The sequence below is a fragment of the Passer montanus genome, unplaced genomic scaffold, assembly GCF_014805655.1.
Source record: "Passer montanus isolate IOZ18808 unplaced genomic scaffold, ASM1480565v1 scaffold17, whole genome shotgun sequence".
NCBI classification, from domain to species: domain Eukaryota; kingdom Metazoa; phylum Chordata; class Aves; order Passeriformes; family Passeridae; genus Passer; species Passer montanus.
Window position 1 is genome coordinate 9,252,683 of NW_024364270.1, and position 144,179 is coordinate 9,396,861.

The 144,179-nt window shown below is 35.4% G+C and overlaps 4 protein-coding genes across 6 annotated transcripts; 2 read left to right on the forward strand and 2 right to left on the reverse strand.

Annotated features, from left to right (window-relative positions):
* Nucleotides 1-7,997: 7,997 nt before the first annotated feature.
* CUNH12orf50 (chromosome unknown C12orf50 homolog) lies at nt 7,998-21,580 on the reverse strand. The gene is made up of 11 exons (XM_039703801.1): nt 21,404-21,580; nt 19,428-19,551; nt 17,189-17,353; nt 15,855-15,932; nt 15,645-15,758; nt 14,156-14,275; nt 11,314-11,421; nt 10,890-11,087; nt 9,378-9,467; nt 8,734-8,813; nt 7,998-8,125 (listed from the first exon to the last, which is right to left on the reverse strand). The coding sequence occupies exons 1-11, from the start codon at nt 21,578-21,580 to the stop codon at nt 8,063-8,065; spliced, it is 1,317 nt and encodes a 438-aa protein (XP_039559735.1). The 3' UTR covers nt 7,998-8,062.
* Nucleotides 21,581-21,602: 22 nt separating this feature from the next.
* On the forward strand, nt 21,603-28,725 carry CUNH12orf29 (chromosome unknown C12orf29 homolog). The gene is made up of 8 exons (XM_039703802.1): nt 21,603-21,639; nt 21,745-21,974; nt 23,516-23,633; nt 24,260-24,355; nt 24,920-25,036; nt 25,401-25,595; nt 26,636-26,805; nt 27,761-28,725. The coding sequence occupies exons 1-8, from the start codon at nt 21,603-21,605 to the stop codon at nt 27,947-27,949; spliced, it is 1,152 nt and encodes a 383-aa protein (XP_039559736.1). The 3' UTR covers nt 27,950-28,725.
* On the reverse strand, nt 28,722-76,347 carry CEP290 (centrosomal protein 290). Of its 2 annotated transcripts, XM_039704019.1 has the most exons (55): nt 76,121-76,347; nt 73,990-74,046; nt 73,334-73,459; nt 73,118-73,195; nt 72,630-72,699; nt 72,382-72,428; nt 71,955-72,098; nt 71,712-71,765; nt 70,900-71,052; nt 70,386-70,568; nt 69,945-70,034; nt 69,747-69,869; nt 67,819-67,942; nt 67,118-67,290; nt 66,554-66,716; nt 65,809-65,909; nt 65,635-65,722; nt 65,044-65,156; nt 64,186-64,270; nt 62,888-63,030; nt 62,554-62,718; nt 61,493-61,642; nt 60,363-60,478; nt 59,748-59,850; nt 58,249-58,479; nt 56,977-57,150; nt 55,719-55,830; nt 54,732-54,937; nt 52,500-52,651; nt 51,401-51,512; nt 50,176-50,631; nt 48,937-49,101; nt 48,609-48,716; nt 48,396-48,530; nt 47,526-47,789; nt 46,168-46,275; nt 45,417-45,607; nt 44,560-44,773; nt 44,234-44,371; nt 43,903-44,124; nt 43,242-43,358; nt 41,722-41,867; nt 40,745-40,900; nt 40,018-40,141; nt 38,802-39,455; nt 37,647-37,775; nt 37,285-37,371; nt 35,456-35,620; nt 35,004-35,126; nt 34,577-34,737; nt 32,764-32,905; nt 30,989-31,062; nt 30,742-30,845; nt 29,806-29,909; nt 28,722-29,506 (listed from the first exon to the last, which is right to left on the reverse strand). In XM_039704019.1, exons 3-55 carry the CDS (start codon nt 73,433-73,435, stop codon nt 29,321-29,323), a joined length of 8,028 nt encoding a protein of 2,675 aa, XP_039559953.1. In that variant the 5' UTR covers nt 73,436-73,459; nt 73,990-74,046; nt 76,121-76,347; the 3' UTR covers nt 28,722-29,320. The 2 variants fall into 2 exon arrangements, with proteins under 2 accessions (XP_039559953.1, XP_039559954.1); XM_039704020.1 differs by lacking the exon at nt 38,802-39,455.
* A 102-nt stretch (nt 76,348-76,449) lies between these two features.
* On the forward strand, nt 76,450-106,252 carry TMTC3 (transmembrane O-mannosyltransferase targeting cadherins 3). Of its 2 annotated transcripts, XM_039704059.1 has the most exons (16): nt 76,450-76,544; nt 77,115-77,153; nt 83,991-84,111; nt 84,704-84,920; nt 85,971-86,189; nt 89,924-90,023; nt 90,725-90,840; nt 92,490-92,662; nt 93,504-93,756; nt 96,557-96,705; nt 98,567-98,687; nt 99,301-99,412; nt 100,117-100,220; nt 101,415-101,584; nt 102,359-102,585; nt 104,073-106,252. In XM_039704059.1, exons 4-16 carry the CDS (start codon nt 84,732-84,734, stop codon nt 104,882-104,884), a joined length of 2,745 nt encoding a protein of 914 aa, XP_039559993.1. In that variant the 5' UTR covers nt 76,450-76,544; nt 77,115-77,153; nt 83,991-84,111; nt 84,704-84,731; the 3' UTR covers nt 104,885-106,252. The 2 variants fall into 2 exon arrangements, with proteins under 2 accessions (XP_039559993.1, XP_039559994.1); XM_039704060.1 differs by lacking the exon at nt 77,115-77,153.
* Nucleotides 106,253-144,179: the final 37,927 nt, after the last annotated feature.

Sequence of the window (144,179 nt, forward strand, 5' to 3'; positions counted from 1 at the left end):
AAATACGTAGTTTATAGTATAAAAGACAACACCAGCCCCATGGGTAGGCAGTGTGCCTCAGACTAACCATCTGAACAGACCTTGTCAGGCCAGACAGAAAATGTTTTAGATAAGAAATAATAAACAACCTTGAGAGCGTGAGCCAAATATTTCTGATTTCTTCTTCAACAGCTGGGTTGGGGAAAAGAGACTTTTAATATATCTCAGGGTCATCTTGACCAGAGGAGATCCTGAGAATTATTATTAGATTAATCAGTGGTGACAGTTTTATTGTGTTTCCATCATTTTGCAAGAGTAACCAGAAGGATGTGTAATCAGGAAGAAGAGTCTTTTGTGACACTTTTTTTCAATCACCCTTATAGGGCATGACTGGCAAGTCACGATGAGCAGGCTCTCTCCTGGACAGTACTCCTCCAGGAAGTAACTGAAAGTTAAATTACAGATACAACTTGTGTTACTATTGAGTTATAAATGTATGCAAAGAATAATTTCTAGTTTGATATTTTAGTAGCTGACAAATTTTTTTTATAAGCAAGTACTGGCAAGAAGTATTCAGCAGGGAACCTGACAGAAGGCAGGTGCTTAATCTGCCAGAAAAAAAAAAAATCTAGTTAAATCCTTGTTATTTGTTTTACAAGCAGGAAAATGTTACACTGCAAAAGCCCAAGAGGGTAAACTGATCTCTTAACAGTTGCCTACTAAAGATAGAAAACATTAATCCACGAAATCTAGATAATTTATTCATTTAAATAGCTTTCCAAGCTGACCACTCTAATATAAACTTTCTTTTCATTTTGGTGGGGAAAAAAAATTAAAATCTCTATTTTACCATACATTTTGCTTTTTTTTCCCCCTATGTTATTTGCTCTTTGTATTTGCCTGTACCAGATAGCCTGTGTTGGTTGTTTAGTGTGCTTAGCTCCCCAGCATGGTGTGCTCAACTCACAGGATAGTTTGCCAAGGGGAACACCAATTAAAAGCACACATTAAAGAATAACAAAATTCCAAAACATTGAGCATTTTGACAACAGTCATGAGGTTAGTTTTCATGATGCCTTCAGTTCCCTTAAGAATGTTTAAGCAAAGGCCACAGACAATTTTATTGGACTGAGATTAGCAACATAAATTAAGGCAGTTATCTTGACAGTTCTCATCCTAAATCATTGTGCTCACCAGCTACCTATCTGATGATTTTTAGGGTAATACTAATATTACTTCATGCAATAATTTCTTCATACACCATAATCTGCAAAAAAAGCTTCTGAGACACAGTTCTTTGAGAGAACTAAGGACATGTCACCTTCTCCTTACTATTTTCTTCCTGATAACCTGCAGCTGGCATGAGTTATTGTGAGAGCAAGAGAGGGGGGTCACACTGATGATAAAAGAGGACAGGTCTCTGTGGGGAAGATTTTCCATGCCTGTGCTGGACAGCAGCTGGTGCAGTGTGCTTGCAGAGTCCCAGACCAAATTTCAAGCTGTGCACCTTGCAGGGAAGCCTGATTGCAGCACCACTGTCTGCCTGCCTTGCAGGGCTCAAAAAGAAAAGCTAGTGAGAGACATTGGGAAGAATAATCTGATCTACTAATGCACCTTACAGGACTCCAAATTATCTGCAAATGCAGAGGGGAATAAAGGACTTGGATACTTCTGTGAACCAGTCAATAACAGTCTCTGCTCAATACATGGCATTGATCAAAAGAACAAATGCTAGGATGCAAACAGAGTAATGTTAAAACCGGTATTGAAAATGAACACCATCATAAAAATCAATGAGAAGCTTCTTCTGAACCACTCTTCAGTGCTGACCACTTCATCAAAAAGGAATGTGGCAAACCGTTTACAAACAGACAACAAAAATGAAGAGATGCTTGGGTAAACATTGATTATGTAGTGAATTAAATGACTAGGACAGTTCAGCTTTGAGATGTACTGTTCAGGGTGCCATGAATAAAACATTCACTAAATTGAACTTACAGAGAGTTGGGAATTTTCTAGCAACCTGGTTCCGGTAGAAAATATGAATTTGTCAAAACAGAAGTGTTCTGTCAGAATGTACCATTTAAAAAAATATTTCAAAGGAATAACAGCCAAGATTACTTCTTGTCAAGGGCTTTTCTCCCTTTAGAAAACTGATTTGTTTCCTCCAAGTGTGCTATCTGGGACCCCAACTTACTGTGCAGATGTGTGTCACAGACCTCCTCAGACAGAGAGCAAATGATAATTTAGCTTTAAGACTTCAAGACAAAGCCACTGGGACAACCAAGAATTTCAAACTTAACATTTCCAGTACTCTGAAAGCTCTAAATGCAATAACACTGGGCTCATAGAAAGGCAGAAAATCCTAAATGTCGCCAAGCTGAATCACTCTGGATTTCACAAGTGTGAGTTGACCTCACAATATCCTTCATTTTTTATTTAGCATGCTACTCTTCATAAGGAAGCCAGGAGGCACACACAGACCATGATTCAAAGGGAACCAAAGTGTACAGGCACTGGGCTACAATCTGGAACAGTTACTCCTGAAAAGCATTTTGGTTGAAAAATGACAAAGTCTTGGGGTTAATTTTTGGCAAAAGGCCTCCACTGTGCCCTTCCACATCCAAAGTTCTGCCTGTATTCATTTCAGGTCATCCCCCATCCTTAGGAAAGTGTTGCCCCATAAGTTGGACATTACATCATATAGCAGACATTATTAACTAGGTGGAATACCCTGTCACAGGAGAAAAACAGGTTCAACAGGCAGGACTTTCACCTCATTAAGCTGTGCTGGCTGTGACCAATGACTGTGTTGTCCTCCAGGTGTATTTTCAATACTTCCCAGAATAATTTTTCCATGGTTTTACCAGGCACTGAAATGAGACTAACAGGCCTGTCCTTTCTGACATCCTTCTTCTTGCCCTTCTTGAAAATCAGGACAACATTTTCCAGTTTCTTGTCTTGGGACTTTTGCAGATTCCCAAGACTGCTCAAAAATCTCAGCTCAGGGCACTGAGACTCCCTTGGTCCATCATCCATGTTGAAGACAGAGGCAAAGAATGCATTAAACACCTCTGCCTTGTCTCTGTCCCTGTTTGTAAGATAACCATCCTCATCCTGTAACATCATGATGTTATTTTTACACTGCCTTTTGCCAATAATATATTTCCAAAAAACCCTCTTTTTATTGCTCCCCACAGTTCTGGCAGCTTCACCTCCAACTGAACTTTGGCTATGCAATTTTTTCCCCTACAATGGCAAGCAGCATCTCTGTATTCTTCCCACGTCACCTGACCTGGCTTCCCCTGGGTGTACACCTTCTTTAATTTCCAAATGAAATCTCTGTTCAGCCAAACTGGCCTTCTGCCTCATCTGCTTGACTTATGGCACTTGGGAATTGCTTTCTCCTGGGATCTTAGGAGGTGATGTTTAAAAAGTGAGCAGCACTGATGAATGCCAGTAGCAGCAAAAATATTTTCCCAGAGGATTTCTCCCACTAATCCTCTGAGCAGACTCAAGGCAATTCTCCTCATATACAAGAGCAGGGTTGAAGTTTTCCTGGCATGTTTCCTCCCATCAAAAGAGATTTTAATCTCAACAACTTTGTGGTTGCTGAAAGGAAGGATGCCTGAAAGGAAGGATTTCCTTTCAGGAAAGGGAATGAAATCTTGTGATTGCAATGAGGATCAATTAGGCAAGCTTCGCTCCATATTCCTGCACTTCATGGCATCCCACTGGCTTTCCTTGTTTTTACATCATATCAGGTTGGATTTTTTTTTTTTTTAAATTTAATTTTTTCAGTCCCTTCTCCGTCTCTATGTTTCCCTTTCTTCAAAGATTTTAGGGATTTCAATGGGAATAATTTTGGAAAGTTTTGGTCTTTTTCACTGCACCCAATTTCATCTCAGTACAACTGGTTGTAGTCACTCAATTTCAAATTTTTTGGATTTTCAATTTCAGTTTTAATTAAATAATTTTTTTTCAGGAGAAGGAATGAAATCTTGCAACTTCAATGAGGATCAGTCAGGCAAGCTTCAGTCTGTATTACATTTTCAAATGGCCCTGTCAATTTAATATGCAATCTTGCTTAACATCCTTTTTTCTTAGGAAGTAAAAAAAGGAAACAGGGAGTAGGATTTTAAACATAATGGTTGTGCTCTCATCTGCCTCAAATCTTACATATCACAGTAGCATTATTTCCACTTGTAAAATACCCCAAATATGAAATGAAATTTAAAAACATCTAAAATATTTCCAGGAAAGATTAAAGGTGACTCTCAGTCTGGAATATCTCTTTTCAAAGACTTCTCAGTTTCCCTGAGAAGCTTCTGGTGAGAACTGTTCAGAACAGGAGATAACAGAAAACACCTTTTGGAAAGTGTGTAGAAAGAGAGATAAGTAGGGTTATATCACCACTCTATTTTATGAGAAAAAAAAATAATAAAAAAAAGCTATTTATTAATTTTGAATGTGTAGTAGTTCTCCCCCGAGCTGGCCGTAAGAAGGCTGTTGTGGCCTTTTCTCTGAATGCAAATTTTGAATGCGTAATAGTTCTCCCCCGAGCTGGCCGTAAGAAGGCTGTTGTGGCCTTTTCTCTGAATGCAAAGGCCCTGCAGAACACGGCGGGGAGGCTCTAGCTCCGGAGGGAGCGATCCAAGCCAAGGGAGGGCCGGTCCCGCCGGGCGCGGTGCGAACCATTCCTGGGGCTGCTCCGCCCCCCGGTGGCCGCGGGCACAGCTAAATAACTGACAGACTCGGCTGGTTTTTTAATAAATTTATATATTTACATAACGTATTGCTGTACAAGGGAGCTTCCGTCAGAAAATATCTTTATTTGGGAAAAAATTCAAAATCTTTCTTTTTGAACAATGTCTACAATTCCCAGGAACATTTTACTCCATTTTTATTTTACAACAGCCAGTGTTTTTCTTGTTCAGGTGCTAACTTGAGATGGTCTTTCCTACCTTAATTAATAAACATAATATTTAAAATATCAGAGCTGCTGAGATTCTGGGAGTCAATGGCATTAATTTAGCTATATAGGTTTATAAGTAATGCAGGATCTCAGACTGGAAGCTTTGCAAACTTATATGAAAAACAGGTGGTAGCACTGTTATTCTATTTACTAAGGAAAATTATTCACCTAGATTAGATGTCTGATGTGCCTTTAGAAGTACCATCAGGAAAGACATTAGCATATTTTAACATGTCTAGGGTCAAATCAACAAATCCCTTATTTCCCCTGGGCTTTTCAATTCAGCAGCAGATTATGGCTGCCATGCATACTTAATACCAGGGCAAGTTCAACTCTGCTTCAGTGGCCCTCTGCCTCTGGTCTTTGGCTCATTATCTCAGAGCTTATTTTTAACCACTATAAGTGTAAATCAGTGGGGGGATCTGTCATGCAGTGATTATGTGCAAGTACAGAAATGCAATCAATCTTTAGGGCCTCACTGCATGAAATGCTGAATATTCTCTGTTTCCTTTGGCTCTTCTCTGGGGCTTTAATGACAGAGAAAACCAGGCAAGATTAAAAAACATAACAGGGAGAGTGTCTGTGATCTGGAAAACAAACAGGTTTATTATTTTAGAGAATCTTAGCGTCTTTGAATCTGTGAAAGAGAAATCTTAATTAAGGATTTGATCACACAAACCACTTGATCCCTTAATGTTCTTCTCATTTCTGCCAAGAGCAGCTAACACCTCACAGGAACTGTAAATATCTTGTTGAGCCATATATTTAATGTGCAATTCTGAGATATTTTTTGGTATCTGTGAATTCCTGGCTTGAGCAAGTTACAACTAAAAGAACAGTATTTGTAATTTCTCTACAGGAAGCTCCAGTGAAAAGAGTACTGAAGCTGTGATTCCACAAAAACTGAGAATCAGCCCAGTATTACCCTCATGGCCACACCACATCCTTTTCTTTCTGCATTTCCTTGTGCTTCTCTTGAGAAGATTCTGACACTTAGCCCAACCATCTGCTGGGATATTCGCGTCTTAAGATGCTGGAAAATTATTTTCATTTGGCTTTGGTTTGTTGAGTTGCTTTTTCAGGGTGGGGAGGTGGGTTAAACTGTGTAAGGAGGAGCCGTGTTCTTTATGATCCCAGTCAGAAAGGTGCTCAGATTCTATAAAAGACCGCTTAAGATCATGATTTTTTGAGACCACACTAAAAAGAAAAGGAAGATAGTAGAATTAACCATATGATCCTTCAGATGCTGGGAGTCCCAAGCCAAATGGGGCCTCTGACCACAACCCAGCACACCCTGCAGATTTCACCCATGGGAAATTACCCTATTTTGGTCACTTACAGGATTTTCCCAAAGAAGCCAACTCTGTTCCTCATTTCTACTGTCAAACAGAAAGGACACCCACCTGCGAACTTGCTGCACTGCTAAATAAAGGTGAGGCCCAGCAGGGAGTGCAATCACCTGCACTGAACAAGAGCTGCTCATTTTCTCCTGTGGTAAGGGATCTGTGTGGCACAAGTCAGCAGGTAGCACATGCAGCACAGCACAGCCTGCACTTATACATCCACATAGTATTAACAGTATCAAACACTGGCACAAATTGAATATTGAAATCCTTTTTAACGGAATGCTAAAATCAGCATTACAACATTTGCCCATGCCTATTTTTGGCTTTATCAAATTTAATACTATTGGAAGAATAGCAAATGTAACATTTATATTTCTTTCATGTGAAAAAATGTAATTTAAAGTCTTTATTGTAATATTAAAAAATAACTTGATACAACAGCCCTCTGAATTGAGATTTTAAATTGCCTCAGGCAGACAACATGTGAAATGTTGCTTAAAGGCATCATGTGCTACAATTTGAAACATCAATATCTAATTAGAGGTGGAGGGGACATTTCCAACACATTTAGTGCTTGATTTTGAAAAGATGCTTCTTGTTTTGTACATTATTACTTAGGTAAACCAAATCCTCTAGGTTTTTCTATTCTTCTCTCAGTTAAGAACAGTGATGTATAACTGCATACTTTCTATAATCAGTACAGCATGTTCTAACCTAAATGATTAAAAATTAAATTTCAAAATAAAATAAAAATTACACCACTATTGTGTAATAATAAGATAATCAAGTGGGGCAGAGAAACATATGGCTATATTTCTCATAGAGCAATAGAATTATTTCAGCTAGAAGTACCCTTGAAGGTATCTGACCCAGCCTCATGTTCTAAGCAGTCACAGAAGAAAAGGCTCCAAGGTGGCAATATGCTTTCATTCTCACTGTTACAAGTGCCACCAAGATAATTACTGGATCCGAGTGTTACAGAAAGAAGTTTGAAGGGCTCTTCACAAAAACTGATTATGTTCTAAAGATGACCAAAGGTCAGGTAAATGCAAAAAACTGAAAAAACATCTGAGAAAAAGGTATGAAGTCATGTATATGTAACACTTCACTAAGAGGTTTGTTTCCTCAGAAAGCAATATTAAAGTATCCTTCTTATCAGTCTTTATACAATTCTTCATATTTTAGTTTGAAACACATTTAAATACATATCTCAGTTAATTCTGACTTTGCTTGTGAATTTCATTTAGTTCATAACACAGTTATGAACTGCTGCTCCATTAAAATTGCAAAATCTCCAGATCAAATTCAGAGTGAGTCCCAAAACATGTGGCAAAGCAGATAAACCATGTAGGAATCTGGTTTTTGTACCAGCAAACCACATTCTAGAATGCATTACACTATTGCTGTTTACATTAAAAGTCCTCTGAAACTGCTAAGTATAACTAATAGTATTTATTCATATTAGGAATTATGCCTTAAAAATCTGTCAAATAAAATAGGAGAAGACTCTCTTTAGGGATTTTTTCTCTCTGAACTATTAGTCTATTATGTAGAGCCGTAGTCTGTAAAAATAACTTCAAGTGCCAAAATTTTGTAGTAGATTAAACATAGTGGATATAGATCTTTATATGTCACCATGCAGAGCATACTTTTAAGAATTTTTAACCAGTTTTTAAACACTATAGTGTGCTTCCTTCCTTCACCTTCTTTTTGGAATTTGCAGTTTTGTCATCTTTCGTCAACGTCCAAGTTGATAATTTCCTTATTTCCCTTTAGGTGTTTCTTTTTCTCCTTTTTTATTCACTTCCATGTCTTCTTTACTCTGCTGTCAAAACAGATATACACAAAATTCTGTGCATAATTTCTTAGAGTAAAACTACATGCTACTTCAGAAACATTTTAAGAAGTAAAATTTCAAGACGAAACATGACATAGAGGTTCTAATCTCAGCTTTCAAGGCAGTTGTAAAATGTATGAATGGTCTTTAGGGTATATCTCGCAAACATTTTGTAGCCTGAGTCCTTTCAAGGCTTCAGACCTCAGCTGCTTATTGCTCAGCCATTGCTGAACTTCACGATCAATCCAGCACAGAAACAGATCAAAGTCATATGGTTTCTACTGTGTTTGGTGCTAGAATCCAAAACTTGCCTTTTATAGCACGTTACTTTAGAGTACACACTTTGCTTTCATATAAGTACGAAAAAGTTAAAAAACCCAAAAATCACAGGTTAATTATTCAGAGAAAGTTACATGACTGAAAACAAATAAAACTATTAACTGCTCTTTCAGCTACTTAAAATTGATCAGAATCTTGCAGGTTTTGAATGAGGAAGTTTTACAAGAACTTTTACACTTTCTAGATGGGCAGAGACATGCCAATTCTCCTAAAAAGGCTGAATTGCAACCATTTTTATCATTTACATGAGAGCTTACTTTAAATTTAGAGAATGGTTTTGCTTGTGGATTTCTTTTCCTCCAAGCTGGTGAATTAGAAGATCCTGAAGTATATTTGCCTGTAGGAAAAATATACACATTGTTTCCTAACTTCAGCCACAATTTCAGGAAAGAGTCCCTTAGTCTGATATACGAATTAAATATTGCATTGGCTGAAGTTTCAATGAATGTATCAGATGAGTGAGATACTGCCTCTGAAACACAAGCTCGTGTTAAAGGCAGACTCTCTCTAGAACTTTAAAGATCATTTGCAACATTGTAGCATTTCCATGATGCTCATGTCACCTTCCAAAGGAAGAGATTCTGCTACAAACATCCTTGGTTTTAACCAAGGGAATGCTCCTGGGCTGAAGACCCAAGACCCAGGACCCAAAGACATCAACAGTTTCTGTTTTATCCCTGCTTGTGAAAGCCATATATACAAGGCTATATTATGGCTTTTTGCTAGACATTTGATTGTGCCTCAGAATATGTTGCCTAATCACAAACCTTTTTTTTTAATTAATTTAAAATTAATATTATTAATATTCTTCTTTTAATTCCATCTTAATGTGATTAATTAAAATTACTAATTTTGTAATAATCCTACAATTTTCAGTTTATACACAATGTGTAAATGTTACCATAGTTTTCTGTTTGTGTCCAAAATCTCCTATTGGTGTCAGGCTGATTCTTTTGTTTGGAGCCTTTCTGACCATAGGACTCAGGTACTGCTGGAAAGAAAGGCAGAAAAAATGTGAATGATTGCTCTTACAAGAAAAATGCCAATTCCCATTTTTTAACCTGGAAATTTAATAAAATGCATTCTTCACATAGAGAATGTTCTCTCTATAATCTCTATACCACCTTGTCCACATTTAATGAAAGTAAATATTCAAAGAAAAAAGAAAAAAGACACAACTATTTGTCAAGGCAAAGCACCAATGTTGGAATTTGTTACAATTTACTTTATTCACCTTAAAGTAGGTTTTACTCTGTCTGAAGGAGGTCCCTGTTATTAGAAATTAAGACAGGGAGGCATCTCAAAATGGAGAATGAGCCCAGCTTAAGAGAGATGACTGAAACTGCCAAGATGAAATGACTTTTGATTTCTGATTATTTAAATTATTTACCACTAAATCTGTTGACAAAATGACAAATGATAAAACAAATAATGCAGAGAAACCATGAACAGAGAAACTGAAATTTCAAATAAAGCCCAAATGATGTACTAGATTGGGTGAGGCTATATATATTAGTAAGATGAAAATAAAGTGAAAGGTGTAATAAATCTGAAGCAGATTGCCAGAAAGAAAGATGCAAGACTCAGAATCCCACCTGTAGGCTTCTTGTCAAATTAATGACATAGCATGTACCATCAAGAAGACATTAGAGTAAGATGAAGGAAAGTACCATCCTTTATGAGCAGCAGAAAGAATATATTCAGTCCTCTGTCCAACATAATTAACGTGAAAAAAATAATACTAGTGTTAAACACAAAGATTTACACTGCATTTAAATTGATAACAGAAGTGTGAATATGACCCAAAACCTTGTTTATTCAAGACAAAATATAATCCTAAATAATGAAAACAAATACAAATTCATAATCATGAAAACTCCAGTGAAGTCCTAATTATGGAAATATATGCTGCAAAGCAAGCAGCATATTTCCTACTGGGAAAAATAAGGTTGAACAAGAAACATTTCTTGAGACATAACTGAAATTCTACTGCAAAACATACTTCTACTATAAGTAATGAGAATAGAATAAGAGCTTAAAGGTGGAGTTTTCAAGGTTTATTAAATATCTGAAAAGAAGAAATCACATAAGACACGCTGTAAAAAGTGGGGATCACTACATTTGTGCACATGACCACTTCATTGCATCCATGAATTCCTGCTGTAAAGATGGATCAATTATTGTTCATTAATATTCTGCCTGACAAACTGTAAAGCTTTATAAATCTTTACATTTCTGTCTTTAGATATGTCTGAAATCTATTTGTGAAAATTATGTTTGATCAAATTTACTCATGCCTGTATTTAAGCACAAATAACTTATTATTCAGCTGCAGAGACCCAAGAGCCGTTATTGTGCAGAGAGCAGTACAATATAGACAGGCATTTTAAGAATTCTGTGTACAGGAACTCACCTGTAGGTCCATTGAATTTTGGTTTTTGAGGGACAGTCCGGTAGACTACATAAGCTGATCGTCGAGGTTCTGGAGAATTTAAATGAGAGTATCTTCCAGTGTCTCTCCCATATGGACTGGAAGAAGCAGTTTCATCCTCCTTACTTTGACCCCTTTGTTGATAACCTGGTTTTCCTTTGGGGTCCAGAGTGTGAATTCCTAAAAGTGAAAATAAAACCATAAAGATTGTCCTGTTATTCAAAATTTCACATAGTGCATGCAACTGGAGACCAAACAAGGTTAAAAAAATGTTCTTTGTAGATAGACAAATCCAAGTGTGGGCCATCCATATTTGACACTAAGAACAGAAATTTACTAGATAGTGCTAAAACATCTCGCAGTTTAGTAAATAGAAATGAATAAGCTGATGATTTTTTCAATATACCTTTGCCAGTTGCTGCATTAGCTGAATTTCTTCGCTCCTCAGAAATCCTTTTATTTTCCTTTACTTCCTTAAATTGGTGGTTCTTTACCAGTTCAGTGTAGCTTGTTTCTGAGGGATCAAAACAACATGTATGCACTTTTTAGAAAGCACAAGAAATGTTCATAGCCAAAAATACTGTGATATTTTTATTTATAATCTCCTAATTCATAAATAGGTCCCTTTGGGTGGAAGTTAGTTTCACATGTTAATTATTCTAAAAGTGCCATTCCCCAGAAGGAAAGCAAAAATGTCTGTATTTCCTCTAGCAGAAGAAATCTTGAAGAGCAACTCAAAAATTAACTCTAAATGCAAAAATCACATCATCCTTTCTCTATACTGAATAGGTGTGGACCTCTGGAACTCCCATGGCTGAGCCCATGGAGACCCACACATGTTGTTCAAAGGATGCCTGGCTGAACCGTGAATGACTTCTGCCTGTAGCATCTGGATACACGCTGGACACGTGCAGTGCATGAACATAAGAAAATACTACAAGTGATGGAGATAAATTTGCAACAGCACTGGTTGCATAGGTAAGCCCACTTCAAACTACGAACTGAACTTGACAGGGAAAGTTACATCGTAAAGTAACCACAGTACTCTTCTCCTGGCCCTGCTACTCTTTGGGAAGATGGAGCTTTGTTATCCCTATTTTCCTGCTAATGTAAATAAGCACTTTTGGTTCCTCTCATTTCAGGCCAAAATGTGGCAGAAATGCTCTACTTCTTCTTCAGTTTATTCCCATAAATATGCTTCAGTTTATGGGATAGTTTAAAGACAAAAATCTGTCCCTTTTTTCCCCCTTTCATTCTAAAACTGCAAAGAAATAACTGGATAACAATCTACTCATAATAGCATTTTCTAAATTAACAAATATATCTGGAACTCTCCTGTGAAAAGGATGAAACTTATCATTAAGGTACCTTGGTGTAGGTATTTTAATTTGCTGTATGTGACTAGTTTTTGAAAAACACACTCTATCACAAGTGTTATGCTCTTTCCTTAACTATATTTTTACTGGTTTTTTAAGTCCTGTGTTCTGTGACACACTACCTACAACCAAATTTGTTTTACTTGTCCAAAGTGGAAAGTGCGCAGCATTCCCCATGATCTAACGTGAGCATCAGTCTTTACTAACTCAGGGACTCATAATTTAATCTATCAGAGGATGCAAACTGGCCAAAAGAAGCAGAATTAAACCATAACATACAACAACTGCTGTCATCTTGCAGTGAAAGAATTCACACGGTTAATGGAAATTTCACTTCAGATTGGTTTTACACAAAATATATAATGTTCACCGCACTTGCAGAGGAACAAAAGTAATCTAATCTAAAAATTTGCCAATATATAATAATGAAGTACCTTTCACATTGGAATACTTTGATGTAATTGGTTCTTTTTCCCAAGTTAGTGCCTCAAATCTGCTCCCATCAACAAATGTGTTCCTCTGTATCACAGAACCACCACCTCCTGCAGGAAAGGAATTTCATAGTTATCTATACTTGAGAGCACCCTGAGAAAGGTGAACAATGCAACAAGTCTGCTTTTTAAATGGCATGTTTTTAGCTGAAGTGAGTAGAAACCAAATAACTGATTTAATAAGGCCCGCAAAAATTAGAGAAAATAGTCTGTTAAGCAGAACTGTTAAATAGCCTGTTAAAAGCTTTAAATACTCATAATGATGAACAGAGATTCAATTACTGAATTGTGGCTCAGTGGTAACTGTTTATACAGACATTAAGAATATCTAAAAAGACAGATACTTTTGTACATGAAGGTGACAGGAAAAGATGTAGAATGTAAGATTCATTTCTACTGTGCAATAGTTCTGGAACTGGAAGACACACACCAGTTTGCCTCAAGCTAGAGCAAGCAGACCTAGCACGGTATTGCACTATTCTGCATTTATAAACTAAGGGGAGAAAAAGAATATTATAATTACTACTAATTTTATAATTCATAAATATTTATAAAAAAAGGACTGAATATCATTAAGTATTAAGCAAATTCAAGGAGAATGGGGCATTCTTCAACTTTAACGACAAGATTCAATACTGAACTCAATTGGTCAAAACAGTGTGTCTTCATTAAGGTCAACCAAGTTTATGCAGAGGGAATGGATCCTGTTACCAGTTGCAGGATTGTAGCTTTGCTATTTTTAGATTACTTAAAAATAAAAAGCTTATTCATCTTAACTAAGGATAGCCTCACAAAAGCGCAGAGGGAATGGATCCTGTTACAAGTTGCAGGATTGTAGCTTTGCTATTTTTCTGCGTAGGATTACTTAAAAATAAAAAGCTTATTCATCTTAACTAAGGATAGCCTCACAAAAGTAACAGTTTTTGAAAGCATTTCGACTTCAGATAGTCACAGAATCACAGTCACAGAATATTCTGAGTTGGAAGGGACTCAAGGATCATCAAGTCCAGCACTTAAATGAATGGCCTATACAGAGATCAAACCTATGTCCCTCGTGTTACTAGCACCAGACTTTAGCCAATTTGTATCTCTATTGCTGCTTTTTCATAAATCCACAGAACCCTTTCTTTCCCAAACTCAACTATAATCTGCATAAAGGATTTTTTTCAGTGCAATCCTAAAATAAGCATAATACATAATGGTAAATAATGTTTATGATTCATTGTTATAATTAATGGTTCAGCATGAGAAAGTGTGTCTGGAACATAAAGAATATATAATAACTCAAATGCAAAATGGGGAAGTTTAATGCATGCATGTTTTGTTATTTTATTTACCACATGACATTCAGTAATGAGAAGCTGATGCTACAGTATATTACCTCCATTGTCAAAGGATTTATGATCAGTTCTTGGAATACTCTCTATTGATACTCTCCTTTCTGAACCCTCCTTTTCTTTTCTTGTATTATTAAATCTGGTAGGAATTGTGTTACCATCACCTGGAAAGGCAACAAAAAGAATGTTTAGCTGTGTGTAAGCACAGGTAATGGCACTGACATTCTCTTCCTCCCACCCCTATGAGCCATTGATTAGTTTGGTACAATCTCTTTAACCTCTCATTTCATAACCTTCTTTCTCTTTTATTAATTAGTTGAATCCTGTCTAGTGTAACTGATTTCATCTTTCATACTCTATAAGAAAATATCATAATTCATAGACTAAAGAAGACTATGGCTCCAAAGTAAAGACCTAGGTATAAATTACCTGCTTATTCATGAGCTTCTCACTACCCATGAATTATATGTATTAATCCTATATAATGGAATTTATGGCATTTTCAGAATGCATGTCATGCCTGAAGCCTCAGAGAACTCAACTGAAAAACTGTTTTACAGAAACATATCAATCTTTTTCTATTAATGCATCTAATGATAGATGACACCAAATAAAGACACTTCTTAAAAAGTATGTTCACACACCTGTCACTGAGTCTCTCATCTATAGACTAAATATATCTATGTATTTGTTAGAAAGAATATGTCAAAACAATTTTAATATCAAACAGTTCAAATTTAGAAATTAGGAGAGATTAGTAAATGAAAAACCATAAGAACTGGAGAAAATGTTTATAAATTTGTATTCCTTTGACCTTAATTATGTTGGATAGTCCAGAATTCAAAACAAAATGTAAATCTTTTGTTCTTCTTTTTTACAAGACAGTTGACAGAGGCATTTAATCTGAATTTAGTTATAGAAAAGTTTGATTTAACACAACATTTTGACATCAAGACACCCAAGATAGCCAGCAGAGGTCATGGAGCACCTCTGGAAAAGTGGCTCATCTCAGCCTTTGGCACTGCCTGGTGATTCAATAAAAAGGAGATTCATTGGAGTTCCTGTCTCTTCATTTTCACCAGAGAGCCTATATGAGAAATTTAAACTACATTCCTCACCTTAGACTACATAAATCTTTATCACAAAATTATATGAAGTACCTATGTTGTGTGATGAGAAATTTAAACTACATTCCTAACCTTAGGATGGTTAAAATTAGACTACATAAATCTTTATCACAAAATTATATGAAGTACCTATGTTGTGTATGTCAGAAAAGATTGGGTTAACAGCCCATTTCTAGCTTTTCTGCCCACAATTGATGCAGGTCATCAGCACAAGTGTGACTACATATATGGCAAAAAAGAATGAAGTGTTTCTGTAATTTGCTGACAAATACAAATATATTTCTGCAATATTTTATTTTCACTAGACTTGAAAAGCAGGGAGGAAGTCAAAACTATGTAATAGTTTCTCCCTGTTACAGCAGTTTTAGAAGAGATAAATACAATCCAACCAAATCAAAATACTTGCCTTTCTGCAAGTTTTGTTCAGTAGTTTCCAAGGGTAATAACTCATCTTGCCATGGTGAAGACACAGTTTTTGTTGATTGGTGCTTGTAAGGGTTCTGAATTCCATAATACTCTCCTACACATGCCCCAAGAGGCAGGGGAAAAAAAAGCCCTAAAGTTTACTGTATTGGAAGCATTGCTTTTAAGAAAGAATGATTAATTTAATATTTACCAGATTTATAGCATATATCCCTTATTGCTCTTTCCTCTTCAATATCTATAACAGTCTTAGACATCCAGTTAGAAACATCTGCAGGAAATATTTGTAAAAGATTACAAGATAACTATATAAAGACCTTCAATAATTCTTAATAATGAAATATGATGAGGACTTTAATTTTTGCCATTGGTTATTTTAGGTTTTGACTGCAACCTGCGCTTCTGGACTGAAAAATTATTACTTAATATCAGATATTTTCATGTGCAATGGGATTGCAGTTAAAACACATGTTTTTAAAAAAATTGTTAATTCAACAGGATTCAAACATATCTCCAATATTTATTTTCAAAATAATATTTCATTTATACCCACAAGGAAATCTGATTCAACGTGTAACCAGAGAGTGCTTGTCACAAAACCTCTGCCCAAAGTTACTGCCCTGTAATGCCTGCTGGCAGAGCTGGTGAAGTGAGTGCTCCAGATCTCTCTCAGTAAAGGCTATGAAGATTAGCAAAGCCCTCCTTTTTATATTGTTTAAGTGGCATACTCAGGCTGAAACCAAGTTAGGAAGCACTAATAGGCTGGTCCACCAGCCATCCCAATGGGCAGTGGGAAAGTGAAAAGTGGGTTGGGGCAGCACAGTAAGTTGCTGGATGCATGCCTGAAAGTAGGTCATTCTATCACTTTTTGCTCTCCAGGAATGTGGCATTTGTTCCATCCCTATGAGACTCTTATCTCTAAGTGAGATATGGTCAATGGTTTAACTGTATTAACATATATGTAAATGTAAAAACATTCAGTTCAACTACTGGAGAGTTTTGCATCAATTCTCTTTGCTAGATTTAAGACTAACTTTCTCTAAAAAATGACTGCCTACAGAGTTTGGCAAATGAGCTGAAAAATTGCTTAAGTTAAAGTCACACAATTATCTTTTGTAAAAAACTTGTGACTTCATAAATCAGCTGAAAAATTACTTAAAGTCACACAATTATCTTTTGTAAAAATCTTGTGACTTCACCTTCACTGACAAATGCATACAGCCCTTGTTCAAAAATTTATTTCTCAGAAACAAAGTACCTCCTAAACTTGTAATTTCATCCCAAATTTTTGAAGAGTTTTTGATGGTCATTTGAATTGGATTGCAGGCTTTAGAAAATACTGCCTTGCTAACATCTGGTGACTACCAGTTCCAACATTTTAAAGATTAGATGAAAACTATCTCAAAAAACTTTTCAACAACTCTTTTCTAAAAATTTCATGGTTATTATAATAAGTCAGTTGTGAGGTACATTGCAAGAACTGACAAAACCCATACAACTTGTTTATAAAAGAATAAAACTGTTTACAGTTGTCTTCCTCATCATCATCCTCTTCATCATCCTCTTCATCACTGAGGTTTATAATCAGTGGAGGATGAATTGGTACCAAAACATTGTCTTGATTTCTGAGCGAGTCCTGACGATGGGCTTGATGCAGAATGCCTCCTTGGACATCCTGTTTCAGTGGGACATCTGCAGACAAGAACATTAATTTTTTTTTGTTAGAAGGAAACTAAAGTTTCACAACCAGACTGACAGCAGCAGGCATACTTCTGAAAACATTATCAAGATTAGACATTATCTTGCGGAGAGGCTGGCAAGAGAGCACCTTCCAACTCCAGAAAGTATGAAAAACACAGGTGCCAGCTCCTCTGAACAGACATGGGTACTGCTGAATACAGACTTTAGAAAAGAGGAATATTTTTCTCATTGCACTATTTTAAAAAGTTGCAAGCATGCTGTATCAACCCCTACAGCATCCATTTTGAAGAATTTAGCAATGCTAAGCATAGGATTGTTCATTTTAAATTTGAAGACTTTTTTTATATCAAACTAAATTTCAACTCTCATTACTAGGTATAAAATATAGATTTTGTGAAAGAATGAGAAGTACACAAAAATAATTTACACCTAATCAGAAAAAAACCCAGAATATATATAATTTTCCTAAGGAATTAATATATAAGATTCCTAAGGAATTTATCTCCATACATAATATTTTCAACAAAATGGCTGAAATATGGGATAACGTATTCCAAGAGCCAGGAAATGCAATGGACTAAAAATAAAAATTATGAAAGGTGGTAAGTCTATGGGGACAGTCTATTGTTCAAGCTGACTGGTTTTCAACCACAGTATTCTCTGCATTATATTAAAAATATTGAAGTTTGATATATTTTCCAGTCTAAAAGAAAGTGTAGGCATGTTTCTATTATTCCAGTTGTTTTTATTCTTGTGCATCACTTGCTTGCCTATGAGCAGCATTGTATATAATGTTAAACATATTCTCACATGACTGCAAATTAGATTTGCTGTACCTCATGTAAGAGATGTATAAGATACATCACTAATTTGATGGAGCATTTTTCAGTGTTCAGAACAGGCTATTTTTACCTCCATGTAGAATAAGTCAAATGAAACTTAAATTAGTTTAACAAGATTTTTTTTTAAGAAAAAAAAATTGCAGGCTTAGTATCTGCAATGCTATTGTGGCATACACAGGCTTTGAACTTGTACATATTTCAGTAAAATGTAAAAGGGTTTGGTCTGTTTTCCAGCTGTGATTGTTGGACATTGCTCTTGCACAGGACATCCTTGCCCACAGTGCCTTTTAGGTACAGTCTCAGACTTGCACCACAGCCAAAAGTGTGCTGTGTAAGTGGCAGCTGTGCTGAAGGCAGTATGGGCACTTGGAAAAACAGCACTCCAGGTCTTGCCTTGATCCTGCATGCTTAGTTAGGCTCCACATACCCAGATATGACAGGCTACATTTTCCTGGGGCAATTTCAGGAACATGGTGACTTGGTCTCCTCACTCCCACTTCTGACAGCTGTCTTTGTTTGCCCTGGACTCTTATCCTGTTCCAGGTTCCAGCTGTCTACCAGGATTTCTGGTAGTCAAGAGCTCCTCTTAGAAATGGATGAGGAAAAAACTTGACTTGTAATAGAGTTTTTCACACATAAGAGTGCTGCCTTACACACTATTACTGTACTTCAGTAATATGTAACCTATGTTCAAGCCCCAAATTTTTATTCAAAACAACAAACTGGAAATATATCTGGACAAACAGTTCTGTATTCTGAAGTTATCTCTACAAGAGGCATCTTGTCCATACATGTTGTGCTCTATCAACAGATATTGGTGTCCCTACCAACCTCCTCCTCCCACCACACACACTGCTTTTGATTTCTCTTAAATTATTACCTGCATACCAACCATTTGAACTACTAGACAGATTTAATCTACCAGAAATTCAAGTTAAGCAACATTTCTATTCCATGGATCTCAGCAACCTAAATGTGACTTCATCTTTTATATCACTAATAGGTATGAAGATTCATAATATGACAGCTAAAATAATTCATAATTCATAATCTTATTCAAATTCCTTTCTTTCCCTTAAACTTGCTGGGCTAGCAGATCATACCTGATTGATTCTCCAAGGTGCATTTCTTGACCTTACTATATATTACATAAGCACTGGAAGGACATTTTGTTTTTTTCATTACTCTAATAAACAAATTGTTTAGAAAATATTTTTACTCACTGTTACTAGGTGGCAAATAAAGTCCATTTATATTACGGGGTTTTCTGTGAAAGAAGTCACAGCTTATCCTCCTGCAGCCTACGGGCTCTGTCTCCCAGAAACAGGAAAACTTGCTGTAGTTCTGCTGCAGGAGAAAACAGTTTTCAGAGTTGTAAATATAACAATCAAAATAGAATAAAAGGATTAATACATGCTGTGTGAACATAAGATTGAAATTATGACAGTTCACACTGCTATAAACATATGGTCAAGACTTTATGGGACCACATTCTTATAGATGACAACATTTCAAATTGTCTTTTATTACTTTTATCAAAAGTTCTGGGTCTAGCTCTAAAGTTACTGAGCTAAGTCAATGGTGTTTGGAGATGTAAAATTCTTTCTAGATTAGAACAGGGGTAAAAAAGTCTACTTAGTTTACTGCAGACTTTTCATGGCTGGTGAGAAGGAAAAAAATCTCTTAAGTCATTTAACTGACATGTGGCTGAGTTTACTTTTCTGTACAATGGAAAAATCAGATCAATCTCCAGTGAAATGTGCTGTACAAGTGCAAATCTTGTGCTTGTACTGCCTTACTATTAAAGGACATGAATCTAAAGGAAAACGTGGTAAGAAACAAAACCCAGAAAGATTCCCAACAAAAACTAAAAAAATTTGGGACTTGATGTTGGCACTACTATTACACTGCTTGCACCATCTTTCAGCTTCAGCTGTTTTTAAAGATGGCAAACAAAAATCCAATGGGAATAATAGACTGTCTACATGGATTTGTTTAATTATTGCTTCTTTACTCATACTCATACTGCTGCTGTCCCTCTTAATGGGAATAATAGACTGTCTACATTTATTTTGTTTAATTATTGCTTCTTTACTCATACTCATACTGCTGCTTTCCCTCTATGGATCAATGTGGCACCAGCTAAAAAGTCTGCACAATATTGCAGAGATAGTACTTTCACAACACGAGTCACGTCTGTTAGTCATACATAAAATTGTTGTTCCACGTCTCTGTCTTATCAGAGTTCACAGTTTTTAGCACCATCTCTGATGATGCAATTCACTTATCTTTATAACCTGAGGTATCTTTCTCAAATATATGATATACTAGTAATGCCAAAGAGGTAACGGCTCATGAGATTTACCCTGAATATGTAAACTCAGGCTTATATCCTGGATGTGAATGGCATCCCACCTGAAAACAGTAAATGCCAGGCTGGGGATTATTTCAGAATGAGTTTCTGAGTAATTTTTAAATGAAAACAAGGCCCTGCTTGAAAATATTGGAATATTTGGAAGCAGGTTTCTCCCAGTTCCAGACATTAACAGCTATGTCTAAGAGCAGCATCTCCAAAAACTTTTGGATTGTAGTCAGTACAATTGGGCCCTCCCCAAGACACAAAGCCCATCTCCCAGGCATTAAGACCTAACTTCCTGACCCTTAAAAATGGAGGAATAACCAAGAGCCCTAAAACCATCCCTGGATTTTTACCAGGTGGAGCGTAAATACTTCTTTGAATTAAAGCTATTAGCAGGCAGGCATATCATCTTATCCTGAAAGCAGTTTTCTTCCAAATGCCAAACCTTCAGATGACATAAAACTCAGTGGATAGTGTAGCTAAAACAAAAAATATTGGAAGGAAGCATGTGGTACCTGCTCCATGTGGCTGAACTGTTGAACTGAACGGAGAGCAGTTGTTAGCCAGGATGGAATGTTACATTTTAACAGTTGCCAACTGCTCTTCCAGCTTGGCACACCAGCATGATGCTGCTACATGACCCGTCCAGGCTGAACACTTCCTTTCTCTCTACTGAATCCAAGTAAAATATAGAATATCACATTGTTTAAAGACTCGCCCATTCTGGTGCTTTTTTAATGTGAAATTGAACAAACCAATTTAGTGAAGCTTAAATAATATCCAACTTCTTGCTGATGCGACTGTGGTCTTAAAAACAAATCTCTGGTAACACAAAGATACCACAGCCTGCTGGGCAACAAGAGTCAGAGGGAGGAGTGAGCATGTGTGAGAGAAAGAACCCTCGGCCACCAAGGTCCGGGAAGAAGGGGGAGAAGGTGCTCCAGACGCCGGGGCAGAGACGTCTCCTGCAGCCCGCGGTGCAGGCCATGGTGAGGCAGCTGTGCCCCTGCAGCCCATGAAGATCCACGGTGCAGCGGAGATGGCCTGCAGCCGTGCAGGGCCCCACGCCAGGGCAGGTGGGTGCACCCAAAGGAGGCTGTGACCCCATGAGAGGCCAGCGCTGGAGTAAGCTCCTGGCAGAACCTATAGAGCCAGGAGTCCATAGGAGTCTACTCTCGCAGGAGCCGGCACTGGAGAAAGCGCAGCTGCCTCGGTCGGGCCGGGTCTGGCCGGGCGAGCGGAGCCGCGCCGTCGCTGGGCCCGATGTCGGGCGGAGGCGGCCCCGCCCCGCGCAGCAGCAGCGCCCCGGCGGCGCTGGGCCGCGGCTTGCAACGGCACGGACCGTGTCAGAGCCCAACCACGGCCGAGTAGCGAGAAGGTTGGCTGCAGATTTAAGAAAACTTCACGAGAGGTTTGTGAAGGGCTCTCCCGCTAAAATGCGGGGAGGAAGGCCCGTGTGAGTGCCGTGTCCGCTCAGCCCCACGCTTCTCCCGGCAAGCGCGTACAGGTGTTCACTCTGATGCTGTGCTTGCTTTTTCTAAGTGAAGGCTGCTCCAGCACGATCACACGGGGAGCCTGTGTGAAACCATTCTGCCATTGCCGCCTGTCAGCCTCGTAGGGAGAAAAATGAGGCTGTGAGATGTGGACAGATTGGGGCGGCACTCTCACCTGTCTAGCTGCAGATCTGCTTGTGTTCCCTGATTTTAGTGGCAGCTGTGTAGTGAGAGCGAATGCAGCTGTGGGTGACCTTCTCCCCTTGGTGATTGGCTTCTGGATGAAAGAGCTGAAATGATTGTCAAAACAACAGTAACATAATTGTTCAACTCAGAGTTAAGCCATCTCCATAATGGTAATATAAGGGTACCTCCCTACGCTGGTGATTCTTCGCACAGAAAAACCTTCCAGGGTAATAGATCTGGAACTGGCATGTGCTGTTTTTGTTTGGCTGGTTCTGGCTTGGGGTTTTTTGTACTTTTTTGTTGTTGCTTCAATTTTTGTTTTGGTTTTTAAAGTTTGGGCAAGGATAAAACGTGGTTATGACTGGTAGGGAAGAAAAGGCGTGGTAGTCGTGGTAAAACCAATGGGAATGTTTTGTCACTACCTTGAAAATTTCAATGTAACATTCATATATGCTGTTTGTTATGGTTACACATCCTATAATATGAAACAGTCATGTCATGTAACACAGGTTCTCATTTTATAAATTCCACATTCTGTTTCAAGACTTCTGCAAGACAAGGACTTGCTCTGTGTTTTGCTAGCAGAAAGAGTCCAGATTAAAAGACAAAGCTGACTGGGGAGAGAAGAGGGAGGCATGATGATTATAGAGAAAAAGAATTGACTCCAAACACAACTGATTGCATGTTTGCAGTGAAACTTAGAGAAGCTGTACAGAAGTCCTAGAAATTTGTACTGGTTGGCTGTTTGTTTAAGATACACAGATCCTGTATTTCTTTGTCTTTCCAGGTGCGAAAGTGTTTAACTGACCTTGCTGATACTAAGTGTTTAATACCAGGATGCTTTTGCTGCCTTGCAAAAGCACACCTGCTCTGTGTATTGCACTAACATGGTGCTATTGACTTTCATCTCCACACTGAGAGCTGGGGAGAGCTAGTCTTGAGGAAGTTCTATTGCCACCCTAATGCACGAAGATGGATCTCAAAATGCTGCTGTGTTGGACTGGAACCCTTCTAGTTTATTCACCCTGTTTAAAGTGGAAAGCAAAATCATCTCTAAATAATAACCAAGCATGGGAAAGAGGGAGAGACTTTACAAACAGATTGCCCTAGTTCTTCTGTCTTAGAGTACTTTGCAAACTATCAAGTTTTGAATAAACTATTAGAAATCAGCCCTATAATACTTAAAGAGCTGGATTTGTAGAGGTCAGCTGTAAAAGGAGCAAGAATCTGTGTGAGACCAAGGCAGTAACGTAGCCACTTGTCTTCTTTTCAGCCATTTAAAGTTTTGGCAACTGACACTATAACTGGAAAGGCATTAGAAGCAGATGTACACAATGCAGTTCCTACTGAAAAAGTGGATGGAACCTGCTGCTATGTAACAACATATAAAGGTAATAAGGAATATCCATTTGCAGATTTCTCATCTGACTAGTGCTCATTTTACTAAGTTTTCACTTTTTTTGTATGATTTATTTACAGCTGTTGTGAATTCAAGTGTCATAAAGCATCTTCACCACAAAGTAATAGTTACCATAGACTTAGAAGGTCTTTCTAAAGTTGTTCTAGCATTTACTCTCCAAAATACATGAAGTATGATTTAAGTGAATATGAACATCCAGGAACTATTCTTGTTTTTAAACTTCCTATTAGTTAGTCTTCCTTGCAAAATGGGTCATGTATAATAGAGTGTCTAATTTCCTTGGGGAAGATTTATAGAAGTACAGAGGTTGGGAGGAAATGAGAAGACTGTGGTTCAGTGACTCACTGGGGCTCATGCCTTCACCTGAAGTTGTATGTAAACTCTGTGTTATGCTAGGCAGGACTGTACACAGAATCTAAAATAGATTTGGAAATTCACATAGTGTACTTTGAAATTAAAGAGTGGATGGCTTTGCTTATAAAATTTCTCTAGTGACAAATGAGAATTCCTATCTTGCCTGTTCTGTAGTTGATTTCAGAACTCTGCAGGATATGGTCACCTCAGTAAAGTGCTGTTTTTGTCTTTGGAAACTCCTAGGACAACCCTACCTATGGGCCAGGTTAGATCGAAAACCCTCCAAACAAGGTGAAAAAAGGTTTAAACGATTCTTGTACTCATTGGAAGATTGCAAAGGTTAGTGAAAATTTCTTTCCTTCTTTTTGACAATGTAAGTTTTCCAGTTAAAAAAACAACTAGGCTAACAAATAATCGGTTATCCTGCTCCAGTTTTTTTAACATTAGCCTTTACATTGAAAAGCTTTAAACTTTTCAATGTAAAGGCTAATGTTAAAAATTTTTAATCTGAATTTTTTAACTTTTAAACTTCTTAAAAGCTAAATGCATCTTTAAATTATCCTAATGGTAAACCACTTGAGTGTCACAGATGTGGGTGTTTGTACAAAGTAACTGGGACTACTGTCTGTAAAACAACAGAGCTTTAAACTGGAGTAAGTAGCTACATTTTTAATCTGAATTTTTTAACTTTTAAACTTCTTAAAAGCTAAATGCATATTTAAATTATCCTAATGGTAAACCACTTGAGTGTCACAGATGTGGGTGTTTGTACAAAGTAACTGGGACTACTGTCTGTAAAACAACATTTAGATCAATCATATTTTGATAATTGCATTGCAAGACAACTAAAGCAAAGTTGGTTAAGCGTTTACTAAAAACGAAGTGTTGCATTTATGTGTCTAGAATTTGTTTGGAATATTGAAGAGGATTTCAAGCCTGTTCCGGATACCTGGATTCCAGCGAAGGACATAGAGTTCTCTAATGGCAATCCTTTGCCCGATGAAAATGGACATATGCCAGGTACCTATGATGCAGCACAGGTAAAACTGGGGAAAGGTGTGTGTGAATTTCTGAAGTGAATTAGAATTAATTCCAGAGTTAAAAATAGCAGTTAACATATTCAGAAAAAAATGGAATGTCATTCATTTGCTATCCAGAAAGGCTTTGTTCTTGTGACACATGGAAGTAATTGCAGTTTGCTGTACAAACTTACAGGCCTTCAGCTGAAGGCATAATTGTCACATTTGCATTCTTCTAAGATACAACAGTTTTTACTCTTTCTGTTTGCAGTTAACTGTAAGGTTTTTTTTAATGCCTGTAACAGCTTCTAGTAAGCATTTATTAACTTCTGATATTTACTTTGGTAAAATGTGTTTTCTCCTAGGTTGGGTGCCCGTGGAGAAGAACAGTAAGCAGTATTGCTGGCACTCATCTGTTGTAAATTATGAGGCTGGAGTAGCACTGGTATTGAAACACCACGCTGACCCAGGGCTTCTGGAAATCAGTCCCGTGCCATTATCAGAAATTTTAGAACAAACACTGGAGCTTATTGGAACTAATATCAATGCAAATCCATATGGTAAGTTTATATGGTCTGTTCTTAAATACTTATTTTCTTAAGTGGTATTTTTGAGTGAAATCAATGCATTTTCTTTGTGTAAGTTTTTTAAAAGCATTTTCCAGTAGCACACTGTCACCCAAAAATACTCACCTTAGAAAGCTGAGTTGTCATGGGACTAGTTATGTCTATTAAACCTCAGTTACTATAACTATAAAAATGGTTTGTCTTTCAAAAAATATTTTGACTGGAAAAACTATTGTAAATATTACTGTTAAAATACCAGTATAATTTTTAAAGTTTGTTTTGAATTGAAGTAGAAAACTTTATTCAGCCATTTTTTGGAGCCCCCAAAGTAAGTTTTTGGAGCCTCCACAAGTTGCAATTTTTAAATGATACGATAGGCATTTTTTTGAGGAAATGTAATTTAGGCTAAATTTCAGTTGTGGCTTCTTTCTTTAAAGGCCTTATAATGAGAAACCAACTACATATGAGCACAAGTGAGTTCTAATTTCTGTGCTTTGCTGTTAGGATAACTTGCAAGGATGCATAGGGAAAATAATCCTACCTGGTCCTAAGCATTTCCTCAGTATGTACAAGAATTGCAACAAAAAGTTGTAATAGTTGCCTTCTTAAATAAAGATTTATGTTAACAGGCAAAGGCAATGCAGTTTTTAACAGCCCAGTTTTAAGTAGTCATGAGAAGATATGCCACATTTTCAGGAACTAAGGTATTTGTGCCATTGATCGTGATCTGAAGCATGAAGGATTTAGCTGGTATGGTGACTGAGGAGGTGACCACAATGGAAAAACAGATGACAGTATAAATCTATGTAATGTTTATTTTATACAAAGGAGGAGGAGGTTTTAAAAAATATTAATTAAATGTGAGGAGGGACAGCTGCATTTGGTACTTAACAGAATAGTTAATTAAATTTTTAAAGGCAGGACAACATCGTAGTATCTAACAGAAGTTTACAGAGTGCTTTTAAGATGTCTGCAATAACAAAAGTGAGGAAACACAGTAGCTAGGAGTAAGGTATTTGTTTCTTTAAACATAGGATTGGGAAGCAAGAAGCACCCTGTACATCTCCTGGTCCCACATGGAGCATTTGAAATAAAGAATCCACCTGCTTTGAAGCAAAATGACATACTGTCTTGGTTTGAAAGCTGTACAGAGGGTAAAGTTGAAGGAATTGTGTGGCACTGCCATGATGGGTGCTTAATCAAGGTAAGTATGTGGATGGACATGTGGAAAGCACTGTAAGAATTCCTAAAATGTTATGTACTGATTTCATTTTTTGTCTTTTTTTCAAAATTCTTCAATAGTAATGTTCTCCAACTCTTGTCTACACTGAGACCCCTTGTGTGAGGACACGAGGCTTGACTTCATTTTGATCAGAAGACTGATTTATTATGTTATATATTATATTAAAATACTACATTAAAACTATGCTAAAAGAACAGAGAGAAAAGATGATCAGAAGGCTACAAAGACAAGAATAGAATAAGAATCAATAACAAAATCCTGTGACTGCTCACAGCCTTGGCACAAGTGGCTGTGATTGGTCACTAATTGAAAACAATCCACATGGACCAATGAAAGATACACCTGTGGCATTCCACAGCAGCAGACAGTTATTGTTTACATTTCTTTCCTGAGGCTCTCAGCTCCTCAGGACAGGAAAAATCCTAGGAAAGGATTTTTCATAGAATATCATAGCTACATCCAACCAATGAGATGACAGTACAATTAGTAAAGCCACTGAATCACTACAATGACTACATAACATATTGAACTTTTTCATTCCCAACATGCTTATAAAGTAATTGAGAACATATTTTCTTGCCTCTTTGTATAGAAATCATTAGTTTTAAAGCTTAATTCCTCTGTTTAAAAATTAAGTTATCATAATGTTGACTAATAGAACAAGTATTAATAAGAATGTGATTTCTGATTAATTAGCAGGTTTGTATTATTTCTGAAACTGTGAAGGACACCTTGGTTCTGGTTTGCCTTTTGTGCTTTGTTGTTGTTCGTGTTCTAGAGATAACTTATGAATGGTTTTAAGTGCCCTGATGCAGAGGATCCTAGAATCCACAGACACCCACGCACTTGCCAAGCTGGGAATTTTTGCATTACTCTGTCAAAATGGCTGAACTGACCTTCATTCCTTTTCTTGTAGCTCCATCGCCATCATCTTGGTTTACCTTGGCCACTTGCAGAGACGTACCTGAATTCTCAGCCTGTTGTGATTTCTTTTAATGGAACTAAATGTGACTATGACTTTGAACCAAAGAGTTTGTTTCACCATTTTTCATTGTTGGATGGACAAAGATTTGACCGACTCAAAGATATCAAGTTAGATGCTTGAAATTTTTTTTTTTTAAGTTAACAGTTGTATGTCCTGCATTCCTTTTACTTGTGTCTATCACAGCATTCTTCAAGAATACTCTTCTAGCTTAGGCAACAGCCCAGGTACTACTGTTATCATTTTAAGTTTATCCTAAAAGACTAAATAACAGAGATATGACAGCCAGAGCAGAGATCTAACTTCCAGCATGCTTATTTTATGAAAAATGCTTAACTTTTGAACACATTCCTGTAAACTGTTAGCATTAAGTGTAGGAAGTACATTTTCTACCACTGTCTGGTCCTAAAAGCTTTACTAATGAATGTAATCAACTGGAAGAGTTATATAAGTTGTGCTTCTACAAATGTAATTATTATGACACTGTTGTATGTAGGTTTGAGACTTGGCATCAAGCTTCTTGGCTGTAAAAAGACATATTTCACTTGGGACCAGAATTAGTCCTAAAATTTAACAATTTTTTAAAAATTTGTAACAGTTTCTTATGGGAGCTAACTTCCTGGTATCATTTAACTGTACATCTGCAGCATTATGCTATTATTTAAAAATCCAGTTAACCTATATCCTACAGGCACTTGCACTATTTTGGGACAAAAAGAGTAAATAATAGAAAATACTCTAATTTTATTTTAGAGAGCCTAGTAAGTGGAGAGAGACATGACTTAGCTTAGTCAGTAGAAATAATTCTATTTACAACTGTGTCTCAATTAGGAAATTTCATCACAGGCGTATTAAGTAAGATAAGGTATATAAATAATAAAGGTGAGACTGAATGATCATTTGAGTTGGCTTTATTTCATCTCTGCTATAAAAGTATACATCCAGCAATATAAAATAAACAAAAAGAAAAATCAATTATGTACAAAAATACCAGTGGTTTGGCTGAAATACTATAGCTTCATTTTCAGTTCTTTGTTCTTGGATTTTTTAACATTGAGGTAAAAATAACCAGGAATGTAAGAACAGACATCCAGCACACTCACCCTGAGTTCAGAGTTAAACATTATAGTTGCACAGGACAACAAGAGCAAATTACATATTCTTACTGATCTGGGACTTAGCATACTTAGTATGCTGACAGTTTAAAGTTTTATTAACTTTTAAAAGCAGCCCAAAGTTTCAATTTCACCTGACACCTTATTACCCAAATTAACTGTTTTGAATAAAAATATATTATTGCACAAGAGCTGGGAGAGATAAAACTTGCTTTTGTTTTGACTGTTGTATATAAATACTGACAATTAACTGTTGAATAATCCAATTCTGCCCTCTTAGGTGTGTGCAAATTAACATAACTTTAAGAGACTTGTATAATTCCAAGATAAACAGACAATTTTATTTTTTGTATCAATGATGAGGATACTGAATGCTACCCTAATCAGCAGAAATATTGCCTGGACTATCCTGAATGCCAAACTCTTCACAAAGCTGGTTCAATCTCTCTTCCAAGATAATATTTTTTTTTACTTCTTCCTTGTAGTTATATTTTAGATCCTCAAGTTCTTCAAAAAAGGAAGGATTGTAGGTCTCTAGTTCTCTTCTCAGCTCATTTGTCTCTTCCTATTGAAAAGAATGAAGGAGTACCATCTTTATCCAGAACTTTGTCAATACCACACATCTTTATTGCCTTTTTCTGGAGGTATTATCATAATAAGATCTTATCTCTTATCATAAGAGAATAATGATCTTGTCTAGAAGCAAAAAACTCTGCTGATAAACAGTACTTTCATAAAAACAAAATAAGCTTTGTAAACTGTTTAAAAATTGACTTTGTCATTAAATATTAATTCAGCTATTAAACAGCTCTTTCTAGCTAACCATAGCTTATTATCTTGCCTAGGATGATCCTTGCAGCTCACCTTTAATTTCTGTTTTTCAAGCTCTGAAGCCTCCAGCTGTGACTGGAGGTCATCCATTTCTTTCAGTAGTTTGTCAATTTTATCCTCTACAGTTTCATTATGTCCTGCAAAAATAAAGATTTTTAATGAAATTTTAAGTAGTGAAAACCCATGGTACAGATAATCTTGTTTCAATAATTCTGCATGTCCTAAAAGCTGAAACAGTTAAATAAAACCAATTGGAATCACCAAACATTGAAGTCACCTTGGCTTTTCCTTAGTTCTTGTACCAGTTAGGCAGTGGTGTGTAGTTCCTGTGATTGAATGCAGTAGCCCAGTAGCCAGTCTCTTAGCACACCTTTGAGAAATACAACTTGTACACCTCCTCTGAATTAAATGCAGGAAGTTTGGAAATACCATAAGGATCTTGTTGCATATATTTATAACTTCAATAGGGTTAGTTTTGTTGGGTTTTTTTTCTCCAGTCATATGGCAGTGTGCTACTCCATAGTGCTCTCCTTTGCCCATGGGACTGATGCCTGCTAGGTCTTAAATCTTTCACAGAGCTGGTAACTGGAAATAAACACTCATTCTCTAGCATCTTCCTTTTTGTAGGAAAGAGGATTGCAATGAATGAATGACATCTTACAGTCTTTTGAGGTTAATAAAGCAGGTGGGGGCAGGAACTACACACCTTCTTGTGAGGGGAAAATCATACAAAGTTGCCTGTTGCTCAAAATAATTGATTATGGAGATTTTTTACTGAAAATTCTCTTCAAAAAGCTTGTATATGTATTCAAAAATCCAAGACTTCAATCTGCTTCAGTTTAAACTACTTCAGCATTAATCTACTTCAAGTAATTCTGTAGATTTATTATCACTTTGCACACACATATTAAGTAGTTTTAGACTCTAAATACAAGAAGATCGTTATTTTAAGGTATTGAAAATTATTACCAGTTGCAGGAACTTCACTTGTAGAGGTGTGTCGTTCATTCGTATAAGCCTTCATCTGATGTAGTAGTTCTGCTTTTTCTTTCTCTAACTGATTATTAGTTGATCTGGAATATAAAAAAATAGATTTTTAAAAAAATTATTAAAATATCTTAAAACAAAATACTTAACTAAAAATTGCAGTGGCCATTTCCTGATCTTATTTCATGTATATTGGCTGAAGTGTTTACTTAGTTTAGAAGTACATTACCTTAAGAGCTGAAGCTCCTTCATGATGTTTTGCTCTGTCCCTGCACCTTCAGGAAGATGTTTAAGATGCTCAATCTTAAAAGAAAAATTAAGGAAATTTTATTCTTGAAAACAATATCCATGGCAATGCAGTTCAGATAGAGTTCTCTTGAATACAAGATTAAAAAAGAATGAAAATAATACTAGGGATGTAACCAAACATTAAGCTATCAAAAAAACCCAAATTGTTCCTGTACAGTTTCTACACACAAAGCTCATGCTTGGCAGCCTTTCCGAAATTTGTAAAGATCATTGCTACGTATTTCATGAAGGGTGAAGAAATAAGTATTCAGAAGTTAGACTTACAAAGAAAGTTGGATACATAGCTACACCAACATACTGTATACATATGCATAAGGAATTGATGTCTAAATAATTTAAATGCTTTAAAAATATTACTGATGTGCTTATTTGCACATGGTTGCTCCAGTTCATTTTGAAAGATTGTATGAAAACCCTGTGATTTGCAATGACAACCCCAATGAGGGTACACTGACTAGGGGTGACATGCAGTTAAGTTAGAAGAGGTCCCTGACCAGAGAGGGAGGGAGCCTCTGGAAGAGATGCCTGGTAGATGCAGGAGCACAACAGTGGTTTAAATATGTGATTATATACAAATAATAAATGCAGTGACAGTTCATGAACTCACATGAGGCTACTGGCAATGATAGGTTTTTGTTCTGTTACTACCTAACATGGTAAGGATTTGGGTTATTTTTTTTTACACAATCAGGCTCTGTTTTTTGAAATGCAGTTAACTTTGATCTCATCCCTTCATCAGTACTTGAGACATGAAAGAAACTGGAAACTGTGTTGCTCCCAGAGTAATACTTCTATCTCTGTGTTAAATTTGCTGCTGGTATATACTTCATGTTACTAACACTGATCTTAGAAAAGGAAAACCAGGGAAAAACTAACAAAGTAATTGTTTTACAGGAATCAATTCCAAGTTCTATTTGTTGAATCCATCTACTTCCTTACGTAATATATATATATATATGACTTCCCAAATTGGAAGTTTTGTATTTGATACCTCACACTGAGAAGCACCAGTACTAGCTGCCTGGGGAGGAAAATCATCTGCATATAAATAAATAAGAAGATGAAAGCTAATGTAGGGGCAATTCTAGGACTGCAGCTCTGTACTCAAAAGCCAAAACATGATACATCTTTTCAAAGGTACCTGAGTTGAAAATTCATCAACTCTTCAACATGTACAATAGTACTTGTAAGACTACTGGAGACTGCACATAGGAGAGTGGACTGGAAACAGAAATGAGCATCCTGTTTGGGATAGCAAACAATGCTCTCCTGCCTCCCACCAAAAAAAACAAACTGGAGGGAATAGGGAAATCTCTGCAGCAACCTCACTGCAGAACAAGCTGGAAAGATTGTAAGACCTTTTGAAGCATCTATCTACAGGCTTTCATGTCATCACTGAAAGTACAGAAGAACACAGTAGAAAAATAATAGTTTTCCTCAGACAGGTTCTTAATGTGACCATTAAGAACACAGTAGAAAAATAATAGTTTTCCTCAGACTGCAAGTCAAGAATATATATTGATAATATGTGATAAACCTCATTAATTGGCTAAAAGATGTAAATATAGCAACTATGACTGAAAAAAACCTATGAAATAAAGGATTGGAGAAAAAACAAGTATTCTGCCACTATAGACATTACAAAGACAAATTAAGCATTCTATTTTCAGAGTTATCTAGCTGAATTTTACTCACTTGTTCTTTTAGATCTTGTAAATTTTTATCAGCATTTTGTTCACGTTCTGTTGCTTCCTGAAGCTGCTGTTTAAGATTTGCAATGCTTTGGGCTTTTTTAGCAATATCTGTTTCCATTTCCTTCAACTTAGTTTCCTGCATTCTGGCAGTATTTTCATTTAGAAAAAATAAGAGCAAAAGTTAATACTTACACAGAAACAGAGATTAAAATATCTTTAGGAGAATAAATGCTGTAAAATACACCCTAAAATATGGCCTTGAAATAATCACTGGCCTTATAAATACAGTTTGCTGAAAGAAGCATAATGAGAAACACATCTTTAATCCTAGAATAAATAAAGGCTTTTCTAGATACTACCTTTCTGTGGTTCTCTTTTTGTGTCTACGCTTTATTAAAGGGGGATAGGAACCTTTTTATGCTATTGCACATAAACCCCAAACACCTGCTGCTAAAAGTGTACATACTGGTACAGTAGGTACACTAGTTGGATCTTACTTCAGGATCTTACTTCATACTACCTTTGGAAGTATTTTTTTAATGATTTAGTAATTTATGGGAAAGGTACTGAGAAAAGAGCTAATAGAGAAGATGAAGAGTCCAAGGCTAAAACTATTCTGCAGTAAATTGTTTACCATGGAGGAAGAACAGTCTGAGGAAGATTCCATTTTGCTTTGAGCTTTACAAGGCTACAGAAAGGTTTGTGTAGAATTTGAAATGTTTTAAGGTACCTCTAGAGGTCATGTAGCCCAGTCTCCCATCTGAATCCATCTGGATTTTCAGATAGCAATACAGTTTCCAATACCTTGCTATCTGCCAGAGTCTTCTGAAGGGTCACTGGGATAACACCCCTTTGTCTGCCCTAAGAAACACTTACTGTTACCATGTATATGCATTGGTAGATGTGCTGGTAAGGTGGGTTGCATGTTAAAGTTCCCCAAGCAGCTTCTTTAGGTTAGTAAGGTCATTATGTTATTAACCTACTTTAAATTCATGTTAAAGTAAAAGCAAAGAGAAGGCTTTCTTCACATGAGTTGAAATAGGCAAGTACAATTAAACATGGCCATGTATTTTGGACCTATACATAACTATGTATGTCTCAACTAAATAGAACCAAGTAAAATGTTTTTCACAAGAGGTGAAGAACAAAAAGAATAAATGCATGAATACTGCTGAGCCAATATGCCATATCCTCTCTCTGCTGTAGCCATTAGCCACCTCTGTCCTGTCCTGCAGCTGGTTTTGCCCTCCTTTCTTAGACAAATTATGGCTGTCATCTGGCCTTGCATAGAGACATTTTACCTCATGGATAGTTCAGGAGAACAACCTTTTGGTTAAAAACAACCAAATGGCTTTTTGAGGCTGATAGTTCAGGAGAAGGTTAAAAACAACCAAATGGCTTTTTGAGGTCTCAGTGAAGAAATGGCTCAGCAATATGTCAGAGTAGCACTAGACCCTCCAAGGGATCCTGTGGGAGGGCAAGACTGGGAAGGGAGTAAAATGTTGCGCATCAACAGTGATCTCACCTAAGATGAAATTAGACAAGTCTCTGATGTCCTGCTGATTTTATACCCTAACAAGTTTACTGTCAGAGGTTCTGATTTTGTAGATGCCTTCCATTTCTGTTTCTTAAAGAGTACTTTGCAACACATCAACTTACTTCATCCTGAAGTCACCCAGGAGTCCAGGACTAAGTATTTCTTACCAAAAATTTGCTCTCTGCCATCCTTATGCAGGACACAGGTTGTTTATTTCTCTTAATAGCATAAGCATTGCATAATTTTTCTGTCCTCTTATTACATTCTCAATTCCTACCTTGTTACAATGGACTTCCAGTTTCTGCTGTCAGCTCCATCAAATTGGCTCTCAGCCAAATTTAGCTTCTTAATGGTTTCCTCCAGCTGAACATTTAATTTCCCATTTAATATCTCCAAGTTATTCTTCTCTATTCGTAGCTTCTCTCCACTGTCAGCTTCCTATTGTTCAACAAAAGCAAAGCTTTATGGCAGGAAGCATCTCAAATGACGGTGAGAGAAGGTCAGTGCTGATGTAGAGGAAAACTGCATCCCAGACTACCAGCACTGCAACTTACAGATTTGGTCTTGGGCTGGCCTCCACTCCACATATAGTGAAATAAAACTGTCATAGCAATATCAGTGTTATATTGACCATTAATAAAAACCATATACTCACCATAACCAGTGGCAAGTGGAAATAAAGGGGTGCATTAAAATGATTATACCTTTTTCAGTTCTTTACGCAGTCTCTCATTTTCAGTAATGAGTTTTTCCATTCCTTTGGTTTTAGATTCGTAACGCACATTCAGCTGGCCTTCCAGATCAAGTTTTGTTTTTTCCATTTCAGACTAAAGATCAAACAATTTGTTAAAACACATTTACATCACTTAGTAGAAGATTTCAGATTTCCATTTTTAAAGCACAGCATAGTTACAGCTACTTAGCATAGTGTACATTTTATCACATAGTTAAATATATCCTTAAGGTACAAAGTACCTTAAACTGTGCAGTATATTAGGCTAAAATGAAGTTTTGCCTTTCTGTTCTATATCTTTAATATCTGGCATTTTCAAAACAGTTTTGTGCCAATCAATATCAACAGGCTTGCTACTCCATTTTGTGACTAACTTGCATATAAACTGTTACCTAAATATAGTTACTGGAGATAAAACTGTACCTTTAGCCTCTCATTTTCCTGCTCAAGACCAAGTAATTTCTCATTAGAAACCACAGCTGGAGCTTTTTTCAGTTCTTCATTTTCTCTTTGGACTCTCTCTACAACCTTTTTCATCAAGCCAATTGTTTTTTCCAGTTCTGGGACTGTTTTTCCACTTCTACCAGCCTACAGAGGGGGAAGGAAAAAAGTAAAAGTGAGCAAATTGTTCATCTTAATGTTCTGAGATACTCCAAATCTTACTTTATTGCTTATTTTCCCATTGCAATTCATATTTACAGGAAAAAGATGCTTAATTTTGATATGACTTGAACCCTAGAATTTCCAGCATACTTACCTCTCCAAAACATCTAATGATTTATTAATTCCCCAAGTCAACAAATCAACTCCTTCATTTTCTACGTTACCCTAAAGGGCTGCAGTTAAGTCTCAAAATCTGCTGTACTTGTGAACTAAACTGAAACATTAGGAAAATAAATCAAAGAAAGAGCTACTTAATTTATTTAGCTTTTTTTGTAGAAAAATTCCCCAATCCAACAGACCATGCAATTACTGTTGGGGGCATTGGGGAAAAATGCTGGGCTGGAAGCTTGAGGGAAGAAAAGGGCCCTTTTTTAGCAACCCTTCTTCTGACTTAAAGTGTATATTAAAGTAGATCTCCCTTTCCAAAGGAATATATTCTTCTTGCAAAATGAAAAATAAATAAATGTGGGGGAAAATATTGTAATTTTTCTATTTTTCTTATTTCACTTCATTAATTAATGAGTTAAAAAATTTGTTAGGGAGTCTTCAAATCCATTTATTTTCTCATCCTCTTTGTAGCAATTTCCTCACCAATCATAATTTAAAGATGCTGCTGATTCTAGTTCTGGGGCCATAAGGTATCTCATTAGGAAAATGGGGAGGATTTTACTCCCTGGACTTCCACATAAATGTATATAGCGACCAAATTTCATTATTAAAAAATATTTATTTTTCTTTAAAATAATTGGAGGGATTAGGAGGTTTGTATTGGTACACAGCAGAGTTAAAGAAAAACTTGTCACATCTTGCTGCCTGTGAATTGAGAAAGCAAACTGTGAATCTTTCTCCTCAGAACCTTTGCATGAAACAGTTGTAAAAACTGAATCTTCTTGTCCAAGAATACTACTGCATAAGAGAGACGGTACACAAGCAATCTTAACTTAAAGTCTTTACTTAAAGCATAAGTAAAATAATCAAAAATATCTGATCTTTTCCAGGTATGCAGAAGCAGAACTCAATTCTCCTTGTATACTGAGCTACAAAGTCACTTAGGAACTTTTATTAGTTTGGTTTTATCTAGAAGGTCACACAAATAGTTTGATAAGTGAGCCGCAGGAGACACACTACTGAGTACTTTTTTCCCTTTAACTTTGGAAATACTGTTCTATTAAGGTAGTTGACAGTAGCTAGGGTAAAATTTAGCTATGTCACCTCCATAGAGTACAACAAATAAAAAACTTCACTAACAGTAACTTACCCTTTCTACATCTGAATCAAATAATTTACATAAATACATGAATAAAATTTTCATTATTACGGCTATAACTGGTATTTATTGTACATATAGGCTTCTGAAGGTAACTAATCCAGATGACAAAATAAGGCCATAATAGGCAAATATTTAATAGTCATTCTAATGGTCCTGTTAACTTAATGTCATTAATTCATTGTAGCATTTGGGCAATAAAATAGAACAATTCATGTTTGGTTTTGGTTGATTCCAAATGATTTCGCTTCAATAATACTTAGCTTTTTTTTTGCATTTTTTTTTCATTTACATATGATGAAAGTGCTGTTAGAATACTCACCCCTCTAATGCTGTTCAGCTTTCGTTCAACTTCTGCTTTCTCTTTTTTGAGAAGCTCACACATTTCTTTTAAATCCTCTACTTGGTCCTACAAGCAAAAACAAAAAGTAATAAGCAACTTAGATCTCAAATTGAGGTGAAAATCTGGTGAACAAAATTTGAGTGCTTTTACTTGGAAAAATTTAAGAGAAAATTTCCCATCTCAATGACATTTTCCATTATTTCTACCACCTACTCAACCTTCTCATCTTCTGTAAAAACATGAAAAGTTTACCTTACATACAGGAAAAAAAAAAACATTTATTTTTAAGCAATTCCCTCACCAGTGTGAGGGTAAAGGGGACTAAAGTAAGAAAACGTTACCTTTAGTCTTGGCAAATCTTTCTTGGCCTGCTCTATTTGGAATCTTAGCTCAATGTTTTCCGATGACAATCTTAAATTTTCCTTTTCTTGTTCTCTTCGATACTGATCACTTGATCCTGCTCCTGATGTCTTGAGAAAAGAGGGGGAAAAATTATTATTAAATGGTAATGTACTAATTCAATACAACTAACAGTTGTAGCTGATTAAGAGCAACAGAGAACTAGTATTTTTCACAGAAATTAAAAAAGAAAGCATTATTACCAGTTTTGATCTAATCTGCTTTGATTTTACCACCCTCTCCTACATTTCTTAAACTTGCTTAACCTTTAAGGGAAGTTTACAGATCAGTATAAATCATAAAAATTTCATCAAACCAAAATTACTTCTCAAACTATTCTGGAGAAGTAAACCTCAAAGACTAAAAGATAAAGAAGCTACTGAATGAAGTAAGCTGTGGCACTGTACCTGGGAACAGCATCTAATTTTAAGGGCACACTCTGATAGTTTTTAAGTAGCACATACATCATAAGAAATTTCAGTTATGTCAAATGGAGCAGAGAACAAGCCAGGAATAGTAGTATGTAACTCTCATTGAATCTGTTAGTTCTCTTAAGTCATTCTCCATGGAGGATAGTGATTTCAACTACACAAAGACAGCTCTGCATACTTAATAGTGCCAATTGAAATCATACTGATACAGTAAATTAGTATGCCTCACTAGTAAAGAGTAAAACCTTTTAATAATTTAATAATCAGTGGTTTTTATTTATGTAATTTGGGAATTAACTGTATGATTCATTACTTTATCACTAACTAGAACAATCAAGTATTTGCTTCATTAAAGCTTTTTTTTTAGAGTAAATAATAACATATCGTAAGTCTCTTAAAGAATGAAGGACATCAATTAGCTCCATGTATCTTTAGGGTTATTTGTAAACTCTCTGGATCAAAGTTTGAGAATTGACAGTAGCTTACTTGCGAGCTGACATGCATGCTATCATGAAAGTACAAAGTTTGCTTTATGGACCACTTGGTGAGTACTTCAATATCCCTTCAGACTATGCACAAGAAAGCACTGCTTTTTCAAGATCAAACTATTCTATTTCTACATCATTTGTACTGAAGAAATGCTAGAGGGCCACTACAGTATCAAACCTCAGGCATTTCACAAAACTCTGGGGTTGTTTCAATCCCTTCTGTACAGCTTTGATCATTTTCCTGTTTATTCTCTGTAGTGTGTTGATTCATTTCATTATTCATATTTATTTTCTCTGCTTCACAGTCATTAGCTTGATTAGGAGGTTGCCCTGAATCAGACTGATTGCAGCTCATTTTGTCAGCATCGGGCTCCTCTACACATTCTTCTTCATCGGCATTTGAGTGCTTGAAGATTTCTTGCTTCCTCTCTTCTTTTTCTTCACATTTCTCATTAACTTCTCCATTTTCAGGCTGGATTATATTTTCTTCTTTTTCACCACAGTTCTCTTTACCAGCTTCAGCTATAATTTTGGTTTTCAGTCCTTCCCTAGAAATCTCTGTGTCCTTGCATTTCTCACCATCTTCAGGGTGCTCTTCAGGAGACGCTTCTCTGCTTACATCTGCAGCAGTTTCCTGGACTTCATTAGGCATGATGCATGTTTGCATGTCTGTGTCCTCATCTACTTCACTGCCATCAGTAACTCTATTACTAGTCTGATGTTTGATTTCAGCCCTATTTGAAATAGATTTCTTGTGAAGGAAATTCAGATACTTTTGTTTACTGACAGTGACAGGAACAGACTTGGTCAGTTCAGTTTGGTCACATGTACTCTGAGTCAAGTTGAAGATAGAGTGAAGCATGAAAGAAAAGCAGAACACAGTAAAAGAAAACAGGAAATAAAGGAAACTAGAATGTACTGTTAAGTCTGTTCTTGAAAGATTAAGAAAACTTAATAATGCAAAATTTGCAATGTAAGCAGCCTTGTAAAAATCAAATGGGGACAAAACTACATAATGTAGCTGAAATGAAGCTCAGTATTTCCCCAAACTCTGTGCATCATTAATTTTAATCACTATATAATATAAAAGTAGTCTTTTAGTTGCAGACTTATGTTTAAAAATATATATTCCTTATTTCTCCACATACACTAGGATGCTGAATATTCCATCTTCTACCTGTAGGACACAGAAACTTCAAGTTTTGGGCATCTGGGTGTTTTTGGTGTTTGGTTTGTTGGGTTTTTTTAAAACCACTAAAAGCTGAGTATATCATATCCTGCTGTAGGATGCTGTCATTTAAATAAAACCAGATAAATTACATAGAATACCAAACAGAAAACAAATACTTTTCCTAAGCATTATTCTATGTACTATGGTTACATAATTAACTTACCGAGGGTTTCAAAAACGTCTCTCTTGAACATTGTCTCTGCAATGCATGAAGCTTTTCCTGGAGGTATTGATTTTTGAAGTGTAAATCTTCCACAACAGAGTCTCGTGGGATTGCTTGCAGTGTTCTACATCAAAAGATGAATCAAGCCAAAACAACAGACAAATGGCTATTAAGGTAGAAAAACATCCCTTAATGTAAAAGCACTGTTAAATTCTGGGTGTCTATATTGGATTTTCCCAGTGTTTCTAAGTTAGTTACTGTGAATCAACGTTGGCCATATTTCAACTAATCCCAATGAATGGAAGATACTTGCTTTGGCAAAAGGAATCTGCTCTTTTCAGATGTATACAGTTTCTATTACTCAGGTACATTATCCATGGTGATAGTGGATAACTGGTTAAGCACTTCCTAACTGCACTTAGCAGTTCCTGTAACTTTCACCAACTCTAAACTGTAGTTTAAATTCTTCTCAATAGAAGCCATATGTTTTTCATATTATTTAGCTTTTTAGAATAATGAACCACGCTGCATATTCTCTGAACAAGCACAACTGCTCCCAAATACTTTTAAGTTTGCTCATCATGGACTCTAAGAAGAAATTTTAAAATTCTTGTTTCTTTTTTTCCTTCTTGAATTACAGTTTGCTTATTAGAGACTATCTCATTCCACATATTTTTTTACTAATTTAGATTTCTCACTTTTTATATTCTTTTAAAAAGTCTCTTACCTCAAATGTGCAACTTCATTTTCTAACTCTAGATTCTGTTTTCTTAGTTCTTCCACTTCTTTTTCAGTTTCTGTGGCTCTTACTCCAACAACACGGTCAACAGTGACACCAGTAGTTTTCAGTTTCTTCTGCAGAGCAATTTTCTCTTTTTCACTCCTGCAACATCCAGTAAATTTACATTTTAAAGCTTATTTGCTGAACTGCTTTCTTGAGTAGAAAATACTTTCTGTCTTAAAGAATCACATTTGCATTTTATCTGCCAACTGAACCACACCCTCTTATCTATTTAATAAGGTTACTGTGTAGACACTAGACCTTACCAAAATCTCTACTCAAACCCCAAAAAAACCCAATGGATATGAAGTCAGTATCATGCACATCATAAACCACTTGTTGGTCTTGCCTTGTTCTATGTGAAATTCAGGCAAGGCTTGCTAAGAATAAGAGCCATTTTGAAGCAGTTTCAAATCACACTTTAATAACAGCTACAATCACCCCCACGTCTTTTATCAGTAAAATCTTGCCATTGCTTCACTGAAGTAAACATCTGCAGAGCATATGGATATGGTTGTTTACTGAAAAGGTTTCCAACTCACAATCCTAGAACTGTCATTACTGCAGTAACACTAGAAGTATCCATTCCTAGAAACCTGGCTAAATAACACCACTGTGAGAAACAGCCCGTCTTCATAAAGCTGTTATTTTCTTTATGAGAATCATAGAATACTAAACCAGTAAGCTTAATAAAGGACTTAATTTTATCTAAAGATACTTTCTTGTAATACAGGTAGTTGGCTTCCACAAGGGAAAGGATACTAGAAGAGTCAGCAGCCTGCTGCTTGAAAATTAACTAATCCTTTTAGTCTCAACAGCAATGTCAAATTCTCACCATCACTCTTATAATTACTGTATGTCAAACATATCTGTATTTCCCTTATGTCATCATTTTGTAGCTGAATCAATTAAAAGCAACTCACTTTGTATAAATTTCCTTCAATGTATTCAACTGTTTGGATAAAGCATCTGCGTCTTTTTCCTTTTCTCTTAGTTTGTTCCGCAATCCTTCCATTTTGATTTGCCATTTTTTACCTTCATCCCATCTAATTATTTCTTCCTTGGAGGTCTGTGAAGAACATAAATAGATTCTGTATTTCCCTTTGATTTCTTCTCTTACAGCAAAACAAGCAGACACATTAGAAAACTAAGAATGATATATTCTTCGTTTATCAGTTTAAAGCAGGGAGTCATAGCAGGCCCATAGGTAAGTAGCAGATTCAGCTGGATACACTGCTGTGATTGGTGGATAAAGATAATGCAGTTGATTGCTCCTACCAAATTCATCCTTAGATTTTAATACTTATATTACAAAAAAATAAGTGAAGCTTTTCATGAAATTAGAGGTGCTAGTGCAATGTGTCCTTTTACTTCAAATGACACATTAGATTTAAGACAAAGTAGTTTTTTGTATGGCAGTTTATAACAGATCTGTCTTCTACAACTAATCAGGGGCTTGCAGGCCCCTGTTGCACAGCTTCTTTTCCTACAAGAAATAGAATCTCTATTAAGAGTTAATAACTCAGTAACTATAAATTATACATTGGTTAAAATCTGTACCTATAGAATCACAAATGGCTACTGAAAAATCACAGTAAATATTCCTGTACGAAATTTTTGGTTTGGTTTGGGGTTTTCTTTTTTTTATTTTTAGTCAGAATTTTTCCTTCTCTGGTTATTCCCTGTACTTTATTTTCTGGTTTTGTTCTAAGCAGTTACTGCTATGAAGCGACAGAATGAAAGGCAAATCTTGGAAAACAGGAAAAATGCATGTCAAGTGTGAGGAAAAATACCTCTAGACACAAAGCAACAGGTATTTAAAACATTTCAAATTAATTGAAAGCATATGTGCAGTTGTAGAATAGTATTTCACATCATACATCAATAGTCTGACTCTCATTACACAAGTATGCTATAATATTCCAGCATACTTTATAATTAATATGAGCAGCCACTAATTAGTTACTGACATAGTAACAAGCAAGAAACCAGCAAAACACTTATAAATTAACATTAACATAAATTTGAGTGATTAATCACTCAGAACTTCTTGTATGAAGAGATCACAATTGTCAAGAATAATCTATAATTATAGAGACATCATCCCTTTTAAGATTCACTCTTTTGTTCCTCAATATTTTATGCTTTTGCTATTGCATTGATTTCACAAAAGCACATTTGGCAGGACTCGTAATCAATTTCACCACTACCTAAAAAATCTTAGTTTTCTAAGATTTTGTAGAATTAAACATCCATTAGAAAAGGCAGGAAAGCATTAAGATACTAAGTAACAAGAGCAGTAACAAAGAGCATGGGAAAGATGAGAAGTTGCAGCCAAGAAACTGCTTTTATTCTGGTCAAGTTTTAGAAGAAATAGGTAGAAGTGAACAACCTTGGCCTCAGCTGATGAGCTCTTTCAAAGCCATGACATAAAATCACATACCTTGTCTTCTCTTAGACTCTTCTTTTCTGTTTCTTCAGACTTTTTCTCAAGTTCACTTTCCAACTTCTTAATTTTTTTCTGAAGCACATCTATCAGATTTTGTTCATCAGCTTTGCTCTGAAAAATTACAAATTTTTACAGCTTCAAGTTTAGTGACTACTGAATTTTTTCTCCAGTCAAAAAATAAGGATTTTATTCCAAATTGGTAAAATTAGTTTAAAACCTAAATGATTTTTTTAAAATTATCTTTAAATTATTAAAATAGTGGAATGTAACTTCTCCCTCAGAACTGAATAATCAGCAGCAAGTAGCTGAATTTTAAAAAATATATAGATGAGTCTTCTGTAAATCCCTTACTTTTCTTCTAAAAGGAGAAATAAGTAGAGCCAGGAAGAAGACAAAATACCATTTTTCTAATAAGCTACGAAAGTGGTTTTTCAACTCCTCAGACTCTTTCAAACATATCAAGAAGTATGCAATTACTTTTTTTTTTTTAAGCTGAGGCAAAGAAACAAGATAATAGCTTACACGCAACCCAGCTGATGAGCAAAAAATAAATTTTTAATCAAGTGTAAGATATTGAAATCTTTCACCCCCCAAACCAGCTCATCTATACAGAAACTTGACCAAGATCAAACATAGTTTGAAAAGTCACTTCTACCTGAATGCTATTGCTTAGCCTCCTAATCCGGTTCTTCAGTTCTTCATTTTCTTTTTCTATTTCATTTTTTTCCTTCAATATTTTAGCAAGTAGTTTTTCTTTCTTCTGAAACTCTCGGTTTAACTCATCCCTTTCATCAGACAACAAAGCTTCCTTGCTTTTACTTATTTTAAGGTTCTCTGTAAGTTTTATCATCTGATTATTCAATTCCTCTATCTGTGTCTAGAAGGAAACAAAAAAGTCAGCAAAGGCACCAAATCAGGTTGAAGTCTTTTTCTCTAACTCCTGTAAAACACAACAAAACAATACAATGACATTACCTAGCACTCACCGTAAGCTCCTTGGTTTGCTTGTCAACAATCTCCTGGACATTCATCTGTGCCTCTTTTTGTGACGCAGCAGAAATAATTTGCTGCTCAGCATTGGCAGTCATTTCTGCTCGGAGCTCTAGAAGTGCTCTGCTCAAAGCCTGAAAATAATTAATTCAATTTTTTTTGTAAGTGAAGATCTGCTACAAAACAAGAAAAGGCAGTTATATTTTTCTTTGGCATGTTATGCAGTTATATTGTATGTCCTGCTCAGCTATACAAAGAATTCTTAAGCATTAGGAAAAATTTAGTCTTTAAGTGACATAGAGATTAACTTTTGTTGACTAACTTTGTGCTGGTTCTCTTTTATCGCTAACTGGCTCTTCAACTGTTCCACCAGGTTTTTCAGTGTTGTTGTGGGTGCTCTATTATTTGCTTCTTTTTGGACCTCCAGTTCAGCTTTAACATTTGCTAATTCCTTCTCCTTCTGAGATAATATGTTCCTCAGTTCATTTGCTTCTTCTTTGATTTGTTCCACATCAACTGTGTGCTTTTCTTGAAGCCTAACAAAAAAATAAGCATTCATAGGGTACAGTGTAACAATTAAGTTAGCAAACTCTAAATAAATCACAAAGAACACAATATTTTATTTTTATTATTATTAAAGAAAAAGACACTTAGATTTGGAAACAGCAAAGGAAGACGACTCAACAAAAGCAGCCCCTATTTAATAAAAGAATTACTCATGAAGGTCAGCAAAATGACATTAGAGCATTGTTCATTTTCAACCCTAGCCCTTACAGGTAAAGAAAGCATCGTATTTTTTCTTCTTAAACATGGGATTAACTTTCATGAATATAACCTTGTTCAGCAGCAAACTCAAATGGATATGTCATGGGGAGAAAAATGACTGAACACAAGCCAGCAAGTAATGCAGTAACTTAAAAACAACTTTCTTTTTCACTAAATGGCACAAAGCTAACAACTAAACAACATTTTTCAAGCCACAGTATTAGCCCCAGTGAAGGGCTACAGATTAAAAATAATTTAAAACTGCCAACTATACTAGTGCATTTGAGATTTTTTTCAGCTAAATCCTCAAGTCAGCACACACACATTCAATTTGATAGATCAGTTCCGTAGCATCAATACATAATTGACTTGAACCACTCCAATGTGCCTTATATTAATAATTTAAAAACTTACTGGGCTCTGATTGCCTCAAACTCATTGATTTTCAATATAGTAATTTGTTTTTGTTTCTCCAAATCAGATGATGTTTTCTTTAATTTTCCAACAAGTGAAGCAAGAGAATTATCCTGTTCTGCTACAGTTTGCTCTAAGTGATGAAAATATTTGCTGTTGGATAGGGACATAGAAGTCTTTTTCCCTAACTCCTGTAAAACACAACAAATGCAAGTGATAAACATTTTAAGCTTTAAGCAAAAGATAAGCATTACTGATGCATTTTTACTCATTCCTAAATATAATCAAGCATTAATAGCTACCATTTATTTACTGAGATGTGATTCTTAGTTCACAGAGAAACAGGTTATGCTGGTTTGAAAAGAGCTTTCTACATCCATTGATCAATATAATACAGCAGAATATAAAGTGCAGAGAGGAATTTTGAATTTAAATAGATTAGCTTAATATAGCCATACATTGAATGAGAAAGATAGAAAGCATTATATAACTCTCCCCCCTAGAATTCTCCATAAATTAGGATGATATGCAAAATGCCTATATATACTGAGGTGGTAACTGGTTTTTTAAACTTGACTTCTAATGCCTCTCATGTGAATCCCTCAAAAACAATGCAACCATTATAAATCAATCACCATTTCATTTGTCCTGTCACCAGTTATTACTCACTGTTGACTGCCAAACTGTTCTTTCCAGCAACAACATAAAAAATATAGGAACAACATCACAAATTCTAAAATACACGACTCACCAAAGCAGTCTCTTTGAAGTTATTAAGGGAATTGTCAGTGTACAAATCTAACTTCTGGTGTAGAATTCTTAGGTCTTCCTCATGCTTCTTTGCTATTTCCTCTTGTTCCTGTTAGTTCAAAATAAAACTCAAATGATGTTCACTACCCCAGAAAGTTATGAAACTGCAGTGCCTTCAAGTTGTTTGTTTACTCATTGCTCAATAATGCTCCCCAGATTTTCCTCTAATTCTGGAAGTTTTTAAACTTCTTTTCTTCTAGCTATAATCAATGATTTTCTTTTTTCCTTTTTACACTATTGGGGGAAAAAAAATCAACTCTTGCAGTTTTAAAGCATGTAGCAAGTAGTATGCTACAGCACAGAAGCTGGAGAACAAAACAGCTGGTGCTGGTCCCAACTGTGGCTATCAGTATGGACAGTAATATCCATACCTGGGACATTTCCAGTTCAACTCTTGAAGTTTTAAAGCATGTAGCAAGTAGTATGGTGTAACAGCACAGAAGCTGGAGAACAAAACAGTTGGTTCTGGTCCCAACTGTGGCTATCAGTATGGACAGTAATATCCATACCTGGGACATTTCCAGTTTATGTACCTTGGACTATAGTGTGATCCTACGGATGGAATGCTAGCACACATTTTAAGACTACATTTTAAGACATTTTAAGGCTCAGTTAAAGACTGCATCTTCTGGGTGTTTTCCAAACAAAACCCCTTGATTTCTCCCAAAAGAAACAGCTCTGTGTGTTAACCAAACCACACTATGAAGATGATAGAAAGTCTGCTTTGGAAAGGTGCTTCTGATCTAAAACCAATGCATGTTTGGTTTTGAAGTACCTCTTTGACAAAATGTTTATGCTTTAAAATACACTTTATGTATGTAAAGAAAAAACAATATGAATTATGCTTAAATAATATAAAGTATGCTTAGGCACACTGCTTATGCTTTTAAAAATGCTTTAGTTTAAAATATGCTTTAAGAATGTTATCCATAAATGTATGTCTTTCTTGTACTTCCCAAATTCACTACCAGATGCAATCCAGAGATCTGCTGCAAATACTGAAAAATCCCAAAGAAATATACAAAATAGACTGAGACCACTTCAGCAGAATTTTCATTTTCTTCATGCCAACTACTTTAATTCCTAGACAGACATTATATACATAACTTCTTGACTAAGCAAACCTACTGTTCTAAAAAGCTAAAAAATGCTATATGAACTTCCCACATATAAAGTAATTGTCTCTGTTCTGTGTGAGATTAGAAACTTTTATTTTTAGATTTCGCTAGCAATGAGAAAACAAAGAATCAACTAAAACAACTTGAAATGGAAGACATTTCAGAAAAAAGGGTTAACTACCTCTCTTGCTTTAGCAAGCATATATTGGTATCTTTTTAACACTTCCTCCTTTTGATTCAATCTTGCTTGCATATTTCCAATGGTTTGATGAGCAATTTTAATGGCATGATGGTACTCTGAGTCATCTTCTTGTTTGCTTAATTCAACCATTATTTTCTCTCCTGATGTTCCAGGTAATCGAAGTCTTAATTCATTTATAACTTTGTCTCTTGATATAAGATTTTGTTCAGCTTTCCACAAAGCGGTCTCCTTTTCTTCTAACTTCTACAACAAGATTTCCAGAATTCAAACACTGCAAAAACATCTTACTTTTCAAGAAATGTACCGGAAAGATTTATCTAAATGTACTTACAAACACAAAACACTCTGTACTGGGCTCCATTTGTACGGGATTACTATTAGATGAGAATGTTCCAGAATACCATTACTGTGTCCTTATGTATTTGCTTGGCACATGACACTTAAACAACTAATTTTGTCCTACCAAATGAAGAAGCTGGTGTTTTACCAATTATTTAAGAACCACAAAGTCTCTTCTGTAGAAGAGTAGTAATTTAACAACTCAAGATAAAAGTATTTTGTAGCACTTGCTAAATTTAACTACGTATAGTCAACTGAATTTTGTACAGCAAGACACATCTGAACCTACTAAACGGATGAATGAAAACATTTCAAAATTCTCTCTATGATTTTTTCCAATGGAAAAAATATTTCATTTTATTCATGGTGTGATTATATTATTTACATTTTCTGAGTGATAAACATGTCTAAGTGACATTTTAAAAAAGATATTTTTCATGGGGAAAAAAGTAAAAGCATATGGAAACACAAACTTTGTCATGTTAAATTATAATTTACACATTAAATTACCTCCTCCAGTGATCTGCAGGTTGCCTTAGTTTCCAGGATTGTTCGAATATGTTCCTGAATCGTTCTTAAAGCCAACTCAAGTTGCTGTGGGACTGGCAAACTAGGGTCTGGAACTGAGCCTGCAGCCTCTTCAAACTGCACAGAAAGATTCATATTCATTTAATCTGACAGCTCTGAAAAACATCCTTATGTGTCTATTTTTAGTGCACGTACCTTTAAAGCTGTGCTAAGTATTTCAGTTTGTTGACAATCATACTGGTCTAACTGGCGCTGCAGTTCTACTTCTCTCTGGTCCCAAGCCATTTGCCTTTCTTCATGAAACTGTAACAAATGTTTGATAGAGGTAGTTTATTTATTGAAGGCAATGGGAATTTTATAGATTTCCACTGAAAAAATAGTTACCAAGAAGTAAAACACTCAAACAAGCAATTAAAAAGGATTATAAAACCAAGATACAAACACATGTGTTAACATCAATTAGAAAATCACTTAGTAAAATAAGGAATAGTATATTTTTTCAATAGCATGCAGGAATACATACCTTGTTCTGCTGTACAATTTCTTCTTCCAGGTTACTGATTGTACATTCATATTCAGAAATTATATTACGCAAATACTTCACCTCTTCTTTTTGCTTGACTAACTCTCGACTGAGTTTAAGTTCCTGCAGATGGAGTTCCTCCATTTTCATGTGCCACACAATTACCTTGCAATGAATAATACACAATATATTATAATTTACCACAGGCCAACTAGATGCAGCTTCACTCTTTGACTTTGAGGCAGGATGGAACTTCTCAAACTAACTGGAAGACATATGTTCTGCCTTTTTAAGGCTCTTCACTTGTCTTGATAGAGGAAGTATGACAAGAGTATGAAACTGCAAGGGGAATGACTGATAAATGCAGCAGCCAACTGGAGAGGCAACAGGTTTCCCTTACACTGACAAAAGTGCATTGCAAACAATTTTCAAATTATTCAAGTTATACCTTATGTATCTGTCCAGACTGAACAAAAAATAGTATGCAAGAAGTTTGGTTTGTATTTTCTAAAAGAGCAAGAGAATTCAAAACCATTAAAAACCGTATGTGTTCAAAAAAGTGCACATGGACTAAGAATAACAGACATACTTATGTCAAAATGCTCTAGAAAACTATTTGAAAACTGACTTAAAACTAAAACATGCCCAGAGCATTACAAGCATTCTTACATGCAGACAACTTTAGTCACAACAGATACAATCATATTGTCTAACACAAAGTGATCTTGAAGAGCGGTGAGAAAGCATTCTTAAGATTTCAGGGCAACATTGCTTATGGTTGCAAAATATGCTTAAGCAGAATTACATGAGCATGGTAACATTCCTAACCATGATAATCTAAATTACTGCCCCTAGATTTACTTTAAAAAGACATGGATCTGGAGTGAAGATTTCACTGGAAGCTCATGGAACAAAACTTCAAAATGCTACTCTGTATTTAATTTAATTTATTTCATTATTTAATTAGATACATAATTTAATTCAATTTAATATAACTGCACTTATAGTTAGGGTCTAATTCCTATGTGCCTTAACTGGACACAAAAGAAGGGAATTAGTACATATAACTGCACTGACTTTTACAGAAAACAAAATATGATAGCTGTCATATTCTAACAGTGTATTTTGAAACCAGCAAGTTATACATTAAAACATATATTTAGAAAGCAAATTGAACTGAAACTTAATTTAAATGCAGATCAGATAAGCAATGCTATTCAAAGCTATAAAATCACAAACCTTTTGAGCTCCTCTTGTATCCTTCAATGCACTTACTAATTCTTCTAAACTTTTCAGTTTCAACTCCAGCTCTAATGCTCTGTTTTCTGCATTTCTACGCTCCTGCTGGGCATGCTGAACTTCTTCCAAGACCTTCAGTTTGTCAGTCTGTAGCTGAATCATTGTTTTAGAGAATTTTTCTTGCTGTGCTAAAGGCAGAGCACCACTAAACTGTCGCCGCAAAGACTGAACTGTCTGTTGTAGATGTTTTGCTCTATTTCTTCCTTCAAGTCGGGCAAAATATAAGGCTTGATCTCTCTCATCAAGCTTCTGCTCCAAACGTAGATTATGGATCTCCATCTTCTGTAGTTTCAACTTAAATTTCTCCAATTGGTCTACAGCAACAGATTCACTACCTTGAAGAGCTATGATATCTTGATGCAATTTTGCAATAATTGCTTTTTCATCTGACTCTGCCTAAGAAAAAAATTGATAGAACAAATTTATTTTTCATTTTAATGCAGAATATGTTAACACAGTTTATATTTAAATATAAACAAGCTATTTTTAATATATATGTGTTATATATTACCTGTATTTTATTCCACAGAGAAGAGTAAGAATCATCCTTTAAGAGGCTTTTAATTTTTCCACTATTGTTTCTACAGCCACATTTTAGAAGTACAGCTTTTCAGATACTGATCTTAAAAATGGTCTCATTCCAAAATACCAGAAACTGTGTAAGAAATATGTACCTAAACTTAGAAAATATGGTAATGTAAAAGCTGACACAAGTGTTGGATTTAAGGTCTCAAACTGTTGTACAATGTGAAACCAAATTCCAATAAATTGTTTTAGCTAATAACAAAACAAAATAGTCAACCTATTTCAAATCTTCAATATTTACAAGTAATTTCTCGCTTGAGAAAAATTATCAGACTTTCCTCACCATGAGTTTTTCCTTCACCATGAGCTATTGATGATACAGGAATGAATACTATGTAAACAATATGAAAAATGTCAGGATTTGTAATAGCTGCACAGCTAGAAATGGAATAAATAGAGAAGGGGAAAATTAATGTAATATGGAACTTTTGAATGTGTATGGGCACTACAAGAACTAGCTTGCTAAGATTCTTCTGAAATACTTTTGCAGTTTTCTAATTCATTGAAAAATTACTTCATTTCTTCTCACTCCAGGGAAAAAAGATTCCAAACTGCAGTTTTAATAAAGGCTAAATTTTACCTGATAATCTAAAATTTGCATTCTAAGATATTCCACTTCTTTATCTCTGTATTGCTGGCGTGCCTCCAGAGCTTCAACTTGTGTTTGTGCTACATCAGACAGTTCTTTTAACCTTCCAGGGAAAACAAGAGTATTGTGTCACTTGAAATCAGTGAATAACCTACTATGTATTTCTACATAGAAGATACTAAGAAAAGATACTTAGTATGTTTCCTCATATCAAAACATTTGGATTTCATTCTTTTCACCATACTCTTCTCTACTACTTAGAGTTCTGTTTAAGAAAATTCTTCTGTATTGTTTCACAACGTTTTCACAGGACATTTTCCTATACATTATACATAAGTTTGCTAGCAGTAACCTACTCCAGGAAAACAATGCCACAGGTTTTTTACCTGACCTAATCATCTCTGTCCTCTATTTCTCTCCTACTCAGGATATAAATACTCAACATTTTCTAAATGGTCAAAACATTTCATTCTCAATTCCCTTCTCTGCTTCCCCAAATCTAATAACTTACTTGCAGTGCCAAAAAGTGCAAGTATCCCTATAGATTTTCCTGGTTTAGGCATATAACAGGATTACATTAATTACTCAAAGACAAATGTTCATACCAACGTATCTAAAAAGCTCAATTTTCCAATTTCTGCAAAGTTAATCTCTTCTAAGTAAATGGAAATCCTCCCTCCTACCGTACCTTAATGTTTGAGATATGAGTCTTTCAAAGAAAGAACTGCTTTCCAATTTGTTCTACGAGATTTTCATACACAGAATGGGGGTTGTGGCACAGAAACAATATCAACCTTAATTAGTGTAAAAATACTAGTATAAGTTTCTAATTGCACACTTACCCTATCTATCTCACCCAGCCCTTAATTCCCTGTTCAAATTAAAATAAAACAAATTGCATTCTTTATAGTCAGGAATTAAAACCTTCATTTTCAATTCAAAATTTGGCATATATATATGCTCAAAAAAACAAGCATTGAAAATTGCATGTCACTGATACACAAGTAGTGTATTATGTAAGACTAGTATGCCTTAATTTTCACACATTTCTGAACATACTTAATTCAAAATTCATAAATTCAAGACTTACTTTGAAACTTCAATCTTGAGCTCCATCTCACGCTTCTCTAGGTCCATAATTTGTCTTCTATCTGCATCACTTACTGCCTTACTTACACTCTTTGACAGTTCATCCCTTAATTCCTGTTCCACTTTCTGTGCCTCAAGATTGATTTTGGTGAGCTTAAAAAAATCAAAACCAGAAACAAACAAAATGGTATCCTAAGCACATAACTGCTCAAACACTGCAATGAAATAGCAGCACCAAAAGGGGGTTTTTTTCAGCCATTACAAAACACAGTTCAGCTGTGATGAGGTTGTGTTCAAAAACCAGTTTCCCTTACCCTCTGCTCAAACATCTTTTTTGTTTGCAGGATTCCATGCATATAGCAATATTTGGCACAGAAAAGGATTCTAAACTAAATACAATTTTTATTAGTGAATTTTCTTAAAACCATTACTGCAATAACTTGCTCCTAAACTAAAATAAAAACAAAAACAAATACAAAAAAATACTTTAAACACTTTGGGAAATGAACAGTCCTACATATTTATATACTGCCTTTTATATTGGCATTGGTAACACAAATAGAGGTTATAAATGCCATGACTGACAATACTGTGTTCTTTTATTCCTTCTAAAAAAACCTTTCTTAATTAAATTATATTCATTCAAGCAGCCTGATTTTTCAAGTTGATTATCAAATACTCAGTAACCAACATTTCAATTCAAACCAAAAAGCATTAAAATAAATAATCTTAATCTATCTTAATCCTAACACAGAGAAGTCCCACAACTTAATCAGTACATACAGTTGTGACCCATTGTTCTGACACCACTACTTAATAAAATAACTGATTTCCTAAACAAACAAAAAGAAGTGCAGGGTATCCTCATGTATCTGAAAAATTAAAAGTAGAATGCTGAAGTTGATTTGTGCCTTAAAAAGATGTATAGTAGACTTATCAGTTGTTAAACTGGTATTATCTACAGCTTTCATTGATTACACCCACATAATCTTGTTATATTTCTCAAACAAAAAAAAGCAATTATACCAGGTTAGGAGGTACTGACAACAGGGGTATATGAAACAGAAAATGTATGTCCTGGAACTACAGAAATGGGGCAAAAGAGGGATGCAGAGGTACGAGTAAGAAAGAATATTATTAGGAGTTCATCAGCTCAGAACGAAGGAAGACCATCAGACCTAAAGTATAAAAGTATCACAAGCCAAATAATATATACAAAAGACACTATGAAAAATGTGACACTAGGGTGCATCACCTAAAGCATTCCTTATAGAAATAAAAGAACCCACCCTGTCAGAAAAGGCTTTAGCAATACTGCTGCTGAAAAGCTTTATACACTTTCAGTTATTCCCTCTCCCACACTAAATCAGATCAAAATAATGTAACAAACATTACTAAAACAACAGAGAAACAGGGAGTCACAGCAATCTAAAATAGTTAGAGTATTGAGAGACTATACTCTAGCAAAGGACAAGGAGTGGAAAGTAATTTTGATAATTACATTCATATCAATTATTCTCTTTCTGCTCTTGTGCTTAAATTATAGACCAGTAATGTCACAAGAACACATCTGTACAATTCCTATATATAAATTTATTGTAGAAACTATAATAAAGTCTCCTGCTAGTAAAAAATAAATTTCTATAAAAAATTCAAAAACTAATAGTGCAGACAAAAAAACCTAACAAGTTTAAGACTGATAGGACAGGAATACTAAGGTTCATCACCTTCAGTGGCACATGACTTCTATTTCTGTACTGTAGACAATGTGTGGCATAAGATGTAGCCAGTCTGTAGCGGAATCACAACACTATCATTTGCACAAGGGATGTAAAGTTCTAACCTTTTTTTGAATAATTGGTAATTATAATGAAAACTTATAAGAAAAAGAGATCATATGGATTAGACAAATGAAAAAAACAAGTTTGGAACAAACTTTTTTCTTGCAGTCCACTGACAAAACCAGGAAACTAGCATCTGTCAAGATGCTCATCGTGTCAACTATCTTTTAAAAGAAACTACTGACAAATTAATCAGTTCTATTTTTACCAGTGTCTTGCACATGCTAAAATGCAGTTCTTAAAGCCTGCAAAACTATTTTTTGCATCATAAGCTTATTTATACACTTATTTATTGACATAAATTGATATTATTTATATAAATAATTTTTGAAAAGCTCAAAAATATGTTTTTAAGATGTAGCAAATTAGGTTGTTAAATCTCAGACATTTACCTCAGCAAATTTTGTTTCCAATTCAAAATTACGTTCTTCTATTTGCTTTACAGTGCTCCTTAAGTGCTCATACATTCGTTGTGAATGCTCTGCTCTCTGTCTTTCATTTAGTTCCTTCATTTCCAACATGGTGATTTTCTTAGAAATGGACAAAATCTCACTGTTGGTTATTGCTTTTGTGGCTTTGTCCATGGCATTGTCATCCCCTACATAAAAAAAATATGTAAATTAAGAAATGCACAAACTGATCCAAACTGATTCAATTCAAAATTATTTCCACCATGAAACCAAACACAAGTTTTGCTTTATCTGTGTCAAGTAAACTTTATCATAATATCTGTGCATCTGGATGCACAGTTATCTTGCCTTACTACATGTTTGGAAAGTATACAACTTTAATAAAACACTAATATCAATTATGAATGCATGTATCTGCAGCCATGGTTATTGAGACTGATAGCTATTTTCAGTGTAACCTTTCACCTTATGCTTAATACAACTGACAAACTTTCAGGAAATTTAATTTAAAATCTGTAAAAGAAACAAGGCTGAATAATAGGAATGAAATCTATGCAAAGAAACCCCACATATTAAGAAAGAATACTTTGTTACAAGGCATGAAACCAGCAAAACAAACTTCCTTTCTTGACAAACTCTGAAACACTATGACTAACAATCAAGTTAGAACATACTAAGAAAAAAAAGTTCAGGTGATGTTGCGTTAAAAGCTTTTAAACCCTTGACCCAGTAACCCAGGAAAGTCAAAGTGGAAAAGTTTAATGAAAAAAATACTGAACTTGCTTTTAGTCAAATTAAACTTATAAACAAAAAAATTCAGCACAAAAATAGACATCATTACTGAAAGACATAAAATAGTTATGTTTTTTAAAATTTTCATTATTTTAAGACACATCAATTTTAAAATATTACTTTTATACAGGATATACCATTTTGTGTTTAATGTTGCAATGTAACTTTCATACTTGCCCAGTTTAGTAACCTGCTCCCATGCTTGTTCTACAGTGTGAAGTTTTTCTTTTGTGATCTCCAGTTCCTTATTCAATGAAGTTATCTGTTCTTTCAAGGATTCATTCTCACGCTATATGACAGAAAAGTTGCAACATAACAGCAAACTGTTTAATTGTAGCAGATTTCATGTTTAATATCTACAAAATCTTTCAGATTGACAGATCTTGTGTGTGACCATAACCTACATATACGAAGACTATATGTTTGTAAAGTGTATATGCTTGTAAAGTGTAAAAATATTAGTCTTTGTGCTCTGTATCTTACTGTCACAGCTAGTGAATAGTGTGAATAATTATTACCACCAACTGTGATTCCTACAGCTAAAATTAGATGAGAAAAATCTTTGTCATACTACGCACCTCATTAACAGTGGGAAAGAAGTACTTCTGGAAGATTACTTCATCCCACAAAGAACACTTCACATTGCACATAAATACCTCTTTGAGACAGATCACATTTCTTTTAGCTCTTTTAGGCATCTAATGTGATGCCAAATGTTACTTTGTAAATGTTCCTTCACTCGTCCAAATGGAAATACAAATTTCACATTAACCAATAAAACTAATTAAATACTTAATATTAATTTTCTATTTTAGTGTTTTGGACACATTTTTAGTTTATATATTATTCTCTACCTCTATGAAGTTGCTGAAATAGGTAATGCAAGTTTTCATACACACAAAATTCCATAAAATAGACATAGGAGTCCTTCATTCTTTACTGCCTGTGAAAAGTGGGAGTAGCCACTTTTGAAGCCAACTTCACAGTTCTTGAGAAGAAAGTCCCTTCTACTTCAGAATAAAAGTTTCACAAGAAGAGTTAAATATTTGTAGTACCCACAATATTTTGCAAGCACATAATGAACAATCTTTGCCTTCTTTTATGTAAGTAAAATTCCAAAGCTTTACTCTTTTTGGAACTACCATTTCATTCCTGTGAAAACTGGGAATTAGTAAGAGCACATACTTTGAGAGAAACCTTTCAAATTGTTTACATTAATTCTACTTTCCTTATGACCTCCAAAACTGAAGATGATAGCAAATATTCCTTCTGTCAGTCTCATTTTAGTAATCAAAGAACTAAGAAAAATTTCTGAAAGAACATATCCAAAGCTTAATTTAAAGAGCAAACAAACAAATAAACAAAGAACCACAACAAAATGCTTTTCTGTCTGCCCATTTTTCCCCTTAGGTTTAAAATGTAACACAAACATTACCTCCATGTGTTCCATGTTTGTTGTCCGTTGCACAAGCAAATTATCTTTTTGTAACATCTCTCTGTATTTAGCAGTTAATGCATTGTACTGCTTATTGGCCACTTCTAGCTCAGACAATGGCACACTACTGTCCAGCACTTTTTGCAGAGCTGCAATCTTAAAGCAAGCCATCTCCTATGAAAACAATCAACACAATAGGTTACTAAGATCGCCTAGGAATTTAAATATAAAATTACTCCACGTAAAAAGAGTAATAGTTAATACAGTGCTTTAGACATTAGTTTATTTTTCTAAATTACTGTTTATCTTCAAAAAATACCAGCAACAAACATTGACAAAACTTCTCTGATATTCTAAGTCTCTGGGTAATTTTATTAACAGTTGCCTCTCAAGGCACTGTCAAAATATATCTTGTAAAATTAATACAGGCCCCAGGAACCTGTAAGGCCAAAAGTTAAGATTTGATTTCATATGATGATCACAGAATCATAGAATGGTTTGAGTTGGAAGGGCACCCTGAGGATCATCTAGTTCCAAACCACCTTCCACTAGACTAGGTTATGCATAGCCCCATCCAGCCTGGCTTTGAATGCTACCAGGGACAGGGCATTCACAGCTTCTCTGGGCAACCTGTGCCAGTACCTCACCACCCTCATAGCTAAGAATTTCTTCCTAATATCTAATCTAAATCTACTTTCTCCCCTTTGAAGCCTGTCCCCCTTCTCCTGTCACCATATACCATTGTCAGAAGTCTCTCTCCATATTTCTTGTAGGCTCCCTCCAGATTCTGGAGGGCCAGATTTAGGACATCAAAGAGACTTCCTCATTTCCAGTCTGAACAATCCCACTTCTCTCATAGCAGTCACGCTGCTTTTGACGCAGCCCAGGACGCATTTGGCTTTCTGAGCTGCAAGTGGGCTGGGTGATGTCCAGCCTTCCATCCACCTGCACCCCCAAGTCCTTCTCAGCAGGGCTGCCCTCCATCTGTTCATTCTCCTGGATTGGTACCAGGGGTTGCCCTGACCCAAGTGCAGCACCTTGCACTTGGTCTTGTTAAACCATATGAGATTCACATGGACCCATTTACTGAGCTTGTCCAGGTCAGTACTTATATAAATACAATCAATATTTCTACAAGTTTTGTAATAGCAATTAGAAAGCTTTTGGAAAATACATTCAAGAAACTAGTAATAACTCCATTTAAAAACAAAGGGTATTTCTTTCCCAAGTGTAAAAATAAAAAATGTGTGCTATTACTACTATAAACTATACCTTGAATCGCTGCAAGTTTCCAATCTTCCCTGTAACTGCAGTCTCCATATGTGTTATTTCACCCTTTAGTTTATCATTTTCTTTTCTGAGGTGCCGCTCCATTTCAAGTAAAGTGGTACACTGCCTTGCTAGTGATTTTTCATTAACTCGTAAAACAGTTATTTTTCTATTATTTTCTGCAAGTACTTTCTTTGTTTCATCAGGATCCATCTGAAGTGCATCGAGTAAATTCTGTAAAACATATTTTAACAAGACCTTTGTACAGAAATATGGTAAACCACAATTAATTTCTTGTATATTTTTTAATCTAGGTGGAAAAATTCCATTAATTTGTCTGAAATAATTTCTTTTTGCTAATAAAATATATACACACACTCAACATATGCTCAAACATACAGTATTCTAAGAAAAAAATGGATCTTCAAAACCAGTAGCTAAGTACATTTGACTGACTAACTGGAATTTTAATTAATGCTGGCACTTTCAAAATTTAGAACAAGAATGGTTCTCTGCATTCACTGTCATCAGTCTTCCCATTTATACTAGAATAAAAAAATGCATTAGAACAATTTTCTGAACAAAACAGAAGTCCTGAGGTTCCAAACAAACCCTAGTAACCTCCTACTTTGAAGATCAAACCTGTACTTGTAAAGTAAAAAACCACAGGATCCCTTCTTTAGTAACATTTATGTGTATGTGTGCACACATGTGTTTGCATGCACGTGTAAAAAAAGATGAATTGTTTCCTGTTTTTCTGAAAAACTGATTCATATACATTAACAGATACATATAATAAGACACAGCTGAAAGTAATAACCTCAATACTTAGTGTAAACTAATGTGTTTTCCAAGTGCTTGTCTGCATGCTCCTCCTCCCAATCAAACAGCCTGGGTAACAACTGCTGCTCAGAGAGCAGTGTGGGTATAAAGAATGCGTGTGAACAGAATAACCAAGACTTCCTTAAAAGGCATTTGCTCAAAACTGATAATGTTCAACAGAAAGATCACCATTAACCAGACCGAAGAGTAACCATAAAATAAGACTTCAAATAAAGTTGTCAGCTCAGAAACTGGCATAAAAAAAGCATAAAAACTTCTAACAGCAGGGGCAGAAAGGGTTATAATGCAGCACTCATAACCTTGCTCAGCTCCAGAAGCCTCTCCACTGTCCCTGTATCTTCTACACATTTGTGAGTGACTCTTCCCTGATGGACACCACACCTCAGCACTCCAGATGATGTTCTGGGGGTACTAAGGGCAACAATTAGGGACCTACACACCTCACCAGGTTTCTCCCCATTGCCTGGGTTACCAGACTGCAGGAAGGCCAACAGGCACACACAACACTGGAGCACCCCCATACATACACAGCACCCTGGGACAGGCACAAGAGGTGTGTGTACACATTTTCCCCATCTAACAAACTAGAGCAGTGTATTAAAACCTCTGTTCTATGTCCTAAAATATTTCTGAAAATTGAAAGTAACAAAATTACTTACAGAATATGCCTTTATTTTCGTAGCATCCTCCTCTTTTTGCTCTTCTAGTTTTTTCATTTCCTTTTTAATATTTTCTGATTCTTTTTGCCAGCTTTCCTTTTGACTAAAACAGTACCAAATCTTCATTTATTATAATTAAAGAGTTGATGATTTTTAAAACTGTAACTTCAAAAGCAATTTTGAAACCAACCACAAAATCCCAACAACCTGAAATTTTCAGAGATCTCTGACTGTATTTGGACAGCAGTTTGCTTTTTTCCCTCCCCTCCTCTCCACTCCCAAAAGCCGATTAGACCCCATACTTGAAAGCAAAAGAAAATTAGGCTAATAAACATCATACCAGGTTCTAGTAAAGTGCAAGATATTAGATGCAGAAAGCACAATGCAATCCTCATGATAAAACATGCAAAATGAGAAGAGTCCAGCAGAAGACAGTTTTGTAGGAGTTTTCTGAATCCTTACAGGACTAAAGAAAATGTATGGAGTCCATATCCAAACATGGCAACACTTATGACATTAGCCAAAGAACTACTTCAACAGAGCAGCAAATTTTGTTTCAAGACTGTTAAATATTTAGATAATTGAACTTTCATAATTCAGAAAAGAGAGCAATACCTTTGATATTCTTTATACAGCAAGCCTTGTTGATGACGAATTACGGCAAATTTTCGTTTGTAGTCCTCCACTGCATCTTCTAATTGTTTAAGCAACTTTTCTTTGTTTTCCAGTTCCTAGTTATTATTTTTCAAATAAAAATACAGAAATTATTAATGTAGGTTTTAAACATGACACTAGCAATTTAATCAAAATGGTAGTCCTTTGTGTTTTCATGACAGACGCTTCTGCCATGAACTGTGTGAACTATGAATATGAAAAATGCATTTTCTTTAGAAGCAACAGATGAAAAAATCCAATAAGCTTCAGCATTCACACTGATCAGTGTGAAGGAGAGCACAACTGCACTGCAGGCTTCAGCCCTTGAAGTTCAAAACACTATGACCTGTAACTAGCTCACAAGGAATACTAACTGAATGTCTAACTGGCAAGTGGCATTTTCTTCTCATTTTCTCAAATACTCTTCTACTTTATAAGCATACAGAGCTGAAAAAGTATATTCTAATGAAAAAAATTATAAAATTATCAAAGATGGAAAATTATAAATTAACAATAATAAAAGGTAACTTTTTTTACTCCAATTCTGAAATAGTTCTTCATTACTATATGCCTATTTGCTATGCTTCCCATGGGAACCACTGGAATTGGTTTCAATGTATTTATGCCTTTATTTACAATTGTTGATGTATTTTTGACAAATAACGGAATGAAAAATCATATAGTAAATTACTAGAGACCTTGGCTATATAGGGAAAAACTTTCAAGTAGGATTTGCACATGCAGATTCAGGTGTGGAATCCAGACAGCAGTAAGAGAGAGGTTCTCATAGAAAGAGTGTAACTGTGGAAGTAGAAGGAAGAGTGGGCAAATATTTAGATCAAAATTCAGATTTGAAACAAAAAAAATCTGAATTGCTGTCCAAAATTTAGTTACCTATTACCTTTCAGGCTTACAGCACATCAAAATACTTATAGCTTTAAATTACAGAATATCCCAGAGTTTAGTAGATATTAGAACACCAAAATAATTTTGGAGACATCTCTCATGTCCATACATGACATTCTACTGGACTTGAAAGGAATTAGATACATGTTACAAATACTCTTTATTTCAAGGAATATATGAGTTACCTGTGTAAGATGTATTAAATATTCGTTCAGAGAATTAATTGTATTAACACTTGAAGGAGCCATTCCTTCTGGAAGATTCACTGCTTGAAACACAATATTGGCACCTTCTGACTGATGTAGTAAGCAAATTTCATTTTTCATTTGTTCAATCTAAAGACAGGATACAAAAATGTCATAAAGAAGTAGCTCTTGCTATTAGATTTTTAAAAATTATGAAAAATTATATATTATATATTGCTACATCAGCAGTTATCAACATAAAACACAAAAATTTTCCCTTATATTCTAAAACACTCTAATACTCCTTAAAATATCCTTTAAAAATGCTGTGATTGCATAAATCAATAAATGCATAATAAATTAATCCAAATTTATCAAATTACCCCAGCAATCAGGGCAACTACACATAATATCACAGTTTTATTCACAATTGTTTAAAATATTCCTACTCCTTTAGTAAGATGAGGTTTGGAAAGAATTATTGCAGTGGTAATTTGACAGTTTTTTCTAAACAAATCTTTGCCTTTTCATTTCTAACACTATTTTAGAGGATTAGTTTATCACCAAAGCTGTGATAAAAGGCAAATTTAACTTTAGCTTCTTGTAAGATAGTATTTCATTAATCACTCCTTCCCTGGAAGAACCATTCCACTGAATAAATTGTACAACTTAAAACAAGATATAGGACTTTAAAGAATGACTCATCCTTTCTAACACTTAATTGCTGTTACATATTTATAAATAAAAAATGTAAGACTCCTGGCTTTTCTGAAGAAGTAGATCTGTGAGCATTTTTGGACACAGCTCTCCTCAGAAGATAGGCATGCTTGGTGTTTATTTAACATGATGGAGTATTGCAAGGATAAAATAACAACAAGAGTAAGATCTGAAGTTAAAAAGGACAAATTAGTAGGTCCACTACATAAATTTCAGTAAGATTTGTACAATGACACTGTTCAATAAGCTGAATTCATTGTCTTATAGATCATGTGGATTGTTCTAAATTATCAGAACAGCCACTTTTAAAGTTGAAAATAAATTATATAAAATAAATTATATACCTTTTCATTGGCACTTGCCAGCTGATTAGACAAACTTGTTGCCTCCTTCTGAGTCTCTTTTAGCTCCTGTCTCAATTCCTCATTTCGTCCTGTAAGCTGGTCAACCTGGGCTTTCAAGTGTACACTAGCATCAAAGGTCCCCTCTGAATTCTTTGACTCCATTGCCTAATGCAGTAGTTAATTAACAAAACAAAGAAAAAGTGTAGAAAAGCTTTAATTTTTTCAGGGTAAACTGGAATCCTCAAGTGTAGACTACATGAAACTAGCAAAAAGCATTACATTTTATCCCTGTAAATCCTACAAAGCTAAATAATAATTTAGAAGGCAAGCTTACATGAACTAAGCGATCCAGACTAGGGATTATTAAGGCTGTTTCTCCTCCCTTCATACTAGAATCCTTCTGCATTTCCTTGATGGCTTGCAATATTTCTTTCATTCCTTGTTCAAGCTGTTTATTCTCTTCTGATAACTCTTTTACTGTAATAAAAGTTGTAAATCTGTTAAAAAGCACTGAAAAAATGATTTAAGGTTTCCTAAGACATTTCATCATGATTCTTGATAAATTAAAAGAATGATTCGATAAATTAAACAAATGTTCACGTTATACATACATATAGACATAAACAATTATGAAATTAAAATCAAGAGCTGCTAGGAATATCTGGGACATGTATCTCAGTGATGAAATATAAAAAAAGAAAAAAAAATTAAATGCTTCATGGTACGCAATTTACTTCACCGAACCTTTCAGTCTTCAATGTTTACTTCCCTTTAAACTTCTTTAGTAGCCTGTCTGACCTTTGCCAGTTCAGAAACATGGCTGTACTGGAAATGTCTGAGTGTAACAATGAGGTATCTAGGAATTGCCTGAATTCCCTCTCCAGAATAAGAAAAAAGGAGCATTTAAATTATGTGGCTGTCATGGAGTCTCAAGACTCGTACCACCTGTAGTTTCTCAATGAAATTCCAATTTCCAACACAAAATGAGAAGCTTGAAAACTGAAAAAAAACGCAACAAACCTGTCAGGACATTCTCTGCACTCAAACAATATTGCTAATCATCCTGAACGCCCAGGAGTGAGCTGCAAAAACTTGAGTGGTTTCACCAAGTCTATTTTGAAAATTCAAAAAGAATTTTAAAAATTCACATCTTCTTGGGGAAAAAAATTAAGCCTCTTGTCCAGAGAAATTAGAATTATTTTTATTTCTGAGTTTTCAAACAGTGCACTTCAGCTAACATAGACATATATGTAAGCAGCAAGTGACTCTAATTCCCCAATACTTCCTTTCAGTCAGAAAAGCCCTACAAGCACAGAAGTTGTATAATTGCTACAAGTGGGATTACTCACACACTTAAAGACTTCACCAGGTCTGAATCAAGAAGGAAAACCATGAGATAATATTTTAACATATTTAGTGTGAATAAACTATGTTTCCTGTACTATCATTAGTTTGGTAACACCATGTATGTATATTTACACATTTACAAGGATATACACTAATATAAACACAAGATTTCTTTTACTAGTCAGATATTTATGATCACAATTATAGAAACAGGACAACTAAATAAGCAAACTATCTACAGGTACCTGATAATGTTCCCTAGTTTTAAAACAGGTTGCAACTTACATTTAGATTGAAATTTGGCCATTACAGTCCTGTTCTTCTCCAAATCTCTCTCTCTCTCACGTAATTCAGTTGCAAGGTATTCATTCTAAAAAAAAAAAAAAAAAGTTTCTCCTAGACAAAAAAATATGCAGAATCTAATTTTAGCAGTTTAATATTTTAGTCCCAGACATTTTCAAATTTGAAATTGGCATTCAAGAAAATTTCCCCATCCACATACTGTTTTCTTGCCTAAATAGGAACAGAAATGGATTCACTTGAATAGTTACATGAGGTCTATCCCATGTAACACTGTCCATAGCATATTATGTACTCTTGGGTCATGCAGCAGCTGGAATAGTGGTCTGGTACAAACCAGAAGTCTGTGAGGCTTTGTAATTTATAGCTCTAGTAATATGAAAACACCAAGAGCTTCAAAATTACACTTGTGTTTAACTAGTTGCCACTCTATCTCACAGGCTTAGAACCTAAATGAACTGAAAAAGGTATTTGTTTTTTTTTCCAAGTGATCTGAATTCTCATGTATGCCTGAAGTTTTTCTAAGAAGATTTCCCACAGCCTTTCTGTTTTCAGCTATATTTTTCTCTGCCTTAGGAATTTCAGCTGGTGCTATTCTATCTGCAAGTATGTTTCTCCATTCCACATTACATGAGCTGCTAGGATGTATTTACAGAAAATATAGAACATTCACTATATATTCACTAGTTTTCTAAAAAAAGTTACAAATCATTAATTTTGGGATTTTTTAAAAGCAGTTAATAAAAGCCCCTAGATAAGTATTTTAAAAATATTTACAAAATACGTGGTTTTAGTGTTTGAAAGAGAACAAGAAATGTTCATAAACTTCCTTTATGAACCTACCTTTGCTTCTACTTCAGCAGTGCCATGATTGTTCAAGAAATCAAATCTCCTCGAATTCTTTCCCTTCTCTTCAGTAAAGCTATCAGTCATCTGCATATTATCAGCATCCAACCCTAAATGCAAGCAGAAGTAAAAATTCCTAATAAAAGCAATTATTAGGAAATTTTAATTGGTCTACAATAAAAAAATACACTCCATTTATTATATCTGAGTTATAGTTTTCTACCTTTTCACCTGAGCATTATGGTACCATGAGTGGCATGGAATTGAAATTTTAAGAATTTTGAAATGCATGAATTATGTAGATTTACTGGAAATTTTGGGAATATCATCCTACACCTATTGCAAGGCAAAAACAGAAGACCCAGAGATGTATTACAAGTCATCACAACTCAAGAAGATACTGGGCTGTAAGATCAGGAAATCCAAAACCACTCATCTCTTCCTATAGATTCAATGCAATGTATTAAGCTCTTTAATTTAAACAAATGAGTAAGTATAACATAGCTATATTAACTATAAACAGAATTTTTATGCTTAAGTATAAACAGAATGTTTCTGAAAGTACAGTTTATATCAAAAACATCCTACCTATTGTTGAAACTCTTCTTCCTTTCTCCTGAGCCAACTTACGAATGTGTTTTTTCAGTTCAATTCTTTCCTCTTCTAGTCTTTCAATCTGTATATTATTATTCACAGATCAGTATTCCATTTTGTTCAAATGCATTATCTAGCTCTTACACAAAACCAGGATTTATCAGTTACCTCTTGCAAAAGAATCTGGTTTTCAGCTCTATATTGCTGCTGCTTCAGTGCTTTGCTGTTTCTGAATTCATTTAAATCAATCATTGTCTTTGGCTCAAGACCTAAAACAAAACAGATCACAGTCACATATTAAGGAGGAACATTAATGTTAGTTAACGCAGTTAATTTATGTGAAAACATAACTAGAGAAGTAGAGTTAAAAAATAATTTGTTTATAGTTGATTGTATTTCAACAATCTATAAAAATATATATATACATAACACAAACACACATCTTATACTCCATGTATTAAGAGCATTAGAAAGCTTAATTTTACCTCAGATACTCAAAACCCAAAATAAAATAAAGTGGCACCTAAAATTAAATTTATTTACATTTAAATTCTTTTATTTAAAAATAAGCCAATCTGAAGTTTTCTCTGTGTGTTTCATCTAGCATTACAACTTCAGGACGTTATGCTTTCCAGGTACCATATTGTGAAGTTTATTAGGTGGTGCATGATCGAAGAGGAATCAAAACCAAAAAAAAAGTGGAGAACCTATTCTCCCACTTTGTTCACTCAAAGGAACCTGTAAGCCAAGTTCAATCATACAGTTTGTCCAAACTAATTAAAACTACTTGGAAATATTAGCAGAATATAACAAATTATTTCCAGTGACTTGGTACAGTAAAAAATTTCCATTACAGAATCCCATTTCAATTTTTACGCAACAAATAATTGAACATGTACTGGATATAGCATACCTAAGCGCTCTCTGAGTTCTTCATTTTCATCAAGAAGATCATTTATTTTAAGTTCAAGTTGATTGACTTCCTTAATTAATGATTCAATCTCATGTTCTCGTATTTTGACTTGCTTTCTTAAATCTTTTATTTCAGCAACAGCTTCTTCCAAACCATATATTCCCTGTAAAAACCCCACACAGGAAGTAAGAACAAAACAACCAATAGAAGACTTACTAAAATAAATCATGAATCTTTCTTTCATCATTACACAGACAAGAAAAAAGTGTTTTTCAACCTCTATCACTTTTCTGCAGTATGCTTAGTGAAAACAGTTACTGAATAAAAAGCAGATCCTGTAAATCTGTCCTTGACTACAGAGGAGCTTGCATATTTCAAAAGTGAGTCCTCCAACTATATGATCCTTTGAAGAATCATACCTTGAGCATCCAATTACTGTTCAATAAGGAAGGGCACCAAAGAAATTTATTTCTTCTTAACTAGAACAATTAAATAAATATGGGAGGACAAAACAATCTCCTAAAAATATGATTAATACCCTCTCCACTCTGCCAAACTGTTTACCAGTTCATAGTCTCTCATTCTTTTCAAAGTCTCAACAAGTTCTTGGTCTTTTTCTCTGGCATGTGCTTCTGCCAATTCTGCTGATTTCTCAGCCTCCATAGTTCTCTCTTCTAGCATTTTAAACTTTTCTTGCATATCCCCAGTTTGGTTTGGCTGAGCAAGAGATGAGTGACCTGGAAAGAAAAACTTTGATGTTTACAATTCAACCAGGAATTCTTGCTATCTGCCATTAATCAAAACAGAAACACTTCAGAAAACATTATAAAGGAGATTTTAATTCCCTGCTCTTTTTAATTAGGAAAGTACAAGACACTACAGAAGAGATTGGGTTCTCTTCCCCCTAACATTTTCTTCAAACAATATTTATCCTAAGTGAGTGCACAGAAAGGACATCAGAATTTATTTGGAATTGAAAGCTATTACTCCTTTTCAATTCTTCATGGAGCTCAGACCTTATATTTCATGCTCTAAATTTACAGATCAGATATAATTATATTACCCATAAAACCCACTGAGGTAATCTGGATAAATTTCAACTCTTCATGAATGTTTAATAAAAGAAAATTAAGAAAAAATATTAGAGACTAAAATTGCTCAAATACTGAATTTTTCCCTCTATTTCTAAAAAATAAAGAATGTAAAGTAAATTTGTCATTTCTGACTTTTCTGATTTTGACATTAATACAAAACAGTGATGTTACCTTTATCTTTTTGGAGATCATATTTTAATTTCTCAATAATTAATGCATTTTTCTCCATTTCTTTGGTATACTGTTCAACTTGCTCAGTGAGCAATCTTATCTGAGCATCTCGCTCTTGCACACCCTATGCATGCAAAAAAAAAAAAAAAAAAAGAAACTCCATTAAAGGATCCTTCTTTACTGACAGACAAACTACCAATACAGAACACCACATGGGAAATGAACAAATTACATGTAGCTAATACAAAACAATTTCTAGAACATCAAATATGCTATACTTACAACAGAGAGTTCAGATATTATCTAGAAGTTTGGTATATAAATGCAAAGCAGGAAAAATAAAAAAGAAAGTAAAAATAAAGCACTCAAACACAAAAAAATCAGCAGCATTTTAGTATAATGACTTTAAATGGAAACAGTATTTTCAGAGTTTGCCAGTGTTAGAGGAAAAGTTTTGGATAATTCAGGTTTCTTGGCATAAACAATTCTCTGCATAAACAATTGCCATTGGGAACTGAGAGATACAAGTTGAAGATAGCAAAGACTAACAATCCATCATACATGACACGTGAATTGCAGACAGCCTTTCAGCAAGGCATCTAACTTTTCAAAATTCATATACTACCTTGTTTTGGATGCATATACATTCATAGATACACACAGACTATAGAAGTGACATCTATGTATGCTATTTCTGTACTTGTACATGAACTTCAGAAACAACATAGAAATCTTAATGTTATTTTTTCTGTGATTAACAAAAAAGTGGTAAAAGATAAAAAAGAGACTTACAAAATTTACAGGCATTAATAATAATAAAAGCTACAATAATAATAAAACCATAAAAATCTCAAGGTCCTTACTTTATACCAACATTCTGAAAAACAACTTACAGGATTTCTTACAAATATAACCACATTTGAAACCTAAAAGTACAGAACTTAGCAAAGTTGTAAAAACCTAGACACGGCCCTTTAGAATATAAACACACATTGAAGCTCATTTTGAGTAAAAACCTGAGAAGTAACTTAATTAATTTTTAAATGTCTGCTTGAAATACATGCTTATTTACACAAAACATTTCAAAATGCCATGCTAATAATGGCCCCTCCTTCCCCCACCTCTCAAAAAAAGCAGCCTGTATAGCCATCTAATCAGCTAAAATCAAACAACTGCTTATCAAAGTTACTTTCAGCTGCTTTCCTCTTCTGATACCTAAGGCTGATTTGTAATTTAGGGTGTTTTTCTCTTGAGAAGCTATCTGCATAAATACATCTCGCCACACTGCTCCGTTTACAAGAACCCAAAATGTAACATAAATGCCATTACACATTTGCTTAAAAAACCTGAAGCAAGGCAGGAAATCATCCTGGAATCAGAGAGTATGCTTTCCATAGAGACTACTTCAAGATTACTAATAGGCCATATTATTTTGGGGGGTCAGGGAGGGGATTATGGTCTTTAAGAAAGTGGAGACATTCAAAATCGTGAAGAACTATGTAATTTTTCCTGAATATGAGAGATACACAAATTCAGTTAGCTCTATCATACAATGAACCACAGAGTTAATGAGATGAGACAAATGAACACAAAAAATAATATACTAGGTAAGACCGTTCCTTGACCAACAAATTTAGTGGAAGCTAAAGTCATATTTTAGAAACACTACATAATAGTTAGAAAAGATAAATATGAAAGTAACAGAGCCAGCTACCAAGAGTTCAGGTTGTACACACATGCATATAGAGAAGTTTCCTTTGTACATTATCTATTAAGCAAACTTTGCAGTGGAATGAATCAACCTGTCTCTTAATTCTCAAAATTAAGTATTTTGTATTCGCAAACTACAAAAGACTAAATATATGTTTGGTCAATAGCATATTTAGTAAATGGTGAGCTATGTGTGCAATGTCTCACATGAACTGTACCTGCTGAAGGGACAGTATACTGTTTCTGTCTACATCAAGTTGGACCATTTTCATTTTCTCTTCCAAGTTAAATAACATTTGCTGATACTCTAGGAGTTCATCATCTTTTGAAGCTAAGATTTTCTGAAAAGAAGATAAAATACCATCAGAATACTTGAAGTCATTCCTAAAAAGGATTCTAAAAGTACTAAGAAATACCTTCCATTCTTCAACTTTTGCGTTTACAGCTGCCATGAGTGGATCATCTTCCTCATTCTTTGCTTTCAGCTGGTCTGAAAGATCCTGAACCTAGACATGCCATTTGGATGAACATCACATTACAAAAAGGTTTGGACCTAACCAGTATATATATACAAACATACTACATCAAGCACCTAATACTTTACAAATTAGTATTACAACAGCAAGGGAATTACTTTTGAGAACAAAATGCATGACTAACAATCTATTAAAAAAAAAATGTGTGGCCTGCAGTAAAATTTTAAAATCTGTACCACATTCAAAGATTACACTACTTTTAAAGAGCATTACTTTAGAGGAGTATGTGGTTTTGCTGCATGGATAGAAGGTTTTAACTTCAGCTAAAATATGAAAACACAGTAGAAACCTAATTATACTAAATAATGAGTCAGTTCTTACTTGAAATTTGTACCGATCTTTCTCTTTTCTTAACTCATCCATAATAATATCAGACTGTTGCACAATTAGTTTCATTTTGCTATATTCATCAGTCATCTTCTCCATTTCTTGCACTGATTCCTCAAGGTTTTTCCTCATTTCCTGGTTTTGAATCTCTAACTTCTCATTTGCTTCAGTCAAATTCTGCAAAAATAAAGAAAAAACTGCTTTTAGAAAGTGCCTGTCTTAATACTTGAATACAAACTTGAAAGTCTTATACAAAATTAGCGCAGAACAAAGTATTTCCCCTCTAGGTTATCAATTTCAACAAATCCAAACAGCAAATAAGACATATCTCTCTCCCTGTCAGCAACTTCATTACCATTCAGAGATGCAGACTGTATGTATGACTGAATTCCTTATTATGAATTCCCTTACTCTACATGACTTTATCTGTAAATTGACATAGTGTCATGGGAGACACTATGGTGAGTAAAACTCCAATAGCTACTCAATAGAATGCATAGATTTTTACCTGAATTTCATCCAAATACTGGACAAGCTCAGAGCTTCTTTTGGACAGCTGTGATGTGTAACCAGATATCTCTCCTCTTCGTAATGGAATTGCTTCTTTTTGAGAATCTATTTGCCTCTGATAGTCAACCACATCCTGACGCAATTGCTCATTCTGCACAAAAAGCAATCCAAAATTAAAACCATTTCTAAGAGACAAACTTGTTGCATTTCTAGCGAGCTAACACAAAGAGCTAAGACACGCAAAACCCATCCAAATTCCTACAGTCTGCTTTTAGAAGTCTTAGAAGCCTCACCTTTTTCTTTATGCGCTTTTTCTTCATATTAAAATGGAGAAAAAAAGACCAAGAGAACAAAGCATGAAAAATATTAGAAATTAGCTTTGCTTTTGGAAGACTAAATATTAATCAATATAGAGACAAAATAAAATAGCTTTTGTTATACCTCTGCAGACATATACATACACATATATAGAAGGGTATTTTGACCAATTATTATCAAGGTTTTACTCCAGGACAATAATTAAACAAATTTACATGGAAACAATATTTAACAAAAATGTTAAAAATTCAAAACCCAAAATCCAGGCCAAGCTAATGCACAGTAGGACTATTCAAACTGAAATGTAGAGACTTCCTAACCTCAATTAACTACGTTTCATTGGAACAGATGTACAACAAATTTACTCTGCAGTAGTACACAGGAAATGTTCCAAAATTAAACATCACACCAAAAATTATAAAAAGAGAAATACAGTAGTATATTTATTTAAAAAGTGGAAAATACAGTAAATCAGCAATAATTTTTGCTAACCTCTTTCCTGAATCTGATGTTTTCATTTTCAGCATCTTCAATTCGAAGAGCAAGCTACAAACAAGACAGAAAACCTTTATATGCATCACTGACACAAAGAACTCCAGAAACAAAAAAACAAAAGCACAGCAATCCTATGTCATCGGTCTTTTTTTTTTTTACATTTCAGATGCTTTTTTCAGAACATCAACTTTTCAAAATATTTGACAGCTTCTAAAGATGTCAAGCTCAAGTCCTTCATACCTGTTCATTCACTTTCTTCTCCTTTTCCAATTCCTTTTCTGCATCTGTTAACTGTCTTTCTTTTTGTTCCAATTCCTTTTCCAGTTGGTGGATCTCATCACACAAAAAACGAGTATCACGACCTCCAGCACATTTTTGCGCCATCTTATGAGCATTAAAATAACATTATAAATATAGTAGATATTCCAAGTAGAAAGAACTAAAAAACCAAATCAGATGCTAAGACTAAAATAAATGGGATTTTTCAAGTGTGAAAAACTCAAGTAACTATTCATCCAAGATGCTCCATATTCAAAAAACAATAAAAAGCATTTGCCAAAATGCAGGGCTACTTCATGACTTTACAAGACTAAATACTAGTCTAAAACAAAATAATTAAAAGACCCCACTAGAGCACTTTACACACTAACAAAAATTTAAAACATACCTCTAATTCATTTTGAAGTTTTATCAGCTTGGTTTTAAAATTATTTTCTGTTAAAACAGAACAGATACAGTGAATTACCCAATAAGGAAAAATACACATAAAGCAATACATTAAAGCAACTGACTTCAGAGCAGTTGGTATTTTGTCCAGCTCTCTAAACCTTAAAAAAAGTCACAAAACAGCAAGAACAAAAACCTAAAAACACACTTAAGAAATCTTTTAGGAACAGCATAAAAAAGCTTGCTTACCACATTTGGCTTGCTCCTCCCCAGCTTTTTCAACTTCTTCTAGTGCCAGTTCTACCTCTTGAGCTTTCATCTGAGAAAAGAAGCAGAGCAAGCAAAGAATAAATATTTACAACTACCATAATTTAAAAGATTGTTCCATAGACCTTATGTTTAGAACATATTAATTTTGAGACATTTATTTGCAATTTCCATCTATCTATGTTATTCCAATTCACTTCACTTCCCACTACTAAATTCCAACAACTACTCAAGAAGGTACTCTGGTGCAAGCACACATTTGGCATATAAATTACCTTAGGAGTAAGCATATTTTCAGGAACAGGGGAAAAAAAGGTGCTTCCATGTAAACAGAAAAAAAAAAAACCAAACAAAAAAACAAACCAAACCAAAACAAACAAACAAACAAACAAAAAACCCCGAAGCCAAAAAGCCCACAAAGCAAAACAAATGCATCTGCAGAATTGAAGAAAGTAAGCCTTAATACAAACCTTCAGTAGTGATTGAGTAATTTTAAAAAGCTGTATCATTTTTTCTGGAGCTTCAGTTTTTAAGTCTTTCCCATCAACCTAACAAAAGAGACAGAAGTGGTTTTACACTAATATCAATGAAATACACAAAAAAAATCTTTCACATGTGTGAAGGACCAGAGATGGTTTAGGGAAGAAGGTATGACAGAACCCTCATGTTCCCTTTTTCTCAAGCACCTTGATCATGATATCCAGCAATCTGTCCGCTAGCTCCTCTTGACGAGGCAGAGTATCTGGATCAACTTTCATGAGCTTCCTCCAGTCTAAAACAGGTGCCATATTGATGGTATGACTTTTTTTTTCCTGGAACAAAGATTAAAATAACAGTTATGAGGTATTATCAGTGCAAAAAAATTTTAAGTCAAATGATTTAATGGAGGCTGGCCACTGAACACACTAGATGATTCTAATAACTGTAACAGTGATTAACATTCTGTTCACATCTTGATCTATTGCAAACTAGGAGGCTATAATAAAACCATTTTTTCTTTATGTTAAGACTTACACCATGCATACTTAATGAATTCTTAAAAGTATCCATCAAGATCAGGACACACATGAAACCTGTATTTTAACTTCAATATCTTTGTTTTCTTTCCCATCTCTTAATGTGGTATTTTTATGCCAATGAACAAACACAAAAATCATTATTTCTAGTATTTAAAACACAACCAACACTCTCAGTTTGATACTGTAAGCACCAACTTCTTGACATTCTATTAAACATCATTTCTTTTTGATTAGAATACTTAAATTGACAAAGGATATTATTCAACCTGGAAACTGAGAAAAATCTCATCAGAAAGTGGTGGGAAGTTTTTTCTACTGCTTACCTACTGGTTGTTGTGGGCCACAGTGATTTCTCTCATGCCTGGAAGTCAATGCAGTATCTGAAAAAGGCAGAAGGGATTGGAAATCTTGGATTATTCTGTTCTTTGGAGCTGTCTCTAGACTTTCTGATCAATATTTCAAAAAGTAAATTCTGCCATGTTTAGAACAGAACATTTTTAATCTACTTATTGCCCTAAATTATGAATACAGCACAAATGGTTAAGAAAAATTAAGAAAGAAATAAAGCTAACTAGAATAGTAAATACAGTATTATTCAAAAAATTAATGACACAGCAGGGGTATGTATTTTACAGAAAAAAAAATCAAGCTCAATCAATAACTTCAGCAACGCTGTACGCTGAGCACAATATTTTGAGGGCTGATCCATCACACACCCTATTCCTCACTCACCAGTTTAAAGACTCAACAACTGAAAACCTCCTTCATTAATAAAATTCTGAAACTTGTATTACTTTCCAAAATGAATATGCCTAAGCATTCTGAAAGAAGAGCTGTCAGACTCAGAAATACAACTGTATGCTTAAAGGAGGATAAAAATTACCTTCATCCTTTCTGAATATGTGAACTACTTGAAAGGTCCCCTGTATTTACTGTATTTCTTCAATGTTTGCTAACCATAAAACATGCATTACATTCAATTCATGACTTCACAAGGATGGCACCTTATATGCATTATCGCTTTTCTGTTTTTTTGTAATGGCAAAGGATAATACAAAGAGAATTCTGGCACTTTGATTTATTCAGTTAACTGAACACTATTTGATTTGCAAATTGACAAGCAACATACTTGTCTAAGGATCAGAGTTCTTAAACATACTCATTTTTCTTAAGCAATGAGTTGTAAAACTTAGAAGTTTTAAATGCTCAACAATCAAAACTATTCTGAAAGCAAATACACAAACTTACTACTGTCAATCCTTTCCCACCTTCCATCTATCATACATCTTTTTCCCTTAACTTACAAAATAAGGTCCCAAGAAAATATCAATCCTAAAATTTTATCCAAAAGGACAAAACATAATTGGATTGTACATGAACAACTGAATCCAACTTGTTGGGAGACCAGCTACAGTAAGGTAGGGGAGCACAACCTATGCACAGAATATGTTCCACAGTATATACATACTGTGAGAGAATCATTTAATTGAAACGTTTTTCATCTTCTCTCATGTGTTGTCAACAACTAAAACCAGTGGTTTTAGTAAACAGATGATCCATGTGGTGAGACGCTGAGCTCATGGATCTACAAAATGTGTGAAATAGATTTGGCATTAGTTACCACAAGACTTTCTGGACTCAGGGAATCAAGCACACATAAAACAGCCAGATGTTGTACAGTTCAGCAGTCTCAGATGGAAAAGGAAGTCTGGAGTACTTCCAGAACAACGGTACTAGAAAAGTACTACCAGAACAGCAATACCCTGGTCTGACTGCAGGAAACCACGAAGAGGCAGCCAAGCACACACGGTAACACCTTACCATCACAGCGAGGTCAAGCACCGCTGGGAAGGAAGGGCTCATCTTTTCCCAGTGGGCTGTGTATAATGGGCAGCACCGAGCCATGTGCACACGAGGGGCACTTCACATCGAGAAGCACCACAGCCACGCGGGAGATGTGCTCTGCTAACTCCGCACTGTTTACATGCGGAATCCGGTTTAAGCTACTTCTGACGTTCAAACTGCATTTAGCCGGAGTAGCTCTGCGAAGCGCAAGATCTTAATTACAAAGCCCCAGTCAAGAGAGGATCTTCGCAGGTTCCCATTCTCTCCTGTCCGGCGTATCCCAGACACAAGACACAGCCCAGGATCCCTCAGGATGCTGCTGAGACAATTCTGTTTCATTGCAGCTCAGCTGAACTAACAAATTGCCCTATTCTGCAGCCGCCTTCCCCAGGAGGCGCAGCAGAGGCAGCAGCCGAGGGCAGACCCGGCTGCAGGGACGCTCCCTGCCCGGGCTCAGCCTGCGCCGCCCGGCACCCGGGCCGGCCGCAGGAGCGGAGCGGGCCCGCAGGAGCGGCCCCGGCCCGGCTGATCCCGGGGGAGCGCGGGCCGCTCCGGCCGCGGGCGGCTTTGGTCTCCCTGCCCGGAGCACCCCCCGCCCCGTGGCCTCACCGCTCCCGGAGGATGTCGGTGGCCGCTGCCAGGCGACGCCATCAGACTCTCCCGCGGACCCGGATACTCGTGGGCGCAGGAAAAGTCAGCGCTTCCGTGGCTCCCACAGACAAGTCCCCCGGTGCCAAGCGGGCTGTCCCAGTGCCGAGGGGCAGCCGGGCGGGCCGGGCGCGATCCCGCCCGACAGCGCCGCTTCGCCGGGGCAACGGCCCGAGCACCGCCCCCGCCGCCGGGCGGCCTCCCCGGGACTACAGCTCCCGGCATGCGTCTGGACCGACCGCACCGCCCACCTTTTCCCCGAAGCCTCCGCGGCGCGGAGAGCGGGGCGGCGCGCATGCGCTGTGTGCGGCGGCGGCGGCGGAGCGCGCGGTGGGTGGCGGCTCCGGTGGCGGGGCCGCGGCTCCGGCGTCTGTGCCGGCCTCAGGTAGGGCGGGCACGGCGGGCACGGCGCTGCGGCCGCGCCCCGCGACGGGCCTAGCCGGGTTGGGGGCGGGGAGAAGGGAGGGCGGAGGGGGTCCGGTGTAGCCGCTGCCCGCGGTAATTTCGGTCCGCTGGCCGTGCCCCGCCGGTGAGCCCCGCGCCTGCCCGGCTGCGCTGCGGCCTCGCCCGCTGCCTGCGGCGCTGGAGCGGCGTACGGGACCGCGCCCTGGCTCCGCCGCCCCGGCTGCCCTTGCCTTGGCTGCCTCGCCCCAGCGCTGCGGGCAGCGTGCTGGCTCCTGCCCGGCCGGCCGGAGCGCTGCGGGAGCGCCCCGGTGTGCGCGGCGGTAGGGAGGGAACAGGGGGGACCAGCCGGCGCGGGGAAATCGCACCTATAAACTACTTGAATCCGTGGGGTAATACTAGCCGGCAAGTGTGAGTTTCGGTAGCGGTCTGAGAAAGTTTGGGATCCTGTGTTTTAGTTAAATGGGTGTGAAAGCATCTTTTCAAATAAAAAAAAAGAAAAATAGTAACCATTCCAGGCGTGTTTATCTCTTTGTATTTGTTTGTTCAACAGCTGTGGAGAGCTGAAGTGGATTTGTTTTGTTTTTTGATGGTAAGAGAAAGGGGATTATAACGTTTTCTTTGTACTTTTGACATTTTTTGGATTAATAATTGTTCTCAATTTTTTTTTGCTGTGTCTTGATCAGTGTTGGTATTTAATGGAGCCTGACAAGATGCCTTGTGCTCCTTATAGTTATGCAGCTTGTTCCAGTCACAGCACAACTCCAAAGACTTCTATATCTCAGCCTGGGCTTGGTTAATTATAGTTCTATATTGGGTGCAAAAGACAAACTGTGTAGTAAGGGAAGGAGACTAAGTTATATTTAATGAATGGGTACTGTTACTAAAAATAAAATTAATTAGGTGTAAAACAATGATTTCTTAGTAGCAGGGACTTTTTTAGGTGTGGGAAATGACACAGAAAATAATGGTACCTTAGCCACAAACTAAGCCTTCAGGAAATGAATCCTTCTGTGGTAGAGAAAATAATCCATTGATGCTGGAATGCTGCTGTATAGGAGCTTTTTTATTTTTTTAATCATCTTCATCATCTTAACCAGCTCTTAATGCCAGTATGTGCTTTATTTAATATGCATCAGTATTGTTGAGTGTTCTGGTGCAGAATCAGCAGAGAACACATTATTATACTTACTGGTAGTGAAGCCATATCTGGGTTGTAATTGTGTAGTACAGCTAGTAAAAGGTATTTGGATTTGAGGTGGGTGTGGAAACTGCAAAAGTGAAAAAAGAGTAAGAGGAATTGAAGTGTTAACCTCACGCAAAATGACAAAATATTTAAAATGCAGCATGGCTTGGACCAAGTAAATTAGCATGTTTTGCATCACCTCACATGATGAACTTTGTGTTCATCTTCTCTTATATTCTCTTGGGAATAGATTCTTACAGTTCTGGAGCCAAGAAATCAATTCAGCCCCATAGTGAACAGTTTGACCTACTCTGATAGAAGAGTTAGGCATACATGTTAAATCACAGCTTTGATAGCAGTGTGCCCTTGCAAAGACCTAATAGGAAAAACTGCACCATGAAAAGCCTAGTGGAATGTTATTTAAAGTACACAAGAAATCTTATGCAGACCCAGCATACTAGGTAAGGACAGAGTAGCAGAGTCTAAAGACTGTGTTTTCAGCTTATACCTCACATGTAGCTTTTGTTCATTTATTCTTTGGAGTAAGCAAGCATTCAGTTTGTGCTGTTGCATTTCTGGAACACAGAGTAGTGATAAGTGTTATTTTAGAGACACTATTTTTGCATCAGTGAGGCCACAAAAGATGTTTTATGTAGTTGCTCTAAATAGAACGGATATTATTTTGCTACTGTTTGAATGTAGCAAAAACCCCTAAAGGTTTGACATGGAAATGTGAGATTCTGTTATTGATTTAAGTTTCTAAGTTATAAAGTACAAGCTAGACCTGTGTGGTTTGTATTTCAACTGGCGTGTACCAGTTGCATTGAGCAAATTGAAGCTAATCAACCTGCTAAAACAGGATCTTCATCTCTCCCATTTTAAATTGTGTTACATTTTGGTCCTCGTTTGTATCAGAGTAACCTAAAATGTCCCAAGTGTTAGTCCAGCCGCCTGGTTGCCAGCAAGTTCTTTCTCCTGGGAGATCTTTCATCTGCTCTGCAACACGTGTTCTGACTTTGTATCAGAACTGCCAATGCTCTTCTAGATAATCCTTCAGAACCATGTGAAGAGAAGGCTGGAAGCCATTACCTTCCTGAGTAGTGAAGAGTGTTTCCTGGTGGTCCCATGCCTCTTGATCTGGTAGTGAAAACCTTGCAGAAGATTTTTTACAATAAAACTTTGCTTGTTATATTCATCCTGGTTTGGGATTTCAGCGAGAGGAAAGGGAAATTCAGGCATGTTTTGTATTATTTATCCTCTCATCTTTCCAAATACTTCTTGCTTTCTAGATCAGATTTAAGCCAAATCATTTAAATCTCAGCTGTGCATGTTTCGTATTGAAATTGTACCTTAGAGTGGCATGAGTAGATAAAGTTTACAGCTTTGTTGGAAAGGCAAAACAGAAACAAAATTATGGTCTCTCTCTGTCAGTAAACACTTGTACTAAATCAGCAGAAAGAATGTTCAGTTTAACTTGGAGGAAAAATAAACAAAGGTTTGCAAGTAGGCAATACAAATTAGGACATCAGCAGAGCCTCAGAAGCTGAATTAAAATGCTATTTTTAAGTGACTGTGCTATTGGTTTTTATATATCTGCTGGTATTCATCAGTTCAGCTACCAGCTCTTAGATGAACTAGTTGCTCACTTGTTTAAAAATAAAAATAACCCTAGGAGTGGTTTTAACAACTTTTCACTTTCTTCCACCTTTGATAATTTGAAGGTCTTCTCTGTGAACTGTAAATAATGTTCTAAACAGTTCAGAACCTTCAATGAGTAATAAAGTTTGTGTCTCTAGTAAATAAATCTCCAGTATTGCCTAATTATTTTTTAGTAAATTGTCATAACACATTGTTATTAATGCCTTTCAATCCGTGCAAGTGCCATTACTCACTTTCTAAAGTTTAATATTCAGATGTGTCTAACAGACAAAAACATATTTGTTCCAGCAAGGGTCTTTTAATGTAAGGTGGCATATAGCTAATTATGGGATGCTGAATAGCTTTTGCATGTTTTCAGGATTGTTGCTGTATTCTTGCCAAGATATACACTTGCCAAGTTTTTCTAAATTCTGACGGACAGAAAATGGCTTCTGCATGCCTAGATTTCCCAACTGAGGATACTCTTAGAACACCATTATGCACTTTTTATTTGTGACAGAGGTTTTCTTATGCAGACTACTTCATCTTGCAACATGTGGTGTGCTAAACCGTCCATAGCGTCATGGATTTAATAGCAATTGTTGAGAAATATTGTGTTTTCTTACCTTCTAAAAGTGCTTTGGCTCTTTTGGTGGTTGTTACTTGGTTTTTTGTCAGTGCATTTTTTCAGTTTTGTGAGACTTTCTTATGTTTTACTCTTGTCTGTTATTCTTGAAGACTGGATGAACTATTAGAGTGAGCTCAAGAAGCTGGAACAGGAGAACTATGTATTTTATGAGCCAAATGGGCTTGAGAGTTCTGGTTCTCTTCTGTCCTTTCCATTTAATGTCGTTGTACAAATGTGAAAACAGTGGAGTGCAAAGTGCAGATTTCTGTGCCAAACAGCCTAAGAGATTTAGTCTAATGATAGGCTGTTTTTCACAGCCTGGGTATTCTTTTTTTTACAGTTGGCTCTGATGACTACTGTGCACTTTCTGACTCTCAAGGTTTACCTTGCTCTTCATTGTTTTCAGCTGTATATTCTTCATGACATGGTCAGATATTGTTGTAAATTTAAGCATCCAACAGAAGTCTGTAATAAAGCATGTGAAGTACATGTCTGTTGTGATTTCATTCAGTCAAATGGCAGCTCTGTGGTGGTGCACTAGACCACAAGCTGGCAGTCATACAGCCCAAGGGCTGGTTAAGGTATCTGAGGGGCAGTCTTAGAAGCTGTGAAAGTAGAAGGTAGGTGAGATGAAAAAAGTAACCTGAGAGATGGTCAGTCTGTTTGCCTAGTCTCAAACATGCAGTGATGTGGTTGTCCCTTGAAGCAAGCCTGTTTTAACAAAGAAGTTGTTAGGCAGCATTTTGCAGGTGTTTATCAAATACATCCATCACTGGAAGTGAAGTACTAGCACTTGCAAGACCCTGCTTGGGTTGATCAACATGTCAGTCGGGTAAGAAGGAGAATATATCCACTCACATGAGCAGCCCAGTCATATCAAGGCTTCAGCAGCCTCTTGCATGTCTGTGATTTGCAAGGTTCTCAGTCTTATATACTCCTTACAAGGTTTCTTTCTTTGCAACATCAAACTGATAATAGATTAGTTGGTGTGAAAGTAATTTGGGTTGCCAAGAAGCAGTTGCTGTTTTCCACTGAGTTGAAGGGCAAGCATACTTTTGCCTGGCTTACCAAGTATGGATGATCTTTTATAAACCTCTGCTTTAGTTTTGCATTCTCAACATGTTGATGATCTTTGCAGGTTTGGAGCTTGGAGTGTAAGGGTAGACCCAGCTACAGTAGCAGAGAGGAGGTAGTAGTTCTGATGGCAAGACTTGCTCAAAATCTGCATTGTTATGCTAACATAAAGGACTGCAATTTTTTAATTCCATATTTGTGCTTTAAGTCAGCAGGATCATTGAAAGTACCCTGTGATCAGACCTGGTGGAAAAAATAATTTTTCCTCACTCTGTGTATCTTTACAGTACATTTCAGGAAAATAAGACCTTAGAATGCCACAATGCAAGTCAGAACGAGTGAAGTACCTGTACTGCAGTTTTGTGCAATCTACAAATTATACGTGGTCTTACATTTCCCATTTTTCTCTCTGTGCTTAGCCTGGAAGCAGAGTGCTTGAATATGGGGGCTTCACCAGATTTCCATTTTGCCTCTGTTTTCAGGACCTAGTGCTTTAGCACAGAACTAAAATTTGAGAGGTGTATAGTGTGATGCTTTAGAGGTTACCAAGTTTGATACAGTTCAAGCAATAGTCACCCAACCTATTGCTTGAACTGTATCAGAACCAGAACAGTGCATTTTGTTGCATATATTCATTGCTTACAGTAATTTTAGTAAAACTGTACAGGATTGCCTGGAGTGTCTGTGACTCAAATACTTGCCTTGAAAGACCAAAGCACAGCCATGTATTTGCATGTAGTTGTAATTGTATCTGTGATTGAAATGTGCCTGTAAAGGAGAAGGTGAATTGCAATAAAAGCTTTCAGTGTTAAATGTGGATATTTTCTGGAGTTCTCTGATAGTGAGCTAGCCACTAAAACATGAACTTTAGATTTATATAATACCTGAATTTATTTATGCTTAAGAGTTCCCTTTCATTCAAATGAAAACAGTATTTCCCTACACCTGTCATGTAGGTAAGTGGAGCTCTGTCAGGGAGCAGCATGGTCAATAGTGGTGTAGAGTATGGAGTTCTGAGTAGAAGGAATACTAGAAATTCAGAGCAAAATGAAAGGCTTGTGAAAGCATCAGAATCACCTGGGATTAAGGCATAAGTATAGTAGATGCTTTGACGTACTTTTTCATGTGTGGAAAAGTGCAAACCTACTAAAAGTTGAAAGAGCTAATAATTGAGGCTGGTTAAGCTTTTCATTTTGATGAGACGCAGTACTTAGGAACCAGTTTTGGTTTTTTTGCTAGTTTAGTAACAGTAGCTGTTTCTGAATAAGTGTTGTTAAACAATTAGAAATCGCCAAAACCCTACTCACCTAACAAAGCCTTTTCTTAAAAGTTAAAATTAAATGAATCTTACAGTTGTTTCTGTGTGGTAATATTACTATGTCACAGTATTTAAAATAATAAAGGCTTGTAAGTTGGAAAATCCTGACATGTTTATTGTAGGTCCTTTTCAGATATCACTGCTTTTCAGTAGAATTGGTGAACTTCAAGAAGTAGAAAGTGAACTCTTTACAAGCTGTTGCAAAAAAGGAATTTCAAATTCTGTCAGGGTGGAAGCAGATGTTTCATATCCACTGTCTTTGAAGGGGGAACTAAAAAAGTGATGAGTTCAAGTTCAAAAGTGTATTCCTGTAGCATGCTTTGTTTTCTTTTTTTAATAAGATTTCTCTGGCTGCTGAGAGGACCATAGATATGTTTAGTTGTAAACTTACCTTAGTGTTTTAAAGTACTCAGATTGAGCCCATGGCAGAGGGATTGGAATTAAGATGATCTTTAAGATCCTTTCTAACCCAAACCATTTTGTGATTCTATGAAAAAGGTGTAGCAACATCCTTCGACACTGTGGTGGTTTTTTTACTTGTTTTTGTTAATTACAAAGGTGGTAGCAGCTTTAAAGAAAGGCTTTCTTTGTTGAAGTAACATCAATAGCCAGTGCTCCAAGTATTCCAAAAGCCCTTTGCTGCCATTATGTGAGGAACACCACATGGTTTGCTTTGATTTCTTTGAAATTATATGTGTCCTGGTTTTCAGTTTAGCTGCACCTACATCTTGTTGCACGTATATTCCTTCCTGTAGCTACTGCTCCTTCGCCACTAGTTGTGGTGCTGAGTGATTGTGAGCTCGCAGGTCCACGCTGCAAACTACAAACAAGATCACCTATCGGTCAACTTCATCTATCTAATACGCCTGTCTTAAGAGTTCAAGAAGCATTTGGACAACACTCTCAGGCACATTGTGTAATTCTTGGGGTTGTCCTGTGCAGGGCCAGAAGCTGGACTCAGTGATCCTTGTGAATCCTTTCCAGTTCAGCATGTTTTATGATAAATCTGAACACATTTTTTTAAAAGCCCAGTAGACCAAAGAAAAAAAAAATCACCAGGATTTCAGGGTTTAGGACGATAAAGCAGACTGTAGCTTTCAAATAGCTCATCAGCTTTGATGTGTGAACTGTGATAAACATAAAGCTGCAGTCATCATGTATTCATGGATCCATATTATGTGGCTAATATTAGTTGCTCTGTGTCCTTACAGGTGCTCCCCCTCTACAGTTTGGGGAGAAAATACTCTTGTTCAGTCATGTCCATTTTCTCAAAATGAAGTCAGTGTTCAACTGTCTGTAGCTTTTCAGTATCTTTGCTCCCAACAGTTGGCAGTGGTCTATGCAGAGTCGACTAGTGGTCAAAAGAAATACCTTTGACCTTCTTATTAGTCCAAGGCAGAACAGTATTTTTGAACAATCCAATACACAGTAATTTCCCCCTTTGATCAGTTCACCCATATAATGTTATGTAAATAATCATAAAACTGCTGATAAATAATTCCTAGGGTTTAGGGAGTTAAGCAAGATGAGAGAAAATAATATAAGATAAAGTTAACTTTGGATTTTTGCATACTCTTTTTTTTAGACATTAGTTTCCTATGAACAGTCAGTGGCATCAGAGCAACTGGCAGAGTTGAGGGGAAAAAAAATGACCTTTTCATAAACTTCTACAAAGAATGCAAATGAGCCTAGTGTGACCTTCAATGGTAAGTTTAACTTTTTTTTATTATTAATGTCCTTTACCTGTCCTTGAACCCCTGTATTTATGAAGTTCCACAAGTTTCCTGTTCATTCATCAGAACGTTTGAAGTTTTAGTTTTAATTTAGTTCAAAATATTTTGAGAAACACTTTTAAATCTAAACCCCATAAATAATTGACACAGTATCTGCCTCTTTGCTAACTTAGAATTTCATGTATGTTAAATTACTCAGGATTCCAGAGAACTTATTTTTCATAGTTTATCAGTTTACAGCACTCTATTGAACTGCAATAGCTGTCTGCCAAAAGCTACATCACAATTTATTATCAATGCTTTTTTTTTTTCTTTCCCCACAAGTAAAAACATGAAGAGTAGCAGTGTATCCACCTTTTGTAAGGCTTTTTATGGGTAAGATATTTTAATGAGAGTACTTTAAACACTAAACCATGTTACATGTGTGACTTGAGGAACTTTTCTATCCTACTGAGTTATAGATATGGAGTGTCATTAACTTCTATAGTATTTCATGTCTTAATTTGACTTTTTAAAATCAAGTTTAGTAAGTAAAACTACTCAAGTTTCTCTACATATATTTCAGCTTTTGTCCATGAAACCTCCTTGAGAAGATGGCTGACGTAAGCCTGAAGGAAGCAGCACTAATAGTTGGTGTGGTGGCAGCCTGCTACTGGAACAGTCTCTTTTGTGGGTTTGTTTTTGATGATGTTTCAGCAATTTTGGACAATAAAGATTTGCATCCTTCTACTCCATTAAGAAATCTATTTCAGAATGACTTCTGGGGCACTCCAATGTCTGAGGTAAGTGATTTGTGAAACACTTCGAAACATTTAGGAAATTGAAAAAACCAGTGTTTTTACACTTCTTTTTCCTAGTGTTGTTTTAACAAAATAGTTTGGCTTTGATGGAATTTGGTGTTAGTGTTTTGTACAATAATATCAGGAACACATGTAGCTTATATTCTTTCCCTTTGTTCAATAAAAGAACTGGTAAGAAAATGAAGTTGTATTGACAGCACACGGCATCATGATGTTAGTTCCTATGTAATGACAGTATCAAAACTCTGGCCAATTTATTTTCTCCTGCAAAAATTAGATTTTGACATGCAAGGGCATTTATTTCTAAATGCAACCTAGAAGGAAAAATAACACTTAAACAACAAAGCTTGGAATTAGGATATTGATTCATTTAAATTTATTTAAGTATATATACATATATATAGATATGAATTCAGCGTTTCTGATTTGTAGCCTATGTGGAGTGGCTATGTATTATCCGAAAAGCTGCATTAGCATTGAAGCTCTTGGTAATCATTGTTAAATAGCAATAGCTAAATGATTTTGATACAATTTTAAAAGTCATACATGGTGTTATTGCTGAGCAAATGAATAAAAATTCTCTCCCATTCATACATTCTCTGCTTATCAAGGCATTCCACTTTATAATCTTTTGTTATGTTCATAACCTGTGGGGTTAGTTCCTTGTGACATACTATTTGCTAGCTATGCTAATAGACTGTGATACAAGATATTAATATAACCCTGTAACTAAAGCTTCCAGATGCCATTTAGTTCTGTATTCATTGAGGGTTAAATAAGTTCCTTAATTTCCCAGTGAATTTTCAAAAAGTACATTTTTCATGTTTTTACTGAAAAACATCCTTAACCATATCCAGTGGAAAAAAGCAAAAAAGCCTTTTTTTTTTTTTTTTGTTGGGGTACTGATTTCCATGTCTTTGTTTTGAAGGTAGAAGGAGATTCAGGTATGGATAAGTGTTTAGGAAGGTATTTTGGAGTGAAAGTCATTCTGTAAGTTAGTGGTGACTGATGGATTTATTTGTTTTCTTTCAGGAGAGGAGTCATAAATCTTATCGTCCCCTTACAGTTCTAACGTTTCGTTTAAACTACTTGTTCAGCGAGTTAAATGCAGTTTCTTACCACTTTCTAAATCTGGTCTTTCATGTGGTGGTTTGCATAGTCTTCCTCAAGGTCTGTAAGCTCTTCCTGGACAACAGGAGCAGTGTAGTTGCAGCCTTGCTCTTTGCAGTGCACCCAATACATACTGAAGCGGTAGGTACAGCTGTGATGTGCTTCATTTGTTTGAGCTGTGTTAATTAAACTTAAATTCCATGGTGTTTGTGTCCGCTTGTATATATATAACTTCAGAACATATGATTTTATTTGTACTTACTCTTTCCTTTGCAGTGAGTGGTGGAAGTCACAAATTTCCATGCTCAGGAGTTGTTTTATATTGCATGCAGTTACTGGAAAATAATTAAAGAAACATGAATTTAGTTACTAAATAATTTAGGCCTCTGCTATGCATGTTGGCTTTTATGACTTCAGTTTACGTAGACATTTGTGTTCTCTGATAATTCATACAGTATCCTATTTTGCAAATACTATGAATGCCTCTTAATGCATTTCCAGAATCCCTTGTGGCTAATCACCACGTCTGTTCTGTCTGCTTTCTTTTATGTCAATTGTCTGTCTCCGTGGGACTTTCTCTAGAATTGTTGTTCCTGTGCTATAGCCAGCTTAGGCCCAATTCTATTTGAACCTTCTGGTTTTTTAACATATAGCATACAAGGAAGAAGAAATACATTTCTCTCCTCTCTTCTTTTCTTTGATTCTGAAGGAATTCTTCACTGCTATTTTAAAAAAATCAAAAAGCTTTGTTTGTACAAGTTGTCTGATTATATACTTTTTAATGTCCATCCAGGCTTGCAATGTAGAGGAAATGAAGTCTTGTGATCACCATTCGTTAGATTTCTTTCTGCCAGAAAATCTGATAAAGCAGATTTGTGGCATTTTCTGCTGTTATTTCTGCTCCCCTTCAATTTGCTTTTTTCCTGGATTTCAGTGCACAGGTGTTGTGAAGCCCTGTCTTTTTTTTTTCTTTATAGTATTGGCTTATTTTCAGAAAACTGGAAATGTTGGATCATTTACTGCTTTGGAGGTGATACCACTGTATTGAGTGGAGAGAGTTTTTTTTAGGTGGGGAAGGGGGGAGTAGAGTCTTTTGATTTTAATAAAATGAGAGGGGTTTGCTCTTACTTAATGTTGTAATTTTTTTGGTCCTGATTTTTTGGGTAAAGAGTTTTCATCTATCTCTTGTATGCTAATTAGTACAGGTCCTTTTAAGCAATAATTAAGATGCCTGCATCCATGTATTTTGGACAAATTCTACATGAATTGAGTTGATAAATTTGGCTGTTATTTAAACTACAAATATATGGTTGCTAGAAGTTAATGGAATGTTTAAAATGAGGAAGTTAAGCATCTAAAAATTTCTGCTTACTCCAAAGCACAAACCCCTATAAAAACTTGGGCAAAATATGGGTTAAAAAAATATTTATTTCATTTGGTTTCTAGGTTCTTTGAAAAAACATGCTTTAAATTGCCAAATTTGGCTTTGCCTCTTTGTAGTAAATGTGCTAGGATCTTTGCAGCAGTGTTAGCAAGTTGCCAGTGACTTAGGTTAGTGGCTCACAGATTAGATCAGGTAGTGTAATTTTATCACTTTCATTCCAAATTTCAGTGATTCTTTATTATGCCTGAACTTTCAGATTCTGCTCGAAGTAGCAAGTAGCACAGATACTTTTAGTACCGTGCATCAGAGTTAGTTAGAAGGACCGTGCAAATTCTACAGCTCGTTGTGTAAGAGAAGGGAATTGTGTTAGGCGATGTGGCAGAGCGTGTGTAAGGCCTGGCGCGGCCACGCGGGGACACTGTAACACAAGGATCGCTACAACCCGGTGCTGGCTGGAAACACTGGGAAACTGCAATTCTGGTTAAATCCCCCTGCTGTGGTACTCAAGGAACAGTCAGATAAGGGCTTTTTCCTTCTTACCCGCACCTCTTTCAGTGTGTAAAAAGAACAAGTGGAAGTTTCCTTACACAGAAAGGAGGAGGTAATAATGAGGTGTATGTTAGCACTAGGGATTTTTATATCTTTTACAATTATAGTTGAAAGGTGTCTGGTCTTAATTCTTTAAAATAATCTCCTATGTAATAGTCACCCGCACAAGAGTTTGAAAACGCAGATACAATCCAGAAATATTTCAGCCCTTTACTTTCTTAAGATAAACAGATTTTTCCTGGGAAAGTTATCAGAGCAGGATAAGTAGAACATCATTTTCTGCTTGAGTTCAGAAAGAAGCTAGGCTCTTGCAGTGATAATATCAGTTTTTCTGAGGAAGACGTTTTTCAGAAATGAGTTGAATAACAGCATCATAGTTTCATTTGTCCTTGTCTTTACAATTGCAGTTCAGTATTCCTAGCTACTTTGCTACTCTTCTGGCCAGAAGTATGTAAACCACCTTTATAACTACAGGATGTCAACTAACCTTGTGAGTGCTGGAATTTTCTCTCATAAGTCACGTTTGTATCCAGAAATAGAACCTCTCTTTTGTTGGCAGTCAACTGTGGAGGCACACCAACATGCTTCATTAATGTTCTCTTTCAACTGATCTACAGATAAAGCTCTCTTTAATGTCTTAATGCTAGATGATTTTGGAATCCAGACCAGGAATCTTTGAAACATCTTAAGATGTTTTGGAAACAAATACTTAGATGCTCTTCAAAATACTAACACAGACTGTGGTGTTTTACCAACTGTGAAACACGCTTTGTCTGTGCGTGATTCAGTGAATCCTTTGGTAAACATGCAGTAGTCCCAAGAGAAATACTAGAGTATGATTTCAGATTCAGATTAGAATGCTTTTCTTTACACTGTGACCTTGGATACTGAGTTACTTTCTCATTTTATGCTGTGCTGGATCAATCATGCTTGACCAAGAATGTACGAGCAATAAAACTTTCTGGCTGGGTCCAGATGGTAAAAATTCTGTTTTCAGCATCATCGTAGTTAAATCATAAGCTGTGCGATTTTCTTAGCTAAATACGACTATCTACCTCAGGGCAGCATGCTTTTTTTCAGCCATGTTACTTGTAAGAATTTGGAAGCAGACAGAGGTACAACAGAAAAGGACAAGTAAGGAAGAATGGTAGTCCTAGAGGGTATAGGAGGCAACACAGTGGCTACTGCAGTAACCATGAGCATAATGACCTGTCTACCGTATCTGATTGTTTAGCTTTTTAAAAAAAGCTTTTTTTGAAAACAGTTCTTGAAATGGGAATGAATCTTTATTTCTTTGGGGATTCTGAAACAACCCTTTGCCACATGCACACTCTTCTCTGAATTTCATAAAATCCACTCCTCTCTGTCTCATCAAGGGAAGAGAGGTTGTGATTGAACACTGAGGCAGAAATGTTGTTGAGTACCTCAACCTTCTCCTTGTCCATTGTTACCAGTTTATTTCAGCACCGTTGGTGTGGGGAGGTACAGCTCTGACATTCCTTTTCTGGTTAATCTACCTGTAGAAACCTTTCTTGTTGTTTTTTCTGTCCCTTGCCACATTCAGTTCCAGCTTTGCCTTGGCCTTCCACACCCTATCTCTGCACAACCAAGCTTTGTCCCAGGTTATTTTTCCCAGGTTACTGGTCCTTGTTTCTGCTGCCTGGGCATTTGCTTCTTTCACTTTAATTTGACCAACAGTTTTGTACTCAGCAACATTGACCTCTTGCTTTCCTTACCCAGTTTCTTGCTCTTGGGGATTGGTAACTCCTGTGCTCTATGGAATACTTCCTTAGAGATCTGCTATCTTTATATAATAATAACTATCTAGTAATATATAAATAGCATACCTTGATTACTAATAAAAACTCAATAAATACGATCTTAAAATATCAAATAATACATACTTTATAATAATTATGGTTTTTCTTCTTTTATTTTTCAGGTAACTGGAGTTGTGGGCAGAGCAGAGCTTTTATCATCTATTTTTTTCCTAGCTGCTTTTTTGTCATACACAAAGTCTAAAGGGCCAGATAATACCATAGGTAAATGATTGACAAATAGAGATACAATTTAGTTTCTTTATCACTGATAAAAACACTCTTAAATCCATAATAGTGGTGAACTGGTTATTTAGCAAGTGTGTACCAAAACTCCTTCAGAGCCAAGATACCCATGTAATACTATTTTCCATTATAAATTGCATTTTTTTTCCCCAAGACTTAGGCAATTCTTTAATTAGTTTTATAACACCTGCCCTAGGAGATACTTGCACTGACTTTTATTACTGCAATTTAAGTGGAAGTGTGCTGAGATGCCTCAGATGGTCAGTCACAAGTAAACTCCAAAGCTTCAGTGCAGATAAAGGAGGCTTCCATCTTTGCCAGAGTCAGATTGACATAGTAAGAAGTCATGACTCCCTATAAAGTATTCTATTTGAAAAAGTGCTCTGGTGATTTAGGAAATACTGAGATATTTTGTTTTACTTATTATAAATTAGTCTTTTACCTTTCATTTATTTTATTCGGTTTAAGGAAGGCAATTTTAAAATTGATGCATGTATATTATTTTCTGTAGAGTAAAAGTAGTCATCTTTCATAAGACATTATATATACTAAACAAGTTTACAGAACATGGCATATTCAGATGTGAGGAGCCAAAGCCTTTACTTTTTAAAGTAATTTACTCCATTAAATGTGTTTTTTGTAAGATGGAACATTTTCAATAATATCTTCTTTTTTTGCAGTGTGGACACCAATTGCAGTGACTGTATTTCTTGTAGCTGTTGCAACACTGTGTAAAGAACAAGGAATAACAGTGGTGGGGATATGCTGTGTGTATGAAGTCTTTATTGCTCAAGGGGTAAGCTGTTGAAAAATAAAGTGGATTTCTGTTATGAGACTAAGTGCTTTGAAGCATCATATTTTGGCATTGATCTTTCTCACTTAAGTTTAACTCAATAGTTCTGTTACATTTTTTCAGATTTTTTTTTGAGTCAGTTCATGTTTGACAGTGAGGGAATGAAATAACTTCGGGGTTGTCCTTTATATGCCATGTGGAGATGTTAGTAAATATACTCAGTAAACACTTGACAGGTCTTAATACAAGCCTGTGTTTTTAGCTGACTGAGATTTGCAAATCCTAACATGTAACAGTCTTGATTAAAGTTTGAAGTGCATAAAGGTGGAGGATTATTTGGTTTTAATCCTTGTAGTAAAAATAGCATATTATATACAAATTCTTTTCATCATTTTCTATTGAGTAACCTTCTATAGAGTAGTCCTGTTTGAATAAGGAATATTCTTAAGAAATTAGTTGTTTTAAGAATACCCTTATCTATTTCATTTTAAGCACTGATAAGCCTTTAAATTAATAGTAATTTTTCCTTAAAGAAACAAGATTTTCCTGCAATTAAGTAATTCTAGACTTTTTAATAGCCAAAATAAATTAAAAATTAAAATGTAGCAATTTAAAATTTTGCATTCCATATTTTAAGAAGATTTTATAGTTATTATAAAATTTATAATAACTAGAAATTTTAGGAAGGAAAATTTTGCAAAAAAATGCACCAGTAAAAGCCAAAAGATTGTCTATCCTCGGGACAGATAATCAAGGACGAAATACCAAAATCACATAATGTCTTTTAACCTGCCTTTGCAGGTCTAGTGAATTAAAATACATTTTGCGTGCTGGATTTTTAAGGAAATCACCAGTACGTGACTGGTTTTCAGCCCACTCTTCCTTCCTTTTAGTAACTTTTGATCTGATTTTCAATTTCACTGAAGTTTAGTAAGATTGTCTAAGTCAGTTGAGTAGGAAAGGTAAAATGCAAACTGAAGCTTCTTCTGAAAGCACAGGTGTCACATGAACTTAGAGTTTTACCAGTCCTCAAAAACATTTCAGTTTCTGTAGTTTAGCCAGCCAGTATATCTGAAGCAATAAATCATCACCAGCAGAAGTCATGAAGACAAAGGGAAAGAGGTACACTGAGAAGAAATTAGCTTATGTAATGGGAAACCGTGCAAGATTATGATGTTCATGAGGCAAGGAGTCATGACTTACTGCAGTAGAGGCATAAAACAGCAAGCCAGGGCTAATCAGGAAGCAAATGGCATTTCTATCATTTGTAAGGAATTTTGTTTATAGGGCAAGTTTTCAGAGGGGCTGATAATTCTGAAAATAGTGATTTTTCTTTTTGACACTTTCTTTCATGGTTTTGATTCATTTGTTCAAGCTTCTGAAGATGGTACAATTTTTTGATCTGTCAGCACAAAATAGCTAATGGGTGTACAGGTTCAGCTGTGATAGTGTTAGCAAGAATACTTGACTAGTTTATTAGACTGGAGACCTTATTTTGGGGACTTGTCATGAAGGCACTAAGAAGCTGAATTAAGTGACTGTTGGGAGTAGATGTCTACAGAAAACTAAGGAAAAAAGCATTAAGTAGCTCGTATTTATCTAAGGAACTAATGAGTACCCTGACTGATTATAAACCATTTTTTAATTTGCAGTACACCTTGCCAGCATTATTGGACACAGCTCTACAGATTCTTCGAGGAAAGGGCAGTATTCCTTTCTCTATGCTCCAGACACTGTTGAAGCTCATAGTCCTAATGTTCAGTACACTCCTGCTTGTAGTTGTCAGAGTCCAGGTTATCCAGTCTCAGCTTCCAGTGTTTACAAGGTAATAGTAAAGTGGGTTTTTTTTACAGTTGTTTATAAATAAGATGTGACTTAATGAAGTTGAATGAAATGGCCAAAAATATATGAACTTAAGCATTATTCACCTATTTTAATATTACTCTTCAGTTTCTGTACAATACTGCATTTTTTGTGAAATTGCTAAATTATATATTTCGGCAACTGTTGACTAAAATGTCCAAAATATTGAGGTATCAGAGCAGGCAGCCATTTTAAAAAGTTTACAGTTGATAGTTCATCTTAGTAATTCAGAAATCAAATGTCTTATTGCTTAAGTATTTTTTATTGTCTCTTTATTTGAACCTTGGCTGAATTCTCCAAACCTCTTAAATTTTTCGTCTTCTACATACAGAATATATTTTACATTTTAAGTATGTACTATGCAGAAAATATGGTTGTCTTCAGATAGACTACTTGAAGATAAATGTATATGAATGACATTAGAATTGAAAAACTAATTTATCTTAAGTTTGAGCAATGTAGAAATGCAAGAATCTAAAACTGTCCCTGAAAAATGAGATTAACTATTAAAAACATGAACAAGGACCACTGAGCTCAACTTGAGATGTAAATTATTCTGTTTCTTCAAACTTATGTTGATTATATCCCAAAACAGTTTCATAAACATGGGGGAGGAGGCTCTGTCCCTCTCTTCAGTGAATCACTGTGCATGGTTTCACACCTGACAAATGCAGGAAGATTAGGATATTTTACATGTCTGTAATTAGTAGTTCTAGTTATGACTCTAAAGTTTGCCACAAAGTGAATCAAGATCATATCTTTCTTCATTAAAAGCTCCTTTTTTCTCCTTTCTTTTGCTTTAGGTTTGATAACCCAGCTGCTGTTAGTCCCTCCCCAGCAAGACAGCTGACTTTCAACTACCTCCTCCCTGTAAATGCTTGGCTTCTTCTCAATCCCTCAGAATTATGCTGTGACTGGACAATGGGAACTATTCCTCTTGTGGAGTCTTTGTTAGATGTTAGAAATATTGCCACGCTTACCTTCTTTTGCTTTCTGGGATCTTTGATGGTCTTCAGTCTCCGGTACCCTGGAGATTCGTCCAAGACAGTATTGATGGTATGAATGATGCACTGTTTTTGTCCTTTTGTTAAGAGTAAGTGGCTCAGGTTTTATGGTCACATGTGTAATCTGCTGTGACCCAGAGATACTATGAGCATCTCCTTTTAGGCCAGAATGAACACGTAAGAGGAGAATTGTCTAGCAACAAAACTGCTAAATTGCAATTAAATATGTGATTCTGTTAGAGATGAGAATAAATATGCCCCTTGTTATGTATTTGTAAACTGTATTGCAGCCTTTCTCACATATTCAGAGCTCAACTGGCACATGGAGGTTTTCAATAGAATTTAAATATGTTTCAAGGACCAGAATGCATTTTCATCCTGCAAGCTGTCTACTTTATTTAAATGTCAGTAGTCGTGATGTGTCTTTAGCAAGAGATTTGATTTACTTTCTCATAGGTGTAAAAGAAAGGACATATTTTTGCATTTAGGAATAAAGTTTCCACTTATGCTATTGTTGTTTTGTTTTTCTCCTGTAAGTTGTTTTCACATTATGAAAAACTAATTTTGTCAAGCTGTAAGATCAGTTCTTATGTCTGTTCACTATTATGGTCTTAAAACTGAGGGGGATTAACAGAAAAGAATATTTTGGAAGAAATGGGAAGGCTCAAAGGAGGTGGTATTTTTGATAAAAAACCAGTCATCAATTATTGATTCCATTGCAAATTTTTGCAAGGTGAATGAGAACCTAATACCATACTTTTTATTAATTCAGTGGTGAAATTATGTGCACAGCAAACCTGCATGCATTTATCTTAGTCTGCTTCAGAAATAATGCATTTTTTAGTATGTTAATCAGCAAACAAAAGTTTCAGATGGGTGGAAATATTTATGTATAACCTAAGATTTAAGTAGTTCTTTGCTAAGCAGCTGACAAATTTTGATGCACTTCTAAAAGACCTAGCATTACAGTTCTGACTCATATGTTTTTTCTTGTTTTGTCACTGAAACAAGGCAATATATTTCCCTAGAAGACCAGTGAAAATGATATCTGGTATTGCTGATGTAATTTCTTGAACTGAATTTGGAAACTGTGTATGAAGAGAAGAAATTATTGATATCATAAATGTGCAAGGTGCACAATTTCTTGGAAAATAAGTTTTACAGCACTTCAAATATGCAGAATAGTTGCATTTTCCTCCTTATATAAGCTGAGGCATAAGTTTTTGTCCACTGCACTGTTAGCAGGAAAAATGTGTGTGAGGTGTGGTTCACTTTTTATATAGGACAGCTCCTGAATTCTAAGGCTGTTTATTTCCCTGCATTTCTGTTCATTCCCTACCTGGTGAAGTTCACAAGAGGAAGGGGTTAATGGGTTTGTTAGCCTATGTTGGTGTAAGTCAGTTTTTGTTTGACGGTGGTATTTTTACATGTGTTTTTATTATTCCAAGTGCCATTTGTAGAAGGGATTTTCTGAGATCATTCACTCTGGCATGCAAGCCTCAATGTCACCTGACACAGTAGAGTCCTGGTTTAATGCAAGTTGTTTTCCTTTATACCTATGCTGTGTATGTAACTTTCAATATTATACTGATTTTCTCCAGCTTTGAAGTGCCTGTAAGCAAATTTTATAGGAAATGGGAATGCAATATTTTATATTAAATATTAATTGTTATGTGCTACAAAATGAAACAATAAGGTAGGCCAAAGCCTATTGCTGCATTCCAGTAAGCCATTAATATCCCCAGGTAATCAATGTATTCTGTATGTTGTGGGGCTCAGTTGTGGTTTTGTTTTCATGAAGCTTAATGAAATGCTGTGGATCAGCAGCTGAGCTGCGTTAATGATCCATGTGCATATTCTTGAAATATCCTTGAAATACAAGATAAAGTCTTAAAGTTTTAAATCGGTGTTGAACTTTTATATGTGTAATCCTGAGTTGATTTTCAAACTGGATTATTTAACTGGTTTTAGCATGGAAGAGGCAGTTAATGTCATGCTTAATTCAAGACAGCCACTTGTACTGAAAGTTTCTAGAAAGTTCTTCTTTCTTCAAAGAAAAATTTCATTTCTGTAGGTTTGTTTGTGTGGGTTTTTTGGGTTTTTTTTGTAACTTGAAGGCCAGATATTTTGAAATAATTATTCATGTATTTTCTGGAGCTAGAGATTGGAAATTTGCTACTTAACAGTCATCCAGGACTTAGAGCAATTGATCATGTCCACTTTCTTTGCAACAGATGGATTTGTCTCTAAATAAACACAATTTTTGATGAGAAGTCAGTCCTTAACCTAACAACTACAATTGTGCAGTTCTTAAGTTCATTGTAATATCAAATACTTTGAGGTACTCTTAGCACTCTTTCCAAAAACTGATGTTTATTTGGTGACTGATTCTGATTTTGTTATTCACATTTCTTACAGAAACACAAAACAGACTCTATTGTGCTGTTGAAATAGCTGCTTTGTGCCTCAAGCTGATACAAATTTTTAATTGTCATATAATGTCCAAGGTTCTTAAGCTGTCTTGTTTCTGTATCTGGAACTCTCACTAAAACATTGTTTTGAATTTAATTGATCTGTTGATCCTATTTATTTGCCATCTTTTTGTAGTGTAGTAAAGCAAATAGACTTTCAAGCCCTTAAGTAAGGAATAGAATCACTTTCAGGTTACTACTTGTCATATTCAGAGCGATCTCAATGTAAAACAGATCTGAATATTTAAAAAAAAAGACTGAATATCTGCTATTTATAGCTGGTTTTATGGCATTATTTTTGTAATTTGTAACTTGTTTCTTGGGTACAGTTTGTCACTGCTAATATCTTGATTGCTAATGTTATTTGTATTTCCTTTCTAGGCTCTCTGCTTTATAGTGCTACCATTCATTCCTGCATCAAACCTGTTTTTTCCTGTTGGATTCGTAGTAGCAGAGCGAGTGTTATATGTTCCTAGCATGGGATTCTGCATTTTAGTAGCACATGGATGGAAGAAATTGTCAAATAAAAGGTAAATAAATTCATACTGATAAAAGCCCTAATGGGAAAGCTTGCATAGCCATAAATATGGTTATCTTCTATAAAAATAATAGATTAGTATAAATCAAAACTGGTTTAACTTTATTCAAAGTTGATTACTGACTGAAGTTTATATAATGCACGTGAATCAGCCAACTAAAGTTGCTGAAAATTTTATCAGTAAAAAATTTAATTTTCAGAAATGCCATGCTAGGAATGGATATCAGAGCCATTTAGTATTTTTTAAACAAAACAATTCTTTGGTTAACAATTTCTTCTTAAAATTTGTGCTCTAAAAACATGTTTTGCACACGCTTTTATGTTTTCTGGTATCTTCTGCGTTGATTTGGACATATCTCCCACTGATGTGGATGCTTTACCCTTAGCCCAGTGGTATCCTAATGCCAGTTCAGACAAATGGAAAGGCAGCAATTTGCAGTCTGTTGTCTGCTATTGTTAGAGAGGAGGCCTTGCAGTAAAATGTACACTAACTGGTGCTGCTGAAGCTGATTGTACTGGATAATAAGAAATTAGTGATATGTTGTGGATTTCTCACAAATCCCACTATGAGGCAGTAAAAATAGAAGTGATGTGAAAGAAAGCAAGGAACCAGGAGAGGATGGCTGGGGAGAAAAATTAGGCAGCGAGTGTCATTTACTACAGAAACATCAGAAATCAGTTCTCTAAAATGAGAAAGTAAGGGTCCTTGCTTTAGAAATATGTGGAAAGAAGAAAACTTTCTTATAAACCTGATGGGTTTACAGATTATTGTATATGCCAGTTCTTATTGATCACTTTGGCAGTGGTTTAGAATTACTCTCTTAATTTTTCGGTTCCCCTTTTTTATATTTTTAAAACCAAACATGCTAGACAGAACATAGACATTTTGTTAATCTTAGAAGTGGATGGGGTGTGGGGTGGGGGGATAAAAAAAAACCTTGCTGTTTTTATTAAACCCTTGTCAAATAGGTAGCAGAGTGAACAACTGTTCCAAAAGCCAAATATGAGAAATAGCGGTTAAGGGTGAACACCTGTATGTTCACTCAAGAATGAGAGCTTTTTTAAAAACAAATTGTGTTCCTAACTCTGGGAAGGCTATTGAATGTTTGACATCTTTTTCATAATAGAATTAGAATCCAGAAACCAAATGATCAGCATGTTAATGTGTATGTTTTATTATCTGTCATGTTTAAACTCCAGAAAAGTACACAAAATGAAGGTTATTCCTAACAAACTTGTCACAGAGAGCAACCTTTGCCCCAGTTTGCAGCTTTATAAATAAAATTGCTAGAAAGACACTAAACCTTTTTCCAACTTTGATATTACAGTAGCACTAGGATTACATTTGCTTTTGGAAGATAGGGTAGCCTCCACAGACCTCTCCATTAGGGTGTGTTCTGCAGTGTGGGAACGATTTGCGATGTGTGCAGTAAAGAATATGTGTGGAATTGTCTGATGTGAAACAAAAGTATGAGATTATTTTTTAGTTGTTTTTTTCATTTTATAGCATTTTGTACAGTGTTTTGGAGAACCTCACTTTTTGGCATCATATTTATTATCCTAAATTACAGATAAGTTATAAGAGAAGTATAATTTCTGTAAACATTCTATACAAATTCTATTGTGTTGTGTGAATTGGACTTGTTCTTATTAAAGGACTTGCATGGGCATAACAACAAAAGCAGGTAAACAAAATTAATCTGAAATTGAACATTATTTCCTTTCAAACTCTGGAGTGTGCTAATCACAAATGTGATCCTTTGTTTGCCTTTTAGCATATGAGATACTTATTTGAATAAAAATTAGAATTGTTGGTGTGCTTACAACAAGTCTTTGTTTGTTTTATTTAATAGTGTGCTAAGAAAAATTTCTTGGGTTTGTTTGGCTGCGGTGCTATTCACTCATGCCTTAAAAACACTGCACAGAAACTGGGATTGGGAGTCGGAGTACACTTTGTTTATGTCTGCTTTAAAGGTACTGTATTCTGTTTGGAAAGGATAATGGGAAGTTCTTGTTGCTGTTCTTAAAAAGCTGCAGTGGAACATTAGAAAAATGGACAAAAATTATGCTTGTTTCAACACATTAATTTCTATATTGAAAGTATTGACATCTAATTAGTTGCTTTTGGGAATGCTCTAAAAGCAGTGTGATGCACTTTGAGAAATTCCTATGCAGAAAATAGATGATAATTTTTTTTTGTGTCAAAGCAGTTGAATTTATTCTCCTGTCTGGATGAAAGCTGGATATGCTTCAGTACGAAAATCTACAAAAAGTTTGAGGCATAGAATTATTTCTTCTAAGTTCATATGGCACGATAAGGCAGTTGGCAAAATATCCCATAACAGTTAAAATTAATTTTAAGGTGTTTGATATTTCGAGGAGCAAATAACTAAAACAAATTGATGTTGCACAAGATCAATGTAATCATTCTGTGTATAGTGTCCTGTTATTCTTTGCATATAGAAGCTTGATGAAATTTGTCATTTGCAATACATTTTAATGTCTTAAGATATTATTTAAGAGAAACTCAATTGTTAAGTAATTTCAACTGAATACCTTACGCTTTGGTATCTTTTTCTGGTTTTAGGTAAATAAGAACAATGCAAAACTATGGAACAATGTGGGGCATGCATTAGAAAATGAAAAAAATTTTGAAAGAGCTCTGCAGTTTTTCATACAGGCCACGCAAGTGCAACCAGGTAAAGCTTTAACTAGTTGCCATCTCTTCACTCCTGGTATTTAAGTATACTTAGCTTACTAACAGCTTCTCAGTGGACTGTTTTGCTTCAACTGAACGTCAGACAAAGTCACATAGTAAGTTAATTCATCCAGGATTTTTGGAAATAAACTAAAAAAGTCATCCAGAAGAAGTTTCTGTGTATAAAAAGCTGGAAATACTTTCAAAACTCTTCCTTGTATGACATTCTTTATGTATTAACTTGAGCTGTGATTTCTTATGGAGTATAAATATGGCTTTATTTTTTTATTCAAAACTAAGGAAGTGTGCAAGAAAATGTTAAAAATCTCGATAATACCACATTTAATCCATTTTACTTATTGTTACAAAGGAAGTTCTAGGCAGTACTGAAAAATCTTTCCTTTCAGAAGATTAATAAATAACCTCCAATTTATATGCCTCTATTATAGCAAAAAAATCGATACAGGGAAGTATGATAGGACCTTAAACTTTTTACAGTTTTAATTTTATAATACCTTTATAATTCCTGGTTAAATTATTAGCTTCATAATTAAGATAAAAACTGATAAAATTGCTTTCTTCTTTTGATGATGGAGATGTATCATCAGAGTACCTGTACTTCATGCTACTCTGAATGCAGAAGTGTTTAATTCATGATACTCAGTGCATGGAAATATGTTAAATTCCATTCTTTTCTTTATTAAGATGATATTGGTGCCCACATGAATGTAGGAAGAACTTACAAAAACCTAAACAAAACGAAAGAAGCTGAAGAATCATATATGATTGCTAAATCATTGATGCCACAGGTAATTAGTAACTTTATTTTATCTACCACCACAGCACAGGACCGATATTTGTGATATATTTTTTTGTTCTTTTCCTATGGCTCTGTGTGGATGTATATTGTAAAGTTTATCAGTGTTCTTTTAAAAGCTATATATGAAAAAATTAGGCTGTATACACTCATGGCTGTTAAAAAATGCTAACTTGGAGCTCTGCTGTAACTGTTTTAATTTACTTTTTATAATGCTGTGTTATGTTTTGGGTTTGGTTTCTTTTGTTGTTTTTTTTTTTTTCCTGAAATTGAGGTTGTAAAAGAAAGCAGCACCCAAAACCTACAGTTTCTATTCACAATTGGTTTATTTTCACTCACAGCTAATACATTGATGGTGACTGAGTTTCTGAGCCCTTCAGAGAAGGCTTAAATACAGCATTGGAGGTTGGAAAAGGTAGCCACAGCAGCAACAAAAAAAATTTGCCTGAATATGCTTTTACATTCATGTGTTTTGTTACCTTTTCTATTTGTGAAATTATATTTATACCTAGGAGATTTTACTTGTTCAAGCTGTTGAGAGAAAAAGAGACTAGTATTTGGAAGAATGTGTGAAGGTAATAAAAGCTGTGGTGAAAATGAGACTGGCAGCAAAAATTAGCAGCCAGTTGAGTAGAAGCATGGCAATTAGAAGTTTGTTCTGTTAAATATGAAGATTCTAAATGGATAAAGTATAAACAGTACAGCGGTTGCAATGTCATAGCATTTTCATCTCTCCTCACTACTTTTCTATATCAGTTGGCAAATCATTGGTTGTAAAATCTTATTTACACTTTTCTTAGGCTGAAGGGTCATAAAAAGGAATTAAAATGTCTGACAGAATGTCAGTTTAGGGTGTAGGAAATATTTTTGTGTGACTGGGGAAAGTTTTGCAAGGTCTGTTTGGTTTCAAATGGCTATTTACATAAACCAAACTAAGTACTTGCAGAGCTTAAATATTGTACAAGTTTTTTATTCTTTATTTCTATGAAAACATAGATGATATTCTATGTATTTTTCAATATGATTTTTCTGGAAAAAAATTGCTGTTCTTTATCATTATCAAGAGCCTACACAATAATGTCCAGTAGTACCCTAAAACAAATGTAGCAGAGTGAAAAGGAGTTCCATACTGATCATCTTTCATATTTTTCCTCATCTGTCTTTGGTACCTGTATTATTTTGACAGATTATTCCAGGGAAAAAGTATGCAGCAAGAGTTGCTCCTAACCATCTAAATGTTTATATCAATCTTGCAAACTTAATTCGAGCAAACGAATCTCGCCTCGAAGAAGCGGATCAGTTATATCGACAAGCAATTAGTATGAGGCCGGATTTCAAGCAGGCTTACATCAGCAGGTATATTTTCTAATTTTAGAGATATGTATTCTTGAATAAACTTTTTTGTATTTGTCATACTGTGAATACTATTTAGTTCATACAGTTCAATTAGCTTCTGAAATTGTTGCATTTCCAAGTGAGAAGGTGAAGATTTGGGACAATAATCAATTATTCATTACAAGTCCTGTTCTTTTAAATTTCTACTTCAAATGGCATATTTCCATGTAGGTTTTGTATTCAAACAATACAGAAAGACATTTCCATTAGATTTCTTCATGAATCTGTAATTTCTAACCTCATAGTTTAGTTTTGAACTAAAAAGTTTTTGGTTAGTGTGAACCATAGAGCTTTCTTTATACTTTTTTTTAAAGATGGTCCAGAAAATGCAAGTCATAACTATTTAGTTGACATTATTGCGTTTCAGTTAAGAGTAATGTGGATGAGGATATTGAGGCTTCTGTCCACTATTTTGTTTGTTGTGATTCCCACTGGGAATTAGGGATGTTCAAAGATGCCTGAACTATAGCTTTGCAGTGTAATTACAGAGCCAAATCAGGCACGCTTCATCACTTCCTTTTTTGTTCTTGTCCTGCTTATGCATTTGTTTTACACCAGTTTTTGAGAACTGAAAACTTTAAGAATAGAACATAGAAGAGGGTCTTGTATTGTTTTGTGCTTAAAACTAAATTAATAAAACACTGCTTCTGGCATCTACTCTCTGTAGGAAGACAAACTTTAAAAAAACCTGTTGATTTTCATATGAGTAACAAGAAAAGTATGGTTCTTCAACAGGGGAGAATTACTTTTAAAAATGAACAAACCTCTGAAAGCTAAGGAAGCTTACCTTAGAGCTCTAGAGCTCGACAGAACCAATGCAGACCTGTGGTACAACTTGGCAATTGTTTACATTGAACTGAAAGATCCAACAGAAGCCCTGAAGAATTTCAACCGAGCTCTGGAACTCAACCCAGCGCATAAACTGGCATTATTCAATTCAGCACTGCTAATGCAGGAATCCGGTACGTTAATTGTCCCTTCTGTGCATATTGCATATTTGCATTTATAGGATCCATACTGTTTAATTTTTTTTATTAAGTCTTTTGGTTTTGGAAAGGAGAAGTACATAGCATCATCAGAAAAGAAACTGTTTATTACAGCTTTGTAATTTATAGTGTATGGAATTGGTGCAAAGTGTACATATACCTTACCTGATCAGCATCTTTAATACAAGTGCTATTTTACAATGTATCTTACACATATAAAAATACTGTTAATCAAACATCCTCAAAATAATGCCTGTATAAAGATAGTACTTAGTAAAATACATTTAATACCTGGTTCGCATTTATAGTGCTTGACTTAATTATTGACTCAAAAATCTGGCTTACGTTTCTGGGCTTAAATCCAGCTCTAGAAATACGAATGTTTTCATAGGTTTTTCTGTGATACTGCTAATTAGGATGAATTCAGTTGGATTTTCATGAGTTTGTTTTTTCATATATATAGATCTGTGGATAAGGGTGAATTAAGGCTGTAGCAAAGAGTATTTGGCAGGTGAGCTGCTAATATTTGTTTCCCTTTTGTTGAGATGGTAAACTGCCCCTAAGAAAGATAAAAGAGAGTTGATTGAAGCTGAAGACACTTCATAATTTTCCATCTCTTCTCACATTATAAATTAGGTAGTTCAAGACATGCCTTGTTCCTTGTCTGTAGAAGTACAAACACCTTCAAACAAGCAGAAGTATTAACTATTTAGTACTCACTTATTCATATTAGAAGGTGCAATATTGTTTCAGGGAGTGAAAGAGGGCAGGTGAAAGCAGCTCCCCTATCCTTCAGTAAGTCTTTCTGGAATTCGTTACTAAAATATATTCATTGTATCATTCAGTAAAATAGCACAGACCACAAGCATGTCTAGCTAATCCTGGGGTATTGTCAGATAAAATTTACTAAATCTTTTTTAAACTTTGGTGCAAATTAAAATATAGATGTTACAGGTTTTATTGTTTTGGTGTTGGAAGATAGCTTAACCAGCCTACATTAGAAGTCACCCTATGTGCTCTCTGTCTAAACTCTTTCAATCTTATCTTTAATAAAACGAGATCTTCCACTCAAAGTTTGCCTCTGTAAGAGCTGGTTTGTCAGATCTGATGTCTGTTGTGCATTCCATTTGCTCAACTGTGCATGAAAATAATTTCTCTTAAGCTTGTAGAGACACCTCTTGTACTTGTTATACCAAACCTCTAAATATCATTCAATAGCTAATAGAGTAATGATGCTGACTTTGGCTAGAAGACAACTGTATATAATTTCATTCTATAAAGAAGGTAGATAACATTTGGTTTTGCTGTTACACAGCTATGATGAAAAGTAGCATTTTAAACCCTTTCCCTTTTACGGTTGCATTTTAATTTGTATGAAGATTTGCATTTTAGAGTTTAAAAATCCTTCAGCATAAATGTTTCAGGAAATATCTTGAGAATTAAATGCATTTTCTGTCACTTAGGTGATGCTCGACTTCGACCTGAAGCTAAAGAAAGACTGCTACGTTATGTGAAAGAAGAGCCACAGGACTCAAATGGATACTTCAATTTGGGTATGCTAGCAATGGATGACAAAAAAGACATGGAAGCAGAGACGTGGATGAAGGAAGCTATAAGGTTACAACCAAACTTCCGAAGTGCTTTGTTCAATTTGGCCCTGCTTTATTCTCAGACAGGAAAAGAATTGATGGCTTTGCCTGTCTTGGAAGACCTACTGAGATACTACCCTGATCATACCAAAGGTCTGATTTTGAAAGGAGATATCCTTATGAACCAAAAGAAGGATATTGTTGGAGCAAAAAAGTGTTTTGAAAAAATTTTGGAACTTGATCCCAACAATGTACAAGGAAAACATAATCTTTGTGTGGTTTATTTTGAAGAAAAAGATTTAATAAAGGCAGAAAAATGTCTGGTTGAAACACTAGCACTGGCACCTCATGAAGAGTATATTCAGCGTCATCTAAACATAGTTAGAAGTAAAATTGCATCACTTGGTGCTATGGAACAGTCATCACTTCCATCAGATGGGACTGCAGCTACAGCAGCAAAAAAAAATTCTGTTCAGAATTTGAAAGAAGCAAAAAGTGAGAAGACAACCACCCAATCAACAGCTGATAATAAAGAGCACTCAAAAAATAAGAAACCAACAGAGAAAAGCAGTGTGGACAAAGAGACTCCCAAAAAATCTACAAAAGAAATCAAAGACATTGAGAAAAAGAGAGTTGCTGCATTGAAAAGACTAGAAGAAATTGAGCGTATATTAAATGGTGAATAGTCTTTACCATGTCACAAGAGAATAAGGGGAAATATTATTTTTAATTATTGCTTAATTTGTGAGCCAACTGGAAAGTGTTCTCAGTGCTTTGAAAATAGAAATAATGTTGACTGCATATCACTTATCAAGCAGCAAAAGGCATTACAATGCTCTATGTGAGAAAACCACAACTTTTAAATATGATGGAGGGATGGGTGGGAATTGAAGGATGAAGGGTTGAGAAAAATCTTCAATGCAGAATCCTTAGTGAGAAAATAGCACTCATAAAAGTCATTGGTAGTCAGGGATATTAAGTAATGCTACTTTCAAAGACTTAGTGGAAGAACTGAATGGTGAATTAGTGGGATAAGCCAGACATTCCTTCTTTCCCCCAACAAATCTGTTTGTATTCTCATTATCTACATTTCAGTTTAGACATCAGCTGAAATTTTTCTAGACCTCTGCTGAACAAGAAAAACAGTTTTTCTTTGCATTATTTGTTTCCAGAACTTAACAAAGTCATCAAAATGCCACTGGATGTAGTATAGGAGGATGCAACAACACACTAAAATTTTCAGTTGCATTCTAAATATGGAATGATATATTAACTTCTAGATGTTCTTTATTTACGATGCTAATGGCTTGTACTCTCTTACCTGGTAAGAAGTCTTATGGTGCTCTTAAAATCTTTAGACTCTGCTTTTTTATTTTAAAGGAAATGTGTGGGGTTTCTTCAGCTGTCAATCATCTGATTGTTTTCAGAACTTGTTTTCTAAAGGGTGGTTTCTTCCCCAGTTCATTGAATGCTGATAAATGCACTTTGGTACAGTAACCAGTATGCTATGCAGTAGTCTATTTTGTTGACTTTGTATCAATGGCTGTGGATTGACTCCTTGGTGTAGTAAATTCTTCCTTGTTTATAGCAATCTGGTTTTACTATTTCTGTCATTACAACAGTATTTCTATTCTCATGACTTTTTACAACACTAATATAAGCAATGTTTGCTCAAGGCGGTGTGATAATAATTAAACCACTGAATTTAGTCATGTTTAACACAAGACAATGTAGGTAGTGTTCTTTCAAATACTAAGTTCTGTTGTTTTGATACTTTGTCTTGGGTGTGTGGTTTTTATTAAATATTTATTTTGACTACTAAAATATTCCCATTTACACTTTTTCACTAGTGCATCATTTTAATTTCTTACACAAAACAAAAATCTTTCAAATTTCAGTATTGCTTTTTTTCTTATGCAATGTATATATTTTTGTTTAAATATGGTACTGATTACCTAAACCCAATGTTTTCCTCAATTCTCAGAAAGAAAACAAGTGTAAGAGATAAGTTCACTCATAATTTTCACCGTTCATTAAATCTAACTCTTACTCTTCATGTTTTGTCTTATTTCATGATGTGGAAGTATTCCTTAACAATTCTACCATTTAAACTTAATCCTTTCCATACCTGCTCAACTTTCTGCCTCAGGCAGTAATCCAACTGTAAGATGTAATAATTATCTCTGTGGGAGAGATCTTAAATGGGTAAAGGGCTTCCTTGCACAGGCCTTTTATTTATTGCTTATCATTCTTAAAGTTAGCACAACAATTGCTTGCATAGTAATAACTGGGGAGGTGGGGGGAAGTGTGTTTTAAAAAATGTTATTGACAAGCAGCTGACAGGAGCAACTACATGGTGTGCAGCTGTTTGTCATATAAAATAATATTTAAATGCTGCTTTTAAAGAAGTGCTCACAGGAATCTGTTGACCACACCTTGAAAATCACTTCTGTGAATAACTCAGATAGTTGCACCTAAAATAGCAAGTATGTTGATTTTTATAGAAACATTAACTTGCATATTAAGTCTTCCTCCAAATCTTTGTTTTAGAAAAAGATTGGCCATTGTTCTGGGCAAGATGAAGGGACATTCATGTGAAAATGGCAGGAACTACATAGTATGAAAAGGGAGTCTGATAAAGAAGGTCAGGATTCTCTTTTCTTCTATATGGAGAGCTCCTATTATTGCCATTGCCCCACCATTTTTATTTGGTGAGTAAATTGAAGAGGGGAATAACGACACAGTCTCAATCTGTGCATCTGAGCCTCAGTCATGTTTCATCTTGACCTTCCACGTAGCACTTTAGCTACTAGCAAGAACTGTTAGATTTATTGGTGCTAAGAAGTGTCATGAGGTTTAACTAAAATCATCAGATGGATGGAAACTGAATGTTGCTGCATGTCTTTCAAGTCTGTTCCCAAGTTCTATTCCCCCTTTGTCCCTCTCAAAGAAATGTTAGTAAAAACAAGTACTTTGACTAACAAGTTTTATTTATCCTCTTAGGATGGGTCAGCCATTTTAAAATTAAAGGCTTTCACAAGAAAAATGGTTCATTAAATTGAAGTGACATAGCTTGTGAAAAACTTCCAAAATAGCATTTCCACCTAGAAAAATGATCAAAAAGAGTAATTTTGGCTTTTTCTGCTTGCAGGTAGAACAGAATAATTGACAGGTATTTTTCCTCTTCCAGTTCAACCTATCTTTTCTCTTCCTGCCATCATCATGTGCAAAACACCATAAATATCATCCCTTTTCAGAATTCCCCAATTTCACTAAATATGCCAGGAGTAGGAATTTCTATGAGTTGGACAGGCATACTAAAAGAATTTGTAGTTCTCTATTCATACAGTGCAATTATTGTAGTTGCTGAAAAAATGGAATGGATGTCTTGTATCATCTATGCATCCATATGCAAATTTTTTCCCACTTACACATACAGCTGCATTTTAAGTATTACACATATTTGTGCATGTGATTTGAGTACAGGCACATGCATTTGTCAGATTATTTTTTGGATCTTTTGCAGGTGAGTATATGCATAGATAGACTCATAAGCATATGCATTAATTGGATATGCATGCATGTAGTTGGGACACTTGGATACCTAGAGGTTGTGCAGTTGCAGAGGGGCAACAAAAAAGTACTTTTGTTAAACAAGAACTTTTTCTTTCACTTCCCTGAATTACTTCCATGTCAATCTATGACAGCCTTGTAGCTCACATGCCTTCTTCAGGGGTGTGGACATTTGGGCTCGAAATGCAGGTATCTGTGCCTTCCTGAAGTTTCTTATGGAAAGACCCAGTGAAGATCAAAACAATTCAGGGAAGTTTTCAGCCCATCCCAGTCTCTTGCAAACTTTGCATTGCACAAAAGCTCCAGGAAGGGTCCTCGTTTGGGTGAGTGTACGTGGCTAGGCTTTTCCTTATAAGTTCTGTAATTCACTTTTGCCTGGCACAATGTCTGGAATTGCAGCAGAACCTGCTATTCCAGGAAAGTCCTGCTTCACCTGCTGCTATGTAACCAAAACTATGCTTGGACTTTGAGCCTAGGAACCCTGCTTTGCTTAGACAGAAATCTTGAGAACGGAAAGGCTGTAAGACACCTTCCACCCATCCTTTTCCTCACTTCCTTCCCATACAAAAATACAACACTCTCTGCAGTGTTTCAACTACAGGAAGAAGAACCTGTCCCTCAAACATCCAACAGAGCTTATAAAAACATAAGACATTCCTTCTTGAAATCAAAATAACTTAGTATGTTGCAAATAATCTTAAATAGATCTTGTTTTAAATAATCTTAAATAGATATGACATTTTTATAGCTCTGAGTGTTAGTGCAGTTAATATTCTTAAAAAAATTTAAAACTGCTTTTTACAGTCTAGCATCTGTGTGCAAACTAGTGGTTCGGCATGTGGGTTATATGTCCCTTGCAAACAGCCAGAGGAAATCACATACAGATATCAACTAACACAAAGCAATAATGACAAAACCAAACCAGGAGAAAAAAAACAAACAAACAAACAAATCAGATAACTTCATGCACAATTATCTTGGTTTGAGAGCAACATAATAAACTATAATTTTTCTGGGCTAGGAAATCATCCCAGAAAAACATATTTAACCTTCTCTGGCATGGTCATAATTTAAAAGATTGCTGGAAAGAGAGTTAGAATTTATGGGTGCCATCTACTGTCAACTAAGGAATTCTGTTTAGCATGAAATTAATATCATGTTATTACTCTAGCATAATGCAAACAACTGTTAGCTGCTACATCTTTATCAGTATAAGAAAGACACTACCAAAAAAAAAAAGGGGAGTAAAAAATCCTTATTCATCTTGTGTCTTCACCAGTGCTTACAGAACTGTAATTGTCTTTTGCTAATTACCCATACAGAGACACTAGCATTACATCAAATTTAGGGGTTACCTGCTTGCATGGGTGAGTTCAGTCTTTTGTGGTTATGGACAGAAACAGAGAAATTAAAAGCTTGGCTTGGGGTATTGCATGCAAGACTACACCTTGACATTGAGGAAAAATGTATGTATACTTTCCAAAATTTTAGTTAGTCATAGATCACTGTAGCAGGCAATTTGGTGTATTTGATACAGTTTTGGAGGGTGATACTACTTAGAAGATTTATATGAGGCTATGAATTCTGTAACTGTAGTAAATGAAGCCTTGAAGGACTCCACATAGTACTCTATGCATTGGAATAAAGCATGTTGTTCAGATATCCTACCCCTATTTAGCATATATGTTTGTTCCTCACATGTAATTATCAGGGTATTGTATTTTTAAATAGGCATGGCAAGGTATTTTTACATGAGTATTCATCTGCTCACAATGAGAGTAGGTGGAGGAGGAAAATACAACAATTACAGGATGTCTTACCGAACGTAGAAGTCATAAATCTTGATTTTAAAATACCATCTAGAACATGCACTCACCTTGATTTCATTTGCAGTTGTTAACCCAGCCTTACACTTTAGCTGTACGTGAGCACCAGTGGAGCACGATCTGTAGCACCGACTCCCCAGTACCGAGGGCTGGCAGGAGACTGTGACCATGGGAGCTGACAGATTGGGGGATTAGTTGTTACCACTCCTCAGCCTCCAGCTGAATAACCAAGGTTTGCTTGTTTGTTTGGGTGCACTGCTCGTTTCATCTACAGCAATATCAGACATTATGGTTGATTATCTCTGTTTGCAATATTCAGTAATTTTTCTATTGATAAAAGAGGCTTAAAGGGAGCTTCTGAACCCCGTTTCTATCCATTGAACAAATTTTGAACAGGTCTGGAATACTGGGTTTTCTTCAACTCTATGCATATGCTTTTATCAGTTTTCTAGTATAAATAGCTGCAAACAAATAAATAAAAAGAATGGAAAGGAATGTGACAGCTTAAATCTCATTAAATTCAAATACTGGGCAAAAACATAAAAGAAGCTGAATTCTGTACTACTTCTTTAGACGTATTTTTATGAGAGGGTTTTTATGAAGTTACAGTATGATCTGTAACACTGACTACTATTTGTATAATTCACACTGTATTTCTGCCCCTTGGGTGAATATAGTCAAAGTTTTAGTACAAATATTTAGGTGTAAATTTACCATTCAAAGGATAACCCTTCAGACAGTTTAACACATATTGCAAAGGAGCTAATTTGTACATTCAGGAAAAGCAAAAATAAGTATAATTGAGTTTAGGGAGTTTTTTCCTTCTGATCAATATACATGAAAAATTACTTTTGATCCAAAAAATAGATGTATTGCGTGGAGATAAAAGCACCACTGACATTACAAAGATGCATAAATATTTTTCAAAGATCTTCAAATTATCTACAAGTGGTTTATCTTGTACTAAAAAAAATCCTTCTTTCAATTGAATTCCTTTATATTTTGATTATTTTACTGACTATAAGACCTCTTCCCCTAAATAATAGTTGTTTAAAAAATTCTGAGTATAGAATTGACTGATGATCCTTCAGCTTACAAGACATACTGTGACTAGAAAAAGAGAAAAACACATAAATCAGAAAGCAACTGAAATGCAAGAAAGCAAATGGGGGAGTTTAGTTTAAAAATTAATACCAAAAAAACAAACACTGTTATCTTAGGCTGTTTTGTGTCTGGTTGTCTTAGGAGACTTCTGGTTTATGAGGAAATAAAGCAAACTTTTAACTCGTCAATTACTGACAATTTCAACTTTGGAGTGTAAAAGCTGTGTCATTAGGCTGCTTTTAGTAGTTATGCTGCTCCTTCTTCAGCTCTAGATGAACCTACATAAAGGGATTGGAGATGAGATTACATTTCATTAGCACAGTCTCTGTATTGTTTTTGATGTCTTTATGTTCTCTTTCCTTTGTTCTCTTGTCTGGTTTTTGTTTCTGTGGCAGTGATACTTTCTCACACTGCCAGTGTTCCAGGACAGAGGGCTGAAAAGAGGAGGTAACTGAAAGATTAAAGTCTTTATATATAAATAATAAGCATCTTCATGTTCTGCTCTTTGCTTTTGGTTAAATACATATGAATATATGTATTTATATATGTATATAAATTGTATATGTAAGTCTTTGCTAAAAAAGTGGAACACAATTATTTCAACATTCACTGTGAAAAGTGCTCATTTTGCTTTATTATTCAAAACTTTCATTATTGTCCTTGGAACAGCAGCGTAGAAAAATACCTACAGGGACTGATGACCAAATAATTGCTTCATTTTATTACCCATTGTGAGGCAGCTACATAAATCACACAAATGATCAGCTATAAGCAGAGACTTACATAAATAAATCAGTATAGTTGTAGAATATATAGAGCATAACACCATGTGGCTGATTTTTGCTGTTGTGTATTGTGATTGGATTTCTTTTGCTCGTGATCTGTCAGGGTTTTGAGAAGGTGGGAGTTTCTGCTTCCAAGGGCAGCAGCTGTTCAAACTGTTGTTATCTCCTGTTCATTATCACTTCAGAGGTGAAGGCAGCTATCTTTGTACTTCTTGGTAAGTATCTTGTTAAAATGTGAAACAGAGGGTTCATTCAACAGGCTAAACTAGAACACGATCTATAGAGTGATACAAAGATCGTGACTGTATCACTCTGCAGATGAGGACAAAATTAGACAGAATTATTCTGTATTTCTGTCCTGAATTCACCTCTTTGCGGAATGTTTTCTTCATTGTCAAGTTAGCAGCAACTTTTGTATACCTTAGGCCAGTAACTATAAATCTTAAGCAACAATCCAACCCATGTTCTCCATGTGACAGGATAAATTGTAGTGCTCTAAATAACACCACTGTGAGATGTGGCCTCTGACCTGAGAAGCTTATCACCATGGAAGAATGTGATGATCTAAACCAGGAAATAAATAAAAATGGCATTTTCATTATATATTTGGGACTAGCAAAAAAGCATCTAGGGTCTGATAAAGCTTCTTAATTCTACTGAAATATGAGTCTTCATGATATTGTTTGTTAACTTTCCTCCAAGCCCATGATTTTCTTTTGAAGAATTTATTGTTTTTCTTCAACTGCTTAATGAAAGAGAAAATACTAAATTTTTTTTTAAATGTTACAATCAATTTCCATATCAAAGTTTTTTAGGTTTAATTCAAGATGATTATGCATAGATCCTGAAGCTCATGTACATACAATAGCACCAAATAGTGAGACTGCTGTGAAGACTATGTTTGGAATATGCCAGGTACATCATGACTGGAAAGGCTTAAGTGGAATAATAAAAAATGAATAAGATTTTTGTACACAAAGGTACCCCCAGTGAGTCAAGACATGTATACTCCACAGATTACTGGATGCTTGAGTAAACACTAGGTTAGTATTACTTACATCTTGCTTTACATTTTTTCTAAGCATTTGCTTTCAGATGCTGAAATTAGGTCACACAAACTGGTTTCATTTTGTGTGGCCATCAAAGGAGTTCTGCAGCATATTCAAGGGGGCCCGGGTCTGTGGCATGTGATGTGTGAAGAGAGGTTGAAGCAGCTGATTCCTTTTTTGCCTCAAGAGATAGGGGCTTCTTACTGCCATCTTCAACTCTGGGACAGTATTTTCACAGAAGCAAATAATTTGAAAGGTAATGAACACAAGCTGCAGCAAGGATAGTTCTAAATAAATGCAAGAAAATAATTGTTCTCAGCATTCCTATTTGCAGATGATCCTGCTGTTCAGAGCCTTGTCACCCCCTGGCACATTGCCTTCTTCAGGCTCCTCAGCAGTCATGCCCTGATGAGGACAGCACTGTGCCAAACACTGCCAGACCAACCACTTCAGCAGAGCCAGAGTGAGAAATTTTGCATAACATATATGACTGGGGCTAACTCCTGGCATATGTGTTAGAACTAAAAAATGTACAGAGAGAGATAACAGCAGCTAAATTAATGCAGAGGCATTGCAAAGTCACACATTACTTATGCAAGGCTTTTCTAGGTAAGAATCATGCAACTTGCAGTACAGGTAAACAGGAAGTGACACGCTATTTCTCTTAACAGCAGGCTGAATGACTTAAATTGATAAAAAATTTGTTTTTAAAAATAATATCTTTACAGAACACAATTAAATGTTGTCGTTCATTGCACAATGTTAGGGTTGTTGAGGTATAAAAGATGACAAGAACCAAATAGCTACATTCATGAAAATGAAGATCTCTAAAATGCCATGCAACTTTTGATTTTGGAAGGTACTTGTGTGCAAACTCCCAAAACCTCACAGGACATACCAAGAGAAGGATTCACCATGCACGGTTCCAAAATTTGTTCCTAAACTCTTCCCCTAACCATTTGGCAGTAGAAACAGTCAGGGATTCCATAAAGCTAAATGGACTTTGGGTCTGACCTATGCCATAAAAAATATTAATAAGCTTCAAAATTATTAGAGAAAGAAAAAGTGGGATTTTTTTGCTTGGAGCAACACAGAATGAACAATTATCTATTGTAACTCAGCTTTGGCTATATCAGTATAAATGAAGGTCTTGTCTGTAATGTTTTTGACCAAAGAAATGTTTGGGAACTTTGACTTTGCATGTACAGACTGGGTAAAAATGCTGAGGATATGATAAGACCTGAATATTTATATGCATACTGACCAGCCATTTTTTAGTTAGGTTATGAACCTGCAGAAAGTAGCATTATTTAAAATGATTTTTGATAAGAAGTAGAGCATTTACAAGATTGACTGTAAAAAAATCCCAGCATATCAAAACTGGTCTTTCATGAAAAAAAAAATACCAAAAAAACCCGATTTATTTAAGAAAAATTGAATTAAATGGCTGTAATCCATGTCTGGATCTGCAAAAGGCAGATTTTATGCACAGATATACTGAGACAATTCAACAGACCACAGAAAAAGGTGGAAGCAAATACCGTAAAGTTCTCAATCTATGTAAATTGAGATGCTATTTTTTGGTTCATTTAACAGATGAATAAAACACCTGATACAATCTTCCTGAAATTGAGCTCAGGAGAAACTAATAGTTAAACTACAAATGACAAGAATTAATGGAATTATTAGAAGATGGATAAAAGCTTTCCAACAGAGAAAGACAACTCTGCAATATCTGGTAGTAGTATGCACAGTAGTTACTAGAGATATTCCAAAAATAACTTGTCACTGAACTTCTTTAATAATATCAGTCATGACTATGGTGGATATACAGTAAAAATACTGATTGTGTTTGTTGATGATCCAAATATGTAAGCATTGTCAGTATAGGGTATGGTATTGTATAAAAATCTCTTATTTCAACTGGATTAATAGAAATCAGATTAAATACAATAATAGATAATAAAAAGTGATGCACCTTTCCCCTAAAGAGTGGGTCATCACAACCCTGCTACTGATATCGCACTTCTGTTGAAAGCTAGAATTTAGCAAAGAAATAAGGTGGAAATGTACTTGGCTGTCCTACATAACAGCAATATTAAATATTTGTGAATTAATTTAGCCCAAAAATTATATGACTGTGTCAGAAAGGAAACTCCAAGAGAAATAAAGACTCTGGTGATGCTTATCTGGAATACTTTCTTAGTTTTGATTGTCTATGTCCAAGATCAATAAATTAAAACTAAAATAATTACAGAAAATTTCTGCTGGATGGATAAGTAAAGAAGGAGGAATGTCTTCTGCAAAGAGCCAGAGCTTGTTATCTGAGGCTAAACAAGTCAAAAGGGCAGGTCTTTGTTAAGATATTCAGTAGGAGGGTTACAACTGGAAGAAATACTGCCATTTAGGCTAAAAGCCAAGGTTTGTACAAGAACAAAAAGGGAGAAAACAATTATAAATACACTCAAGCTGGAAATGAGGCAAAAGGGCTGGTCTACTGGAACAATATATTTTGGGACTATCTTTGAAGGAGAATGGTGGGGGGAGGAAAAAAAGTTATTTTAAGCTAAGGCTATGAACAGTTTTGAAAGTGAATTCATCAAAGGCTACTTGTAATAATAAAGAAGTAAATTTTGTGATCTAGGAAGTTTATTCTAATTTTGTGCTTTGTTAAAGCAGTCTAAGCTAAGAAATTATAGGAATTTGCATCCTAGCCTCTGTTTATTTTAAAGCATCTGTTTAAATTGGTGGTACTCCTGTGAAGGCAACAATGCCTATTGCAAACAGATGTATTTGACATGTGAAATCATTCTGCACAGAACAATACAGAAATAGATCACATGAAAATGTCTTGTTTTCAGTGGTTATAATTTTACTGAAATCTTAATGTAGCAGTGAAGAGTTGTCTAAACTTGCATGTTTATTGTCTTCTGGAATCATTTTGCCATCTGACTCCTTTGTCCTGAGATGCTCTCGCTATAGGTTAAATAAATGACCTTTTAAAGAGCCAACTCGATGATGCTAAGGCAAATCCCTTGATGTGTAAGTCCCAGAGTTGTGTGTGCCAAATTACTGGTGCAGTTCATGGGGTAGTACATGAGGTTAACTGAAAATTTGCAGTAGAATTCAGTTTTTTCTGAAGATGCAAATTGCCTTTTTATATGTATGGGAGATGGTAGTGAAAGACTTACAAAAGATTGGAGTGAATCAGTATTGCGAAGGTACAGAAGAATATGCAGTTCTCTGCCTTCCTTTCTTTGCTTCCATGCCCTCTACCTGGTAGGCTGGTTGGCTAAAACATTTATATAATGAAAGGTATTTATTCTAAATAATAATAATAATATAATAACAATAATAATAACAATCATAATAGTATTATTATTATTATTAAAAACTGGTTTTAAATTTAAAAAATTTAAAATATATTCTTAGTACTGGATTATATTTTTAGTTTTTAATATAATGTACAATTCTGACTTTATATGAAAAGTAAATTATAGGCACAGAATTGTTTCCCAGAAACATTTCAACTAGTTAAAGTAAAAAATAATTACAATGCAATAGTAGAACTTACTGTATTCTGTTATTTAAGAAATAAGGGGGAAATGGTTGCTGAAGTAATTTGTTAAATTAAAAAAAAAAAAAAACCCAGAAGAAGAAAAAGAGCCATGAAAACAAGTTTAAGCTCAGAAGTCAGGAATGACAATCCCAAAGAACATAGAGAATGGATCCTTAAATATAAAATGTTGTGCCTTATTTAAAATAATCTTCCTGAGCAGCAGAGGTTTAATCCAAAAGGTAGGAACGTGTCCCAGTATTCATCCCTTGGTGCTTTCTTGGTATATAAGAAAGGTTTCTTGTATAAAACCTCTTTTCCAGAGTTTACTTCCCTCTGGGGACAGGTCCCCCTGTGTCTCTACCTGCTGTGCTAGAGTCAAATCATCGTGTGTCTATATTCTAAAAAAAGGATACAGGCGCTTTGTCATCCACCCCTATTCAACAAATTCTTAAAAATATAGCTTCATCTCAGATTTTTATTACACAAAACCAGTTAACTACACAATTTAGCAAACTAAAGAGGCTTTTTTTTGTGTTTACTCTGATATCATAGTTTTCCTACTTTTTTCCTCCCTTAAGGATCATATTCTTCTGCTACCTGCAATATTTCCAGCTACTCTTGGCTGCCTTCAAAACTTCTATTTCCTAGAAGATGTATGGTTTCACCTGTTTCTGGGCAATTCTGAACATTCTTGTGCTAGACCTGTGAGGTGTTTAAATGTCTGGTACGGGGGATACGAGGCTGAAGTGCCAGTCCTCAGTAACCCTGCTCTGCTGCCCTGCAGGGGTTTCCTCATGCACACACCTCAAGAGCACCTTCAACTCCTGCTTGTCGAGATCTTCTGGGGTGACGTTTCTGTCACTACATGCTTGTGTGTTTCCAAGTCCTTAAAGGAACCCAAGTGCTCAGTCTCAGCTTGCAGGAGGTGGAAACACATGAGCTCGTGTTCCTAGGGACACTTACTCCCTTGGCTATTCTTAAAATGCATCAGGAAGATTCAGCTTTGTCCAAAATATAAGTCAAGAAAAATGCATTTAGTTTTTTACATTGATTTTTTTTTTTTAATGTTAGGTTGTTTGTTTCTTTATTTGGTTGGGTTTGGGGGTTTTTTGTTGTTTTGGGGGCGGGTTGGGTTAGGTTGGGGTTGGTTTTTTTGCATCTAGCGACTGTTAGTACAGGTTTGCTTTATGCAGAAGTTTGGGGTATAAAGGTATCCTCTTGATTGGAGACTGGCCTCAGTCTGCAGAGGGGCTATGTTCTAAGGCAAGCTTCTCATACTCTCTGCCTGAAAATATTCCATCGAAATATTCCATTTTCAATTCCATTGAATACAATAGGGATTTAATTCAGTTCTTCATTAGGACACAAGCTGTTAGAGTCAGGAGTTCCCCTGACACTGGACCTATTCACATTACATATGAGTTCTTGCATCATCTTTCATACTGCTTTATCTCATCCTTATTGAAAATGACAGTTTTGGGGTTTTTTATTTAATTCTTTTCTGTATTCACAAAGAAAATCTTGTTTGTGCGGATTTTTCTTTCTAGCTAGAATGATCTATTTTGTAAAGGAACAAAAAGTAATTTTTAAACTATCTAATGGAAAACCATAAGGATTTTGCTTTTTAAATATCTCTGAGTTCTGACCTACAACAACTAAGTGCTTAATTATTCTGCTTTGAAATCAGACCTCAGATATGTCTCATACATGAAAAGAATCTTGATTAAATTTTTCCCCGGTCTGGGATAAATGAGGCTAGTTCTGGAAAAAAAAGTTTCCTCATCCTCCTGTCACTTCTATTCCAGAGTAGGGTTTCTTTGTTCTGTACTATGAATCTAGTGAAGAAAAACTGTTTTGCTTTTATTTTCTTTGCAGGAAAAATGTCTGCTTAAGTCAATGCTTGTAAGTTATCTCATGATGTAGAAGACATACTGAATTAATCCATGAAAAAAATTGATTCCATTTGTGAAGAAGGTTCTGCATTCTTCTGTAATTATAGAGAAACATACGAAGTAGAGAGAGATATGGATTGGATATGGGCAGCCATAGTCACTGAACACATTTTATTAAGGTTGGCATCAATGGGAAGTGTTAAAGGATAATGATAACAAGGATAATGATAATAGGGCAAATAAGTCTTCTCAGGCAAAAGCAACTCTCATTAATCTATTGAGCCAATTTTACTTCCAAAATATAATTGGAGTGTAATTCAAAAGGAATATGTTGAAAAAACCCATGGGAGTAAGGAAGAGGTGAAATTATACTTATATATTATATATGTATTTGCAATATTTGTATGCACCTACATATACTATTACATATTGGTATATAATCTTGTCTACTAAAAATTGGATATTATATATAATGTATATGTACTTAAAATATTTTGCCACATTGTTATTCATACATTTTAATGAGTTTCTTAGGAGAGTCTATGCCTGTATGCTATTTTCATAGCTCTGTATCCTTTCCTTTTAAGGCAGAAAGCACATTTTATCAGATCCTGTGGGGAGTTGAAATTTTCAAGAAAATTTCTACTGGCCACATGGATAAGCTATTGTATGACTGAAGTAGGAAGTTTGGTGTGACTGAAGAAATTTTTGCAGTGTACTCACCCCATCCTAATTGACCGTGCCCATGTCTTAATTCCACAGTAAATGAAAGGAATGTAACACTAGGCTGAAGGTGGCAGTTTCCAATTACAGATTCATAGCCTGCCTTTTTCTCACAATAAGGGAGTGAGTGGCAATAACAGTATTGGTTACAGTGATGCCTTGAGTTTTAGCTTTCATATTTTTCAGATTCTGTACTGCATATAGCATATAACTCTGAACTTCATATAGTGTTAGCAAGTTCTCTTCACTGTTTAGTTAGACAAACAATCCTTTTCCAGCCCAAGAACCAAGGACAGCGTTGCAGCTGCAGAGCCAAAAAGTATAAACAGTGAATTGAGGAGAGCAATCTGGGAGGATGGGACTTCAACAGTTTTGTCAGCCTGCCATATTGCTCCAATCAGTAAGTAAATAAACTACGAAAAACATTGTCCTAATATTTTAGTAGATGTGTTGTGCAAGATATGACTTTGATTAAGAGCAATTTCGTATAATGAATGTGGAGTTTTCATTATTCAGTATTCCCTATTCAAATAGTATTTCCAGAAAGATTTCTTAAGTCATTATCACAGCTATTCTCACAGATGTTTTTTACTATGTAAACACATTGAAAACATTCAAAATGGGAGCTGTGCTTCTACTTACACTTTGGTTGCTCTTTTATTCCTCTGTAGTAATTACATACAGGCATAGACTCTCCTAAGAAACTCATTAATTTGGAAATAATGCTATTCAAATAGAATAAGTCCTTTAATAATAGAAATTTTTACATAGATTTTCAGGTAACCTGTGTAAGTATATCACACAGAGAGATAAGTGAAATCAGACGTGGAAGAAATCTGTGTGGGATCTAGAGCAAGAGGACTTGAAAGAAAAGGGGGTCCTGGGGTTAAATCTCCACTTTCATAATTCTCACATGCTTATAAACTGTTCTGCTCTTAAATCATAGTGTTTCTTTCAATTTTTTAATCTCTAACGAATTAAATACATGAAAAAACACATTAACTCCAAAGAAATTCATGTGGGTCTAATACACTTTGACTATGTAGGTACCTGAGTGTTAGTGTCAGCCATGAATTCATTTAACTTTGACGTAAAATCCTGATTAAAGATTAAATTTGTCATGAGATTGTAAAACCACAGGTAATATGGTAGAGGGAATATAATTTTGATAAGGCTAATCACAAATTCTGTAAACCTGTACTTCAGGATGTGGCATTTTTGATGAGAGCGATATTTTAAAAGGGGAATATTTTTAAAGCCTCTAATAATAATAAATACACTTTTCTGTATATTAGAAGGTACATATCAGAAATTAGACTGAGAATCTGAGGAATAGATTTCAAAGCGACCTGAAAGATGAATGTTGAAAAATCTGTTGGTTAATAATTTGTTGCAGTTAGCCTGTTAATAATTAATGCTGCTAATGGTAGGTATTTAACAGTATGCAAAATGTTAAACTCCTCAGAGTATCTCAGTAATCCCTATGTTTATTTGACCTTACTGGAGATTCAGCTTTTCTTTTGCATTTGTAGAGGTCAGCACTTCTCATTGCATACCAGATCATTTTTCTAGTAGGTCTATAAGATCTCGTGTTGCTGGAATAAACTCTAGGCTTTTTTTTTGAGTGATCAGAAGAAAACACTGAAGATGTGACCTTTGGTTTTCTTTCACTTTGCATTTTTATATGACAAAAATAAAAATTCTTTTAAGGTCAAAAATATATTAAAAATTAGTATGAAATATGGTTCTCACTGAAAATTTTGGTGAAATATTTTCCAGTACACTTCTCCTTGAAATGTTGGCTAGTGAACTGAATGAAGCCCAAATTATCTATATATTCTGAGCAGAAATTAATTCCATGTGTGTATGTAACTTACATTGAACACTTCAAAACTTGTACAAAAAATGAAGTTGTTGTGACTTTTGCTTCAATGAATTTTCAGAGATAGAATTTTTCAACTCACAATGGAACTAAGGATCAAATAATTCAATTCCAAAGAAATCTCTGTGGTGTCAGTAAATACTGGTCTTTCTTTCTTGGTGGCAGTGGTGTATGTTTCTATCTCACAGAACAGACACCATGCATGTATTCTAAAGTCAGATAGTGTTTAAAATAGTGTTTCGAACCCAAGACACCAACAGTATTACTGGACCACTGCCATTATACAAGAGCTGACAGATAAACTTAGGAAATAATCATTTAGGAAAATCAGTAAATAAAAATAAATAATCTAAATTGCAATAAGTATTCCCATTTAAAACAGATATTTGAATATAAATTGTTTAGTAATTACTCCCATGCTTCAGAAAATTTATTATTAAAATGGGAGTTAATTATATCAAGGGTCGTAGGAAAATAATTTATGCTATTCCTAAGAGTCATATTTGAGTGATTCAACAGTATACTGGATAATAAATATTCTTAAGTAAAGCATTGTTAAAAAAGCAAAAATATAGAGCTTTATTGTGTATCGCTCAGATGAACTTTTCAAGATTCAATAAATTCTGGGCAATGTTGAAACAGCAGTCTCTTTGGGATAGGGAAAATCTGCCAGAATGTTTGGTAGATGAGCAGCAGGTTGAGAAAAGCTGCATTGCTTGAAGCAGTGTGGCCACCAATCTTGTAATGACCTGGTAATTGACCTTGTGAGTAATCTTGTAAATGACCTTGTGAATTAGGTCTTCTTAGGAGATTAGCAAATACTCTTAGCAGTGAGTTAGCCAAGAACATAGGAGGAGAGTCAGGGCCAAAATCTTCCAATTTACTGGAAAGTACTTTCAAAAAGTAAACAAATTCTGTCAAAGCAGAATCCTAGTCTTCAGGGGCATTGTATGTTTATTAGAAACACCATGTGTGAATATTTTTTGCCTTCTCTGAGAGATAGCCCTTAGTTATAAATCTGAATTCTAAAGGTACTTAGACTGAAGTGTAGTTTGAAGGCACACTTGCTTCTCAGTGCACAAAGGTTCTTGGTGAAGGCACGCAGGTTCTCACTGCTGTGCAGTAAAACATTCATGACTGAAGTATTTCACATGGTATCTTGGTAATGTCCAGCTCACCATCTGCTTGCAAATGAAAATACTTATTTTCTTTATAAAAGGTTCATTATGTTTGGGTTACGTTCTACCTTCTTCTTCTAAAGCCTGTTAGTCTGAAAAAATCCCAAAAGCAGTTGAATTACACTGAACTGGGCCATTTGCAAGTTTTACCTAGTAATCAGTATTAAGTATGCTATGAATATATATATAAAAGTACAGTCATTCATAGTGATCCAAATCTGGGAAAAAAATTAAAAAATAAGAAGGGAAAAAACATCAGTTCTGTAGCTAGTAAGGATTAAGAAATATTTGGGAAATATTTCTATTGCAGAAACTAGGGTTAAATAGATAAACAAATTCCTGTCTGTGAATGTAGGTAACAAACTGATGCATCATTTCTCTTGTTCTGTTAATGATCTTTTGATTTTAGTAGTCATAAAAAATTATGGCCCAGTTTCTTCTGAAATAAACCCATAATACCCCGCAATACTATCTAAGTACTGAGTCAAAGATCATGGCATTTACCAGTATTTGATTATCTCTCTCTTCAAATTGATGCTATTATATATATTTACAAGAATTTAAATGTAAAACTTTGTGTAATGCAAGCCTGATAGCTCTTCTAAGTGCAAATTAGTGGTCTATGTGCAAATATAGGAAGACACTTAGGTACTCTAATTAATTATCACTAAGACAAAGATAAAGAAAGAATTTCACTTTTTTTTTACACTAAAATATATTTATTTCTTGGTCCAAAGAAAGTTTTTATTACTATCACCTCCCAACAAAATTATAAGAACACCAATGAAACAAATATCGCTAGAACATTAACATTAAGGATAATCTAATAAAATAAAACAACAACAAAAAAAAGACCAATGAAGTAGAGGATTTTGTATTAAGAAAACTGAAGTTAAGAATACACAAAAGCTTATTCTGATTACAGTTTTGAAAACTGAAAAACATTGAAGGCTATTAGCTGTGTACAACTAAGTCGTGGAACCTCCTCCATCTCTGGTGAGACCTTGGAGAAAGATGAATAATTAATCTGGTTTTGCTTCCTGATTTCCAAATTTCTGTACCGCACAAATTTTTCTCGTGCTCTTTCAGTGCTGAGATCAATCTTCGTTAGCAAACTATAAGCAGTATTAAAATAACAGAAAGAAGAAATAAGCCATGGTCCTGTCCCAAAAATCAACATTCATTTTAATGGAGCATCTGGAACATACTAAAAAAACTAAATTTACTGAGGCTTAATTATTAGTGATACATTGTTCAGCTTAGTGCTGTTACAGAGATATGAATTTTAATTTTTCTATCAATAATTGTTAAACAAGCCTGAAGTTAGCTTTTGATGCTCAAACCTTTCAATTGCTGCACTTAGGTAACACCTGCTATGGGTTATGGAGAAATATACTTTGGTATTCTCTCTTTTGTAGGAGATCAGATTAATTATTGTCCTAAGATCCTGAGCTGTAATGTCTGTTGATCTCTGTGACTTGGAAAATCAGAAAATGTCATAGAAGTGATAATTAAGAATTCGGGAAGTTTTTTTCTATGTTCCAATTTTATTGCATTTATTTAGATTGTTTCCTTTTAAAAATTATTTTTATTATTTAATTATTTTTATTTAAAAATTATTAATATATATTTATTATTTTAAATAATTTTAAAATTATTATAAAAATTATTTATAATAATTTTAAAAATTATTATTTATTTATATATAATATTTTAAATTATTAGCTATTTTTAAGAGGTGTGTGTAGCTTACATGTTTTTTGTGCTGCATCTCTTAAGTCAGTGTAGGTGAGGAGTGAGAACTCTCTCACCTGCTCCCAGTAGTTCCAACTCCCAAACTCTTTGCAGGAAATATTTGGATGGCCTGCCTTTTCTTTTCCTGTAGGCTATGCATTAGTACTAATTTGGGGGACAACATTACCTGGTGCTTATTAGCAAAATGTCTCTTTCTACAGCACTTTCTGCAAACTGACTGGTGAGGCAGACCTGAGAGGAAGCTGTAGCCATACACAGCACATAGTGATGATATTTGTTAGAGAGAACCTGGCTCATACTGCACTTTTACAGGAAACACTCAGAGCATGACAGAAATTGTTTTGATTCATCTTCCAACAGATGTGAAATCCCAAGTTTTGCAGATGTAGCTCTTTTCTTTTACGATAAATATTTATCTTTTGAGTCACTTTAGGCCATGTATTTCTACCCTCTTTCAGCAGAAATTCAGAACTTCAGTTTCGTTCTTTGAAAGATTTTGTCATATGAATTTGGAAAATGTCCATTTTTTTGGCTGTTCTTATTCTAGCTCAGCTTCTGGATAGAGTAACCTTTCTTTCAACTAACTATATATATTTTATTTTTTTTTTTGTGAGAATCCTATGTCTCAGTTGAGCAAATGCATGATATTGTTTTCTGATCTTGCTTTTTCTACCAATTCTGCATGTGGTATATTTAATTTAATTCCACTTCTCTCCTAAATGTCCTGGTCTTTTTTTATTTCCAGAAGTACTTTTCAAAATCTTTGAACTTTTATTTATTTTAATGTATTTGGGTTTTGGGCTCAGAACAAATTAAGTATACCAAACATAAGAGGTCATCCATCTGGATTTCTATTTTGTTCTCTGTGTTCTGTACAGCTTTAATTCTGTGCAGTTTTTAAACTTTTGCAACATATATTAGGCCTATTGATTATTATTGACTGAAGCTAATAATTTCTACTTCAAATACACAGTGGGTTTGATAGACTTTTGAGATAAGGCAACCTTCCTGTACAGCCCATTAAATAAAACTGTGTAATTTATTTTGATGCTAAACAGAATCAGAATATAGTATTTACATTTATTACAAAGCATTTCCTAATGTTCTGTTAACAGTTTGTGCTTTGACTGAAATGTGGATCAGTTCTAACTGAAAACCCTTAAGTTCATACGAATAGCAGTAATTATGCATTTCAGCCACTTACTTTTTTGTCTGTATGTATGTCAAACCTATCTTACTGATCTAAAAAGTGCAGGTAGAATTTAGACAACTTTCTCAATGTCATGTACTGTATACCTATTCTTGCTAGAAATCTAAATTACCTGATTTTTCCACGCAGCATTTCATTGTGCTTTTAACCATGACAAGTATTTTTTGCAAGATGATTATTTTTCTAGGGAAGCAAAAGTACTTTCTCTGTAAAATCTGAATTAATGATGTGAGTTCAGCAGGCATAATGTTCTGATATCAGAAGATAATGTTCAAAATTAAAAAAGCTGAAATAAGTGCTCTACACTCATCTAGTATGAAGTGCTCTACACTCATCTAGTATGAAGGATGCAAACAAAAATTCTCAGTCAAGTACCAAACAATATTTAATATTGTGCAGATACTAGTTCAAGATCCTCACTTTGAGGTCATGTTCTAAGGAGTGTGTCTGTGTACAAGGGATAAAGAAGAGCAAATATCTAATCTCCTCCAGTCTTAGAGCCAGCATAGGGCCAGGTTCTTTTGATGACTTGCTCTGATCTAGTGCTATGGCCAACATGTGGACATTCTCACTCCAGCTAGATTTTAGATTTTAGATTTTCTTTGTAATGGCCTTTCCCCCTTTCATCAGCAATCCCAAATTTCATCCCTGGCAGATTTAAAACATTAAGGCCTGCAAACTGAGGGAATAGATGTAATAGTAAAAGATTGCTATATTTCTTGCATTGCGTGTCCTGTGTGAAACTAGCTGAATCATAATGATTCAGCTGGTCAGTACTTTCACTTACCATAGACTAGACCAATGCTTGCTTCTAGGGAATGCTGCAGTATTTCACCATAAGCAATCAGTGGAAAGGGGATTAGAAATCACCTTCACAATCAGCTGTCAAGAAAGAGTCCATTAATGCAGCACATTATTATCAAATTTTGTTAAGACTGTTAAGGCAAGTTAGTTTCTAGGAAATTTTAAAGAAAAGCAGTATTACAAAACTACCCAATCTCTCTGAATTTTATATTCTAAAGGAATCAGAAATTTATCTGATTCTTAAAAAGTTCATTGAAGAGCACTTATTTTACTGAACTATTAATTAAGCCTGAATTAAAAAAAAGAGTAATCTGCTATATCGCTCTAATGAAAGCTACTTTCTGCAGGCCATAGTTTCAGAAGGTGCAAAAATCCCTCACTAACTAAGCATAAACTGGGCCAAAGGCTGGCACTTTGGCTGTATAACGAACAATACTTCAGATTTATAATTTTTTGTTCACTAAGAAAATGTGGGAACTTCAGTACTTCCAGTATGTGGAGACTAAAATCTTACAGCAGACTGTAGTGGGCTTGCACACAATGACCTTCCAGAGATGAGCAGATTGACAGCAGAGCTGAGACTGCTTTGCATTACATATTAATTATGCAGTTGATGGTTGTTCATTATTTTTAGAAAATGAAAGATAAATTTTGTTTTTCCATGCTTTAAAATAAAAAAAAAAAATTGGAATTTATATTTCTGGCCTTAAACACTGTACTTTATTAAATACAGTGACACCATTTCTTATTTTAGGGTCCTGCATTTTGTTTTTCCTTTTATTTTCTATGTATTTTACCTTATTCTTGCCTGCTGCTCCTCTCTGTAAACATTGATGACTTGATGTGTTGGAAAAAGATGTAATCATGTGAAATATAATGGATTAAATCAAAATTGTATCTGATGATCTTGTTAAAAAATCTTATGCTGTAAAATAATAAGACATTTTAAAAACAGAATATATGTTTTTCTGAACAGTGTTCTGAATTAATTTAAAATGTTAGGACTCCTTATCACATAGGCTCCATTCTCCTGAACACAAAGATATATGACTTTTTCAGAAAAGGTGCACTCTGACACACTCTTTTATTGACAAAAGAAAAATCATAGGTAGCTGTGCAGATGAGAGGAAGCACAAGACTTTAAATTACCTTTTCACATTCAAGTGCTGGCTTAATGAATATTATGAGAACAGAATGAATGGGAATAAGATGGAAGAAATGTGAGAAAAAATTATTTTCAGGATTTTCACTAACTAGTACCAAAATCAAAATAATGAAAATCCTTTAAAAACCCATACTTACTTTACTTATTATTGATTTTTTTTATGGAAGCACATTCATTACTGTTTCTGACACTGCTAAATTCTTATCTCTTGCACTCAGAGGTCTTTATTAAGCTTTTTAACAAAACATGCACTGTTCTTTATAATAAGAAATGTTTCTGCATGAAGACACATTACAGATTGTTTGTTTGTATGTTTTCCAGGAAAAGAAAAATTAAGACTTTGTTTTAAAAAAGCAAGACTTAAGAATTTAAGCAATTTTGATGCAATATGATTCTGTGAAATAAAGAACTTGTAAACTTAAAGATTTGTCACCGTTTTTCATGTAAGTGCTCCAGTGAAAAATTTTAGAGGACTAGATGGATGAAGATGCACTGCCATGACTGAGTCAAAGGCAGAGTGCCCTGCTAATGAAAGCTTTATCTCCTTCAAAAATATTTGATTTTCAAATGACCTTCACCTAAGAATTACAATTTGATCCTCTTCTTAGAAAACCTTAATGAGGTTAAATTAAATTAATATTAGATTAAATTCATACTTAATTAAATAAATGACAATTTAATACTTTTATTAACCTGTGGTTATTTGTTCTACTGGTTTTTAATTTGGTTATTGGGTCAGTCTTTAAACAAAATTAAGGCTCTGTTTCACTCAGGAAAAAACAACTAAAGAACCCAAAACTTAATATGACAGCCAGGTTTTCAGAATAGTGTTAGTAGTAACTAATAGAACTGGTATTAGTGATCAGTAGGTCAAGGCAGGTAATTCTCCCCTTCTTCTCTGCTCTTAAGAGTCCCATAAGAATATTCCTATTCCCTGGAATAGTGCGTCTAGCATAAGGACATGGACCTGCTCGAGCAGGTGCAGAGGAGGGCCATGAAGCTGCTCAGAGGGCTGGAGCACATCTCCTTTGCAGACAGGCTGAGAGAGTTGGGGTTCTTCAGTCTGGAGAAGCCAAGGGTGCACATTCTTCACATTGTTCAAGGCCAGGTTGGATGGGGCTTTGAGTAACCTGCTCTAGTAGAAGGTGTCCCTGCCCATGGCAGAGGGGCTGGAAATAGATTTTGTTTGAGGTCTTTTTCAATCCAAGCCATTCTAGGACTCTGTGAACTTCTCTGTGTTACTGGTGTTTGGGTTTTTTAATGGGAAGCTGGTATGAGAAGCGGATGTTAGTTCTGATATGTTTTGAACATAAAAAGCAATGTGCAGGTGAGATATGTCAAAGCAATTACATTTTCCAGTCTAAAGTGTATCAGACAGGTGTAATTTGAGAAGTGATCAAATTCAAGTGATCAAGTTCACCTGAATGAAGCAAAATTTGGTGTCTAAACATTGCTGTCCAGTGTCTCTGTTTGAGTTTTAGAGTCAACAGTTGTCTAAATTTCACTTCAAGAAAAGTAATTTTTCCCTTAATGTTCTGTGCCAAGAAAGGACATACAATTACAAGCTGCCATGCTTGTAACCTGTCAAGCCATCAAGTCACACAGACCATTCTATGATTCATTATTCTTTGATTACATCAAATATAACACTAATTTTCTTTCACAAATTTGTATAGAAGCCATGTTAGCATGATCCCATTACTGTCAACAAGAAAGGACATCTTTTTAGACAATGGAGAATAGACTAATTGCAGAACTTTAACCATTTCTAATGGTTTCCCCTTTAAAGAACAAGTTTCTACTTATGGGACAACTGAAAAGCAAGTATAGCTATCATGTGAAAATTAATCCAAATAATTGAGGTGCTAGGACTTCTATTTTGAAATTACATGCAGATATTCCATGGCTACATTACTTATGCAGAACCAGTTACACAGGCAAGTGTATATATGTGAATATATTTGTCAGGAGTAATAGCAGACCAACACACAAATTAAAAATATCTGAATTAAATGCAGGTTTTGTTATTTCCAGAAGTTAATTAAAATCTTGGCAAGATTTTTTTCTTTGATGTTCCATATATTATTGTTCTTTAAAAATGGATACTTTTGATAAACTTCCTAGAATTGTCTGGCATCTTTAAAGACGCAGTTAGTGTAGTCAGTACCTTGTCCTCTGTTCTAAAAGTTAACATTGCCTTTGTTCTTTAAACACAAAACATGTCCCTATTGTCACTTCCAATTTCAATTTAAGCTGGTCAGAGAATTAAAACAGTTTGAATTCTAGGGCAAGTGGGTCATGTCTAACTGCATCAAAGGGTCATTTTTATCTTATATTTCATCGACCTATATGCAGCAGTTTCAATCATATGTCATCATTAGGTTGCAAAGGATGCTCTTAAAATTTAGTAAACACTGGAAATAAATTTGCATTTGCAATATTAGTAAGTGCCCCTTTTGTACCTTGCAGTTTTAATTCTATCTTTAGCTTTTAAGATGCGCTTACAATTAACATTAAATACTTCTTTACTTTTCCATAATCATTCACTCAGGCATAAAAAGACAGAGCTGAAACAGAAGGTGCAATAGAAGATAATTGGCTGAGAATTTGTCTGGGGTGTATTTGTCTGGGGTGTTTGAGTTAATTCACACACATTTCATACTTTAACCATATACTTAACTCTTATTTTAAAACATGTTCCATTTCTAAAGAGCTTAAGGTTAAGCAAGAACTAATTCAGCATATGTATATATATAAGTATATATATCTATATATATTATAATTATCTTGAGTAAAAGCTTTTCTCCTAGTGAAGCATAATCTGGTTATTGAAATATATATATATGTGTATATATTTGTGTGTGTGTGTGTATGAATGTTTGTGAACTGTGAAAATAGATACAGAAACTTTTTTTAAGAACAAAGAAGGAGTAATTTATATGAATCATGGCATATGGAGATTTAAACACTCCATATGTTTTATTGATTTTATTGGAAGTTGTAAGAGATATTCAACAGATCATGGCTGGCCAGCTTTATTTTTGACTGTCACGTAACCTTGACTCAGTTCACAAAGTTTTAGTTAACTCAGTAGAAAACACCAATGATTTGATTATGCTAGATATGGTAAAACCAGGGAGTACTGACCAAGGCTTATGGAAGACAAAACTATGACTTGCATCTGACCAAGTACAAATACTTTTAAGGTAGCACCCTCTGTTTGTGAATTAACAGGACATACCCTAGCTGAGATCTGAAGTGACTGGACATTCAGGTGCTGGATCACGCCAAAGTGTATTTCATGTTTATGTGGCAAAGTTTTGATGGTGAAGGAGCTGCAGGGTGGCATCTGTGAGAAGATGTCAGAAGCTGCTCCCACATTGGACAGAACCAGGTGCAGCCAGCTGTCCAAAGCTGATCCTGTCAGTGATGCAGGGAACACCTTTGTGATAGTGTTCCAAAGAGGGGATAAAAACACACTGCACAACAGCAGATGAGAGAAAGAAGTAAAAAAAAAAATTGAGAGAAACAGCCCTGCAGACAGCAAGGTCACTGTGGATGGAGGAGGAGGAGGAAGTGCTCCAGGTGCCAGAGCAGAGATTCCCTGCAGCCCATGGTGAGCGCCATGGTGAGGCAGCTGTTCCTCTGCAGCCCATGGAGATCCACTGTGCAGTAGATATTCACCCACCACACCTTTATACAGACAATCTCTCCCAGAGAGTCTTAGTTTCTCCTGTTTTTGTTTTTCTTGGCATCTGGCACTGTAGACAAATTTAGAGAGGGGAGGATTGCTGCAAGACTTGGAACTAATTCCTAAAATAAAAAAATAAAGTTGCCAAACTACGAAAATCATAATGAGTGAATGAATACAGCAGCTTGATTTGTTGGTATGTTTAAAGATTAAAACAATAGAAGGTGAAATATGCACATTCTTCCTAAAGGAGCATGTGAAATATGTATATTGGTGAATAACACATTTAAAGAAATATATTGTAGTGTAAAGAAAAATAGCTGCTGGCTCCTATTGGACTGGCCAAGCACCAACGTCTGTGCTCTTGTCAGAAGGATATCCTCACTGTGGGTTCAGAGGTTCAGGACAATTAAGCAGTTTAAAAATGTCTCCCAGAGAACAGAGAAACCCTTAATAAAGACAAAAGGGAGCTGAAAGAAATTAAGACAGAACATGTATACAGAGACGACAGCACAACTGAGATCACCACCAACATGTCTGCCTTTACTGGTGAGGAGAGTGTCCATGAAAAAGATTATTCTTGAAAATTTTTATTCAGTTTTGTTACTTAACCTGGTGTCTTGCAAATGTTGTAGAGCAATGTTTCTCCACAGACATGCAGTGAAGATAAAGACTGGAAAAATGAAAACTTACAAAGGTGCAAATTTCCAGTCAAAGAGAACTATGAAATTTAGTTCCCCACAGGTACTTCCATGAAGAGATATAGTTCTCTCCTAAAGAATTAGGAGCAAATGTGGAGATTTAGGAATTTTGAACACTAATGACAATTGAATGTATAATTCATCCCAAGATATTTATTATTGTACTTTGAAACCTCCACTGAAACGCTTCTATCTGTGTTGAACAAGATGGCCTTTGAGAAAATGGAAAAGAATAGGCATGATTATTCTTTATTTATTGTTTATTACGATTTGATCACATTACACCTACTTTAAGAACCTCCAAATATATATATATATAATTGGTTTGAACAGATGACTCAATGCATATGAGAAAGTTTCATGTCTTTAACTAAGTCTGTATGAATCAGATTATAAACCAATGCTGGTGTTGTTTAAAACTGGGTAGAAAATAAATGCATGTCACAGACACAATCTAAAAAACTTGCAAAAATGGAATTAAACGAAGTACAAAGCTACTTTTTACCACAGCAAGTTGTAAAATAGAGGTGGACACTCCACAGCCTTGTGAGAATGGGGCCTATAGCCATGTGATATGCTGTGAGATATGTGTTGATAGGATTCCTATGGACATGGTGGCATGCTGGTGGCCTGAGAGGTTACCAGGCAGAGGCTGGACAACCCTTGTGGTGCAATCAGCCAGCTGGACAAGGCAGTGATACTAAGATGTCAAAGTTCTGTTCCACCCTTGCACAAGATCTACAGCCTTTGTAATCTTTCTAAACTTTCCAACATTTATGACGGCAGTAATAGAATATTTGACTACAGTCTCACCTTCGCTATCTCAAAAGTATAAATTAGAATTTGAAATCCTCAGGGGCTGAGGATGAGAATATGAGGAAGTTGGTGAGCTTTCTCATCTCTCCTCCCCAAATGCAGGACAACTTTTTGGTAATATTTGCACCTCCAACCACATCAGACTATACTCAGAAGCAGTTGTACACAGCACTATACGTTTATATTTTGCAAGTCTAGTGAATTTATCACCATCAGTCTTAAATAATCTATAATCTGTTGCTCCTACTATTTCTGTATCTGTGCTCATGAAAGTTCCTGTTGAACTCAACCAGACTTAAAGTGTTGAATTGGTAAACCACACTATAGTTGAACCTGTGATCATGAATGAAAACAAACACACACTACTGGGTGCATCTGAGATCTTACTGAATGTGATTGGTTTTAAAATATTGAAAACATATAATGTGCATCCCACCAGGCTCAATGGACTCAATGGATGTGCTGTTTGTTTAAGCACCCCCTAAAACTTTTGTTACTTCACCAAGGGTCTTTATTCTTGATTTTCTCACTTGTCTCAGGAAATTTGGATTACTGAAGGTTGGTCTAACTGGTAAGGACCAAAACAAAGGAAATATTGCATACCTCAACCTATTCCGTGCTCTTTGTTACCAGGTGTCCCACCCATGTCAGCTGTAGGTCTGTTTTCCCTTGTCTTACTCTACTGCTTATCTGTCTGTAGAAGCCTTTCATGTTGCCCTTCATGCCTCTTACCTGATTCAGCTCCTGCTGGGTATTTTCTAACACTATCTCCACAGCTGAACAGTAGTTTTGTATTCTTTTTTGTGATGTGATCCTGCTTCCATTTCTTGTGTGTCTGCTTTTGGAGTTGGGATTTTTAAAGGTTACTTGGCTATCTGTGAAGGCCTCCTGTCACCCTTGCCTGATTTCTCTACTCGTCAAGATCAATCTTTCTTGGTCCTGTAGGAGATGATCCCTGAAAATCACCAGCTCTCCTGGAACTCTCTTCTCTGCAGAACAGTTTTCCAGAAGAGCCTTCCAAATATACCCCTGTGCAGGCCAAAAGAAGGCAAAAGTTCACTGGAGTGGTTTGCTTGACAGCTTCAAGGTCACAACTCTTTAGTTATTAGAAAATCTGACCTTCCCTGCACAAGTGTTAATATATATATATATATATATATATATATAACTAAGCATTCTTGGTTGGTGGTGAAGAGAGGTTGCAAGCTTTTATAGTCTCTCTGTATGCCATGTTCTTTTTTTAATCCCATCTTTCAGTAGTATATTCATCTCTAAAACCAGAAATGTGAGGAAACTTGGTCCATATATACACCAAACTTTTGTCTTCTATATATACACCAAACTGTGAGTAAATAAAGCAGATATGTATAAACAGGTTTGAATTCACTAAATTGGAATTAATTGGAATTAATTGGAATTAATTTAATTATTTTCCTTCTATTAGATAAGCAGTAGATAATGTGTTTCAGTTTTTGGTTTTTTTCAGTCATGTATATCCACAGGGGTCTATTTTTTGAGAGATGTGGGCATGATTTAGGCAGTTTACAACAAAATATGGATTTAGATACGTAACTGCTAGTGCTTATAACCCAGTGTCAGAGGTTGACAGAAAGAAAATACTCACACTAATAAAATGCATACTGAAAAAGAATGCAGTCAGACACAGATCCATATTTAGCATCGTTGCCATGGAAGAGCACAGATTAACATGCTATTAGCCACTGACATAACACTCAAGAAATGGGAATTAAAGGAAAAAAAAAGAAATGGACAGATAAGACTTCAAAATTACTTATGTACTATTGTGTTTCAGAAGAAAAGTGCAGGTGCTAGAGATGGTAGGAGTCAATGACTGCTAGACATTGAAACATTAAGGATGCTATTATACATCCACCCTAGTTAGACTCATAATGTAAAGGATTTACTGCCATGTTTCCCATGTTCAGTTGGTGAGGAAAAAGAACATTTATTCTGCACTTTTTTCCTGGAAAGAAACATCAATTTCAGATACGTACATAGCAGGACATGGTACTGTTATAAGGAATTTATTTTTCCATCTCTCAGCAATACTTAGAACAAGAAGTTTTCCAAGTCCCAAAGGTACGTCAGAGGCTAAATGAAGAATTTCAGAAGGCCTTGAAGTTCTCTATTACATAAGAGCTATTGCTGGTGCTATGCTGGTCTGGCAAGTGAAGATGTGCTGTTACAGACAGTCTTTATAGCAACTTCACTTTGAAGACAGGATGTCTGGGACAGACAGTATTGCAGACACTGGTGTTTTATTAAAACAGCTCTCAGGAGATAAATGAAACAGAACAGTGTCATATTAAATTAAACCACTCCCCTTATGCTAGATCTTTGGGTTTGATTACAGGTGTGCTACAGTGGGCCAGCCCTGCCATTCAAACAGCAATTGCTGGTACAAGTACTGGGAGACTCTCTCAGCAATGTGCTTTTGCCAATAAATATGCACTGCTGTATCGTCCATGTTAAAACTGAGTGCCTGGTATAGAAAAAATAAAGGCATATGTTATTTTATTTATTAGGAAACGGTTTGCCTGACAATTGTTTTTTTTTAAGTAGATGATCCATAATGCAAAGAAAATATCATAAGAATGTGGTGACTGCATAATCTGAGCATATATTGTTGGTCTCTTGGTGGTTTTTTGTTCAGATATTGCCTATTACGTGCAAAATTCAGATTACCTGTATTTCAGTTGGTTACTTGGAGAGAAGAGGCCAGCTTTTATCCTGTTAGATTTTTGTATGCCATTCTTTTCTCTTTTGCCTTAAATTATGAATGCATATAATGCATAAACTAGAAACACTGAAACTCCTTGGACATCTTAGAGACATCACTAGACCTTACACACTGGGAATGTTATGTGACATTGCCCTCCTCCCCCCCATCCCAAACTGTAACATGGCCACCTGAATTTGTCACTCATTAGTGTGTAGAAAAAAATAATTATAGAAAAAAGGACTGCAGTTATGTAATTTTTCAAAGTATGCTAAAGAGGAATGATTTTATAAATGTTCATTCAAACTGGTTTTGGTATGATGCTGCTCTTCTTATCTCTTCCCATACAGAGAAGCAGGAAGAGACTCCTGTTGCATTCATGTCAGGAAACAATGAATAGAGGAAGTCTTCAACAACAGAGGTTTATTTTAGTTCAGAAAAGTCAGCCCAACAGATATGTATGTATATGACACTTCAAAACATATTTCTTACTACTTAATACTTCTCTTGCAGTGTATGCCCTCAGGGATAATCTGTTAGAGTGACCAATCACTTTGGCTTACCTTTTAGTCAGAACTAGCTATTTTCAATTCCCATAATAACATAATCCTCTGTCTACATGAGCTTTTCTCTTGCTTTGTAAGAAGTCTTAGGGATAAATTGTATACTGTGAACCTGGAATGATCATATGACCAAGTAGCTACATTGAAACAATGAATGCTGATATCTAGTTAGCAAGATTTGCAATAAATATCTTTAAGTAGTTAATAAAAAAAAAATTCTAAAGATGGAGGACATATTAATCATGAGACATGAAGCATTTAATTGCTTTTGTCTTGTATTTATGGGTTTGGTATTCCCTTTGAATTTGTTTGGATTTCTTAGAAATATTTGTAATTTTTGTTGGGTAAACAAACAGTCTTGTTGACAGATTATGGAAGGATAAATGTTGTACTGACAACAGTTTTCAGGCAATCTACATTGTCTGAGTGGTATCTAGGTGATCTCTTGTCAAAGATGGTATCTCAGAATGGTTTCAAAGGACTTTAATAGTGTAAGGTTTAGATAACATTAACAGTAATGAACTTTTCCATACTAATTCTAGTTTACAAAAGCAGTTTACTGCCTTCCCAAGTTGTTTTGGAATCAAATTAACAAATCTGAAAGTTATAAACATTTCCAGCAGAAAAACATGTAGCTAAATAAGTGCTACTATTTGGAGACTACATAGATCTTCAGCTAGAAATTCTGCTACTTTTCAATAAATCAGGGAAGCAGAAAATTCTGATAATTTAGTTTGCGAGATTTCTGTCAAAGTACAAAAGGGAAAAGTCAACAAACTAAAGAATATATGTATCTAATATGTACACAGTATTATTCTACACACAAATATATTTATGTGCAATGCCCATAATAGATTGCCTGTGTTGACTATGTATTTGCACACATATATTTTAAAATGTTATATATATAATATATATCACATACACATAATACACACACACACACACACACACACACACATATATATATAATGCCTAATGGTTTTTTGAAAATAAATAAATGCAAGACATGAACAGCAATCTTGCCTTAATTAAACTTGTTAATTTCTTCTTTTGGCTAAAAATGAAGGTGTAATTTAAAACAATTGGACGTGTGCAGAGCCCCAGACATTCAGTAAGCTGTAGCTCATTACGAGGCCTGGATGGTAAGGGAAATGAAAGCAATGGGTGCTTCCCCAGTGCAGCAGTTTCACAAATAAGACCGGATTATGGGCTTCCTTCCTCTCCCTGTCTTAGGCCATTTATTTCTGCTCCTGCAAGACAGTTCAATTCCTCTATCACCTCCTGAGACACTAATCTGTTTTGTATTAACTGAGAGAAAGCCATTGCAAAGATATGAGGCAAACCGTGAATATCATTGCCCTACTTGTGCTTGGTTGCTTTTTCCTGTGTTTCCTGTCTTCAGAAATCCCATAGTTTTGTATCACCACAGATTCCAGGCCATGCTTGCTTAATATAAGCAAGAATAAAGATTCATGAGAACACAGCTATTGTCTCTCCTTCAGACTATTGGAAAAGTGGGCTGCTATTCACAGCAATATTTCTTGCAATGTGCAGCTCAGTACTCTGCATTCCAGCATATCTCTCTGAGTGTGAATGACAGGAGCTGGTGCTGTGCACAACCTATGGCAGTGTGTTTGGTTCTGTACTGTGCTGACACTTACATGACAGAATACTCTTGGTGTTTTGTGTAATACTTTTTTGGTTTTTATTTGCTTGGGGTTTTTTTCTGTAAATCTTTCCTCTCCTGTCCATATTCTGGAAAGGAGTATCTTTGGAAGGGAGTAACTGAAGCACATCTAACTGTCCCAACATACCAAATGCTTCTTTACCCTGGAGAGTGTAAATAAGAGAAAGGCAAGATAATATATTTAGAGGGGTATCAGATTACTTTGTAGACTTGACTGACAAACTGTTTTAACTGCCAGGGTTACTCTCTTGTGAGTGAACCTGAAAGGAAGAAGTCAGATCCCTTGGAGATTCCAAAACAATAAACAAAAGTGAAGAACTGCTTCAAAAACTATTTATTTTATGTCTGCATGCAATTAGTGGTTATAGATAGTCATTATTTTGTTTCATCAAAGCCCTGAACCATGGCAGTACACATCAGATGTACAAAGAAGAGTTTAAATCCAGAGTTGTCATTAGGTGAGTGCAATATCTGTGATTCCACCAAATGCCATCGATAATGTGCTCCACAGAGATGAGGTAGAGCATGTGAAGTTGAAAGGCTGATGTGCTTTTACAGCAGGTGGTGGAGGGGTGCATTGGAAGCTAAGGATTAGTGTCTTCGGAGCCAGTAACAGATTTTAGGGAAGAGAAACTGAGAGTCAGAACTGTCAGTGCATCTTTTTTACACTACATATGATACCTTCTATTTGTTATTTGAGGAAGATATCTGCCTTTGATTATGAGATACATTGGGTTCACATTCAAAACTTGGACACACCAAGCTACCATAATTCAAGAGAACATAGAAAAGCCCTGATTGCAGCACTTACATATGGTAATTAATCATTATTGTTTTCTGATATGTTTGATTTTAGATTGTCACACTTTCTTCCACTGAATTTTTACATTTTGCCAGTCTATCTGATTAATCAGGTCAACTACTGACAGGAAATAGAAATTTTAGATATAATACTCGTAGACCTATATATTTGTTAAAGAATTAAACTTTTGTGAAAATGTAGATGAAAAATAGTAGAAGTAAATGTTCACAGTTGCACTTGAATGCATGGATGATACTATAGCAATGGAAAAGTTCAGTGAGCTTATACAATGAGAAAGCACTGGAAAATAACAGACCTCATGGGAACTGGAAGATAGGACCCTGGGACTTGTCTGCCAAACCACCTGTGGTTTGGCAGTGCCAATGCTCTGAGAGCATCAACAGAAGCTGTGTCAGACCTCTGATGAATATGGCAGGGCTGAAGAATCCAAGTGTCATACTTACAAGCTTTTTTGTGCCTGAAACCTCTTAAGCTTTATTTCTATCACTGCAATTCTACCCGTCAGGTGCTTTTGCAATTAGCGATTCCATGTCCTCCCACAGCAGTGGGCATTATGAATCCTTTTAACTAGGTGTTGGAATCTGAATTCTTAATTCATGGGGATAAATAGGGTTGGGAATTCTGCTGTGGTTATAGCAAACATGAACTACTTTCTAATGTTTTTTAATGCTTTTTCTTTCCCAAGGTACTTATTTTTCTTGTTTCTTTTTTTTTGGTAAAAAGTTAGTCATCTGAGAGATCCTAGCCCAGTGGTGCTTTCTTGCTTTTTTCCCTCTTCTCTGTAGATACACATCAGCACAACCCCATCCAACCATACCTTATGTCCACAGCAGTCATATTCCTATGATTCTACAGCTCCTTTGCTTGAAAGAACATGTGACAGGGATTTCTATTCAAGTTAGGAATTATCAACTTACAGCACACTCATAAAACACAGCAAAAACTTGAACACTTCCATTTCTCCTGAGGTATTTACCCAACATAGAAAGGATTTTCTCTTCAAATGTATTTTAGAATGCTGCTTTGAACCTACAGCTTGTAGGCAGCTCTGTTAGGAACAGCAACCCATGTAAAAAATGTAGGGGTTTCAAGGGAGTGACATACAGCTTCTTCAAAACAAAAATAAATCCATTTTTCTCGACTATTCAATATTACAACTGTATGTATTTCAGTTTAGGAAAATTAAGAAAAAAACCAGAAAATCCTGCTGAGTTTTGACAGCACACTAAGCTCACATAAAGCTCAGAACATGGAATGGCCTCTGTATTTCATCTTGAGTAGTTAATTATACATCTTATAAAGAAAGAAAATGACTAATAGAGGAAGAAGCACTTTGAGTGATGAGTGGAATGTTATTATTTATAATGCAGTAATTTGATACATCTTGTTCAGGTTGTAGGTGAAAGATATTTTAATGTGAGAAAGGTAAGATAATATTTACCAGCAGTTACTCATATGACTGCTCCTCCCTTTACAGAAAGCAGAGTGCAAACTATAATAAATCTTCCCTATACTTCCTTTCTCAGGTGATCTGCAAAAAACCCAGTGAAAATCAGCATAATGCATGACTTGTAGACATGGCCCATGGCATTTAAGGCAGTAATTTAATTTGAGAAGCATGTCAAGAAATAAAACTCAAAGAAAATTTTGGCTTTTCTGTCTGTAATGCCATCAGAATTCAGAATTTCTCAGAGAAATTCAGATGGTCAGAGAGGAGAAAGGATATTATAATTTCTATCAGGATGGCATCCCAGGCACATCCAAGAACAGAGCTCCATTGTGCTAAACAGTATAAAAATGCAGTAGCTAACATCATGTGCCCTGACAAGGGTGCCAGGATTTCCTGATCAGACCTAAGTGTTGCTCAAAGTTGTAGGGTGTGTCCTCCTGAAAAGGGAGGCAGTAGGCAGAACTACTAGCTTAAGTCCCAGAAATGATAGTGCATCTATGGATAGCAGGATTATCCCCCAGGAAAAATCTGAACCTTGATCTATGTCTCATTACATATTTCAACCCATTGTTAGAGCAGGGTTCGGGGCCAAAAATGGTACCAAGTTATATGGTTTTGAAAATAGAACAAAAAGTATACAATCTTGATTCATGAAATAACATGAAGTATTTAAAAGAAGATTCAGGGGAAACTACTAAAAACACTATGAAAAGGTTTTCTTATCAAAGAGCGTGGGAACAAAGTCAGTCCATGACAAAAGACTTCCCTGAGCTAAGGAGATGATTCCATTTTCTCAGGAGCCTTTTTATGATGTCCAATTCTTATGAATCACAATACCATATTCTTGTCAAGTTTTCCCCCTTGTACTCTTCATTTGGAGGATACAGTTAGGAGCCATTTCAGCTATGTTAGAGTAAGAAACATCTGCTGTAAGAGTGTGCCAGTGATACCAGGGCTGGCTCTCCAACTGAATTTTTATTAGGCATTACCTTAGCAAACATACTGTGCTTGTCAGCATTATGTAAAAATGGAATCATCTTGGGTCTTTCTGTAATAGATCAATCCTTTGATTTGAGAAAATGAAAAAAAAAATCCTAAGTGAATGTCCTTGCAAAAGCTTTTTACAAACATTTTCAATAATAGGTAGTAAATAGAAAAAGGTGTGCTGTCTGTTACTTATTTTATGAGAAGCCTACTTGATCTTTCATCTCTCCTTTTAAATCCTGCCAAAATTGATTAATCAATTATGCTTTCTGCTACATTTTTTTAAAACTGATTTAATTATTTTTTCCTAATATAGCTTCTTTTTTCCCAGTGCATTTGATTTGGCTGATATAATTTTAGTTATATGATGGAAATGGCATATTTATCTCTTGCTGATACTTTCTCAATAGCTTTTGAACTTACTGCGTAATTGCAACCAAATTTATCAGAGCAGTAGAGCTATCAAAATTACACCAGACTGTATAAGCTTTGTAAAAAAAATTGAAGCTGGGCAGAGGAGAGATTTATTTTTCTTTCCTTTTTAGGAAAGGTTTCTGTAGGAGAGCCAAAGAAGGGTTTTACTGTGCTCTGATGTGCTCTGGCACACAAGGAAAAAAGAAATCAGTGCAGCACACCACCATTCTTACAGTAACAGTCAAATGGGATGTGCGCAGCCAGTGGTGACATGCCATAATCCAAAGCTAAGAAGGAAACACAGTGGAGGAGTTGAGGCTCCTGCAGAATGGCTCACGTGCAGAGCTGGCTACTTCTAGTGCTGGGGACAGCACTGACATATGTGTCATAAATCACAGAGGAATAAAACTTTGTAGGCCATTAACCCACTGGAGTGGGGTTCAGTTTCCAAATCCTTGTCTCCTACTGCTGTCCCTGAATTCTACACTTGCTAAAGTACAATATTTACTGCAATTGCTACTACTACAAAAATAAGTGAGCAAATAAATAAAACCCACAGACTTTCCACTGGAACCAGCATGACCAATCTTTCCCTTTCTTTCTGAGTGGTAATACCAGTGAACTGCAATGTGATCTAAAGCTGTTCTTCTAACATGGGGATCCCAGTTGTTGCAGTGCTGCATTCGCTTTGCTGCTGGTTATTAAAAGTGCTCCATATTGGAGCTCACAGGGAGTTATCATCTATAGCTGTCAAATCCTTATGCTTAAAGAAGAAATCTTATATATCAACAATATCCATGTTACTTTTTAAAATTTAAGTCATAATCAGTACCTTGTATCAATAACAGCAAAAGAAAAAAAAATCTAGTAATTTTATGTCCAGGATAAGAATTGACCCTTAACTTTTATATTTTAATTGGCTTTGGTTTTGGCTGCATAGGACTGAGCAAAAAATGTTATGGTCTCAGATGTTTTTAACCAAGGGGTTTTATGCAGAAATTTATTTTAAATTATTGATATATTTTTACTAGCAAGCAATTTTGAGTAAATTTCTTGTCTTCAATTTTCTCATTTTGTGTTTTCTAGCTTATATTTCTCTCTTGCTAAATTCCATTGTTATTTCTGACTGGACATTTTTGTTTCTGACTTGGAATTTGTTTCAGTAAGTACAGGGATGCACTGGCTGGTTCTGTGATTTTTGGATGCATTATTTTCATTAGAGGTTCTACATATTGATCATATGGATCTTAACTGGTTGGTATTTTTTTAGTGCAGTAAAAACATTTTCTATCTGTACTGTAAAAATATTTGCTGCAAGTTAAAATTTGCAGTTTTTCCAGATGATCATTGTTGTTTCCATGGAGCTTTAAAACTCATTTATCCCATGAAAGACCATAAAGTTATAACCAAGAAAGCACACTTTTATTTAGATAAATAAAAGAAAAATTCCCTTGAAGTCTCGGGGCAAAAAAACCCAAAATAAAACAAAACAAAAAAACCAAAAAAAACCCAAAACAAAACAAAAAAAAGGCTGAATTTAGAGCAGGCTCAGAAGTCAGTACTGCTCTACTGATCTTATTTTGTTTTCAAGATCAGGTAGGAGAAATCCTATTCTTTAATATAAAGGCATTACAAATCTGTAAATCTTTAATATAAAGGCATATAAGTCTGTAAACATTTTAACAATATTTTAAAAAACAATTTATTTGCAGAGCCCATTTTGTAAAAAATCTCTGCTGATCTCAGCTTCAATAAGATTGCACAAAGTAAATGGAAATTGTATCCCAGATTTTTCTTTTTCTTCCACTGACTGTGGTTTGTGCATTTTCAGTTGCTACTTTATATGGGGCTTTCTTTATGATATTATAGGGTTTGAATTATTAGTTACAGTCAGCATTTCTCAACAGTAGCTTTTTGCAAACAGGCTTATATATATCACAGGCACTTCTCTTTCTAATTAAAGCATCTTCTAGTTCTTCAAACTCAAAGATAACATTTAGATTTAATTTCCATTATATAATGATCTATTGTATCCACCTGGAGGTTGATGAAGAAGTGATGGCTTTCATAAATGTTGCATTTGAGACGGAACAATTTAACTACGTGGAGTCTCCTTCCATGACATTTGCATAAATTGATGGCATTAAGCTCCCAGTGGTGCTCTTCCCATCATACACAAGATCAAAGAGCTATTATGCTCTGAGTCTGTCTGGAGCTGTTAAATGCTTTCAAGGACTCTTTTCAGTCTCTCAATTTTTCAAGAGTATTTGCCATAGGGGAGTGTCGGCGTTTCCACTGTACTCGTGCTGTAATTTTCCCAAAGCAGTGTTGTGTTCAGGCGAATGCCATGTTCAGTTTCTTAGGATTCAGCTGTGGAGCCGCGTAACACATAGCATGCCATGGTGGTGAAACGTCGTCTCTTTTTCTCAGGAACCAGAGCTCTCCCGGGAGCTGCTCCTGCTGAGTGGCTGCTAGCACTGCCTCAACGTGCTGCATGTGGAAATAATGACTTGGGCAGCCACAGCAGCGAGGAAACAGGATGCAAAGACGTGCATGTGTGCATGTGAATGTAAGGGAGAGGGACTAAGATGAGGAAGAGGCACATGGATGAGACTCAAATTTAAATGGTTTTTGTTATTTTTGTTGTGGTGTCAGAAACTTAACTCTCAGTGCAAGGGTAGTTGTGCTTTGAAACATTGTAACTGGCATTTATGTTGTAATAAACTGGGGTTTTTTCTTATCCTCCTGTTTCATGTAAAGACAATTGTTCATCTTACAGGCACCAAATACTAAATTCAGAATTTTCATAACTCATCACACAACATTAGGCTGCTTAAATCCACAAATTACAATCTCCCATAAAATCAATCACTTCGCAAATAGCTGATGACATGGAAGACGTACAGATAGATGAATTATCAAAGGAGCAATTCACTTTTGAATGATGAAAGTAGTAAATAGAAGAAAGTACCTTAAGTGATACAAAATCTTCCTTGATATTTTAGGATGTGTTTAATACTGCAGCCTTTAGTGTAATTACTGAAAATTCTCAGAGGGTTTGTTATGGACCATTCTTGAAGCAGATGCCTATTATACAAAGAAAAGCTTTCTCTGGGCAGATCTGCAAATGATGCATGATAGGATTATATAAGTTAGCACTGCTTGTTCATCCTAACATTTGCATTTTAAGTTTATTTTTTACCCAGCTCTCAGGCAAACAAACTTATGCTTCTTACAGACCTGAAACAGAAACATTGAGCATAAAAATCACCTGTGAAAAGTTTTAATCAAACATAGTGGCACTGGCTGAGAACATATGCTCATATGCATGGCAAGCTCTAGATGATACCTCTATACTAGAGTGTTTCTTCCCACTCTCCTTCTTGTGCTTATGTCATGGATGTATTTTCTTAAATGTGACTACAAGACTACAGCAGGTGCACCAGCCCCTTGCAGCACTGAGAGTCAAAACCAGCCTGTTAGAGGAAGTCTGGATGTCAAGCCTTGACATTGGCCAGATCCATCAGGAACGTCATGAGCTCCTTTTTTAAATCAGAACAGATTGACAAAAGTCCTCACAAAACCTCCCTGTCAAAAAAAAAAA

Excerpts from the sequence above, each read along its gene's own strand:
- CUNH12orf29 (XM_039703802.1), top strand. The coding sequence starts at position 21,603 with ATGGCCTGCAGCCGTGCAGGGCCCCACGCCAGGGCAG. Across the intron at positions 21,975-23,515 it reads TTAAGAAAACTTCACGAGAG|CCATTTAAAGTTTTGGCAAC; the intron begins GTTTGTGAAGGG and ends TCTTCTTTTCAG. Across the intron at positions 25,037-25,400 it reads TGAAAATGGACATATGCCAG|GTTGGGTGCCCGTGGAGAAG; the intron begins GTACCTATGATG and ends GTTTTCTCCTAG.
- CUNH12orf50 (XM_039703801.1), bottom strand. The coding sequence starts at position 21,580 with ATGGGCTGCAGGGGCACAGCTGCCTCACCATGGCCTGCACCGCGGGCT. Across the intron at positions 11,422-14,155 it reads TAAATCCTTTGACAATGGAG|AAACAAGCTACACTGAACTG; the intron begins GTAATATACTGT and ends TTGATCCCTCAG. Across the intron at positions 9,468-10,889 it reads AAAATTCAATGGACCTACAG|CAGTACCTGAGTCCTATGGT; the intron begins GTGAGTTCCTGT and ends CTTTCTTTCCAG.
- CEP290 (XM_039704019.1), bottom strand. The coding sequence starts at position 73,435 with ATGGCACCTGTTTTAGACTGGAGGAAGCTCATGAAAGTTGATCCAGAT. Across the intron at positions 60,479-61,492 it reads ATTTAATACATCTTACACAG|GAACTGGAAAACAAAGAAAA; the intron begins GTAACTCATATA and ends AATAATAACTAG. Across the intron at positions 29,910-30,741 it reads AAGTGAAGTTCCTGCAACTG|GACATAATGAAACTGTAGAG; the intron begins GTAATAATTTTC and ends TTATTTTTGCAG.
- TMTC3 (XM_039704059.1), top strand. The coding sequence starts at position 84,732 with ATGGCTGACGTAAGCCTGAAGGAAGCAGCACTAATAGTTGGTGTGGTG. Across the intron at positions 98,688-99,300 it reads TGTTTATGTCTGCTTTAAAG|GTAAATAAGAACAATGCAAA; the intron begins GTACTGTATTCT and ends TTCTGGTTTTAG. Across the intron at positions 100,221-101,414 it reads CTAAATCATTGATGCCACAG|ATTATTCCAGGGAAAAAGTA; the intron begins GTAATTAGTAAC and ends TTATTTTGACAG.